This window comes from Mesoplodon bidens (genome assembly GCF_964165515.1).
Source record: "Mesoplodon bidens genome assembly, chromosome: 15".
Lineage (NCBI taxonomy): Eukaryota > Metazoa > Chordata > Mammalia > Artiodactyla > Ziphiidae > Mesoplodon > Mesoplodon bidens.
This window is the reverse complement of record NC_138171.1, coordinates 34,479,743-34,614,060: the sequence shown is the minus strand read 5'-3', so window position 1 is coordinate 34,614,060 and position 134,318 is coordinate 34,479,743. Positions and strand designations below refer to the sequence as shown.

The 134,318-nt window shown below is 44.8% G+C and overlaps 3 protein-coding genes and 1 pseudogene across 12 annotated transcripts; 1 reads left to right on the top strand and 3 right to left on the bottom strand.

The window, feature by feature from the left end:
* The first annotated feature begins 29,699 nt into the window (after nucleotides 1–29,699).
* Nucleotides 29,700–30,731, top strand: LOC308629222 (olfactory receptor 1f45-like; annotated as a pseudogene). Its single transcript has one exon. The product of its transcript is annotated as an olfactory receptor 1f45-like (transcript).
* A 12,118-nt stretch (nucleotides 30,732–42,849) lies between these two features.
* On the bottom strand, nucleotides 42,850–56,453 carry ZSCAN25 (zinc finger and SCAN domain containing 25). 3 transcript variants are annotated; one of them, XR_014017677.1, is made up of 8 exons: nucleotides 56,343–56,453; nucleotides 55,398–55,522; nucleotides 53,677–54,093; nucleotides 52,331–52,514; nucleotides 51,637–51,728; nucleotides 49,934–50,060; nucleotides 43,310–45,514; nucleotides 42,850–43,124 (listed from the first exon to the last, which is right to left on the bottom strand). XR_014017677.1 is itself a non-coding variant. In XM_081257418.1 (7 exons), exons 3-7 carry the CDS (start codon nucleotides 54,061–54,063, stop codon nucleotides 44,682–44,684), a joined length of 1,665 nt encoding a protein of 554 aa, XP_081113544.1. In that variant the 5' UTR covers nucleotides 54,064–54,093; nucleotides 55,398–55,522; nucleotides 56,343–56,453; the 3' UTR covers nucleotides 42,850–44,681. The 3 variants fall into 3 exon arrangements, 2 of the variants coding, with proteins under 2 accessions (XP_081113544.1, XP_081113543.1); XM_081257418.1 differs by having other exon boundaries at nucleotides 42,850–45,514; nucleotides 52,331–52,552; nucleotides 53,673–54,093; XM_081257417.1 differs by having other exon boundaries at nucleotides 42,850–45,514.
* A 6,125-nt stretch (nucleotides 56,454–62,578) lies between these two features.
* On the bottom strand, nucleotides 62,579–92,229 carry TMEM225B (transmembrane protein 225B). Of its 2 annotated transcripts, XM_081257556.1 has the most exons (7): nucleotides 91,941–92,229; nucleotides 75,527–75,698; nucleotides 74,088–74,165; nucleotides 71,620–71,830; nucleotides 70,542–70,688; nucleotides 69,640–69,777; nucleotides 62,579–63,013 (listed from the first exon to the last, which is right to left on the bottom strand). In XM_081257556.1, exons 2-7 carry the CDS (start codon nucleotides 75,638–75,640, stop codon nucleotides 62,841–62,843), a joined length of 861 nt encoding a protein of 286 aa, XP_081113682.1. In that variant the 5' UTR covers nucleotides 75,641–75,698; nucleotides 91,941–92,229; the 3' UTR covers nucleotides 62,579–62,840. The 2 variants fall into 2 exon arrangements, with proteins under 2 accessions (XP_081113682.1, XP_081113681.1); XM_081257555.1 differs by lacking the exons at nucleotides 62,579–63,013; nucleotides 69,640–69,777; nucleotides 70,542–70,688; ... (1 more) ...; nucleotides 74,088–74,165; nucleotides 75,527–75,698 and adding an exon at nucleotides 81,106–83,300.
* Nucleotides 92,230–95,434: 3,205 nt separating this feature from the next.
* On the bottom strand, nucleotides 95,435–108,792 carry ZNF655 (zinc finger protein 655). Of its 6 annotated transcripts, none has more exons than XM_081257545.1 (6): nucleotides 108,707–108,792; nucleotides 107,576–107,738; nucleotides 106,274–106,359; nucleotides 105,752–105,878; nucleotides 99,698–99,802; nucleotides 95,435–99,192 (listed from the first exon to the last, which is right to left on the bottom strand). In XM_081257545.1, exons 2-6 carry the CDS (start codon nucleotides 107,709–107,711, stop codon nucleotides 97,799–97,801), a joined length of 1,848 nt encoding a protein of 615 aa, XP_081113671.1. In that variant the 5' UTR covers nucleotides 107,712–107,738; nucleotides 108,707–108,792; the 3' UTR covers nucleotides 95,435–97,798. The 6 variants fall into 6 exon arrangements, with proteins under 6 accessions (XP_081113671.1, XP_081113672.1, XP_081113673.1 ...); XM_081257546.1 differs by lacking the exon at nucleotides 108,707–108,792 and adding an exon at nucleotides 108,491–108,699; XM_081257549.1 differs by lacking the exons at nucleotides 95,435–99,192; nucleotides 99,698–99,802 and adding an exon at nucleotides 103,948–104,756.
* Between the last annotated feature and the right edge of the window lie 25,526 nt (nucleotides 108,793–134,318).

Genomic DNA, 134,318 nt, shown 5'->3' with positions numbered 1-134,318 from the left:
GTACCAACAAAGGACAGGCCTGGGAAGCTGGAAGATGATCCTGAGGAAAAGTAGCATAGAAAGTCCCACAAATTCTGACACATTTCTGCCCTCTTTCAGTACCTTCTCTGGGCGCTGTTAAGTAGGGTCATGATACAGTCCCCAGTTTATAGATACAGAAACTGAGGCTCAGGGACTGAAGGTGGCTTCTCAACAGCTATTGATCACAACATGTCATATGTAAGCTAACATGAAGATAGATTGGCAAGTCTTCTGCACTGAAATGCCAGTATTCAACGTTTGCTGTTTCACGATGAGGGTAACTATGTGAAATAGTGAGACCCAAGACTACAACAGCAAATTGGTTAAAATTCTGGCTCCTACCTCCATAGATACCCCTGCCCAGGAGCTCCCCCAAGGGTCTCCAGAACCAAGGACTCTATCTCACCTCACCAGGAATAAAGACAGGTGCAGGTCATGAGGACACTAGGGTCTTGTGTGTAGGATCCACCTCTCTATGTTCCCAACTGAGAGGAACACAAAATACATCCCACATGGGATGACTGGGGTGTCATCTGATAACTTCTGACAACTTAGTTCACTCAACTAAACCCACAGCCTTTCTTATTCTTCTTGGAAACAAAACGATTGTGGAAACTGTATGCCTTCATCTTCCTCCAAAACACATACTGGGCTACAATGATTTTTCTCACTAAATCCACAGGACCACCTGCTACCCTTTTCGCCTCAGGGCCTGATCCAGCTGGTTGGAATCTATCCCAGAGGCGATAGGCTAGTCATTGTTTAGGACTGAAATTTTGCAAGTACCCTGTTCTAATCAATGCAAATGGCCTTGCTCTGCAAGGGGAAATAATAGAAGGCATGATCTTTGTGCCCCTTCATTCCACAGCAGGGCACACCTAACTTAAAAGTCTGACAGACTAAGATTGTGAAGGAAGACGTGTGCCTGAAGATCACCCCACACCCCACATCTCTCATCTACTCATTTGTGCACTAATGGGCTCGGCATGTACTTTCAAAGCTCTGTTCTCAGCGCTTAGGGTACAGATACGACTAAGACCCAGACAATAATCAGGTTGAAGATAGAGACAAATAAACAGGTAATTATAGTACAATACAACCAAGTTAAAGTAATTATATAGATATAAGGAACACAGTATCCTCATCAACTGTAAATGGCTTATCTGCTTTTTCAGTCCTGAGTAATCAAAGTTGAGTTAACAATTTTGTATTATAGTCTTGAAGGTTACTAAGAGAGTAGATCTTAAATGTCCTCACCACACACACGAAAACTGTAATTATGTGAGGTGATGAATATTTTAACTAACCTTATTTTGGTAATCATTTTGCAATATATACATGTATCAAATCAGCATGTTGTGCACCTTAAACTTACAAAATATGTGTCCCTTTTTTACAAATAAGCAAACTGGGGCACAGAAAGGTTAAGTGACCAGCCAAGGACGCATAACTAACTACTAGCAGAGCTGGGATTCAAACCTAGATCTTCTAGTTTTATAACCCAAAGTCTTAACTTTACCAGGCCCATCCTTGCCCAAGAATTAGTGGAACGACTGGGTCTAGAGCCCAGGTCCTCTGAGAGGGCAGTGACCCAGTGCTCTGCCCCAACATAGAGACGAGGCAAGGCCCCCTAGCAAGCCTGTCGGTGGGGACTGGGGTAAGGTAGGGCTATGCTCTGTCTGACCCACACATACCTCACCATGCAGAAAGCCCTGCTACACACCTCCTCCCCTGTGCCCAGAAGCAGAAGCACTTTCATAGACTTTACAGCAAAGGGAAGAAGAGGAGGAGGAGGACTTCCTCTGGCTGCTCACTTTCTCCACAATCCCAGAATTTTTATCATTATAAACTAACCACTAACATCTCTACTGCAAAGTACAGTTTATAAAGTTCTTTCATGTCTCTCTTAGTTGATCCTCATGAAATCTCTGTGAGATAAGCAGTGCTGGGATTATTTAATTCCCACTTTACAGATGTGGAAACAGAAGCTCAGGGTGGGGAAGGCATTCTTGCCTAAGCAATTAAATCATGAATCCAGGAAATAGAGCCACACTTTGTGATTCAAAATTGTGCCAGTGGCATATATGGTTGGGCTCCAAAGGGTCTTGTGAAATAACTTGGCAGGTTATAACTTATCACATGGGATAAATATTTCCTTCCACTCCTCCCACCATGCTTCCACTGTTGTGCAAATGCTACAGAGGTGATTTTGGCCACAAAAATGACAGCACACCCTTCTGCCTACTAAATTTTATGTTCACTGAACTCATGGTGTCAGCAGATAGGGGATGCTGCAAACAGTTCTGACATGTAGCAATCAGAATCATTTGGGTTTCCAAGAAGCAGGAAGTAAAAAATGATGAAATGAATGAGTGGAGCTTCCCTGGTGGCGCAGTGGTTAAGAATCCGCCTGCCAGTGCAGGGGATATGGGTTCAAGCCCTGATCTGGGAAGATCCCACATGCCACGGAGCAACTAAGCCCGTGCGCCACAACTAGTGAGCCTGCCCTCTAGAGCCTGCGAGCCACAACTACTGAAGCCCGCACGCCTAGAACCCCTGCTCCACAACAAGGGAAGCCACCACAATGAGAAGCCCGCACACCACAGTGAAGAGGAGCCCCTGCTGGATGCAACTAGACAAAGCCTGTGCGCAGCAATGAAGACCCAACACAGCCAAAAATAAAATAAATAAATTTATAAAGGAAAAAAAAAAGAAATCAATGAGTGAAAGGGGAATCACAGGCCAGGAGGCAAATTTCAGAAGACCACGAGGAAGGTAATTAATGAAACAGCAAGTGTCAGATGAAGGGAAAGATGAACATCGCAGGTTATTTTGCAAAAGAGGGGGTGAAGGGCTGACAGTCTCTCCTAATTTTTGCAGTAACCACCTAATGAGTTTTGCTTGACCCTACGCTGGCCTCGTCCTGAGAACCCCCTACTCTGCCACCAGACAGAACCTGTTAAAACCCATTAAAACATTACACTTATAACATTCTTCTGTTGTTCAAATCTCTCCAACCACTCCCATCATCCACAGGATAAAATCCAAATGCCTTGTGGTGGCAACTCAAGAACCTTGTTGGACACTTAGGTTGCTTCCATAGCTTGGCTACTGTAAATATTGCTGCAGTGTGCAAATTTATGTTTTCATATTCTTGGGATAAATGTCCAGAGTGGAATTACTGGGTCATATGGTAGTGCTACTCTTAGTTTTTTGAGGAACCTCCATCCTAGTTTGCATAGTGGCTGGGCCAACTTATATTCCCACCAACTGTGCAGGAAAGTCCCCTTTCTCCATTTCACTGCCAACACTTGTTGTTTCTTGTCTTTTTTTTTTTTTTTGCGGTACGCGGGCCTCTCACTGTTGTGGCCTGTCCCGTTGCAGAGCACAGGCTTCAGACGCACAGGCTCAGAGGCCATGGCTCCCGGGCCCAGCCGCTCCGCGGCATGTGGGATCTTCCCGGACCAGGGCACAAACCCGTGTCCCCTGCATCGGCAGGCGGACTCAACCACTGCGCCACCAGGGAAGCCCTTTCCTTCTTATTGATCGTGTTTAAATGGCTCCTCTTACCACCCGCTGTGTGTGGAGACACTGAGTCATAAATGTTCAGGACATCATTTCCTGGATTCTAATTGGGGCTGGGGGTGTCTGTCCAGCTGTGTGAGCTCAGGGCCCTGAGCAGGCCCTCCAGCCCCAGGTCTCCCCAACCCTGTAGGATGTCAAAGACCCTGGGTTGAAATCCTTCCCGCTCTCCTCCTCCTACCCTGGGGCAGAAATTATTTCTGAAAATTCCCAAAGTGAGTGCATTGTTGACAAGAAAAAACAAATCCCAAAGGAACCAAAAACAGGAGTAAGGAGAGCTCATTCCCTCCTTACAGACACAGTGTTATTTATAAAATTTAGTCAGGACTTCCAGGCAGGGCAGGGAATAGGGCGAGGAAAGTAAGGCATTCCACTTGAGCAGAAAATTGCCAAAAATCTGTGATCAAGACAAATTATATTCTAACCTACTATTTTAAAAAATCAATATTAATGCAAAAAAATCTAGGAAGAACAAAATATCAAAATTTTAAAGAAAGATAGTATCAGTAGATCAGTTTTATTTAGTCATCATGGCTCATCTAGTTAATGACACTCATGCTGCAGTGTTCAGGGGTAAAGTATTCTCATTCTGCACGTACATTGAATTGAGTCAAAAAGTGAAATGGACTGATGGATGGATAGAGGGATGGGAAGATGGGTGATGAAACAGAGAAAGCAAAATGCTAATTATTCAGTCCAGAAGGTGGTAGATAGGTGTTTACTATAAGATTTTTTCCATCTTTCTGTTCAAATTTTCTGTATTTGAATTTTTTAAATAAAATTTTAGGAAGGAATAACTACCAATATTTTTAAGAGTTTCAATCTCTTTCCAAAATTTCCTCTCTTCTCACTCCCCTCCCCCATGCAGACCCTCACCATTTCTGACCTAGACAATGACCACAGCCTCCTGTCTGATCACCTATCACAGGGCAGCCTTTGCACATCTAATCAGGGCGTCTCCGACTGACCCCTTCCCACAGTCCCGCACGGCCTGTGCCTCATCCAGGTGACAGGTGACACCCCAGCTGTGTCCCAGACCCCCCTCCTCAGACCTTATGCTGCATTCGACTGGAGTCTTTGCAGGTCCCTGCACAGCCCATGCTACCTCACACCTCCCCACCTTTGCTCAGGCTGCTCCACCTGCTTATTCCCTCCTGAATGCTTCTTCATCTTTAAGATTCCTCTCAGAAGCTTAAACATGGTGGGTTTAACACAAGCATTTACTTCTGATGCTGCCTGAAGCCCCCATAAAATGCATTAAAGAGCTTTCTTTTTTTAAAATAATTTTTAAAATATTTATTTATATTTATTGGGTTGCACCAGGTCTTAGTTGCAGCTCACAGGCTCCTTAGTTGTGGTTTGCTGGCTCCTTAGTTGTGGCACGCAAACTCTTAGTTGCAGCATGCATGTGGGATCTAGTTCCCTGACCAGTGATCAAACCCAGGCCCCCTCCATCTGGAGCGTGGAGTCTTAACCACTGGGCCACCAGGGAAGTCACTAAAGAGCTTTCTTAAAAGACATAAATCCATAGGGACAAAGACAACCAGATAGGAGACCACAGCCACCAACTGTTTGAACCTACAAGTAGATGTAGCCAAGAGTCATCAAGAGCTCTTCGTGCAAGACACCTTCCTAAGTTTTCTCCTTAGTCCTCAGAATAACAGTACGTAGAAGGTTCTCTCATTATCACCCCCTTTTTACAGGCACAGGGGAGTTAGGTCAGTTGGACAAGGTCACACAGCCACAGACCCAAGCTTTAAACCCAGGTGGTCTGGCCCCAGAGTCTATGCCCATGACCACTGTGTATCTGCCGTGAAAGCACTCACTTGGCAGAGCAGAGAAAACTGAAGCTGAGCCCACAGCACTCTGGAGACCAGAAGTAAACAGAACCATGCCACTGGAGGCCAGAAAGACTCAGGAACTGCATGCACCAGGCACCTCTGTAACTGGAAGTGTTAAGTGAGGGTGAAAACAGGACTGTTTAAAGTTTATGTAATAAAGTATTAGACTTCCGTCTTGTACTTGGTTGAATAATGTTCCCCCAAAATTCATGTCCACCAGCAATTTCAGAATATGACCTTATCTGGAAATAGGACTTTCAGATGTAATTAGGTAATTAAGATGAGGTTATACTGGAGTAGAGTGGGCCCTAATTCAATGATTGAAGAGACAGACACACACAGAGAGAAGGAAGCAATATGAAGATGGAGGCAGAGACTGAAGTGACGCTGCCACAAGCCAAGGACACCAAGGATTTCCAGCAATCACCAGAAGCTAGGAAGAGGCATGGAGCAGATTCTCCCTCAGAGCCTCCAGGAAGAACCAACCCTGCTGACACCCTGACCCCGAGCTTCTGGCCTCCAGAACTGTGAGACAATAAATTTCTATTGTTTTAAGCCACCCAGGTTGTGTTACTTTATTATGGCCACCTTCCCTAGCCTGTAGAAGACTGGGGGATATTCTCTGCACATGTTGAACTGGACTGGACATACTCTGGACTTGGAGACGCCTGGCAGAGAGGATGTCAGGATGCATTACTGAAAGCAGAAGGAGTCATGAGATTTCCACCACCCTCCGTCTCCTGGGCAGAAGACTAGGGAATTCCTTCTTGGGAAGCTGAACAGCCCAAAGGCTCTACAGATCCTGATATTCAGGGATCCGCCAGCCAGATAGCTCTACACCAAAGCCCACCATTGACAACTCCCACACGTCCTCAAATACAAGCAGACAGGCAAAGACTAGCCAGCATTCAAGGGAAAGATCCAAATAAACAGAAAAAGGAGCTCAAAGGAACAGAAGCAATGTGGGAGGAGGAAGGGAGCTCTGGAAAACAGCCACAGTGGCCTGAGTCCTGTGCTGATGTGAAATCAGAACGGAGAGCAAAAAGGCACTCATAGAAATAAAAATAACACAAGATGTAGCATCCCATTGAAAGGTATGAAAGTGAAGTTAAATGATTCACTCCAAAAGAAAAATAGAGACAAAGACGGAAAATGGGAGAGAAAAAATAAGAAAGAATCGTTTCAGGAGTTTCATCATCTGACCAATAGGGGTTTGAGAACAGATAATTTTTAAAACTTAAAGAAATAATGCAAGAAATCTTCCCAGAACCAAAGGGCAAGAGTCTCCATACTGAATGTCATTGAAGTGCACTATCCAACATGGTAGCCCCTAGTCACATATGGCTAATTAAATTAAAATATAAATTACTTAAAATTAGATAAAACCAGACAAGCAGTTCCTTGGTCACATCAGCCAGATTTCAAGTGCTCAGCAGCCTCAAGCAGCTGGAGGCCACAGTATTGAACAGCACAGGTAGAGAGCATTTTTATCAGCACAGAAAGGTGGATTGGACAGCTCTGGCCTAGAACAATGGATGAAAGCAGATCCAGCAGGACACAGAGTCATGACATTTCAGAAGACCAGGGACAAAAAGAAAATCCCAAAAGCTTCCAAAAGGGAGTGGGGACATGAAAGAGGTCACACACAAAGGAACAGAAATCAGAAGGGCATTAAACTTCTCAACAGCAATACCAGAAGCAAGACTCCGTGTCTTCAAATTCAGACAGAAAATTCTGCCCCACCTAGAATTCTACACCCAAACAAGCATGAATGCAAAACAGAACATTATTCAGACATGCAAGTTCTTTAAAAAAAATTTACTCCTATGCATCATTCCTCAGAAAGTGACAAGATGATGCCCCCTACCAAAACAAGGGACAAAACCAAGAAAGAGACAGATCCAGGCAATTCAGTGCAGCAGAGAGGCAAGGGGAATGCCCAGGATGACGGCCACGTAGAAGCAGGAGCAAGCAGCCTAGGCCTAAGCAAGGAGAGAGCCTGGGGAGGGCTTGAATGTCCTGAGAGGGGAGTTAGTTACACTTCTGGTGGAAAACAGGTGATAGATTGGGACAGAGAAAACTCATCATTACTAGAGTAATTATTGGTTCCAAGGAAAATGAAAAGATGTCAAGAACAGAAGCAGAAGCATAGACGTGTGCATGGCTTCAGTGTGAATAATGAGAATTTAGGTCATAATGAGGCAACCTGTTTTGGGAAGGCGGGAAGTGGTTGTGAGGCAAGAAGGATACCAGAAACCTGAGCTCTCATCGCCCAGAGTAAGCAAGAAACAGTAGGATAAGCATGTCATTTAATGACATGGCAACAAACACCAGAAGAAACTTCTAAGTGGGGTGAAAATGGACACTGGAGGGAAAAACCAGAGTGGGGATCAGGTAGAGCAAGGCAGCTCTAATTTTGTTGTAAACTGGGTAGGACTGTTCCAGTTTTTAAAGCATGTATGTCTATGAATTTGGTTTTTAACAATAAATTTTAAAAGGGCCAGCTCAGCGGTCACTTCCTCCCAAACCCCTTTAGGACGAAGTGCTCCGGTTCTTGCTCCCAAAGCCCCAGTACCAACCTCTCACCATATTGAATCGGTCTGTTCATGGGTCTGACATTTCCCCACCAAACTGGAAGCATTTCATGCCTGACCCAGAGAGGTGCCCAGGAAGTCTCTGTAAATCCAAACAGAAGCCCGGACAAGACCCCCTGCTGACCTCCCAGGCATGTTTGAGGTTCAGATGAAACTCCTGAGAGTGGGTGCTGGGAAAACCCCACATGGCATACGGATGAGTGGCGCCCCTGGGCGTCCACAGGGTGCTTCACAAACAACCAGGAGATGTGTTTGCAGAGGGCCTGCAATGTGCTTAGCAGTGGGCTGGGCCCTAAAAGGACACCCATGGGGCCAACATTAGCCTCAAAGCCCCCCCTGCCCTTTGGGTGGTTCATCCCAGCAGGGGGACTAATGAGGTTGTTTGGAACAAGCACAGCTTAATGATTAAGGTCACAGGTCTGGTTCTATCTGGTCTGAGAGTTACCCTTGCTGACCTGGGCCCTTCTCACTGGCCCGGGTCCCAACCCCCCACTCCACCCGGCCTTGATGACAGTGCACATGCACTGCTGCAGGGCCCCTTCGCCCTCGTGTGACAGCTATGTGCAGGCCCACGGGCTCTCTCCTGAGATCCTGTTATGGGCTGAATTGTGTCCCCTCCAAGTTCAAAGGTTGAGGTCCTAACCCCCAGAACCTCAGAATGTGACCGTGGTTGGAGATGGGGCCTTTAAAAAGGCAATTAAGGCTTAAACAGGTCATATGGGTGAGTACTACCCAATACGACTAGCGTCTCTTTTTTTAAAATTAATTTTTATTGGAGTATAGTTGCTTTTACACTGTTGTGTTAGTTTCCACTGTAAAGTGAATCAGCTATACGTACAGATATATCCCCTCTTTTTTTGACTTCCTTTCCATTTAGGTCACCGCAGAGCACTAATCAGAGTTCACAGTAGGCTCTCATCAGTTATCTATTTTATACATAGTTTCAAGAGTGTATATATGTCAATTCCCATCTCACAACTGACTGGTATCTTTATAAGATGAGGAAATTAGGACAGACAAGCACAGAGGGGAGACCATGTGAAGACACGGGGAGAAGACTGAAGGAACCAACCCTACTGACACCTTGATCTTGGACTTCCAGCCTCCAGAACTATGAAAGAATACATTTCAGTTGTTTAAGCTGCCCAGTCTGTCATACATTGTTCTTTTTGTGTGTGTGTGGTACGTGGGCCTCTCACTGCTGTGGCCTCTCCCATTGCGGAGCACAGGCTCCGGATGCGCAGGCTCAGCGGCCATGGCTCACGGGCCCAGCCGCTCCGCAGCATGTGGGATCTTCCCGGACCGGGGCACGAACCCGTGTCCCCTGCATCGGCAGGCGGACTCTCAACCACTGCGCCACCAGGGAAGCCCTGTCGTACATTGTTATGGCAGCCCTGGGAAACTAATACAGTCCCTTCTCCTTCCCTCATGGAGGACTTCTGGGCCCCTGTCACCACCCTTGGAGCAGAAGGTTCCTGGGGGCCAGCAGGGGAGGGAGACCCATGGGCTTTCTGCAGACTACGCTCTGCGTGCAGGGCCACACTCCAGACGTCTCGGGGCAGCCGGGCTCACCCTGCCCAGCAGCCTCCTCCCCCACCGAGACATCTAAGTGAGGAACCTCATTGTCCCACCTCCCCTTCAGCCTGGACGACCCTCCCTCCAGGCTGGAAGCCGCAGGGCAGAGCTCAAGTGAACGTCACCCCTTACCATGGAGGCCTGCGAGGTCCACTTTCTTATTCTCAAAAGTCCTAACCCCTCCCTACACACCAGGCATCATCTTGGAGGATTTGGAAAACGATGAGTCAATTGCCAAGACTGAACTCAAGGAGCTCAGGTCACCCAACTGAGACTGAGAAGCAACTGACTAAGCACTTTAAGGCATGAAGTGGGCAAACCAGTCTCCCTGTCTGGCCTCTTGTTTCGCTTTTCTGGGCTTTAACCTCTCATAATGGAGCCCCAAAGAGTCAGACCTGAGTCCTCAAAGCACAGCAGGTATGTATGGCATAGGCCAGAAGGGGAGCCACTGGGAGTGACGACAGGCTGCTCAGGCCAGGACCCTGGGTTCCTCTCTCACTCACCCCTACCTCCAGTCCATCCTCAAGGCCTGTCTATTCCTCCCACAATATGCATTTCTGCTGCGTCTGCTCTGAACCACCTCCACTTCCTGAATCTTTCACCTGAATACCTGGGCAGCTCCCAGCCAGCCCCCTACTTCCACTCTGCCCCCTCCTGGACAGTCTCCCCACTGACCCTGCAGGGGAAGCACACTGTGTTGCTCTCCTGCTAAAGACTCACCGGTGGGTTCCAGATGCACTTATTAAAAGTCAGCCTCCTGCCACTGGCCCCTGAGGTCCCTGCCCACCCCTCCAGCCTCATCTCCTTTTACTACCTGCCTCACACGTGGCCCTCCAGACACATGTCTGTTATTGTCAGACAAAGCCAAGACTTTTCCTGCCTCAGGGCCTTTGCACTTGCTGTTTCCACCACCTGGAATGCTCCTCCCCTAATTCTTCATGTCTCAGCTTGAAACACTGCCTCCTCAGAGAGGCCTCCCCGACCCTCTGGACTAATTGGATCCCCCGTTACTTGCCACCTCAGCACCATGTTCAGTTCTGTCTTGGCGCTTAGGTGATATGTAATTGCTGTATTTGTCTCCTCGTTGTCTCTCTCCCCACTGGGATGTGAGTCCCTCGAGGGCAGGGACCCCATCTGTCTAGTTTTCCCTCATATCTTCAACACTGAAAAAGTACCTGGCACACAATAAGAGTTCAACAAAGATTGATTGAAGAAACTAAAACTCTGGAATGCTATTGGAACATATGCAAGATATGTCCATATGGCTCCAGTCTCTTTTGACAGAACTGATTGCTTCTGACAGTGACTGATGCCTGGCATGACCAGTGCCCCTGCGAGGGCATTTCCTCTCTTTACTCTGAATGAGTGAGCTGTCCAGCTGTCCCCAAGGTCTCATGCCTCTGCAGGAAATGGAACTTTTCTGCTGATTCAGCACCCATCATTCCCTTAGGAGGGGAACTTAACAGACTAGTCACTGGCAAAGGGGATGACGGCAACATGTGGCTTTGACCAGTGATGATCCATCCCCTATTGACCTTGCCACTCAAATGAAATTTCTGTTCTTTTAAGCCACCCAGCTTATGGTATTTTGCTAGGGCAGCCCTAAGGCATTAATACAAGCATCATTCAAACCTGCCTCTAATAAGATTGGCTTCCACTGGGCATCTTATGAACTTCCTCCTGGAGTGAAGTCATCAAGAGTCTGAAGGGAGAGACATGCTTGTCATCACAGGAAGTGCCAAATCATTACCAAAGAGCCGCGAATAACGGGAGAAACCACAGGTGAGGTCAGCATTCTGATTAACAAGTCATATTAGCAAAACGGGGGAAGAGGAAGGAAGGCAGGGGAAGAGGAAACCCTGGGAGAGCCTGAGGGTGTGGGACTTTCGGGGAAAGAAGAGTCATTCATTCAACAAGCATTTCTCAGCACATGCTTTGCCTAATAGCCTTCAGAACTTTCAGGTAGAAAAATCATGGGAAAAAGTCTTTCTTTACAAGAACTCAAAATCTAGTTTAAAAAATATGAATACTTTAACTTGATTAATGGTCGTTTAAAGCTAGAAGAGATTAGAAATCAGCCTATGGTGGTCCAGATTCCTTCATTCAGCAAAAAGTGTTTATTATTCATGACTATTCTTTGCCATCCTCTGTTCTTGGCATTTGAGATACAACATGATCAAAAAAATCTCCACCCTCAAAGAATTTATATTCTAGAGGAGAAGGTAGATGATACACAAACAAGAAAACAGATGGCAAAGAGCAATGATGACACAAACCAAGGCAAAATGGTAACAAGTGATGAGGGTTTTTCAGGATGGTCAGATGGCAAAAGCCTCTAAGGAAGTCGTGTTTGTGCTGGGTCTTGAATGACAAGAAAGAGCTATGAAAGTGTGCAGCAAAGGATTAACTCAGCAGACCTGAGTTGTCCAAACCCTGCACATTCCAAAGAAAGGCCTGATCCTGTCCAGCTCCAGGGAGATAACCTTTAAATATGTAAATGAGATTTAGGCCAAGAACACCCAAGGGGTCTGCCCAAGGTCACACGTTGATGCGGAGGAAGAACTGGTCTGCTGACCCTGACGCAGGGGGTTTTCCCTGAAACAGTAGAAATAGTAGAAATGGGACAGGCTTAGGAGTTACACAGACATAGTTTCAAACACTGGTTCTACCCTCATTAGCTATGTGACCCTGGGGAATCTTTTAACCTCTCTGAACCTCAGCATCCTCATCTCTAAAAAGGATTCAACACATATTCCATGGCTTGTGTGAAAAGTATATAAGAAAATGGATGTAAAACCCCAGGTACGGGCTTCCCTGGTGGCGCAGTGATTGAGAGCCCACCTGCCGATGCAGGGGACACGGGTTCGTGCCCTGGTCCGGGAAGATCCCACATGCCGCGGAGCGGCTAGGCCCGTGAGCCATGGCCGCTGAAGCTGCGTGTCCGGAGCCTGTGCTCCACAATGGGAGAGGCTACGGCAGTGAGAGGCCCGGGTACTGCAAAAAAAAAAAAAAAAAAACCCAGGTACATAATAGGGCTCTTAGTTTTAATTTCCCCCAAACAGACCCTGAGATAACTACTTGGATATAAATAGTTAATTTAGAGGGTGATCCCAAGAAGTATTTTGAGAGGATAAAGAAGTGACTCAAGGAAGGTAGGAATGCAAATACAGTGTAGTCATACCTTGGAGACATTGCAGGTTCGGTGCCTGACCACTGCCGTAAAGTGAATATCGCAGTAAAGCAAGTCACACAAATTTTTTATTTTCCCAGTGCCTATAAGTTATGTTTACAATCTGTTGTAGTCTACTAAGTGTGCAATAGCATTATGTCTTAAAAAAAAAAAACAATGTACATACCTTACTTTCAAAATACTTTACTGATGAAAATTGCTAAACACCATCTGAGCCTTCTGCGGGTCATAATCTTTCGCTGGTGGAAGGTTTGAAATATTGTGAGAATTACCAGAACATGACAGAGACACGAAGTTGAGCACATGCTGTAGGAAAACAATGGTGCTCATAGACTTGCTCCACGCAGGGAAGTAAGTTTGCTTTTATTTCTCCGCCATCAAGCACCATGCCTGGCAAGAGAGCTTAGGAAGACGTGCTTATTCAACTGAATGACAGTGGGGGCCTTTTGAGGCCCAGCCTTTCCCTCCTGCCCTGCCAACTGCTGACGCTGGCCTTACCTCCTGTTCCAGAGCCTTCTACAAGCCACTTTCAAGTGCCTACAGCTCTCCCCATGGAGCCCGGCACAGCCCTGGAAGGCAAAGTCTCTGCAGGGAGACAACACACAGAATTGCTGGGTTGGAACAAAGGACATGTCTAAGAGATGAAAGATGGAGAAGAAAGGAACAGGGCAGCAGCTTGAGTGAGCACTGCAAGATCAGCCAAAGAGTCAAGTCTGACCCTCTGGATCAGCTCTGTTCAAGCGAGGACCACCCCTAAAAGTGGGAAACAGATGTCAGAAGATGATGATGCCAAGGGGACAAGGCCCAGGCCTCCCATCAGCTTCACCCAGAACAGCTTTGTAAACTGAGGCTAAGCATTCCTTCTAAGAATGTAGTCAAGGGCCACAGAGAGTCTCTGAGGCACAGAGTGACCTATGGAAGGGAGCACTGGAGAAGGCGGAGAGTGGAAAGCAGGAATCAGCTGGATCTAACCAGACACGAGATTACAGAAGAAATGAAGGCATAACCGGAACAGTGTTGTTGGAAGGAAGTCATCGTGAGAGTCCAGACCCCAAGGTCCCACTCCAATCTGTCGTTCACTCACTTGATGGACAAGACACTTGCACTCTCAGCTCCCTATCTGTCACATATGGAGGTTGTACAACATGTTCTCGGTGCCAGGTACTAGGATTCCATGAGCTAAGTTCAAAACCTCCAAGGTTACAGACCTAGAAGACAGAGATACAAGGCAAGGGTGGTGACTGAGATCATTAACCAGGTGGAATATGTTGCAACACAAATCAAGTCACAGCAGTGACAACAGTTAACTGATGTTTTCCTGCAGCACTACTTTGCTGGCATAATCCTTGTTGAATATTAAACAACGACCTCAGTGCGGCACATGAACTTTATGAAGTTCAGATTATAATCAGACTAGTTCAGAAAAGTTGAGAATACGCATTCAGCTCACCCCAGGAACACACTATTATGGGACAACTCTGGTGCCAGCCACTAAAAGTCAAGATTTCTTTGACAGTTTCAATTCTCTAAGAATATGTACATTGAAAGACAACCTAAAAGTTTGTTACCTGCATGCCCAGAAATTATATTCACCCAAAAAAACGTCTTATGTATATTGCCTGAAATATTATAGGCTCATACCCATTAAATTATTAATTAAATTATTAACTCATTTAATTAATAAGTCAACGCTTATGAAGTTACTTTAGCAGTAACAGAGGCCAGAAATTTTCAAATACCTCTCAAGAAGGAGTCCCTTAGTCTCTGACAGGCTGGTAGAAATGGAGTCACCTTTTTTTTTTTCTACACAGTAACTCAAAACCATACAAAAATATATAGATCTACAGTAAAGGTAAATATATGGACAAATATAAATACCTGTGTTATTGTAACTTTGATTTCTAACTCCACTTTGTATTCTATTATAGGATTTAAAAGACAAATGCATAAAAAATAACTATACCTCTATATATTTTTTTTTAATTTTTTTAATTAGTTTCTGCTTTATAACAAAGTGAGTCAGTCATACATATACATCTGTTCCCACATCCTATACCTCTATATTAATGGGTACATAACATATAAACATATAATTTATGACATCAATAACATAAAGTGGGAAGGTGCAGAGCTGTAAAGAGGTAGAGTTTTATGTAAGTGAATTTGAAAATAGGTTGTTATGGGACTTCCCTGGTGGCACAGTGGTTAAGAATCCACCTGCCATCAATATCAAAAAAACAAACAACCCAATCCAAAAATGGGCAGAAGACCTAAATAGACATTTCTCCAAAGAAGATATACAGATTGCCAACAAACACCTGAAAGGATGTTCAACATCACTAATAATTAGAGAAAGGCAAATCAAAACTACAATGAGGTATCACCTCACACCAGTCAGAATGGCCATCATCAAAAAATCTACAAAAATAAATGCTGGAGAGGGTGTGGAGAAAAGGGAACCCTATTGCACTGTTGGTGTGAATGTAAATTGATACAACCACTATGGAGAACAGTATGGAGTTTCCTTAAAAAACTATAGAACTACCATATGACCCAGTAATCCCACTACTGGGCATATACACTGAGAAAACCATAATTCAAAAAGAATTATGTACCATAATTTCATTGCAGCACTATTTACAATAACCAGGACATGGAATAAACCTAAGTGTCCATCAACAGATGAATGGATAAAAAAGATGTGGCACATATATACAATGGAATATTACTCAGCCATAAAAAGAAATAAAATTGAGTTATTTGTAGTAAGGCGGATAGACCTAGAGTCTGTCATACAGAGTGAAGTAAATCAGAAAGAGAAAAACAAATACCATATGCTAACACATATATATGGAATCTTTAAAAAAAAGGTTCTGAAGAACCTAGGGGCAGGACAGGAATAAAGATGCATATGTAGAGAATGGACTTGAGGACATGGGGAGGGGGAAGGGTAAGCTGGGATGAAGTGAGAGAGTAGCATTGACATATATACACTACCAAATGTAAAATAGATAGCTAGGGGGAAGCAGCCACATAGCACAGGGAGATCAGCTCCATGCTTTGTGACCACCTAGAGGGTTGGGATAGGGAGGGTGGGAGAGAGACACAAGAGGGAGGGGATATGTATACATATAGCTGATTTATTTTGTTATACAGCAGAAACTAACACAACATTGTAGAGCAATTATACTCCAATAAAGATGTTAAAAAAAAAAAAAGAATCCACCTGCAAATGCAGGGGACATGGGTTCAAGCCTTTGTCCAGGAAGATCCCACATGCCATGGAGCAACTAAGCCCATGTGCCACAACTACTGAGCCTGCACTCTACAGTCCATGAGCCACACCACTGAGCCCACATACCGCAACTACGGAAGCCCACGCGCCTAGGGCCTGTGCTCTGCAACAAGAGAAGCCACCACAGTGAGAAGCCCACACACTGTAACAAAGAGTAGCCTCTGCTTGCCACAACTAGAGAAAGCACACGCACAGCAATGAAGACCCAACAAAGCCAAAACTAAAATAAACAAATAAACTTTTTAAAATAGGTTGTTATAATTTTAGGATGTTTTATGTAACCCCGTGGTAACCACAAAGAAAATATATATAGAATACACACAATAGGAATAAGAAGGCAATCAAAACATGTAAAAAAAAATCAACCAAACACAAAGGAAGGCAGTAAGGGAGGAAATGAGGGTCCAAAAAAGCTATAAGACATACAGAAGACAAATATCAGAATGGTAATAGCAAGTCCTTCCCTATTAGTAATTACTTTAAATATAAATATAAATGGATTAAACTACCCAATCAAAAGACAGAGATTGGGCTTCCCTGGTGGCGCAGTGGTTGAGAGTCCGCCTGCTGATGCAGGGGACACGGGTTCATGCCCCAGTCCGGGAAGATCCCACATGCCGTGGAGCAGCTGGGCCCGTGAGCCATGGCCACTGAGCCTGCACGTCTGGAGCCTGTGCTCCGCAATGGGAGAGGCCACAACAGTGAGAGGCCCACGTACCACAGAAAAAAAATAAAAAAAGACAGAGATTGTCAGAATGGGTAAAACAAATAGAATCCAATGATACTGTGTCTATAAGAGATTTGTTTTAGATCTAATGACATACATGGGTTGAAAGTGAAAGGTTAGAAAAAGATATTCAGTGTAAATTATAGCCAAAAGAGAGTAGGGATGGCTATTCTAATATCAGACAAAGTAGACTCTAATTCAAAAACTGCAGGCTCCCACAGATATCTCAGTGGAGGGTCACATAGTGTTCATCAGCATGGATCCCAATGACCTGCTTTGCAGAGGACACAGGTAGCCTTTGTGACTACAGACTGCTTGAAGAGGGAGACACCACTCCACACCCCTCCCAAGAAGGAGTTGCTGTTGCACCACTTCAGGATGAGGGCTGTCAGCCCTCCTTAACCTTGTGAATGTCCCAGGCCCCAGAGCCATGGCTGCTCTGCCTGCACCCACACTTCAGACCCTGACTCCATGACCAGTCTGCATGCACAGAGTAGCTGAATAAATTAAAAAATAAGACCCAATTCTATGCTGCTGATATGAGACTCACTTTAGCTTTAATGACACCCATAGGCTGAAAGTAAAGGAATAGAAAAAATATATTTCATGCAAATGGAAACCAAAAAAGAGCAAAGGAGTTATACTTGCATCAGACAAAATAGACTTTAAGTCAAAAACTGTAATAAGAGACAAAAAAGGTCATTATATAATGATAAAGGGGTCATTTAATCAAGAAGATCTAACAAGTGTAAATATACATGCACCCAACCTTGGATTACCTATATATATTAAACAAATATTAACATCTGAAAGCATATATTGATATACCCCACTTTCAACAATGGGTAGGTCATCCAAACAGAAAATCAATATGGAAGTATTGGACTTGAATTACATTTTAGACCAAATAGACCTAGCAGACATATACAGAACATTCTGTCCAACAGCAGTAGAATAGACATTCTTCTCAAGTGCACACAAAACATCCTCCAGAATAGATCACATGTTAGGCCACAAAAAAAGTATTAACCAACATAAGAAGACTGAAGTTATATCAAGCATCTTTTGTGACCACAATGGCACGTAACTAGAAATCAATAACAGGAGGAAACCTGGAAAATTCACTAATATGTGGAAATTAAATGACACATTCCTGAGAGTAGCACTGACATATATACACCACCGAATGTAAAATAGTTGGCTGGTGGGAATCAGCAGCATAGTACAGGGAGATCAGCTTGGTGCTTTGCAATGACCTAGAGGGGTGGGATAGGGAGGATGGGAGGGAGGCTCCAGAGAGAGGGGATATGGGGACGTGTATGCATATGGTTGATTCGCTTTGTTGTGCAACAGAAACTAACACAGTATTGTGAAGTAATTATACTCCAATAAAGATCTATTTTAAAAAATTGGAAGAAGTCAATGACACATTCCTGAACAATCAATGGGTCAAACAAGAAATCATAGGGAAATCAAAAAATATCTTGAGACCAACGTAAATGGAAACACAACATACCAAAACTTAGGGGATGCAGCAAAAGCAATTCTAAGAGAGAAGTTTATAGCAGTAAATGCCTACATTAAAAAGAAAAAAGAACGATCTCAAATAAACAACCTAAATTTACACCTCAAGGAACTAGAAAAATAACAAGCTAAGCCCAAAGTTAGGAGAAGGAAGTAAAGAACAAAGACCGTAGCAGAAATAAATTAAAAAGGGACTAAGAGGACAATAGAGAAAAATCAATAAAACTGATTTTTTGAAAAAATAAAATTGACAAATCTTTAGCAAGACTAAGAAAATGAAAGAAAAGAAATAACTTAAATAAAATCAGAAATGAAAGAGGAGACATCACAACTGACACTGCAGAAATGCACAGGTTCATAAGAGACTACTAAGAACAGCTGTACATCAAAAACTGGGCTAACCTAGAAGAAATGGATAAACTCCTGGAAACATACAACCTACCAAGACTGAATCATGAAGAAACTGAAAGTCTGAACAGACCTATTACCAGTAAAGAGATTGAACCAGTAATCAAAAATATTTCAAAAAAGAAAACTCCAGGACCAGATGGCTTCACGGTGAACTCCACCAAACATTTTTAAAAATTAATGCCAATCTTTCTCAAGCCCTTCCAAAAAATCAAAGAGGAAGGAAAACTTCCAAACTCACTTTTATGATACCAGCATTACCCTGATACCAAAGCCATGCAAAGACACCACAAGAAAGAAAACTATAGACCAATACACCTAATGACTATTGATGCAAAAATTCTCAACAAAATACTAGCAAACCGAATTCAAAAGAACATTATAAGGCTCATACACCATGACCAAGTAGGATTTATTCCTGGAATGTAAGGATGGTTCAACACACAAAAGTCAATCAGTGTAACAGAACATATTAACAGAATGAAGGGGGAAAAATCACTTAATCATCTCAATTGATACAGAAGAATTATTTTACAAAATTCAACATCCTTTCATGATAAAAACACTTAACAAATTAGAAATAGAAGGAAACTACCTCAACGTAATAAAGGCCATATATGAAAAGTCCACAGCTAACATCATACTTAATGGTCAAGAGTTAAATGCTTTACCTCTAATATCAGAAACAAGACAAGGGCCTTCACCACTTCTGTTCAACATAATACTAGAAATCCAAGCCAGAAAAATTAGTCAAGAAAAAGAAATAAAAGGCATCCAAATTGGAAAGAAAGAAGTAAAATTATCTCTGTTCACAGATGAAAGGATCTTATATGTTGTAAACACTAAAGATTCCACACACACAAAATGTTAAAACTAATAAACAAATTTGGCAAAGTTGCAGGATATAAAATCAACATACAGGGACTCCCCTGGTGGCACAGTGGTTAAGAATCCTCCTGCCAATGCAGGGGACAAAGGTCCGAGCCCTGGTCCGGGAAGATCCCACATGCCGCAGAGCAACTAAGCCCATGTGCCACAACTACTGAGCCTGTGCTCTAGAGCCTGTGAGCCACGACTACTGAGCCCGCATGCCACAACTACTGAAGACCTCACACCTAGAGCCCATGTTCCGCAACAAGAGAAGCCACTGCAATAAGAAGCCCTCACACCACAACAAAGAGTAGCCCCCACTCGCTGCAACTAGAAAAAGCCCACGCGCAGCAACAAAGACCCAACACGGCCAAAAATAAACAAACAAACAAACAAACAAACAAACAAATAAATAAATAAATTTTTTAAAATTACAAAATACAAAAATCAGTTGTGTTTCTATATGTTAACAATGAAGAGTATGAAAAGGAAATCTTAAAAACAATTCCATTTACAATAGCAGCCAAAAGAACAAAATACTTAGAATTAAATTTAACCAAGGAGGCAAAAGACGTGTACCCTGAAAGCTATAAAAATTTGCTGAAAGAAATTAAAGACGCCAATAAATGGAAAGACACCCCATGGTCATGACTGGAAGAATTAATGTTGTTAAGATGTCAATACTACCCAAAGCAATCTACAGGTTTAATTCAATTTCTATCAAATTCCAAACAGCAGGGTTTTTTTCCCTAGAAATAGAAAAACCCATCCTTAAATTCATATGGAATCTCAAGGGACCCTGAGTAGACAAAACAATCTTGAAGAACAAGGTTGAAGGTCTCACACTTCCAGATTTTGAAACTTACTACAAAGCTACAGTAATCAAAACAGTGTGGTACTGGTATAAAGACAGACATATAGACTAATGGAACAGAACAGAGAGCCCAGAGGTAAACCCTCATAAAAATGGCTAGGTGATTTTTGACAAGAGTGCCAAGACCATTCAGTGGGGAAATAACAGTCTTTTCAACAAATGGTGCTGGGAAATGTGAATATCCACATGCAAAAGAATGAAGTGGGACCCTTACATTATACCACATACAAAAATGAACTAAAAATGGATAAAAGCCCTAAATGTAATATCTAAAAGTATAAAACACTTAGAAGAAAACATAGGGGTAAAACTTCATAACATTGGATTTGGGAATAATTTCTTGGATATGGCACCAAAAGCACAGAAAACAAAAGAAAAAATAGATAATCTTGATCATCAAAATTAAAAATGTCTGTGCATCAAAGGACACAATTAACAGAGTGAAAAAGCAACCTATGAAATGGGAGAAAATATTACATATCATATATCTCATAAGGGGTTAATATCCAGAATACATAAAGAACTCCTACTTCTTAACAATAAAAAAAATTGATTTAAAAATTGGAGAAGGATTTGAATAGACATTTCTCCAAATATATACAAATGGCTAAGCCATTTGTTTATTCAAACATGAAAAAAATGTTCAACAGCAGTAATCATTAAGGAAGTACAAATCAAAACCACAATAAGATACCACCTCGCACTCGTTAGGATGGCTACTATTATATATATATCTATTTTATATATATATATGTATACACACACACACAAGCATACCTCAGCGATATTACACTGCATGTTTGGTATCAGAGCACCAAAATAAAGCAAGTCACACAAATTTTTTGGTTTCCCAGTGTACATAAGAGTTATTTTACACTATACTATATTCTATTAAGTATGCAATAGCATTGTTTATTCATATATATATATATATCACTTTGCTGTACACCTGAAACTAACACAACATTGTAAATCAACTATACTTCAATTTTAAAAATCACAATTTTTAAAAAATGACCATCAGGGCTTCCCTGGTGGCGCAGTGGTTGAGAGTCCACCTGCTGATGCAGGGGACACAGGTTCGTGCCCCGGTCTGGGAGGATCCCACATGCCGCGGAGCGGCTGGGTCTGTGAGCCATGGCCGCTGAGCCTGCGCGTCCAGAGCCTGTGCTCCGCAACGGGAGAGGCCACAACAGTGAGAGGCCCGCGTACCACAAAAAAAAAAAATGACCATCAACATGAACATTGGAGTTCTGATCTGACTGAATAAACAAGATGAGTTCCCTGGACTGAAGATTAAAAGAAACTATTAAGATATCCCCTGTAGACAAAAGTTACAAATTAAACCATTAAAGCAATAACTTTCCAGTAGAAAAACCCTAAGGAGATGATGTGGAGCCCAGGAGAATGGGGCCCAGCAAGACCCAAGGTAATCACTGCACATTAATTTTTAACACTGCCCGTTGGGTAATGCTCCCTAGAGGCCACGAGTAGCTCTGCAAATAATCCAAGTGTGAGGCCCACACACCTCTCTGAGGCCCAAGAATCAGAGACTGGAGCCTCCTTGCTCACCCTGTATCCCAGGCACAGATGCACTCTTTGCCCTGCTTTCCATGGGGCCAGAGGTTGTGTCTCTGGCTGTAGGCTGCTTCTGAGCTGTCTGCCCCTCCTTAGGAAGAGCCCTGTAATTGAGGAGGAGGCCGATTCCTTGGGTGGGGTTGGCAGAAATCAGACAACTGGACAGGACAGTGCCAGTGTAGGGACGAGAGGAGACACTCCTCTCTCAGTGCCCCAAAACATATAAGCCCAAAGGCATCTCCTCCACTTCTCAAAGATAGGCAGGACCAGAGACCAGCCCGGGACCTTGAAAACCAGCTAGGACTCCAACCCTATCACTTTATAGAGAAGAAATCAGAGAACAAACTTCCTAAAATCACACAGGATTCAATTCCTGGACAACCTCACTCAGCCCCTGCCCTCATTCCCGACTAAGGAGGCCTATCCAATAATTCCACCCACTTCTAATGCTTACCCCTGGTAGATACAATTGATAATGTTTGCTGACATTAAGACGGGCTCAGAAGCAGAGCAAGTGACTGCCCACCATGGCCTATTTCACATCACGCTGAATGTAAGCAACTTAGCAAGGAAAGAACTAGTGGAAATTAAACCTCAAACTGTTCCCATTACTCTCCGAATTAACACCTTATTTTTGTTGGCAGATGTACATTCTGAAATAGATATTATCTGTATGTACATGCTATCTTATGTTCTGCTTTCAAAGTCTGTATCATAGACAAATAGCCACATATTGACACATTCTTTTGTTTTGCTTTGTTTTGTTTTGTTGCGGTACGCGGGCCTCTCACTGCTGCGGCCTCTCCCATTGCGGAGCACAGGCTCCAGACGCGCAGGCTCAGCGGCCATGGCTCACAGGTCCAGCCGCTCCACGGCACGCGGGATCCTCCCGGACTGGGGCACGAACCCATGTGCCCTGCATCGGCAGGCGGACTCTCAACCACTGCGCCACCAGGGAAGCCCAACATTCTTTTGTTTTTAATATCTGTATAGTATTCCACTGCATTGATACATCATAGCTGCAAAGCTATTCTCTTACTATTTTGAGCATTTGGTTGTTCCAATTTTTTTTTAATTTAGGAAGGAATAATGTTTCAACAAATATCTGAACAAATTACCTTATTTTTCCATAGGATTTGTTTCCTGCTGTACAGTCCCTAATGTAAAATTCCTACATTTATTACATTTACTTAACTTGTAAACCTCTGTAAGTTAGATAATAGTACCTATCTGTTGAGTCTGGGGTAGAATTTAAAAGCTAATATTTAAGTACTTAGTACAGTGCCTCCTGTAGAGTATATATTTATTATTAATTTATTACTACTAATAAAATATCTATATACTTACTTGGAAAGCATGATCACCTAAATATACCTAAACCTTTCAGTTAAAATCTATTTAGGGCTTCCCTGGTGGCGCAGTGGTTGAGAGTCCGCCTGCCGATGCAGGGGACACGGGTTCATGCCCTGGCCCGGGAAGATCTCACATGCCGCGGAGCGGCTGGGCCCGTGAGCCATGGCCGCTGAGCCTGTGTGTCCGGAGCCTGTGCTCCGCAACGGGAGAGGCCACAGCAGTGAGAGGCCCGCGTACCGCAAAAAAAAAAAAAAAAAAATCTATTTATATCATATATATACCTTTATCCATTACAACTTTCTTTGAACAAATATTTCATTTTTAAGTTGAATTAAAATCCAAATAATCTATTTTATCATTAGTGGGAATGAAATCATCTTTTTCAGTGCTTTTTTGTGGTTTTATTATTGATATATCAGTAACCAATTTACTGATTTTTGTGTGATATTATAGCCTACAACTTTACTCAACTAACTTTATTTTTAGCAATGACTTCATTTCTATTAAGACTTTAGTTATAAGAGCTATTGTGTAAAAAAGTTATGTTTTTATCCCTTTCTTTTAAGATAACCATCACCAGCATTTCTAGTGAAATATTATATAAGGAATAATCACAGAGAACATCCATTTCTTGTTCTTTTGAGGGAAAAGGTTTAAGTCTTCAGTAAACAATATGTTGAATCTTGTTTTTAAATACACAGCTTATTAAGAAAAAACTCTCCTAATGTTTTCAGAGTTTTAATCTATAAGGCAATGATACATTTATCTGGATGCTTTATCCAGGTCTAATTACATTATTTTTATATTTTGTTCGTGGTTAACTAGGTTATTGGATTTCCTTGAGTTTAACAGTTAATTCTTTTAATGTGTTATTTTCTTTGCAGATATTTTACTTGGGGCATTTATATCTATATCTATGAACAAAATTGGTCTAAAATATTCCTTTCATTGCCTTTGTTTAGCTTGAGTTTAAAATATTTGCCTCTAGGGCTTCCCTGGTGGTGCAGTGGTTGAGAGTCCGCCTGCCGATGCGGGGTACACGGGTTCGTGTCCCGGTCCGGGAGGATCCCACATGCCGCGGAGCGGCTGGGCCCGTGAGCCATGGCCGCTGGGCCTGCGCGTCCGGAGCCTGTGCTCCGCAACGGGAGAGGCCACAACGGTGAGAGGCCCGCATACCGCAAAAAATATATATAAATAAAAAAAAATAAAATATTTGCCTCTAAAAGTGAATTGAATAATAATAGCAATAGTAATAGCCTGGTTAACTGCTTACTATGTGCAATGCACTGTCCTATGCAAGTTATGGGAATTTTCTCATTTAATCCTCACAACAGCCCCTTTAAGCAAATATTATTACTCTATCCATTTTACAGATTATTAATATGCTATAATTTTCTATATTTAAAAAATTTTTATTACTGAATGAATTATTGGTTCTTAGAAGATTTTGAAGACATTGGAATCAGATGCCCCTTTAGAAACTATTTAATAACTCTATGTTTCATTCTCTATTATCATTATATTCATGTTCTCTAATTCATTTTTGCATCTTTGGGGATATTTCATACATTTGTAAGTAGCCATCTATTTTTCATTTGATAAGATGTAATAGCCCACAATTGAAAAGAATATTCAACTTAAATATAAATCTTTTGTATTAAGTATGTTTTCCAAATCCTGACTTCATTTTAATTTTCATTCTCATTATCAAAATCGATATTGTTTATCAATTGTTTTTCAAATAATCGATTATCAGATTTCTGCTTTAATTATTTTTCTTCTTCTATGTGGTTTGTTTCCATTTTTAGTTTTATTATCTATATTTTGCTAGCACCTTTAATTTGTTGTTTCCCCCTCTAAATTATTTAAATAGAGTTAATTATGGCTCAATGATTGGAGAAAATTAAACATGAGAACCTCGAAGTCAAAGACAAGCATTTTTCTCCACCCCTTGGGCTTTCATAAAATAGGTCCAGTGTTCAGGCTGACACAAACCCCAGAGCTGCAGTGGTCACCAGAGAGAGATGCAGAACTGCCGATGACGCAAGGAAACAAAGTCAACCCATGTGCTGGCTGCCCAAGGATCAGGAACAGAAATGAGACCTGAACAAACAGGTGTCCAAGTCCAGGCATGTATGGCTTAGTGCAGTGCTGCCCACAGTGTGGAGCCCGTACCTACACGGGTCTGAAAGTTGGCATTAGGTGGTTTACAGAGATGGAGACAAATAGCACCAAATAGCCTGGTGCGAAAGTGATTCCCTTTTGAGTTCGTTCTACTTCTCCTCCAACCCTTCTGACTACCTCTCAGAAAAACACTCAGGTTGGTGCTATTTCCCTAACTCCTCTCTACAACTTTACATTCTCCTTTTTTAACCAAGAAAACGTGGGTTTCAGACTCAGAACTCTCTGCAGGTAATGGTACTGTCTAAAATTCAATAAGCAATACTGCTTTCTTATGTTATAATGGTGTACAAACTTTCTTTTCTAATAAATGAATTTCAATTAACAAAATTAGTGAATTAAATAACTATTAAGGAAACAAAAATACAGGTGATAAGTAAATATGATTGACATTTGGAAGACACTAGGTTGATATCAGGTGAAGGAGGACTATCTTTAAGGTCTCACCCAATCTCAAAGGCATGAGGTCACAAAGGGGGACGTTAAGAACAGCTACCCATTCGTTCAACAACATTGATGTCTCCTATAGTCCAGACACGGTTCTAGAAACTGGGAATATGGTAATACATAAAAATAAAGTTCCTGCTCTCATTCTCATGAGCTTATATTCTAGAGGAACACAGTGATGATAGCTAGCTAGCTAGCTAGATAGCTAGATAGCTAGATAATAGATGATTAGATAGATAAAACAGATGATAAGAGAGAGAGATGGTGCTGAGAATAAAAACAAAGCAAAAATAAGAAAGAAGACAGATTCAGGGGTACTACTTCAGATAGGTGGTGGGGGAACCCTGAACAGAGGTGACATTTAAGCAGAAATCACACTGAAGTAAATCATAATGGAACAGAATTCTCGGCAGTGGGATAACAAGTACAAAGACCCTAATGTAGGAACGTGCTTGATGTGTCCAGGTACAGTGAGGAGGCCATCGTGGCTGGCCTGCCAAAAGTGAGGGGCAATAAAGGAGGTGAGATCAGGGAGAGGGCAGAGGCCCAGGTCATGCGTAGCCCTGTGGGATTTGGCGAGAACTCTAGGTTTCGTTCTGTGTGAGATGGGAAGCCACTGGAGGATTCTGAGCAGAGAAGTAACATGATCTGACTTACATTTCTTAACATTCAACCCTGGATGCTGTGTAGAAACAGACTTCTGAGGCTTTAGGGAGCCCGGTTAAGAGACTATTGTACGGCTTCCCTGGTGGCCCAGTGGTTAAGAACCCGCCTGCCAATGCAGGGGACACGGGTTCGAGCCCTGGTCAGGGAGATCCCACGGGATCTCCCGTGCGCCACAACTACTGAGCCTGCGCTCTAGAGCCCGCAAGGCCACAACTACTGAGCCCGCGAGCCACAACTACTGAAGCCGGTGCACCTAGAGCCCACGCTCCACAACAAGAGAAGCCACCGCAATGCGAAGCCTTCGCACCACAACGAAGAGTAGCCCCCGCTCGCCGCAACTAGAGGAAACCCGCACGCGGCAACGAAGACCCAATGCAGCCAAAAATCAAAATAAATACAAATAAATTTTTAAAAAATAAAGAAATAAGTAATGAAATCACTTTACGTATTTAAAAAAAGAAGAAAAAGAAGAAGGGGGAAGTGATCAGCAGCGCTGGCTCCAGCTTGTTGGGTTTCTGTTGGGTTTCGGGAGATGGAGCCTGAGCAGACGAGCAATGGTGGCCTTAAGGAGGAAAGTTCCAGGAATTGGTGGGGAGGCCTGAAAAGGGGGCTACGTGAGAGAACAGGAAGGGGGAACTGGAGAATGAGTACTGACCACAGTTTGAGGACTTTTGCGGAAAAGGGGAGTAGACAAATGAGCTGATGGCCGGAAGGGAATGTGAGGTCAAGGGTGGATTTTTCAAACTGGGGGATGTCTGCATGCTGACAGGAATGGTCCAGAAGCTATGGGGGTGGTGATCCTTTCTGTTTGAAGTTAGACGTTTTGAGCTTTGGTGTTCTTAAAATAGGAGTACTAGGAAAGACTATCTTCCTAACCAGTGGGACATAGTAACAAGGAAATTTTCTTCTCCCACATCTCTGGGGAAGTGGGAGGATGGGAAGGAAAAGGGAGGATGGAGACACCCTGGTTCAAAAGGAACATTAGTCAAGAAAGGGACAGAGCTTTTGTCACTGCACCACGGCTCCCATTCACACGTGTGTCAGTCTCAGCACCTATGCTGCAGCCCCACAAACAAGCCCTCTCTCCCTAGTACAGGAGACCCTCTTCCACCATGTCCCTGCCTTATCCAACCTGCTCCACACTCCCCTCCTCCTGTCCCTGTGCTGGTCACTGCAGGATTCCCTGATCCATTTACACTGATGCCCCAAGTTTAAGTTTACCCAGTAGCACTTCCATGGTCTTTTTGAGAAAATCAAAGTACTGCTTTGAAATCAGACTAACCTGGAATCAAATCCTGATGTCTTTCGGGGAAATTATTCAAACCCTCTAGGTGTCAGTTTACACATCTGTAAAATAAGAATAATAACACCTACATTATATAGGTTGTGAGGATTAAATACATGCACATACATGCACATGCCTAGTCCTGTATATGACACGCAGTAGGTGCTCAATAAATGTCAGCTCCCTAGGCTAAGGACTGTTACCTTTCCATTCGACTAGAAGCTTCTTGGGAACCAGAACAATTTCCTTCATTGTTTTCTCATCTCTCACATCACCCAGTTTTAGAGCTGTTTTAATCAGTACTGATCTAATGAGGATTTAACCCATATTAAATACATGTTTCTCCTCATTCTTACTTTTCACCAAACAGATTTCTCTTAGCCTCCTGCATTTATATCTTATGGTTGTCCTTTACCAAAGATCCTTGCCTTTGGGTCGCCAAATACTCAAATCCTTTTAAAAAAAAAATCACATCAGTAAAACATTCATTCAAAAGGAGCCATTTATTTTCCACACTAAGGCATAGCTCAACAGAGGCCAAGAGCTCAGCCGGGTCCTGCTGCAGAGCTGAAATCTCCATCCCTGTTGTATGCTGCCCAGTTGAGCTGGTAAGCTCCTTTGCTCCAAGCAAAATGGCGGCACAAAGCCTCCCAAGACTGTTTACCCCTTTCACTGCCTGCCCAGTTCCCAGGTGGGCCATACCGATTCCCATAGCTTTTCCAGTCTGATTTCCTCCGTCAGCTGTTCCCCATCCCCAAGCAGCACAGTAACTCCAGTTGCTTCTTTCTCCCCCTCCCTCTTGATGATTTACATTCTATAGGACCCAAATCCCAACTATGTCTTGTGAAGCACTGAAAAATCATTTCTATCTAGTGAAACTTCAGCTGAGCTCGCACTGAACTGTTACGAACTCCAACTTTGAGGGGTCCCTATGCTGCCCTGCTGCCCACTCTGTTACTCTGGGCAACGTTACACCTTTAGTTTCTCTTTGTTATTTGCAGGGGCAACTCTTTCCCTCCAGAGGTGAGGTCCTTCCTGGGTCAGCCCCAACAGAAGGGTTGGCTGAGCTGTCCCAGTCAGCAGGCTCTTCTGTCCAGGTTTGCTCTGGCCAACTCCAGCCCACAGCATCATCACTAGGACCAAGGTGGCCCAGAGTTGGTGACGAGTGGCAGCTGGAGCATCTTGATCCCTGGGCTCCATGTGGGTGGAAGAACAGGGGAGATAAAATACTGGTGGGGAAGGAGGTTTGTGCGGAAGGAGGATGTTTACGAACATTACCCTCAGGTTCCACGTATGTGCCATTGTGGTTCCAGAATTCTGTAGAGCAAGGGCCTTCGGGTGGCAATCCTATTGGGAGTAGGAGGAAATTACATTCCTATAGCTCTTTACTTAATATTGAGACAACATCACAACAAAGCATGAGAGTACGATAGAATTCTGGGGGGCTAAGACACCCTAAGTACCCCCCTTGTTGCCACCACTGAGTACCGGGCCATATGTCACAAGGATTCTCCTTGGAGAGATGACACATGGGGCTTTATGGGGCTCAGGCGCAGTAGTATTTTGGTGGCAAAATCATTAAAATCCTGACTTTGGGATCTGTTGAGGCCACAGGACTCCCTGGTTGATAGGCAGACTTCTTTTGGGTTTCTACCAAATGAACACAGAGATGTGAGCTGAGGGATTATATGAGGGAAGGAGGGAGGCATGGGCGCCTCCATCTTCTCTAAAGTCTGCTCCTGGTCTGGATCTCCTAGCAGGACCAGCCAACCATGGAGAGGGGAAACCACACACAAGCGCCTCTGAGTTCATCCTCCTAGGGCTCTCAAGCCAGCCTGAGAGGCAGGAGCTGATCTTCGGGCTCTTCCTTGTCATGTACCTGCTCGGGGCAGCAGGGAACTTGCTCATCATCCTGGCCATTGGCTCAGACTCCCACCTCCACACGCCCAAGGACTTCTTCCTCAGCAACCTCTCCCTGGTAGATTTCTGCTTCATCTCTGCCACAGTCCCCAAGATGCTGGTGAACATCCAGACACAGACTCAGTCCATTTCCTATGGCTGCTGCCTAGCCCAGATCTACTTCTGCCTTTTGCTTGCCAACATGGACAACTTCCTCCTGACGGCCATGGCTTATGACCTCTACACAGCGATCTGCCAGCCCCTGCACTACTCCACGATGATGAGTCTGCCAGTCTGTGCCCTGATGCTGGGGAGCTCCTGGCACCTCGCCAACTTCCATTCCCTGCTACACACCCTCCTCATGGCCCGGCTGGAGTTCTGTGCCAGCAACATCATCCCTTACTCCTTCTGTGACCTTGCTCCCCTGCTCCAGCTCTCCTGCCCCAACACCCAACTCAACCAACTCATGATTCTGCTGGAAGGGGGACCTGATGGTCCTCATCCCCTTCCTTGGCATTCTCGTCTCCTACATCCACATTGTGTCTGCTGTGCTACAGGTCCCATCTGCCCAGGGCAAACCAAAGGCCTTTTCCACCTGTGGCTCCCACCTTGCTGTGGTCATTCTCTTCTATGGGACCATCACAGGGGTCTACCTGAGTCCCTCATCCTCCCACGCAGCTGACAAGGATTCTCTGGCTTCAGTAATGTAGATGGTGGTCACCCCCATGCTGAATCCCTTTATCTACTGCCTGAGGAACAAGGACATGAAGGGAGCTCTAAGGAAACTGGTCAACCTGAAGGCGTTATCCCATGGGCTGTGACAGCAGAGCTCTCCTTCAGGGCCTCTGTGCTAGGAAGAGGATGAACCCCAGGGAAAGGCTCCACACAGAGAGGGTGGGAGGAGCACAGACCTCATTGTCCTGGGTTGTCACCATGGCCAGGGAAGCCTCTCATTGCTCCATAAGTAATCTGCAAGTCCAAAACTTCTTGACCCCTGCACTGACTGCCCAGACTACCAAAGGGGAATAAACTCTCCCGTAAAGACAGGACCACATAAACAGGTATAAACTAGCTCTATCTGCAGACCTTCTGGAGAGGGTTCATGTGAAGGGTGAGCTCATAAGAATCTGTGACCTATACTGACAGCCTGTGCCAAAGAGATGCCCTCTGAGTACCCCCACGCACCCCACAGAGCCTCAGACCCTTAACCCTCAAGCAACCCAGTTTCCAAACTCCTCCAGTTTCTCCACCACCACCCCACACTCTGGGCTGAACCTAGCTTTGGAGACAGACTTCACGGTCCTCCTCAAAGCTGTCCCACTCTCAGCCTTGGGTCCTGCTGGGTGGAGCTCCACAGCTCTACCTACTTGTATCAGGAATGCCTATAATGACTGTCTCAGCTGAACACCTACGCAGGCCCCATACTGTGCCACTTATGTGCTTTTCTTAGGAAAGAGAGGTCTGCTGACCACACAGTAAAGAGAGAAGAGAGGCTAGACTTAGAGCTGGTTCTCTGGGCATGAAGCACATAAAAGGCATGAGCCACAATAAGCCTTATGAAGGCGCTTCTCTACAGGAAGGACCTGGAGAAGGAGACAAAGGGGAAGGGCCTCATGTAACAAGTTTATGGCTGAAGAAGTTGTATGTGGCCTCCTGAGCAACAGGATAACTTCCTAGGCTGCAAGGGGTATGGCAGAGCTGGGAGAGCATTACCCAGAAAGTCAGCACAACCGGCATCCAGTCCTGGGCCCTCCGATTACCAGCCATTTGACTCCAGTCCCTCTGAAATGAACCATTCTACCAAACACACTGTGCATTTTTGTCCCTCTCATGCTATTCCAGCCATCCCATTTTGCTCATTTCTATCAAAACTCTAGTTGTCCTTCAAGCTCACATAAAATACCATGCCCTTCGTGAAGCCACTTCAAGTCTCCCCCAGTCAAAAGGAAGTATTTTTTTCTCTTCTGGAACTCCATATAATTTGAATTCTATTATAGCCCCTTTCATGCTCTGCTTTGCATTCTTCCACTTTGCAGAGTTCACCTCAACTCTACCCCAAACAGGATTGTTAGAGTCGAGTTTAAAGATTTTTTTAAATTTTAATGTTTTGATTTAAATTGACAGCAGACATGGACAAAGAACACTTATGGCCTTTCTCCCCATGATTTTGCCTTAACCAATACTCTTATATTTCCCCAACACCAGACAAGGAAAAGGAGTTACCAAGCTGGTTGATCAGAGCCCAAGGAGTTCACTGGTCCATATTTTATGAAGGGTAGTGTGCCCTAAAGGGTCATCATCCAGGCATGAAGCTCCCTTCCTTCCAGCCTGGCCCCCGACCGCTCATCTTCTATCTGTATGTCTTCACTTAGATCCAGGCACTTCTCTCGCTCTCTCTCTCCCCACCATGCCTGAGCACACAGGTCCTCAATTCAGATCTGGGGCTGAGAGTGGGAAGCAAGGGAGGCCAAAGCTACTTTTCAGCCCACCTTTTACCAGTGAGCCCGTGATGGAGGTTACTGGGTATAACTCAGATACTAACAGAGTTGTACTTTGGCTCAAAGTTTGCTATTGTTCCTTGAACATACTGTTTCCTTGGGATCCCTCAGGAGCTGGGACTATTGGATTTTAGCTTTCCTGGGTCTCTAATCATAAAACTACAATAATAGCAATAAAATCTCACCTCAAACCCATGAAAATGATGTGAAGAAAAGCTGATGTCAGCATGGAGAAGAGGTCTTCGTATGCATTTACTATAATGGTGAATAATACAATGGTTTGGCCTCAAGGTAAAAAAAAAAAAAAAGAACAAGAAAAAGATTTTTTTAAAAAAGTTGGGGGGGAGGCAGCAATGAATAAATTTGAAAGACCTTCAGCTGACCTTGCTCATCATTGGGTTGTGAGGACACTTCCTGTTCTGATGCCTACTCTTCCAAGGAAGGGCATAGGATAAGATAACCCTTCTCTTACAGCAAACACCTTTTCAGCCTGGTCTAGTCCTGGCCTGGAGGCTGCTTGCTGCAGGGTAAATAAGAAGGAATGACCTGCACACAGGCCAATGATAAAAAGTTCAGAAGCTCAGCCACTCTTATAGACTTGATAGCATAAACCCAATCCTGTGAAGATACCAAAATGTTAATTTCTATTTAAAAATAAAATGTTCAAGAAGAAAGGGTACGAGACTTCCCTAGTGGTCCAGCGGTTAAGACTCCAGCTCCCAGTGCAGGGGGCCCGGGTACGATCCCTGGTAGGGGAACTGAGATCCCACATACCACAACTAAGCCCGCGTGCTGCAATGAAGAGCCCACGCGCCACAAAGAAGACCTGGTGCAGCCAAAATAAATAAATAAATAAAAATTAAAATAAATTTTAAAAAAAAGAAGGGGAAAAAATAGTTCCATTATCTACATTTTTTTTTTTTTTCTTTTTGCGGTATGCGGGCCTCTCACTGTTGTGGCCTCTCCCGTTGCGGAGCACAGGCTCCGGATGCGCAGGCCCAGCGGCCATGGCTCATGGGCCCAGCCGCTCCGCGGCATATGGGATCCTCCCAGACCGGGGCACGAACCCGTATCCCCTGCATCGGCAGGCGGACTCTCAACCACTGCGCCACCAGGGAGGCCCATCTACATTTTTAAAATAGTATTATTAAGGACCACTAGCAGGAAAGTGGAAGTACCTTCGAGAATAATTAAGAGTAATAAATATCTCCTACATTACATTTTCCAAGTCACAGAACACTTCCTCTACTCACGGCGGGTGCCCTCTCCACACCAGGGGCCACAGGTACTGCATCCATTTAACAAATGTAATTTGAGCTCAAGGGACAATTACGTCCCAGGTACCTTATAAGAACTGGGGATATATCAGCAAAAAAAGCAAAGTTTCTACTTTCATGCAGCAGGTGATGTGCCAGAGAATAGGGAAGGAAAACAGAAAAAAAAAAAAAAAAGAACAAATAAACATACAATATGTCAGAGAGTTCTAAGCGCTGTAAAGAAAAATAAATCCAGATCAGGGACCAGAGGCTGATAGGGAGCGTGGTAGGGTTGTGCTTCAGTTATCTATTGCTTCATAACCAGCCACCCAAACTCAGGGACTTAAAATAACAGCAATCATTTATTTGCTGTCTCGTATTTCTGGCGGTAACGGGGCCCTCAGAATAACTTACAGATGTGGTTCTGTGAGAGTTCCTGGTGAATCCTCCGCAGCACTCAACTCTAACCCCATCATACTGGCTTTGTGTGCTCTCCATACCCAACCCAGCACCTGGTCATGGATAAGCACAACCTCCTCTATAACAGAATTCAAGTGTTTACGGTAGAGCTGCACTCCTGGGATGCCCAAAGAAAAGTGCTTCATTTGCCTCCCTCATCATGGGTCGTAAAGTGGGGTGGAGCGATGGCAAACGAGAAAATTAGGGAAGGGGCACCAGGCGGAGAAGGAGATACTAGGTAGCTATTGAAGAAATGGATTCATTGAAGAAATCTTTATTAAGCACTTTTATTAAGCTTGGCATTGTGCTGAGTGCTAAGACATAGCAGTAAATGAACTTCGGATCACCCCCACAAAAAAAAAAGTCTTTTCCTAGTGCGAAATCACGATGTGACTACCCTGTATTGTTAAAGAGATTCCTGCATTATGGCTACCAGCTGAAAGTATTAACAGTACTTTGCCATGAAGATCATGCCTTGCTGTTCATTTGTAGGACCATCTCATATCTGCTTTGGGCTGGTGGGGGGGAAATTTCTGGATTTGTTCAAATGTTTCCATGAGTGCTCTGGTGAAGCCACAGTATTCCACGCGATGATACAGCAGTCTTTCTCAAAATTTACATGCGGGCCTCCCTGGTGGCGCAGTGGTTGAGAGTCCGCCTGCCGATGCAGGGGATACGGGTTCGTGCCCCGGTCTGGGAGGATCCCATATGCCGCGGAGCGGCTGGGCCCGTGAGCCATGGCCGCTGGGCCTGCGCATCCGGAGCCTGTGCTCCGCAACGGGAGAGGCCACAACAGTGAGAGGCCCGCATACCGCAAAAAGAAAAAAAAAAAAAAAAAAATTTACATGCATATTATCACCTGAGAAGTTGGGTAAAATGAAGACTCCTAGGTCCCAACGGAAAACTGCTCCATCCCCAGTTACATTTTAGACAAGTTCCCCAGGTGATTTTGATGTAAGTGGTCTTCAGATGACACTTTGAGAATCTCTGTTGAAAAGCATTGTTAAAAGATAAACTGAGGCATAGTAAAAATTTTAAGAGTTTATCTGAGCAAAAATCATTCCAGCCACAGGAGGTAGGGGCAAGACATTCACAGAGAAGACAAGAAGGCAAAGGGAGGAAATTATTTGAGTGGCTATAGCTTAGGCTGCCTTATACAGGAAAGTCAAATTGGCTGTTTGTGATTGGTTGTCCTTAGGTTTCGATTATTTTTAACCTTGAGGCATTTACAGGCTGAGGTTTTGGTTTGCTTACATAGGCTGCCAAGGCTTTAGAATCACCTCTAATGGTCTCCTTGTTTAATTAATTTAACAGCATGAACCCTAACCCTCCCCTCAATCCGGAATATCCTAAGGATAGTTTTCCTCTTGTGCACTGAGTATGACAGGGACTTGCCAACCCCTCCATTAGCAAAGCTGTAAATAACACATCAGCAAGCTGACAGATCTGATTTTATTGAGTGTTGAGTACCACCCAGAGGCAGCAATATCCCCTGCGGTAGCGTGGAAAGCAAGGGAATGTTCTAAAACAATGGATCTGGTCACCTCTAGATCCCCTACATTGACTTTTTTGAAAGAGATGCCATTATTCCATGAGAAAATGATCTTCTAGAGTCAAACCCCACTAGTTACCTGCCCCACTGCTCCCCAGAGCTTCCTGAAATATAAAGTATTTCCATGTAGAGATGTGATCAGTGCCAGGTGGGACTTACCAGGGAGGTTTGTGGGGCACATTTGGGGCGGGGAAGGGCAGAGAAGCTAGGGAACGGAGTGAACCCCAGAATGTTGCAGGCCTCTAGGTGTGGCAGCTCCTGCTGACCTGACAGCACGAGAGGGTACTGGACGTGGGCTGGGGCTGAGCTCCTCAGAGGTTTCTTAGGGCCTGGTGTTGGGGAAGCTTCCAGATGTACGCTCACAGTCACTGGGTGGTACATAATCTCTGTCACACACTAGAAGTGTGGAGCTAATGCTTTCTGGATGCTGAATTCCCAGCCTAACAGCTGAATTTAAGAAAACAAAAAACTGGACCTTCAATCCTGACCTGCCTTCTGGTCTGGTCCCCAACATCTAACCACCTTTCCGTTATTTCAGACTCAACAATCCTAAAATTAGACTAACTTTTGCCTTTTAACTCATTGCTGCTCAAACCAGTTACCCTTCCAGATTTCATTTATTTGACCATCAGTTTTGCCCTGTTGTAAAGGTCTGTCATGAGCACCAAGTCAGTCATAAATTGTGAAATAATTCCCAAACACTGTGAGACTGAATGTCCACAGGGACATCTGCATATATGCGTTAACCAGAACACACATTAATTACAAAAGATGCTCACTGAAGCAATGGCCTAAAACCAGCAGTTTTTGGAAAGATAGTCTCTAATTTGGGGGCAGGAGGTGTAACATGGGTGAGAGCACCTACAGAGACCATGAAGCCTTAAGCAAGTGATCAGCCTAAGGGCTGGTGAGTTGAGAGTATTTTGTGAGGACACCAACACAAAACCAAGACCAAGGATGGACAGACACTGAAAATGGGACGATCTATGAAGAAAGAAATCTGCCAGCACCAGAGGTCCTCCTGCAGTCACCATGTGAACGAGCCCTGGCCAACCAGGCACACAGTTAAAATCGGATGGGCGTGAATATGCGGCTCTGATGCAAGACCAGGTGTAATTAAATCAGCACATCTCATTAGTTATACTCGGCTCCACCCTCCCGCTCCCACCTGGCGCAAGTATCATCTGACAAGGGCTTGGAACTCTTCCTCCCACAGTAACTGGTAAATCCTGTTCTTTTTTTTTTACATTTAAAATTTTTATATGAAAATAACTTCAAGCTTACAGAAAAGTTGCAATAAGAATAGTGCAAAATATCCACATATCCTTTACCCAGATTCACTTATCATTAACTTTTTTACCCCATTTCCTGTCTTCTCTCTTCCTCTTTCCCCTCTCCCTCCCCATCTCCCTCTCCCCACCCCCACTTGTCTACCTACACACACACACACACACACACACAAAACCCACACAAATGGTCCTTTATCCCTAAATACTTCTGTATTTCCTTATAGGGATATTCGCTTACGTAGCCACAGCACAGTTATTAACGTTAGTGCCCTTACCCTTAATACAATAGTTTAATCTAGATCCATATTTCAATTTTCTCAAATGACTCAATAATGCTCTTTTTTTAAGCTGCCTAATACTCCATCATGTAGATATGCCATAGTTTTTCCAACCACCTGTCTTGCACATTTAGGCAGTTTCTGGTATTTTTGCACTTACAAAGAATGCTGCAATGAATAATCTTGTGCAGATGTATTTTCATATTGTTAGAGGTGTGCCTTCAGGGTAAATTCACACAGAACTTACAGGTGTGTCACAGAGTAAATTCTGTCAGATATTGCTAAATTCCCCTCCACATGAGGTTGTACCATTTTGCATTCCATCAGCACTTAAGAATTCCAGTTTCCCCACAAACTCATCAAGAGCATGTATTGTCAGGCTTCTGAATTTTAACCAATCTGATGGGATAAAAAATAACCTCTCAGGGTAGTTTTAATTGGTGTTTATTTCATTATGAGTGATGGTGAACGACTCTTCATGTTTGAGAGCCATTTTTATCTTTTTTGTAAATTCAAGTTTGTCAATTTTTCCATAGGATTTTAGGTCGTTTTTCCCCCCTTGGTATATGAGGAATATTAGACTTCTGCATTATGTTGCAATTATTTCTCCCAATGTGTCATGTCTTTGCTTTTTGTTTTTGCCATTTAAAAAAATTTTTACATAGGAATTCATCAATCTTTTATTACATCTGAATTTTGAATCATACTTTAAATGCCTTTTCCTGAACCTGTGTTTTAGGGGAATTCATTCACACTGTCTCCTAGTACTTGTATAGTTTCATTTTTTCACATTTAGACTCCTGATTCATTTGAAGTTTATTCTTGAATATGGTGTGAGAAATGGATCTATTTTTATCTTTTTCCAAATGGCTATCTGGATATCACAGTACCATTACTTTAAAAATCAGTCTCTGACCAGTGATTTGAGATACCATCTTTATTACAAGCTAAATTTCCATATAGAGCTGGGTCTATTTCTGAACCCTGTATTCCACTCCATCCTTCCATTTGTGCTACCACCACGCTGTTTAAACTCTTGGTTTTTCCACCTCTTATTTTCCATTCTTTCCATTAGCACCTTAGAATGCTTGGAACTGAAGACTGGGAAAACCTAGTGGGAACACTGGTTCTCAACGATAAACTGCTTATCGTGCACTCTGCTCTTCCAGTTCACAGCGCATGCTGAGCCCTTCCACAGGAGTCAGCGAAATGCCTAGATGATAGAGACCGGATTTTCTCAAATTCTTCACAGACCTGGAGATGGTGTAAGACTCAAACAGCTTCTGCAGGTGGGACTCAAGAAGGCAAATACAGACTTCTACCACCACTTTTTCCCAGTCTCTCTAAAAGTTAATATACCACCTTCTCAATAAAACACATTTTTTAACTAGGAAGGGAAAACATGAAGCAAGCTCTTAAGTCTGCCCTATTTCCTGGCCTCTGGCCACTTAGATGATGGTGCATATGGCAGCGATGGCAGCCCTTTTACTGGAACCTCTCTGCTCTTCCAAACTGCTTCTCTTAAGTCCCTCTGCTTCTCAGGGCCCAACACCTGCATCACCCACCCCTTCCAACCTCACTCTCCGAGCAGTTTAAATTCCCAGCGACAAACATGAGGAAGACAATTGCCTACCCTCCCCACTTTATAACATATGTTTCCTGAAATTTTTTTATTGAAACAGGTCAGTCCTGGGAATGGGCTGGACAAGACCAATCATCTCTAGAAATATGCCCTTCACTCGAGGTAATAAAGAAAAATACGGCAAGATAGGAACATGAAATTGTAAGAAGCCCAAGTGAATTTCTTTGACTTGTAGAATTTCTAAGTGAATTCCACGTAACTGCAATTGGCAGGACAGCAGCTACAGATGACTGCCAGATCAGAGGACACTGGGGGGCAACTTGCTGCAGGGTTCTTCCCTCCTAAGGCACCCTCAAGAGAGCCTTCTAGCTACGAAAAAGGTAGAAATCCAGGTCTTTCATCCAGTCAAGTATTTATGACTACTGTGGGCCTTAGGAGACCTTATCATGGAGGCAAAAAAGTTGGAACTGGCTGCACTGTGCTTATTTAACTGGCTCTCACTGCGCCCATGCGTTCACTGAGGACGGTGAACCTAGCCCCAGGCAAAAGCTCGCAGCTGTGTGGATGAGTGCGGCAGGTGCTTGCCTGAAAGGAACCCAAAGCAACCACCCAGGCTGCCTGCGATAGACCCCAGCACCCCATCCTGAGATTCCACTTCAAAAGCCCTTGGCTCTGCTTGGCAACACTACATTTAACCCATGTGATCTCTAGTAACTCCTTTGTTTTCTAGAAATTAGGCCAGGGCTCTTTAAGGTTAGCAGGAAATAGCTCCAGGCCTTGGAAGGCCAGTCCTTTCAATAGTTAAACCATCTAATTTGTTTCAGCTCTCTTACCCTGAACCCCAAGGGCAGGGGTTCTCAGCCAGGGTCAGTTTTGCCCCCAGGGGACATTTAGCTAGGCCTGGAAACATCTTTAGTTGTCATCAAGTAGATTGAGGCCAAGGATCCTGCTCAACAGCCTACCATGCACAAAAAAGCCAGGGCAGCCTCCAAGACAAAGAATTTCCTGACACAAAGGGAGAATAGTGGGGAGGCTGAGAAACTTGGGCAGAGTTTAAAACAACAAGTAGACTCTAGAGAAATGTGTTCTGCCAGTTCCTTTCCCTGTCTCAGAAGTAGACTTGAAACCAGTGGGTTTTGGTTTTTTTTTTGCGGTACACGGGCCTCTAACTGTTGCGGCCTCTCCCGTTGTGGAGCACAGGCTCCGGACGCGCAGGCTCAGCGGCCATGGGCCCAGCCGCTCCGCGGCATGTGGGATCTTCCCGGACCGGGGCACAAACCCGTGTCCCCCGCATCGGTAGGCGGACTCTCAACCACTGCGCCACTAGGGAAGCCCCAGCTTATTTTTTAAGAAACAAAGGTTCTCATACTTTTCCCTAGGCCGGGATAAAACAGGTACGGAAAGTATTTTTAGCACACTTAATCAGCCTGCAGACAACATTCACCCTGGCATACATTTTGAGAAGCAATTTTTTAATGCGTTAGCTCCCCAGGACACACCTTGGGCAGAAAGTTACCTGGTTCTGTTAACACCCAGGGGATAAAAAGGGGTTTCTCTTACAAAGGTCACACCCCTTGGGAGTGGCACCTTTCCTGTCACAGCAGCATGGCCCACGACGCGCAGCCAAGCCCTGAAGTGCGCGACATTAGCCCTGCGTGAGGGAACCGCAGACACCCAATCATACACAGTGAAGGCTAAATATAAAGTGACCAAATATACCTGTTTGTCCTGGAGTCCCATTTACACCACTGTCCTGACATAACTAATAGCACTTCCTTTCACTCTCAAAAGGGGCAGGAAATGCACAAGATGATCTTGTAAAACCCTGTCACACCAGAGAGCAAAGAAGCTATCAAAGATGATTAGGGTTATGTCGATTTAGGAGCCAATGTGAAGAGGCTCCCACTGGCCAAAAGCAAAATGATTTGAGCATCAATAAGAATAACAACTGTGGTGGACTGGTTTGAATTCATTAATGCATTTTGATTAAAAAATAATAATAATTGATTACTTTTATAAGCAAAGCCACCATATCATTATTATTGTGAAGACAGGTAAATAAAGGGAAGGAAGAATCAAGCATTTCCTTTCCTCTATGAACTGTATCTAATAATAGTGAGGGGAAATTTTTTTTTTTTTTTGAGAGGAAATTTCTTACAGAAGCTTTCCAGCTAATAAACGAAGAATCTTTTATAGAATTAATGAAATAAATGCATTTAGGCTCCCAGCATCATATAATGAGAAACAACCAGACATGCCACCATCTGCAATGTGTTCTTGCCAAATTGTGAAATACAAAACTGGCTCCACCTCTACACCTATAAGTTTTTAGTTAATCAGATGACAGAGAACTATATTAAATTATGCCATGAGTATGCAAACAATAAAATTCAGAGTGTGAGAAACTCCACAGGATAAATAATCCAGTTGTTTCAATAAATGAATTTCAAGGGGAGGGGAATTTCCCTGGCGGTTCAGTGGTTAGGGCTCCGTGCTTCTATTGCAGGGGGTGTGGGTTCGATCCCTGGTCAGGGAACTAAGATCCCACAAGCCATGCAGTGTGGCCAAATAAAAAATTACAATTAAAAAATAAATTTTTTTCAAGGGGAAAAAGGGATAGGGACTATAGATTATTAGACTTAGAAGACAAAGCAACAAATTAAAATTTACAGATCTTATTATTATTATTTTTTTGGCTGCATTGGGTCTTCAATGCTGCGCACGGGTTTTCTCTAGTTGTGGTGAGTGGGAGCTACTCTTTGTTGCAGTGTGCGGGCTTCTCATTGCAGTGGCTTCTCTTGCTGTGCAGCACGGCCTCTAGGTGCGCTGGCTTCAGTAGTTGTGGCACGCGGGCTCAGCAGCTGTGGCTCGCAGGCTCTAGGGCGCAGGCTCAGTAGTTGTAGTGCACAGGCTTAGTTACTCCATGGCATGTGGGATCTTCCCAGACCAGGGCTCGAACCCATGTCCCCTGCATTGGCAGGCGGCTTCTTAAACCGCTGCGCCACCAGGGAAGTCCTCTTACTTTGATCTTAAAGAAGGTTTTTTAAAATGGTGGGGTTTTTTTAAAAAACATTAATTTGGAATTAAGGAACTGCTCAGTTTTTTAGGTATGATAATGGTATTGTGGGTTTTTGGTTTTTTTAAAGAATCCTTACCATTTAGAGGTATACAATGAAATATCTATAAACAACATTTGGGATTTGCTTTAAAATACTTCAACTGGGGAGGAAGATGAGGAGGAGGATGGGGTAGAGATAAAACAAGATTGGTTATGAGTATATATTAAAGTTGAATGATGAATACATGAGGATTCATTTATATATGTTTGAAATTTTCTATTATGAAAAATTCCTAAATAGAAGAATACAGAAAACAATATTTGACATTTGAGTAGATACCAAAAATAAGGCTACTACAACTCCATGGGGAAAGATTTCTTCTGAGACTCTTTTGAGGAACTGTCCATGAGCTTTGGTCTCAAAGCAGACATGGGAGCCCATGTGGGAAAGACAGCAAGGCCTCTTACAGAAGCTCCCTCAAGAGATCTCAACTGACTGGAAACCCAGTGTATGATCAGAGAGTCTACCACTTAATTCAGGTAAACAGAAGCCCATTGATGAGCAACTCAGAGGCCATGCTGGCCCCAAACTCCCCGCCTAGCTTTGGAATACAGACCTTCCAGAAAAGGCCAAACTCAGGTCAGGTCAGCCCCCAAGTCAGACAGACTACAGGCCAGAGGCTTAGGAAAAGCCTCTCATTGGGTTTGGCCTCCAGGTGGCTGTAAGCCTTGCCTGGCTTGTCTGGGGCATGGGGAAGAAAAGAGCTGACTCTGCATCTGGACCTCGACGTTGCTGAGAAGTAGCAGCCCAGCATCTCAGAGAGTGGACATCTCACAGCGCCCTGGTCAGCGCAGCCTCGTGGGGACAACTGAAGGGCCAGGAGGTCATTCGCTAAATGAAAAGTAAACACCACGGTTATCTGCCAAGAAATGAGTGATAAAATAATGTTTTTCAAGGTGGACTGAGTAATGCAACTCTCTGTATTAAAGTCACTACCATTTACCTTATTTACAATGGAAAATGGGGGGGAAAAATCCCAGTGAAAGAATATAATATCAAGAGGCACCATGAGACAGATCACATCTTGCAGTTACAGGACACAGTCCAAAGACAGACTAACTTACAGTCCCGTCAGAACACTAATCACTCAGCAGCCGGCGTCCAAAGGCACAGCATTACGACACTGCAGCACGGTCCAGGCTAGTTAGGCAGTTTCCAGAATGTCCAAGAGAAAGGAAAACCTTTAACGATGGCAAAATAATATAAGAAAGCTTAAACATGTTTACAAACACTGCATCTTCTCATTTTTAAAAAAATGTGTTTTTTTGATGCCTACAAACATCTTTGTTTTTCCTAACTTGGCACTCATGCAAAACAGACTGCTACCATCTCATCATCTCCAGGTGGCCCTGAGGACCCCAAGTACCTCTCAGATGACAAGGACCGAGATGCACTGAGAACGGAGATGACGCAGGAACAAGAGGTAGGTGGTGGCGAATGCATTTCAGGGCCAGCTGACAGGACTGAGGCACAGGCTCAGATGCCAGGTCCAGAGGGTCCCGGAGAGCAGCCACGGGTTCCACTTTGGGTGGTTCTGAAGATCAAATACATTGACCAACACATAAGCTCCACGAGGGCAGGGATTTCCCACCCCACCTCCACACCCCGCCTATTTTATTCACTGATGTACCTCAAGCACCTAGAAGAGTTCCTGGCACACTGTCGGGCCTCAATAAATATTTGTGGAATGAGTCAAGTGAGAAAACAGGGAAGCAGTGCATTATATATATTGTAAAGTGCCATCAGATACAGGCTATTAATACTAGTTCATCTTTTGGCCTCACTTAATTAGAATTTTATACAGACCTGGATGTTTTTTAAAATACTCTCATGTTTATACAGTGATCAACAGCAAAATATTAATTTCCTAACAGATGTGTGGACAGTTGTTATTGTTCAAGGAATAATGGAATGGGGAAACTACCAACGAGAGTAGACTGTCACAGAGACAAAGGGGGCTGCAAATAAAATAAAATAAAGGAGGCTGCCTGAGCGACCCCAGCTGGGAGGAGAAGATCAGGCTCCTGGAGGGGCAGGGCAGAAGGAGCGCAGAGTGAGCCTGAGAGGACTTCCTCTCGCTCAGCCCTCGCTGTGAAGGGAACTGAGGGCGCTCTGCGTTATTAACGAGTCTGCTTCCAGGGCCCAGTCAGAAGCTCCAGGGGAATGAGGTCTCATCTGTCTCGTTCACTGCACTCCCAGCACCAGGCGCACAGTAGGTGTCATTTAACAAATAAGTATCTGTTAAACGGAAAAGAGAATTGGGGGAAGGCAGGGAGACAGAGCTCATGTTCTTGCTGGGACGCAGCCCTCAGAAAAACGAGGCTCAAGCTGCCGACGCGGGACAAGATTTCACCTTGACAACCAGACTTGCTCAGGAGGTGGACGTGAACATCCACTGAAGGAGAAAAACCGGGACCTGAACTGAAAGTCTGGATACTGCTTCCTCAAAAAGGGTAAGAGAAAGTACGAGCACCACTTGGGTAGGAGACGTGAGATGCTGTGCCCTCTGGCCTCTCAAATAAACCAGGCCTCTCCCTTCCCCTATGTGTGAAACGAGTGGAAAGAAAATGGGGGAAAGCGCCTCTCGGCCCCCAACGTCCCTCGACGCCCCCAACCCTTCAGTGAGTAAAGGGGGGCGCATCCTCCAACGAGGTCTCCCTCCGCCTGGTGGTTCCAGAAGGCCCCGCCTTCTCCGGCACCTTCTGTGAGCAAAAGAGGGGCATTTCGGCCGGGCACCCTCACTGCCCTGGGGTCTCCTGGCGATGCTGCGTTTTCTGGTGCCGGTTGAGGATGGACCGCTGGTTAAAGCTCCGGCCACAGGCAGGGCAGCAATAGGGCTTCTCCCCAGTGTGGATCCTCTGGTGCCTGACCAGCCGCTCCCCCTTGCTGAACCGCTTCCCGCACACCTGGCAGCCGTAGGGCTTCTCCCCGGTGTGGGCCCGCCGGTGCACGGCCAGGTTGGCATTCCTGCTGAAGCGCTTGCCGCACTCACAGGTGTAGGGCTTCTCCCCGGTGTGCGTCCGCCGGTGCACCTGCAGGTGCTGCCGGCGGCTGAAGCTCTTCCAGCAGTCCCCGCACTGGAAGGGTTTCTCGCCCGTGTGGCTCCTCTGGTGGACCTCCAGGTGGTGCCGCTGGCTGAAGGTCTTCCAGCACTCGCCGCACGCATACGGCCGCCTGCCCAGGTGGGTCCGCTGGTGCTTCAGGAGGTACTCACGCAGCGCGAAGCCTTTCCCACACTCCCCGCAGCCGTAGGACTTGTCTTCTTCGTGGGTCCGCTGGTGTCTGACCAGATTTGAGCTCCGACTGAAGCCTTTTCCGCACTCAGGGCACTGGAAAGGCTTCCAGAAGGAGCTGTGGGTCTTGAGGTCATCAGGCAGGGGGGCAATGCCGCGCTGGGGAGGAGGCGGCCCAGGCGCGTTTCCCACCGAGCTCCCGGCCTCCTGCTCACAGGTTCTTCCAAGCTCCGGGACCTGGAGAGAGGCTTCCCCAAACCTCTCTGCCAGCCCCCGAGCAAGTGGCCCCTTGGGGTCTGCCAGCTGGGTCTTCGCCTCCTTTTCCTTTCTCCCCAAGCCTACAGGACAAAGGAGATACAGACCGATACTGAAACAGATCTGAAGGTAAACTTACATGTTAGAACCTGGCTTCTAAGGGTGTCCCACTAACAATTCCTTCTTTTTTCCTTTAACCAACAACCTCAGTACATTTGACTTTCTCTGACTCTAAAACCAGACATTCCTTTACTTCTTTCCATCTATTACGGACTGTTTGTGTTCCCTCCCAAATTCACAGGTTGAAGCTCTAAGTCCCCAGGTGCTGCTATTAGGAGGTGAGGCCTTTGGGCACTAATTAGGTGAGAGCATGAGGGTGGCGCGCCCAGGATGGGGTTATGTCCTCTAAGAAGAGAAGCCAGAGCTGGCTCTCTGCACACACAGAGGTCACGTGAGCATGATCCCTCGCGATGGGATTAAGGTCCTTATAAAAAAAGGAACAGCTTCCCCGGTGGCGCAGTGGTTGAGAGTCCACCTGCCGATGCAGGGGACACGGGTTCGTGCCCCGGTCCAGGAAGATCCCACATGCTGCGGGGCAGCTGGGCCCGTGAGCCATGGCCACTGAGCCTGCACGTCCGGAGCCTGTGTTCCGCAACGGGAGAGGACACAACAGTGAGAGGCCCGCGTACTGCAAAAAAAAGAAAAAAAAAAGAAGAGACACAAGACGTCTCTCTCCCTCAGCCACGTGATGACAAGGCAAGAAGGTGGCCACCCATGAACCAGGAAGAGAGGCCCTCACCAGACAACAAATATGCCAGCAACTGGATCCTGGACTTCCCAGCTTCCAGAACTGTGAGATATAAATGTCTGTTGTCTAAGCCACCCATTCTCTGGTATTTTGTTACAGCAGCCCAAGCTCAGACAATCTCCATGCCCTTTTACAGAACAGTCTGCTAAATTTTAATGCCCTCCCTCTTAACTTCCTTCTAAGTCAGACTTTGCTTTCCTTCAAAATCTAACTCAGTGGTTTCCTCTAAGGAACTTGCCCCGATTACTGCCCCATCCTGGGTCTCGTCGACACATATACTCAATTAGCACCATTTATTCCACAACTTACGACTGACCTCGTTGCACGTGCTGTTCTACGGTCATCTGAGATGTTCAGCTTCCCCAGGATCACAGACCTGTTCCAGCAACGGGGAGCTGCTGGCACTGCACGCCCCCCCTCAGCTCACTGTCGCTGCTTGCACTGTGCCCTCCACCTCACGCTGTTTTAGTAAGCTGGGTCTCTGGGAGCCTGGCACAGGGACTGACTCAGGGCAGACGCTTCACGACTGCCGGATGAGTGAATGAATCCAGTCTGCACCAGACTACCTCTACCTCGGCGTATTGATTAGGACTGAAACGCCCTCTACAAGTCCTTCCTCAGATCCCTCTTATACTCTCTCTAAATTAATAGTTGTTTACAGAAGATCAAGAGGAAGTGAAGGAGAAGAGAGAAAAGAGGTACTAGGGAGCAAAGAAGCCAAAAAGAAAAGAAGAGGGAAATGACAGGTGATGCTTAAACGGGAAAGAGTCCTTTCAGGCAAGCCCATTAAAAGATAAAGGGAGGGGCTTCCCTGGTGGCACAGTGGTTAAGAATCCACCTGCCAATGCATGGGACATGGGTTCAACCCCTAGTCCAGGAAGATCCCACATGCCGTGGAGCAACTAAGCCTATGCGCCACAACTGCTGAGCCTGTGCTCTGGAGCCCGTGAGCCACAACTACTGAGCCCATGTGCCACAACTACTGAAGTCCGCACGCCTAGAGCCCGTGCTCCGCAACAAGTGAGGCCACCACAATGACAAGGCCACGCACCACAACAAAGAGTAGCCCCCACTCGCTGCAACTAGAGAAAGCCCACGCTCAGCAACAAAGACCCGACACAGCCAAAAAGAGTAAATGAATTTCTTTAAAAAAAAAAAAAAGAATCCACCTATCAATGCAGGGGACACGGGTTCGAGCCCTGCTCCAGGAAGATCCTACATGCTGCAGAGCAACTAAGCCTGTGCGCCACAACTACTGAGCCTGCGCTCTAGAGCCCGCGAGCCACAACTACTGAAGCCCACACACCTAGAGCCCATACTCCACAACAAGAGAAGCCACCGCAATGAGAAGCCCGCACACTACAACAAAGAGTAGCCCCCGCTCGCCACAACTAGAGAAAGCCCGCGCCCAGCAATGAAGACCCAACGCAGCCAAAAATTAATTAATTAATTGATTTTAAAAAAAGATAAAGGAAAAAAGGACATTTCATGCCTCGTGATGTGATAAAATATGAAGGACACAGCTCTCACTTCTGATGTATTCTTTTATTTTGCACCTTTCACAAAAGTAAGTGTGCAAAACATAAAGAGCTGAAAGAATTTTCATAATGAAGATGACCATTACATAGCAGCCACTTCAAGAAATAACATCACCAGCACCCAGAAGCTCCTCCCGTCCCCTCTGGTGACTGGTGACACCATCCTGCCCACAGGGTAATGTGTTATCCAGGCTTTTATCACCACAAAGTATTTTTGCCTGTTCCCAAACTTTACATATTTGATTCACACATTGTGTCTGCTTCTTCTGCTCAATATTACGCCTGTGTGATTCACCTATATCGTGGTGTAGCTGTAGCTGCAGTACATTCTTTCTCATCAGTGTATGATGTCATACTGTAAGAGTATATTACACTCTCCTTATTAATCTGGCTGATATTCATCTGGGTAGTTTCCAGGTTTGAGGTGTTATGAACAGCAAAATTAAAATTAAATGCAATGCATGAATCTAACTGGACGTGGGGAAATGTGAGTACGAGCTATATATCATGTATCATGAAATTTATGTTTATTTTCTCAGGCCCAATCCTAGACAGTTGTCAATGCAAGAGCTGCAATCACATGGGAAGAACTCTCAGGAAGACTCAAGGTTGAGATGGCTAGAGGATGCTATGCTTGGGAAGCAGACCTCCGGCTCACCCAGTCTCAGCGTAAACGTTAGGGAAGTACGTGGGTTGTTTTGAAACAGCGAGCGGATAAGAGGACAAGCATAAAGCCAGTCTCTAGAACAGTCAGAATGGCCAGGAGGGTGTAAAAACTTGCTGGGAACACAGTGGCGTCCTTGGCAGAGGCCCGTCCCCAGCGCCAGGATGAAGGCGCTAGGATGCTGGCACCTCCACGGGTGCACCATGCACGGATCCTGCGCTCTGCATTTACCTCGGAGGGGTTCCACGTCCTTTGCCATCACAGAAATCGCACATCTCTTCATCATGGGTGACAGCCTTGTACTGGACCCAGGCCTCCCGAGCCAAACCCCCCCCCCCAGTATACTGCCACTGCCACTACTCTGTGATGACCGCTAGTCAAAAATCCACATTTAACTTTACAGTCGGCCCTCCGTATCCAAGCTTCCTCATCCGCAGATTCAACCAAGAGCAGATCACGACGGACTGTAGTACGTATTCATTGAAAAAAATCCACGTGGAAGTGGACCCACACAGATCAAACCTCTGTTGTTAATGGGTCGACTGTTCGATACTTCTGCATGTTTTAAGATGAAACATGTTTTAACATGTTTTAAGATGAAAAAAGACCAGGAGACGTCAGTACAGGTGAGTGGTCAGCACATCACTTACAAAGAAGTGATGAGAGGAGGAAGGAGAGAATCAGAGGGAACAAAGGAGGGGGCCCTTCGCAGCCACGGTTCCCCTCTCCCCACCGCCCACCCCATCCAAGCCGCGGGGCTGTCAGCCCTCGTCCCCAGCGCCCCCCCGAGTGTTCACCGGCTGTCCCCGGGGGGCCCTCGGTGTGCACGTCCCAGGCTCACCCTTCCCTCCTACCTTCTCCTGCTGCTCCTCCCCCACAAGCAGCTTTCCTCCCAGCTCTGACCCCAGGTAAAACCCGGCTGCCACCTGAGACGCCCGGCCGGGCCCTGCTTGCTCTGCAACACCAGCCCACACCAGCCCCTCCCACGGCTGAGATCCCACCACAGCCCCGTGCCCTCCTGCACCCACATACTGTGGGCTCCGAGGTTTCATGAACGTCAGTCCTGTCCCAACACAGAACTGCTAACGTGGGGCCTGCACACAGGGGGCGCTCCGTAAACACAGGCTGGTGAAAGAGATCAGAGGATCCCTCTTTTCTCTTACTCTCAAGCCCTCAGTTCCCTTCAACCACAGACACAGTAGGAGTTCGTTCAGGGCATCCTAACGACCGACCTGTCTCATTTCAGCCAGAATAACTACCTGGTGTTTTCTTGTTCCTTGTCTGCTCCTCTCCTGACCCAGGAAAGCACCTCGCCAGCTCCTTATGTGCCTTGGTCCACGCGCTTTCCACAGACCCGTTTACTCATCTGCCATGATATTCCCTTCCTTTATCAGTAGCATCAGGTTCTGAAATCTGGGGCAAGGACAAGAACCCTGACCTACAGCTTTCAAAACTCCTCAGTTTCTTACCTCCGGGATGGAAACGGTCTTACCTGGAGGTGAGACCCCGCAGTCCTGGGGTTCCACGTACTCCCCAAGGCAGTCTATCTGGGCTGGGGTCACGTGCCTCCACTCCTCCTCGGGGAAAGCCAGGGCCATGTCTTTAAATGGGCCCAACCCCTGAAACAGCACAGGAGACGGCTATGGATAAAGAAGTAATCCCAAGGTAGGAGCACTGGAAAAGCAGAGAGACACAGGGGACAACATTCCAGGGAGAACAGAGCAGGAAGACAGAAGGAATGCGGGTCCCTAGATGGTCCAGAAGTGCCTCCCTCTCGACAGTTTAACGGCAGAGAACGATGGACTTGTCTGAGCCACTGTATTTTTGAGCCTCTGCTGCAGCCACTTGGCTGGTACCCAACGACTGCGGCCTCTAACTTCCACCGTTCAGTCACCTCCACTCGATCCTCATGTTTGATGGAGACTGGGGGCTGCTGTTTAGCCCCTCAACCAGAACTGACTTTCCCTCAGAGATAAGTAAAAACTCGGGCTGGCCCTGCCTTAAGAACAACGTTGTGTTGAAAAACAGCAAACAGCACAGGCATCAACCCTTGCCCAAATACTGCTTTAGTGAGCTCAAACTTGAGTCACTTCTGGGAATTCCCTGAAGTGGGAATTCCCTAACCCTGGTGGTCCAGTGGTTAGGACTCTGTGCTTTCACTGCCGAGGGCCCAGGTTCAATCCCAGAAGCCACGTGGCGCGGCCAAAACAAAAAACAAAAAAACTGGAGTCACTTCTTTTTTCCTGCCAAATGACATCTTTTCTTCTATAAGGAGCTCTTCACTTTAAGACTCAATGTCCCCTTCAGGGAAGTGCCACAGTGGAAATCCCCCACCTCCCGGGGAACACTGGACATCCCATGGGAGAGATTTTCACCATGGCAGGAGTGCCCCACCTGTGCTCCGGTGACCCCCATCTGTGGCAGGCCGAGAAGTGCTAATAAGGCCAAAACTCCTGGAGCGGCCACAGGAGGGGCCAGAGAGACCCGAACTCGGCTCGGGGCTCCTGGGAGCGCCCACTCGAGTCGCCTCCCTCCTGCTGATGTGGGGGGAGGATGGGGTCCAGAGGAAGAGCAGCAGCAGAAGCATCCATAAAGCGTACCCACAAAGGGCTACTGACCTCCTGGCCATCCACCACACCCTAGAACACGCCTCTGGGATTTCCACCACTAATGTCTTCCTCCTCACAATTACAAGAGCAATACTGAGTCGATGGAGGAAAAAAAAAACAAAAAAAAACAAAGAGTAATCCAAATGAGTGAACTGAGCCTCATGCCTAGACCCTAAGGCAGGGGTCCCCAACACCCGGACCGGTACCGGACCGCGGCCTGTTAGGAACCGGGCTGCACAGCAGGAGGTGAGCGGCGAGCGAGTGAAGCTTCCTCTGCCGCTCCCCATCGCTCCCCATCGCTCGAATTACTGCCTGAACCATCCCCCCACAGCCATCCGTGGAAAACTTGTGCTCCACGAAACCAGTCTCTGGTGCCAAAAAGGTTGGGGACCGCTGGCCTAAGGCTCAATTCAAATTAATAACTGAGGATGTAAAGTGGAGAAAACGAAGCTGTCACATCCATCAGAACAAGAAAGGTAGAATAATTCAACTCTGTGGATGGTGCTCCGCTGGGAGGAGAAATCTTGGGGAAGGTGAGCCTCATTCAAAGCGACATTGCAATCCCTGAAGAGCAGTCACAGCTCACCTGGGATCCAGCTGTAAGGAACCCCACTGCCATCTCCTGGTCTCTGGTGCTCACTGCAGGGAGGCCAGGACCAGCCGGAAGAACTGGCAGAGCTGAGCAGGGAAATAAACCAGGAGCAGGATTAGCGCTGTCCTGCAGTAGCTCGTCCACAGGCGTCTAGTGCCTGACACAAAGAACCCCAGGAACCATAAGGAGACTCCAGACAGGTAGGTGTGGGTGTACCCTACCCTGTTCTCCGCTGGGAAGAAGGGCCCAACCCAATATGCGCTGCCCTTCAGGGCTATTCACGCTCCCAAGTCGCACTACGGCAATAACCCCCCTTGAGATTCAGCAACACAATAAGTCACATGTCACTTTTAGGGATTCAGTTTATCTGCCCACTTAAAAAAAATATCCCTACATGTCAGCTACATATTTCCTGGCAGTTTCTAGAAGGGATGTGAGGGAAAGGAGAAGAAATGATAAGAGAGCATGATACCAGATATCCCCCGCAGAAATCAGGAGGTCGAGCTACAGAAAACAATTTCACTTCATCTGTTTCCTACTGAAGTCCAGGAAGTAGCCAAGAAAACTCAGAACTGCACGCTACAGGTAACTTAGTTTATCAACTGCAGGGTTTGTAAAGGAAAGGGGAGGGGGCAGGGCACGAAGCACCCTTCTCTGTGCCCTTTCTTCCCCACTGCTTGCAGCTTACCCTGCTCCTGGAAGGCCTGCGTCCCCTCTCCAGGGTCCTGGTTGAGCTGCTCCTCAGCGCCTTGGTCGAGGCCTTGAATTCCTTCCCCATGGGGCAGCCCCCACTCGGGCTTGACCTCCACGGGCCCCAGGTGGACACTTGGCTCCCAAGGACCTCTGCAAAGTGCTGTCTCCTCCTGCTCTCCCTGCATACGGCACGGAATTGAAGAACAGGCCCCAACACCTATTAGGATGAGGCCTGCATAAGGCTGTTATGAAAGGAGTCGAATTAAAACCTAAAAAAGAGACCCACTGCAGCTGCAGGGGAGACAAAGGACAAGCCGGCTCGGCTCTTCCCCAGGACATGAGTGAGAAGGTGAAAAGGAGGCTAAACTGTCTTTATCAGGCGCTGAGTAACTTCTATGCATCCATGCCATTTTACAAGGGTCCCTTCTGCCCACCTCAATACTGATCAAATTCTACCATGAACTGTATCACAGAGAGATGTTATTATTATTCCAATGAGAACTTTAGCCCAAAACACTCACTATTAGAAAAAAGATTCCCCAGTTACAGATGCTGAAAGTATAAAATACAAAGCCTAGACTGTGCAGTGAATCAGTGAGAAAAAAACTGCTCTAGAAATAGCAAGGAAAACCAGAACTCACAAGAACAGGCCTTTCCTGGTCCACTTTTAAGCTCCTTGGTAGGGAGTAAAAAAACAAAACAACTCTTAGGACTATACAGGAAGTCAGGGGTGACTGCGGTGGGAAAAGGGAGAACACAATGAAGACAGCTTGTTACCTGCAAGCAAAACGGTAACGTTCAGTCCTGCCCTCTCTTTCCCAGACGGCAATTGGGAAACTACCAGAGAGGGACAGACACATGGCCAGAGTCCCAGGGGAGCATCTGAGATGCAAAGTCACTCACTACGTGAGCCGTCTCAGCCAACGTCCCAGACGTGGAAACAGCACTGTTCCAGACAATGCGTCTCAGGAAGAATACTCACCAAGTGGAATTCCAGAATTCCCTGCATCCCCATATGCATCTCTGCCCAAAGAGGAATGAGTCTACCAGGGCCCTTGAAATAGATCAAAACTGCCTCCTTTGGACCCGAGGCTCACAAGGGAAATATGGCCAGGCCTCTGCCTTGATGACCAAAACAGGAGCTGACAGCCCTTCCACCAGCCCTGCGTCTTCCCTGGGAATGGCTTTCCTTGATGAAAACTCCTCTGCCCTCCAAAAAGTACCCCAGATGGTCTGGGACCAGAGGAGGGAGATTCTGCGCCTCATCCACTCCCACTGCTTCCTCAAACCTCTCGCTTCCCGCACCAACAGAACGAGACCCAGATCCCCCTTCTCACCCACCGCCTTGGCCTCCAGGGCTCCCTCCGTGAAGCCCTCCATCACGGCCACAAGGGCCTTGCCGCTCTCTGGGCTGTGCTCCCGAATCCAGGCGTAGAACTCCCGGGGCAGGATGGTCAGGAACTGCTCCAGCACGAGCAGCTCCAGGATCTGCTCCTTGGTGTGCAGCTCGGGCCGCAGCCACTGGCGACAGAGCTCCTGGAGCTCCCTGAGGGCCTCCTGGGGACCAGCCGCCTCCTGGTAGCGGAACTGCCGAAACCTCAGGCGAAAAGTCTCCGGGCTGGGGCCTTCCCTCGCCCTGCCCCACGGCAACTCTTTCTCCAGTTTTACCACAGGGACACCCATTTGCTGCTGATGATCTTCTGCCATCCCTGGACACTCTTTAAGCATCTTCACATCCCCTCCCAGAAGACTGAGGGTCTGTTGGGAAGACCAGACAGACAATGAGAACAGCATAAATAAGACACAGGGAAGGTCAGGTCATCCCAGTTCTGTTCTCTACATCAATGAAATTAGGACTTAGCTTATACCCACAAATAGCTTAAAATCTCAAGAGAGAGACAACACTACAATCATAGAAAAATATAAGACGGGTTATAACTAGGTTAGTCACCAGGGCCCACTCTTCCAACACTTAATATACATTCGACATGTATCTATGTCTGACCCACAGAAACTAGAAATACAACAGAGAACAAGATAGACAAGGTGCTTGCCCTTTGAAACTCACATACTGGTACAGCAGACAGGAAAAAAAAAAAATTAGGGAATTCCCTGGTGGTCCAGTGGTTTCACTGCCGAGGGAACAGGTTCAGTACCTGGTGGGGGAAACTAAGATCCCCGCAAGCCCCATGCGCTCGGCCAAAAAAAATGAAACAAATAAATTTAAATTATAAATGGGGATAAGTTCTAAAAAGGAAGTAAGGAGGGTGTTAATGGGGACAATCAAGTTGGAGACTTGGGGACGTCCCTGGTGGTCCAGTGACCGAGGCTCCTCGCTCCCAGTGCAGAGGGCCTGGTTTCGATCCCTGGTTGGGGAACTAGATCCCACATGCCACAACTAAAGATCCCCCACATGGCAATGAAGATCCCGCGTGCCGCAGCTAAGACCCTGCGCAGCCAAATAAATAAATATATTAAAAAACAAAAAACATTGGGCTTCCCTGGTGGCACAGTGGTTGAAAGTCCGCCTGCCGATGCAGGGGACATGGGTTCATGCCCTGGTCCGGGAAGATCCCACATGCCGCAGAGCGGCTGGGCCCATGAGCCATGGCTGCTGAGCCTGCGCGTCCGGAGACTGTGCTCCACAACGGGAGAGGCCACAGCAGTGAGAGGCCCGCGTACCGCAAAAAAAAAAAAAAAAAAACTTGGAGACTTGGAGAAGGCTTTTCTGAATAAATAGTGCTTAGGCTAAGACCCAACGAATGAATGAGATGAGCCAATCACTGAAAGAGCATTCCAGGCAAAAGCCTTGGGGCTAGAAATTACTCTGCAGTCTGAGAACAAGCCCCAGTGCAGTGTGGCTTCAGCAGGGTGAGGGAGGGAAAGAGCTCAGAGGCAGGCGGAAACCACATTATCGAGGGCCTGGGCACACACTAAGAATTATGGGCTTTACTCTTATTCCTTATTTTAGTGGGGAAATACATGTTCTTCAAAAGTCACTCTGTCTGGGAAGTGTCAATAGAGAATAGATAAGAAGGGTCAAGAAGGGAAACTGCACTTACCGTGGTCCAAGCAGGAGATAAGAGACTTAGATCAATGTGGTGACAAAGAAGCAGACAAAGTCAAGACATCTGGGAGGTAAAACCAATAGACCTGCTGGTGGCTAGGATGTGACGGTGTACTCAGCCTAAAGAAAACAAGAGAACAATATATATATATCATTACTATAATTGATCAAAAGATTTCTAACTTGTGTAGGCTTTACCATTCAGAAAGCATGTGAGCACATACTCCCATTTAATACTTACAACCATCCTATCGGGTGAGTACTACTTCCCCTGCTTTTCAGAAACTGAAGACGTAAGAGGTTAGATTGCAGGCCAACGTCGGCCTCCCAAAACATATGGTATAGATGAGAAACATGGGAGGCCAAAAAGACAGAAAGGTTTATGCAGGTTCAAGTACTCATGAGAAAGAAGAGGCTTGCAGTAGACTTGGGGAGGGGGATGGGCTCACTCTAAACAGAGCAGAGAATAAGCAATTGTCAGTTATGTACGTCCCAAGTGTGTGCTTAATATTCTATTGGAAGTTACTGTATCTACCTATCTACCTAGGTATCTACCTACCTACCTACCTACCTACCTATCTTAAATCTACTGACATTTTCAGTCTATTCATTTTCTCTGGTGCATCAATTGAGATTTCTCTTTCCTGGCTTTCTAGCTATTGCATTTGTTCATGGTTGCATTTACCGCATTATAGTACGAATGTTTACCCCTCTGTCTCTCTCCGTCTGCCAGATTCCCTTTAGTCAGGAAAGGTCCTCACTCATCTTTTACCCCTAGCACTTGACAAACAGGCGACCCATGGTTCCTTTGAATGAGCGTCTGGTTCTAAAACGACCACTCTCACTCTTCACAGTGTTCCGCTTTGGTTCAAGAGATCAGGCTCGTGGACACCCCTCCGTTAAGGCAACCCTGGCCGGGCGGGATCAGCCTCGCTCCTACCTGAGCCCAGCGCGGTGCGGCCCCCCGGGTCCCGCTCGGTGCCGCGGGAGTCAGCTCCGGGGAGACGCGCCGCCCGCAGCGACAGCCTCGCAGCTGCCGAGGCCCGCAGCAGGCCCCGCAGCCCCGCACCTGTGCCGGGCTCGCCCGGGCCCGCGGCGGACCGGAAGTGGGCGACGGACGCTGTCAGACAGGTGCGTCAAGGAAGGGCCCCTTCCGTTTCCCCTCTAGGACTCTCGGAGGCCGGTGCGTCTCGATGGTCGCTCGTCCCCGGGGACCGTTCGGGAGCGCGCGCTGGACCACCAGGGGCTCCTCCCCCGCCTACCTACTTCCCTCGAGGCTCGCGGTCCCCAGGCCCCTTTGCGCCTCCGTGCCTTTGCACCTGCGTTCCTCCGGTGGGAAGGACCCACCGGACGCACCGCCGGGTACGGCGCCTCCCTCAAAGACTTTAGAGACCCGTCGGTCGACAAGTGTTTATTGCAGCCTCCAGCGCTTTTTGCGAGGGTTAGGGGCGGAGGGTGATGGAGGGTAGCACCGAGTATTGTGGGTTCACATAAGGGGCCTCCACCCTGGGTAGTGTGTGGGGGCGTAGGCGTAGGCGCTAGTCAGGGAAGCCTTCCTGGAGGAGCCGGCACCTGAGCTCAGATTTGATGGATGGACCCAAGAGTGAGGTCAGGTGCCCCCATGCGGAGGGAGCACGACGAGCCCAGCAAATGGTGGGGACTGGTGGCTTTCCCGCTCCCTCAGAGCCGCTAGAGCAGGCGGCTGAGCTAGGTGACCTGGAGGCAATGGGAAGCCGCGGAAAGATTTAAAGGCGAGAAGGGACCGATTTTAGAAAGGTGCTACAGAGAAACCTGCAAGAGAGACTGAGCAAGAGGCGAGGGAGGTGGGGAGATGAGAAGACTGACTGTGGGTTAAACGAAGCTAAATAATGCAGTCCCCGAGAGAAAGGATGAGAGACAGGACTGGGGCAGTCGTGAGACTACAGATCGCAAGGAGAGTTTGGATATCAAACATATTGGGAAAGTAAAATTGGCAAAGTTTAGGGATTGATTGGATCTGGAGAATGAGAGAGAAGGTGGAATCATTTAGTAAATGACAAAGGCCACATCTCATATCAATAAGAATGTACTTTTAGAAAGCAGACAACTGGTTGGTCATCTGGAAGTAGGTAACATTGGGTCCATTCCTTATACCACATGCCAGGGCAAAGTCCAGCCCTGCTCACAGGGTCTCCCATCCTTTTATAGTACAAATTTCGTTATCAACCCATCTTGGAAATATTGTTGGCTCGCCTCCTCATTTGCTAATATGCCCTCACATCCAAGAGGGACAGGGCTGAACCATCGAGGACCAAGAGAAACAGCCTGATGGACTTAGTCTGTCTTGGAAAACTGAACTATACCGAGCGATTTCAAAAACCATCGTTCAGCTTGCCATGGAGAAGACACAAGGAAGAAGGCATTCTGGAAGAGGCAAAGAGAGATTGGATCAGATCACAGGTTTCCAGGTCAGCCTTGGAGAAGAGAAAGGGGCTCTTCTGAACGGGGAAGAAAAGAATCAAACATGGGTTATGGTCTAGGTTAGGGCTCAGCAAACTTTTTCTATGAAGGACCAGATGGTAACTATCCTAGACAGAACACATAGTGTGTCGCCTGTTCTTCATTTTTACAATCCTTTAAAACTGTAAAAACCATTCTTAGCTCACAGCCAGGGCTGGGTTTGACACAAGGGCTGTAGTTTGCTTACGCTGAAATAGATTATTTTAAAATTATTCTAGAGAAGTGTTTAAGGAGCTCATTCTTAACCTCTTTTCTCAGTGATGTTGCCTGCTGAGAGTGCAGGGGACAATGATAGGTTGCAGCCTAAATAATGGAGTGAAGATTAGCATATCTGTTGTGAGGAATGATGTAGGAAAAAAATCATAGAATGAATGAAAAGATTGTCAAGCAACACTGAATGACTGATATTGAAAACAAAACAAAATAAGTGACAGAATCAATCCACACAATTGTCTATGCAGTCTGGGGGCTAAGAAAACAGCTGGATTAATCCAATATTAGGATTGGTCATAAGGATGATTATGAAAGAATGCCAAGGGCGTGGGGGGAGTGAGGGCTCTAGTGGGAGAAGGTTGTACTGAGTGACCATGGAGTCCAAGCTGAGTGGGGGAGCGACCGAAACCAACAAGAAAAACACGGAGACCTGAGGAATCAGAGGTTAGGATGAGGCCATGAAGCAGGTTTCAGGAATTTTTTCGGAAATGTAATAGGCAAACTAAGCATAAAACGCATTATCCTGTTTGTTTTCCATAAACAGAATCATACTATATTCTATTCTGCTCTTTGCTTTTATTCAGTAAACAACATATCTTTCCACACCTACACATACTGATCTACCCCACTCTTTACCAGCTCTACAGTATTCCACTGTATGTTCTGTGTTCCCCATGATTTATAAAGCTTATCAGTGGACATTTAGGTGGTTTCCAGCATTCAGATTTACCAGAAACCTGGATGAACATCGTCATACAGAATTCCTTGTGCACTTTTTGGCAAATAAATCTAAAGGATGAGTTCCCATACATGGAATTATGGGATCTAAATCACATTCATTTAAAATTTTGTCAGCTATTGCCAAATTATCCTGCAAAGAGTCTGCACCAATTTCCACTCTCACAAACAGTGGGGGATAGCGTTCATTTCCCCACAGTCTCATGAACGCTGGATGTCATCAAACTTTTTCATCTTTGCCAATCTGATGAGTGAAATCAGTGATGCCCACGTTTTTGTTTGGACTTCTTAATTATAAGTGAAGTCGTTTTTCCTACCTTCATTAGCTACTTGTATTTCCTTTTCTGCAAACTGGCTATTTTTACCCTTTCTTCTGTTTCTGTTGGGTTATCTCTTTCTTACTGAAATATGAGTTTTTTGAAAATTAAGGAAAATAGCCCTTTTTCAAAAGTTTTGCAAATATTTTCCTATTTGCCTTTTGTCTTTCTTAATGAAACTCTGTGCACTGCAAAATATATGTTTTACGTATTCAAATTAATCCTTCCTTTTTCTTTAAATCTTCTCTGTTTTGTGCCTTCCATACTCCAAGATGATTTTGTAAATCCCCTGTACACACTTCTAAGACATTTATTGTTAGGTTAAATGTGAGATCTGTCGGAAATGCATTCTGATCAAAGGAAAAAAAAAAAAGAGAAAATCCAGCCAGTCTTTTTTTTTTCCAAATGGCTAGCAAGTTTTCCTCAACCATTTATTGAAGGATCAATAATCCTTGCTGATTTAAAAGGTTAATTTTATCAAATATTATATTCCTCTATAAAGTAGGCTTTATATTAGTACTCTTACTCTGTTCTGTAATCTCTGTATCCTGTGTCAGGACCTGCCAAACTGTTTTAATTACTGCAGTTTTATGTTGTGCTTTTGCATCTGGAGAGATTTTTTATATCATTGACCCTACTTTCCCATGGTTTAAAGAAGAGATTGTTGGAGAAAAATTAAGAATGGTACCCTGAAAACTGCAGAAGAAACCAGATAAGTTCTGACCTCATGCTCCTGGCCCTGAGAGACCAGACTAGAACTAAGGATTGCTAGGGAAATGGCATTGTCAGAAAGAAGGCAGATTTCAGGAAGATGAGCAATTGAAGGCTTTTTTTTTTTTGGCAAAGAACATGGTACTGAATGAATTGAGAGCATGGGGGCATGGCAAGAAAGAAGAAGGGAAAAAGGGAGGAAGGGAAGGAGAAAGGGACAGATGCAGAGGGAGAGAGGAAGAAAATTATCTGACAAGAGACAGAAGAGATGAGGTTACGAGGTGAAATACAGAAAGCCGGGAGAAGTTGTCATGACCATAAAGAGGAAACAGGTTAAGAGGCAGCAGAGTTTACTTTAAAATTTTAAAAACCTGTACTGAACATCAGAGGGCTTCACCTCTCTGGTTCTTTAATAAGAAAATGGGTAGAATCATAGCTGGCCTGTCTTTAGCAGTACAGAGTGAAATGGCAGATGTGAACGTTGTTTTAGCACTAACTATAGAAATGAAGGTTATAGGAGTTCAGAGTGCTGTTATGGACAGTGTTGGATATTTGACTTATATTACCCAATTTACCCTTTAAGATTTAATATGAATTTTTGAATAGGTAATACATGTACATGATTCAGGAGCCAAACTCATATAAGAAGTTACACACAGAATGATTACTCCTCCCTCTGCCCACTCCACCCACCCCATTTTTTAAAATATAAATTTATTTATTTATTTTTGGCTGCATTGGGTCTTCATTGCTGCACACGGGCTTTTTCTAATTGTGGCAAGCGGGGGCTACTCTTCGTTGCGGTGTGCAGGTTTCTCATTGCAGTGGCTTCTCTTGTTGCAGAGCACGGGCTCTAGGTGCACGGGCTTCAGTAGTTGCAGCACATGAGCTCAGTAGTTGTGGTTCGCGGGCTCTAGAGCGCAGGCTCAGTAGTTGTGGTGCACAGGCTTAGTTGCTCTACGGCATGTGGATCTTCCTGGACCAGGGCTCAAACCCACGTCCCCTGCATTGGCAGGCGGATTCTCAACCATTGTGCCACGAGGGAAGCCTCCACCCCATTTCTTAATCTACCCCCATCTCTAAAGATTCATTCATTTATTATACGGTCTTCAAGTGTTTATTTATTTGCAAATACTAATATTCACATATTTCCCTACCTTCTCCCCTTTTCTTACATGAAAGGAAATATACTAGATACCTTGCTTTTTATCATGTAATATGTCCTAGAAAATATTCCATATCAGTACTTAGAGACCTTTCTCATTCTTTTTTTTTTAAGCTGGTGTGGATGTAACATAATTTATTTAAAGTGTCTCCTGTTGATGAGCATTTGAGTTGCTCCTAATCATTTGTTACTGCAAAAGCTGCAGCATTTAATCACCCTGCACCTATGTCATTCTTAAAGATGTGTGCAGGTATATCTGTTGGATAAATCCTTAAATTGAGAGTTGGGTTGGGTTAAAGCATTACTTCTGCAGTTTTGTAGGTATTGCCAGATTCCCCTCAGGAGGGCTGTATCATTTTGCACTTCCATCTGCCATGTATGATGGTGCCTACTTCCCCACAGGTTAGCCAACACAACATGTTGGCATCAAACTTTTGATTCTTGCAAATCTCACGGGGAGAAATGGCATCTCAGTAGAGTGTCCTCCATTTTTTGAAAATTTTGCACTTCTTTTAATTTCTTTAACACATTAATAATAGCTTAATAATAGTTATTTTAAAGTTTGTGTCTGCTAAATCCAATATTTGGATCATTCTGTCATCTGCTTCTATTGGTTGTTTATTCTCTTGTTGGTCACATTTCTTCATGTCTAGTAACTTTGCATAGTACACCAGTATTTGTGCATAAAGGAAGAGGCTCTAGGCCTTCCACAATGGGGCCATGCTTTGTTCCAGAGTGTCTATTCCAGTAAATAATAATAATAACAATAAAGCATTGCCCCATCATGGAAGAGGTTGGTCATCTCATATCAGTTTTCCTAAGCAGATGTTACTCCTTCCAACAGATTCCTTTTCAATAGAAAGGAACTTTATTTTAGTGAAGTTTTCTTGAATTTTAGTTTTAAATACTTGTTCTGTTCCTTTATTTCCATTTTCTTCCTCAGGGACTCCGATTTTACCTACATTGGACATACATACCTGAAGAACAGGCAATAGGTGTTTTAGTTAGACTGTCTTTAGTTTTTTATTACATTTCTCTCCAAAAGGTATCTTGGGAGTTTCTTTCTTATAGGGAGATGATGACAGCCTAGTTCCAGTCTTTTCACTTTGCCACCTCACAAAACCCTATAGGAACAATATAGAACTAGGCATACAGAAAATCTACAAACTCTAAAATATGTAACAGTGGGCCAGACCACCCTAAATCAGCAGAATGAGTATGGAAAGCCACAACTGGGAGATCAGCATGGCTGGAACAGTGGGGTGGTTATACTCTGTTCAGTTTTTATTTTACAAAACTCACGTCACTTGATCATTTCCTAATATTCCTCCCTCCCTTCCTGCCCTCTAGGCTGGAGGCTGGTGTTTTGTTGTGTTTTGTTTGTTCATTTGTTTATTTTTTGGCCATGCTGTGTGGCATATGGGATCTTAGTTCCCCAACCAGGGATTGAACCTGTGCCCCCTGCACTGGAAGCTCAGAGTCTTAACCACTGGACCACCAGGGAAGACCCCTGTTTGTTTTTTGAGGCATGGATTAACAGACAGTAGTCATTGTTTTATCGAAAACACTTGTCCAAAAAAATCACTCAGAAAGCTCAGAAGAATTCAGAAAACTTTTAACAAATTTCAAACACACGCAAGATAGAATCACTTTGAGTAGGGGAAGTGGAGGGTTGATTTGACACTCAAGAGCCTCATCAAAAGTAGCAGAGACTGGTGGAGGTGGGGGAGCCACACACAGTGACATGTGTGCACTCACACAGCTTGATGAAGGGCAGGGCACAGACTATCTTGGTCTAGATAACTGTTTCTTCCTTCAGCAGCGTCTCCCTCTGTATGGAGCTCAATTCTCCTCCCAAACTCTCCACGTTTTCCAGGTGTGAGATCTCTTGGGTCTCCTCAGTACTCTGGGAAATGGGCAACAAATGACAGCTAAGGCAGGCTGTTTCTTGAACGAGGCAGATGGCACCTGGGTGACAGCAAAAGTTTGGGTCAGGTGAGAGAGAGAGTGTCAAGCTCAGTGCCTGCCCTAGAGGTCGGAAACTCCCTCCTCTGACCTGACTCCCTCTGGTCTGCACCTGCTCTCCTAGTTCTCCCCTCCAATAAAAGGACAAGGCATACAAATAGATGGATAAATTCATGGAACCATGGCCAGTGCTGGAAGGTATCTTAGCAATTGTCTAACCATTAATAGGTAAGAAAACAAGGTTTCAGAGAGGAAGGTCAAACACAAAGCCCAGGCCTCTTCATGGCCAACTCACTCAAGACCCTCAGTAAGTGAAAGAAAGGAAGAAGAGAATCAATGTTGATAAGAACAAACGGAGATATCTTGAGTGGATAATAAATGCTGTATTACGGCTAAGACTAAGATAAAAGACAACTATTTTTAGCTTTATAGCAGACCAGCTACTCTCCCACTAAACAAAACAAAAATTCTAAATATTTCTTCAAAAACCTATTATTTATAAATGCATCATCAAGCTGACATCAGAGTAAGACATTCTTAGACGCCAAAACCATAGTGATAACAGGAATTTGAAGGGTTAAGCAACCACACAATTAGCCTTCACCTTGGAGACATGCACTCAACCCATGTGACCCTGAGTTTCCATTCTGTTGGCCTTTTGGGACACGGAAAAATAAAAGGAAAGCCCAGGTCCTGCTCACAGTGGGGAAATCTAATAAGAGTCGGCCACATGAAACTGGAACTGCAAAGTTACCTGCATTGACTGAGATTTCACAAACACAGGCTAGCTGTTATGTGGGTCTGCAGCTAAACTAACAATACCTAAGTATTTTGGTTGTGATCCTAGGGTAGTTCTGCACCCAAGCACCGGGCAGAAGCAAATGCAAATCCTTTTTTGAGGAAACACTTTAAATATAGGCCTCAAATAATTTCCAACAACGACAACAAAAAAATATTCCAAGGAAAATAAGTTCACAGTCGAAATCCACAGACCATACCAAGAAAGAAGGTACCACAGCAAGAGCCTATAGAAACAGCAGCAAATAATTCAGTTGTTAAACTTATAAGACACAGAATATAAAATAAGTATGTTTAACATGTATAATAAAAATATATTCAGAGAACAGATTTTAAACATGAGGAAAAAAGCATAAAAGTAACAAGATTTACAGGAAAATACAACTTCTAGTTATAAAATAGATTAACTGAAATAAAGATTTAATGGCTAGGTTAAATAGATCAGACACAGCTAAAAAGTGAATGGGTAGGGACTTCCCTGGTGGTCCAGTGGTAAAGAATCCACCTTGCAATGCAGGGGACACGGGTTTGATCCCCGCTCAGGGAACTAAGATCCCACATGCCATGGGACAACCAAGCCCGCGTGCCACAACTACTGAGCTCGCGTGCCTCAACTAGAGCCCGCGTGCCGCAAACCACAGAGCCCACGGCTCTGGAACTGGTGCACTACAACTATAGAGCCCACACGCCCTGGAGCCTGTGCGCCACAACTAGAGAAGGGAAAACCCACATGCCACAACTAGAGAGAAGCCCGCCAACTAAGACCCAATGCAGCCAAAAATACAGTTAAAAAATAATGATAATAATAAATAAATCTTTTTTTAAAAAGCGAATGGGTAAAATTGAAGATACATCTATATAAGTTATTCACAATGCAGCCCAGAAAGACAAAGACAGAAAATATGAAAGAGAAATTAAGACATGCAGGATAGAGTAACAAGGTCTAACAGAAATCTTCCTGGAGTTCCACAGAGGACAAAAAGAAAGGGAAATAAAATGGGGAGGAGATAAAAATGTTTTACAAATGCTGAGAGATATCACTCCTCAGCTTCAGTTCACACATCAGATCATAACACAAACATCCATACCCTGCAAAATACCAAAAAAAGTCTCAGAGAAAAAAAAGTTGCCTCAAAAAGAATGATATTTTTGGGCTTCCCTGGTGGTGCAGTGGTTGAGAGTCCGCCTGCCGATGCAGGGGACACGGGTTCGTGCCCCGGTCCGGGAGGATCCCACGTGCTGCGGAGCGGCTGGGCCCGTGAGCCATGGCTGCTGGGCCTGCGTGTCTGGAGCCTGTGCTCCGTAGCGGGAGAGGCCCCAACAGTGAGAGGCCTGCGTACCGCAAAAAAAAAAAAAAAAAAAAGAATGATATTTTTAAAGAGAGCCAACTTCTCAACAATAAGAACAGAAGTGGGAAAGTAATAGAATAATATCTTGAATGCTGAGAGAATAACTGTTAACTTCAAAATCTATATTCAGCAAAACTAACTTTAATAGACAAAAATGAAAGATAATTTCATACAAACAAAATATGAGATAGTATATCTCTAACTGACCCTCATTAAAAAAGCTAAAAAAGAAAAAAAATGAGGGCTTCCCTGGTGGCGCAGTGGTTGAGAATCTGCCTGCTAATGCAGGGGACACAGGTTCAAGCCCTGGTCTGGGAAGACCCCACATGCCACGGAGCAACTAGGCCCGTGAGCCGCAACTACTGAGCCTGCGCGTCTGGAGCCTGTGCTCCTCAACAAGAGAGGCCGTGATAGTGAGAGGCCCACGCATCCCGATGAAGAGTAGCCCCCGCTTGCTGCAACTAGAGAAAGCCCTCGCACAGAAACGAAGACCCAACACAGCCATAAATAAATAAATAAATAAATAAAATACATTAATTGTCAAAACTAGAGTCATCATCATTATCATTATAAAAAAATGATATAAATGAACTTATTTACAAAACAGAAACAGACTCATAGACTTAGAGAACAAACTTATGGTTACCAGGAGGGAAGGGTTGAGGGAGGGATAGTTAGGGAGTTTAGGATTGACAGGTACACAGTGCTATATCTAAAATGGGTAACCAACAAGGACCTACTGTATAGCACAGGGAACTCTGCTCAATATTATGTAACAACCTAAATAGGAAAAGAATTTGAAAAAGAATAGATACATGTATAAATGAATCACTTTGCTGTACACCTGAAACACAACATTGTTAATCAACCATACTCCAATATAAAATAAAAAGTTAAAAAAAATCATTATAAAGTATGTACTTCAGGATAATGATCTTAGATAGAAGGTCTGAGGTTTGATGAGCAGCTAAATTGGTAAATATGTGGGTAAATTTAAACAAGTATTAAATGCATAAAATAATAATAATAATAATGTATAGAATTTTTTAAAAAACAGAAGAAACCAAAACACTGGACAAAATGCATATAAGTTGGGGGGGAGGGTCCTTGAATTATTTATGAAGAGAATAAATATGCTGATTAACTAAGCATGTTAAAATGTCAAGAGTAACTATGACACAAATGAAAACAGACCGTATAATTTCCAAGCTAATGAGGGAGGAAATGTAATGAGAATTATATACATAACGTTCAATCAACCCAAAGCAAGGCAAGTGAGGTAGAGGGTGGGGAGCAGAAAAAACTGAAAGCACAAACTAAGGTGGTAGAAAAAATACAAATATATCAGTAGTCACAATAAATGTAAATCAACTAAATGCTCCAGATAAAAGACAAAGGTTATAATAAGACTAGATGAAAAAATCCAGTCATAAGCTATCTATAAGAGACATCCATAATGTGAAGACAGAGACAGGTTTAAAGTAAAAGACCTAACAGGCAAATAATAACCTAAAGAATGTAGAGGTAGTTATAGTAATATCAGATAAAACAGACTTTACAACAAAAAACATTATAAGGAATAAAAAGTATCACAGCATGATGACAAAAAGTTCAATCCACTAGTAAAATATAGCAATTCTAAATCAAGGTTTAAACAAGATAATAAAAAAGCTTGATGTAATGTTTATAGATAAAAGGTTGCATTCAACATGAGACATGAAAACGGACCTCAGACTAGGCTATAAAGCAAGTCAATAAATCTGAAAATATTAGGACTATATAAACCATGATCTGTCATCAAATTGAAACTAAGTTAAAATCATTATCACCAAGATACAATAAAAATTCTATGCTTAGAAATTTAAAAGTATATTTTAAAATAATTCATGGATCAAAGAAAAAATCATAAGGGGAACAAGAAAATATCTGAAATCAAACAACAACAAAAGATATTACACATCAAAATGAGAGCTGCAAATAAAGATGCAATTCTTAGAGGGCAACTGAAGCTTTAAATGCCTACTTAGAAAAGAAGAAATAATCAATGAGCTTAGATCCTGATTTAGGAAGCTGAAAAAGGAACAGCAGAATAAACACACAAAAAAGTAGTAGGGAGGGAAGTTCAAAATAAGAAGCAAAAAGTAATTAAATAGAAAACAAACAAGGTTTGTTTTCAAGAAAGCTAAAAATCTGGTTCTTTGAAAACACTAAAAAAAACTGATAAACCTCTGACAAACATAGTAATGAAAAAAGAGAAAATTAGGTGTGAAAAAAATACATAACTACAGCAACTTCCCTGGTGGCGCAGTGGTTAAGAATCCACCTGCCAATGCAGGGGACACGGTTCGATCCCTGGTCCAGGAGGATCCCACATGCCACAGAGCAACTAAGCCCATGTGCCACAACTACTGAGCCTGCGCACTAGAGTCCATGAGCCACAACTACTGAAGCCCGCGTGCTGCAACTACTGAAGCTCGCACACCTAGACCCCATGCTCCACAACAAGAGAAGCCACTGTAATGAGAAGCCCACGCACCACAACGAAGAGTAGCCCCCTCTCACCGCAACTAGAGAAAGCCCGCGCGCAGCAATGAAGACCCAATGCAGCCCCCCAAAAATTCTTTTAAAGTACATAACTACAGATGCAGCACAAATTAAAAGTAAAACATTTTGAGTAATTTTATGTCAATAAAATTTTAAACTTAGATAAAATGTATAAACTTAGAGAAATATATAAATTACCAAAACTGACTTAAGAAGAAATAAAATAACTGAATAGTCCTATAATCATGAAAGAAACTCAGTCATAAACTTAAAATTCTCCCATAGAGAAATGCCATGCTTCTATAGGAAAGCTTAGTTATACAATTAAATACTCAAGGTGGTAAAAATGAATGAAGCTTAGTTCCTCATATTAACATGGAGGAATCTCAAGATTATGCTGATCAAACATAGCAAACTCCAGAAGAAAAAATACAGTTTGATTATATTCATATAAAGTTTTAAAGCATGCAAAACTAAATAATATGTTGTTTAAGGATATATATGTGTAGTAAACATGATTGGCATAAATTTCTGAAGAATTGAATCCAGAGGGGAGAGAAGAGGAAGAGACCAGGAACAGCCACATGGTAGAGGGGGGAAGACTTCAAAGATATTGAATACTTAATGTTCTAACATGTTTTGTTAATTTTGACAAACCCATTTTTTGGTTTTTTTTTTTTTTTTTTTTTTTTTTTTTGCGGTATGCGGGCCTCTCACTGCTGTGGCCTCTCCCGTTGCGGAGCACAGGCTCTGGACGTGCAGGCTCAACGGCCATGGCTCACAGGCCCAGCCGCTCCGCGGCATGTGGGATCTTCCTGGACCGGGGCACGAACCCGCGTCCCCTGCATCGGCAGGCGGACTCTCAACCACCGCGCCACCAGGGAAGCCCAAACCCATTTTTTTTCACATTTTAAAATCTCTGAAATGAGGATGTACCTTACAAGCTCTAGCATCTTAGAATTATATTTGGTATCAATTTTTCTTTCTCAGTGGTACATAAAATAAGGGTGTAACTTATAAACGATGGATTCGACAAAACGTGGCTAGTTCTTAAACTATATGGTGGAAATATGGGTGTACAGTTTATTTATAATTACTTGTATCTTACAGATATATTATAAACATTCTTTGTTATATATTCAATGCATAATAGAATCAAGTTAAAATAGGTTCTGATCATGCGTCAGGTTAAAATAGTGGGAAGAGGATTAGGAGTAGGGACAAAATTAGAAGGGATTAAAAATTTCGATGATGACGATGATGACGGTTGCTAAAGAAAAAGCGACTGAGTGAGGAATAAGATCACAGATTTCAAGATAAAGAGACAGGAGTAGAAAGCCTTAGGAGCCGGGATGGTGGTAAGGGAGAGTATGAAAGTGTGCAAGTTTGGTTCTAAAGTCAAGGAGCATAAGAATGGGGAGGACGAGGGTGGGGGACAGGGCTGAGGCCCTAGAGCAGTGCTGTCCAGCAGAAACTTCTGCATCCACACCGTCCAATGTGGAAGCCACTAGGCACATAATAACGTGGTTTTTTTTTTTTTTTTTTTTTTTTTTTTTTTTTGTGTTATGCGGGCCTCTCACTGCTGCGGCCTCTCCCGTTGCGGAGCACAGGCTCCGGACGCGCAGGCCCAGCGGCCATGGCTCACGGGCCCAGCCGCTCCGCGGCATGTGGGATCCTCCCGGACCGGGGCACGAACCCGTGTCCCCTGCATCGGCAGGCGAACTCCCAACCACTGTGCCACCAGGGAAGCCCAATAACGTGGTTTTTGAACATGTGAAGTGTGGCTGGCGTGACTGAGGAACTCAATTTCTAACTTGATTTCATTTTAATTAAATAGCCACAAGTGACCACGGTTTTGAACAGCACAGCTCTAGAGCGTCCACAGCTCCTGAATCCGGACAGAGGGCAGGGAGAGGGCACCAGCCCTGGGACACTCACCAGCCACTAGGAACAGAAGGATGCTAAAGCCCAGGACGTAGTAAGGCCACTGCACGTAGAACTGCGGGGGGCTGGGCTTCATCCGCAGACTCTGGATCTCCAGGGCATGCAGCAACAAGGCCAGGAAGGCACAGGCCCCTGTGGGTCACAGGGCGGCAGCCTTGCTCTCCTCCCGTGGCTCCTACCTCCACTCCAGCCTTCCTACACCTGTGTGGCTCCTGCCCGCACCCTTGCCCCTTCAGAGCCAATAACCTCCACCCCACATGCCTGTCTCGCCCTCCTTCCCAACTCATCTCAAAGCCTGTGTGCCTCACCTCCCAGGGGCCCCATGATCAGAAATCCCCTTCCCGGGTACCCTCTGTGCCTGTGCTCTTGGCTGACTCCAGATGGGGCCCCCTGGGTGTGACGTTTTGGACGAAACTCAACCTGATATTCCCACTGTGAGCGTTCCACCTCCTCCATCTGATGGGAGCCTCCCAGGGTAGGGCCTTGGTCAGCCTTTTAAAGTCAAAAGGTTCCAGAGGGCAGAGATGATCTCTTCCATTCGTTCATCCAAGAAACATTTGTATTTCATTTATATTCTATATTTCAATTATATTATAACCCTGTACCAGATTCCATGACAGTTGCTGGGATAAAGATTATGGGAAAAAGACCCCCAGACAGATGACACCAAGCCAAGGCTGTGAGGACTGTGTCCGCTGGGAGTGCAGAGTTAGGATGAGCCCCAAAGCGGGGGGATCACAATCCCTGAGGGGGCAGGTTGGGGTGGGCTACTTCATTGAGAGGGCAGTGGAGGAGAGGGGCCCTAAAAATCCCCTCTCCAGAGACCACCCCCCCATCTCCGGCCGTCTCCCCAGATCCCCCACCCACAAGGCTGGGGCCCGCCTGCTGCTCCCCACCTGTGAGGAAGCTGATGAAGGCTGACACAAGATTGTGCTTCCGGGTCCTCGGAAAGAGCCGAGATGCAAAGGACACCATGACGACGGTGGTGAGGAAAGACAAGATGACGGCGGACAGCAGGAAAACACGGCCCACGATGATGTAAACTGCAGGGGAGGGAGGGAGAGCGGGCTGGCGCTGGGCACCCTGGTCCAGAGGGCAGAGCCCTGCAGAGCCTGGGCAGGGGTGGCCCTGGAGCCTGGTCGCCATCAGGTCCCAAAGCGTGGCCTGGGACCAAGGCTCTGACCCGGCTGCTTTGCCCCCAAGCATGCCCTGGGCCCACCATCTTGTTCCCCATGACATGAAAAAAAAGTTAGATGGGCAATTTCAGACACTGAAATTATTAACCAGTTCTTAACAAATACTGTTACGTGAATCTGGTTGTATCAAAGTGTAGGGGAAAATCATGTATTGTTTGGGAAAAAACGGTGGCTTTAATAAACAACATAAAATGAAATTGTCGTGATAAAATTTGTTGCATGTGGAAATGTGAAGAATTGCATCCGCATTGGTCACACTGAAATAAGTCACCGGTGGAAAATCAGAACTCTGTGAGGTCAGGATATTCTGAGCTCAGCAAGGAGTCCCTCACACCCCTATTTAATTATCCACGTTAACAGGAGTAGTGAAACAGACCGAGGATCGAGGGGGATTCATTCTCCTACTGTTGGCATGATTCAGACCTCGTTAAGGTGAGTCTGTATGACCTCCTGAGCGTGCAGAGGTGGGCGGCTGGGGGAGGGACAAAGAGACAAAGGTGTTGAAGACCCAGATATTCTAGAACCTACCCTGGGGTTAAACCAGTGGTTCTCTAGTAAGGGCAGTACTGCCCCCACAGGGGATGTCTGGCGATCCCAGGAGGTAACGGTGGGCATCACAACTAAGGGTGGGGGGGGGGCGCTAATGGACTCTAGTGGGGAGAAGTCAGGGGCGAATTCAGTTCTGTCCTAGCTGCCCCCACCAGTCCTCTGTCACTCCCCAACGCCCGCGCTGGCCCCATCTCCCTCGCCCCCATCCCCACCCCCATCCCCCTCCTACCGGGTAAGGGTCGAGGCTTCCAGCACTTGATATAGAAGCAGTTCTCAAACAGGCCACTGAAAAACACTTCCTGGGACTCCTCGTTCACCAGACGAACCCAGAAGGGGAAGATGGAGACCAGCAGTATAAGCAGGTAGCCCAGGGAGGTCAAGGCAGGGGCTATGGCCCAGGTGAACCCCTTCATGTCTTTGTCCTCTAATGTCAGCATCACCTGTGGAGGGGAACAATGGGGGGGGGTCTCATGCAGCACGGGGTGAAGGAGATGATGCCCGTGGACATGTTAGCACACATGAGGCTGGGGAAATGTTGATTTCTTTGCCTTGATTAAACTTAAGGCCTTACAGACGCCTTCAGTAGGCCTAAACAATGCATAAAACATTTCTGCCTCTAATTCACTGGGCAATCTTGAGTGTGTGGGGTCCCTTCTTTGAGCCTCAATTTCCACCTCTGTAAGATGTCCACCTCTCCCACCTCTCAGTTCTGTTGACACCCACCCACTGGCCACAGAAGAACCTCTCCAGTCAGCTGTCAGCTACTATGTGCCTTTTGAGATTTCAGAATGAGGACCAGGGCAGAGATTAAAACCAGGGCCTGAAGTGCCTTTACTCAGTGACTGGCCTTCTTTTCTCAGGACCTGGGGTGTAGACGGACAGGGGTCCACCTGGCCTGGAGGAACCCTCTGCTGAAAAATGAGCAGAAAATATGCACACAGAAAGTTTTAAAAAGTTTTAGAGTTTCACAGACCCTCCAGAAGCCCTAGGTACCCTCTAGGCCTGGAGGTCAAGACCCTCAGTTAAGGATCCCTCAGAACTTCTCCATCACCACCAGCTGTCATTAAGGATGTCTTCTTGGAAGGAGCACCTGTGATGTGGAAGCTAAGTGCCGACAGATGGATTTGGTTCTGGAAGCCCGTGACTGTGTCCCAGCTTTATCACTTGCTGGCTGGGTAACCTCGGGGAACTGGCTAAAACTCTCAGGATCTTGGGTCCCCATTTGGAAAAAAGAGGAAATAACACCCGCCTAGTAAGGTCCTTGCGAGGGCCAAGTAAAATGCTGCCAACGAAGTGTCAGGCACAGTGCTTCAGGCCCAGGCGTTGGGTTAAAGTTGGAGGGTGAGGGGCCGCCATCTTCTAAAATGCAAACATTCCTGAGGGAAACTCGCATTCACAACCTAAGGGCAAATGTATTCAACTAGTCTGCTTTCCTCTCCAGGCTAGCAGGGGAAGGAGAGGGGCGGTTGGAAGCCTGGGTGTGGCAGGCAGGGCGGGCCCTGTCCGGGTGGCCCCCAATGACCCTGGCCACACGGCGGTGCAGAATGGCGACATCAGGGGGTGAGAGACAGGACATGGAGGTGGAGGACACCCCAAGACAACAGCCTTTCTTTCCAAGTCATGCCCAGAGCCAGGCCTGGAGGCTCCTGCCTAAGCAGACTGCCTGGCAGCACCAAGCTTCGCAGCTGCGCACTGCTGTACGCAAGACAAGGCCCTCAGAGTGAGGGGTTTCCCTCTCCTCTCCGCCCCTGTGTGTGCCCACACACTGGGGCCCCTCCACGCTCCCCATGCGGACGCCCCTCTCACTGCAGCCGGGGGCAAGGAGTGTCTCTGAGGCTTTGAGATCTGCTGATCACCATAGCAGAACAAGCCTGATGGTAGAGGGCAGAGGAAATCTGCTGTCTATAAAAGGGTTAACAACTGTTAACCTTCGACTGCTGTCAGAGTGCCTGGAAACTTTCTAAAGCACTCTCTCCTCTTTCTGTTGTTCATTACTTTCTTTTTTTCAGGTTGTCCCACCTGAAAAATTTATCCTGCCATCTCTGCAAAGCTTCCCTTTTGATCTTCCCTCCACCCTCTGGCCAGTACTGATGAGTCACCTGAACTTCAGGGCCTCGGTGTCCTCTACTCTAAGAGGATGAAGACCAGAGACCTTGAGTCCTGGCTCTAAAGCTCTCCAGGTAGGAGTCATGGCGGCATCTTGACCCCCATCCTCTGGATGGAATGGAGAACCCTGGACATTTTCCGTTGATGGTCTGAGCCCCTTCCTGCCCGCCCTCCGCCCCTCACCATGAACCTCAATGCGTCTAAAGCTGACCTCGGTGTCTTCCCTATTTTAGTCACCCTCTCCATCCCCCATGCTCTAGCCTGGAGCTCCTGCTGGCTTCTCCATTTCTCCCACACTTCCACCTCCTCAGCATTCCTCACCTTCTCAGTTTTTCTTTCATAGAGTTTCCCACGCACCCAGCCTCCTGCCTCCACACCTGCCATGTCTCGCTCCATTCCCAGAACACCAGAGTCACCCCAAGCACCTCCAGCCTTCCCCGGGGTGAGGGGGGTGCGGTGCCCTCACTTCACCTCTAGACCTTTTAAATCCCACATCTTCTGCAAAGCTCAGCTTGGTCCTGTCCACTCCACGGACTCTCCCAGCCACCAGCCATTAACCATTCATTCCACAAAAGTGAACTGTGTACTTACTGGGCGCCCCATGCCCAGCTTAGGCCAATGGGGAGAATCAGGGATGAAAAAAGACAGGAACTCACAGGCTCTTGGTAACTACTGGGGAGAAGAGACACATAAACTTGTCACGTGGGACAGCTCTTTTCCCTCCCCCCCTCCCCCGCCTGGGGTGACTGAGAGGCCAGGCGCCACCTCCTAGCTGTCTGTCCCCTTGCCCACCCCAGGCTGCTCTCCAGTGAGGGGGACCTTGTGGGCCTTTCTCTGGGGGATAGGCCAGCGTCCTGCATGGAGCAGCCCTCAGTGCTGGTTCTGGATGACTGTGCACCAGGGATATACAATTGGGGGACACACTGATATAAGCCAGACTCAAAGGACCATAGACATGTTCATATAAAGGGGGATTTGGAGAACCCTTTGTACTGATGGGGAAACAGCTGGAAAGAAGAATGGACTGGTCCAGGATGCCAGGCTCAGTCAGAGTGGAGGCAGGGACCACAGTCCTGCACGGCTGCCCCTCCCTCCTCACCTCTTCACCAGTCGCCACTGGCCAGCAGTTCAGTTCGGGATTCCCAAAATTGGGGGTCAGGGAGAGAGAATGGGGGGAACAGAAAACTGCCAACTTTTCACTTTGCCAAGGGCATTCAAAACAAAGCAAAACTACTGCCATCTACTGTCACCAATTGTTTTCATTATTATTTTGAAAAGGACCTATGGCACTGTAAAGTAGAAGAGCTGCATGCTCCGTGGGGCCCGGGTTCCCGCGGCAGAGTCTCCCTGAGCCATCGCGCCGCAGCCCGAGGGCAGCCCTGTCATCGGGCCAGGCCCTGCGCATGCCAGGGACAGCTGAGAACTACACAGGGCGAAGAACGAGAGGAGCAACATACAGTGCATCTCAGGCTGGACCGGGAAGAGACCAGGAGGGAACCGTCTGGGCCACGAGGAGCCTCACTCCCCACTTTTCCCGCCAGTTAATTTGAGGCTACTTGGGCTGCAGACTGGCTTAGGTTCCGTCAGAGGTTCCTTCCTGCTGACCACCCTCCACCTTTCCGTGGCCCCAAAGCCCCAGTGACATTTTCCAGACCCAAAGATGGGTGCTGACCTGGCCATCAGCCCCCAGATCCATCCCCGCGGGTCCCAACAGCCGGCCGGTAATGTTTGGGGTTTGGGGGGCCTCTTCCTCGCCCTCCCCCTCCCAACCCATGGCTCCACCTCCGCTCGCCACCGCCCCCCCCCCGACTGTTTCCCGTCCCTCTGCCGAGGCACCGTTGGGGTCTCCCGGTCTCGCGGTCTCCCGGGCGGGGCTTCCCTCCAGGCGGCCCGCGGTCCGGACCTCCCGTTGGCCCCCGAGGCCCGGCGAGGGTCTGCTCCGTCTCCCGGTAGAGCCCACCGAGCCCTTGGGGCCCTGCAGGGGAGGGCGGGGGTTCTCACCTCTCGGCCCGCCGCCGCCCGCTGCTCACCTGGCCCTCGGCTGGGGGAACCTGGCCTCCGGAGTGGTCCGCAGTCGCGGAACAGAGTCGGGGCTGGAGCAGCCTTAAGTCCGCGGATCTGAATTCGGATTCCAGCTCTGCCATCACCAGCAGGATGACCTTGGGTGAGTTACTTCTCCTTCCTGGGTGTCAGTTTTCTCATCTGTGAAACGGGAATGATAATAGTAACTCCCCCCGTGAGATGGCTGGAAGTGCCTGGAAGACACGTCGCTGTGGACTCTGCTGAGAGGCTGCACTACACAAACAGCAGCCTGGAAGAAGCCAGAGTTTCCTGACTACCCAAGGCCCTGCCAGTTCGCTCCCCTTCCCCAAGACCCTCGCTCACCCCCCTCCCCCACTCCCAGGCCCTCCCTCGCCCTTGCCCTGCGCATGCGTTTTGGTCGCCTTCAGGCCCCCCCGCCGCCGCCGCCACTCCGCCCCCGGCCCTCACATTCCTCCGCTCTTCTCTGCCCTCGCGTCTTAAGGCTGACTGCACCTCTCACCACGTGGACTGGTTTTAAACTTTTAAACTTAGGCTCTTCCAACAGAGGCACTCTGGCTCCTGGCCCTGGGGGTGGCACTAGGGGGCCGGTTCGAGTGGCAAGAGCGGCCACACTTGGAGCCGGATAAGTCACCAGCCCCCCTTGCTTTGAGTCTACGCCCACCAAGGAAACGCATTTGTAACTGCTAAATTTTAAAAAGCCAGGACCACGTCTGCCACCTCCTCACACCTCTCCACTAGGGCCAGCACATATTCAAAGACAACAGGAAGGGATGAGAGCTGATGAACCACTAATTTATTGAATCACCTATCATGTGAGAGGCATAGCAAAGACCCTTTTACTAGTCAGGATTCTATCTGTCCTAAGGTTCAGACCCGGATTTGTAAGCGCTCAGGCAAGACAGGGTGTTTATTGGCTTAGCTGGGGCAGGGCAGAGTACAGCTGGGGAGGCCTAGAGCCAGGCCAGGGAGACCCCCTCTGCCCTGATCTCAGAGAGATGGCTTTGATCCCCTCCACCCCATAGGCTATCATCCTCCAGGCGGCAGGGGACACAGTCAACTTCCAGACTCACATCCTCACATTTAGCCACCTGAGGGAAAAAGAATATCTTCTTCACCCTATTCCCACCCCTACTTGGTTGGAAATTTCCCAGGGAAACATTCTGATTGGCTCAGCTCTGGTCAAAAGCTCATTCCACTCTGGCCAAAGAAGATGACTCAGCTGTGCCCCACAGAGGCCGGGCAGGTAGGATCATCTAAGAAGCCAGCGATGTGGACCACTTATCTGGAGCAGCGTACAAACTTTCTAAAAGGAAGTGAACACCTTTCTAAAAGGTGTTCTCAGAAGAAGGGAGAAGTTATGGTGGACCGTGACAGCATCATCATATGCACTCTCTGTCATACGTTTTTACACATCAAATCCAAATCATGGGCATTATTATGCCGAGGCTGCAGATGAAAAAACTGAGTCTCAGGTTAAGAACATGCCCGACGGGCTTCCCTGGTGGCGCAGTGGTTGAGAGTCCGCCTGCCGATGCAGGGGACGTGGGTTCGTGCCCCAGTCCGGGAGGATCCCACATGCCGCGGAGCGGCTGGGCCCGTGAGCCATGGCCGCTGAGCTTGCGCGTCCGGAGCCTGTGCTCCATAACGGGGGAGGCCACGACAGTGAGAGGCCCGTGTACGGCAAAAAAAAAAAAAACATGCCCGAACTATCATGTGGATGGTTGCTAAAGGATCATGGATGATTACTAAAAACATTAGGCTGTAGAGGAACAGATTCTTCACATGGTGCTGGAGTAGATCATCCTCACAAATTACTAGTTGCAAAAGGAAAACGTATCTTTACATAGGAGAAATCTAGCAGTCACTACCTTAAACAAGTGAACAAACAGCACTACTTGAGGTGGAATAATCTGACAATATGTGCCTCTTGAGGTGATAACAGTATGAAGGAGACATCACCTGTGAGGTATTCTTGCCAAAAATGTGTCATCAGGCCTCTAAACCTCTTTTCAGTTAAGAGAAAATACAGGGGGGCGAGAAGGAAGCTAAATACCACCGGAGGAAAACAAGGAAATCAATTTTGTAGAAAATTATAGGGGCTTCCCTGGTGGCGCAATGGTTGAGAGTCCGCCTGCTGATGCAGGAGACACGAGTTCGTGCCCCGGTCCGGGAGGATCCCACATGCCGTGGAGCGGCTGGGCCCGTGAGCCATGGCCACCGAGCCTGCGTGTCCGGAGCCTGTGCTCCGCAACGGGAGAGGCCACAACAGTGAGAGGCTCGCGTACCACACACACACAAAAAAAATTATAAAGGATAACTCTTCTTGACTCCTCCAAAAGTCTCTGTCATTAAAAAAAAAAAAAAGTGGAACTATTATAGATTAAAAGAAACTAAAGAGATATAAAGCCAAATGTAATGTGACCCTTGATTTTTTTTTTTCTGATTTGAAATCGTCTAACTATAAAACACATTCTTGGGGCAACTAGGGAAAATCTAAATACAGACTCCATTTTAGATGGTATTATGGAATTAAATTATTTTTTTAGGTATGTTAATAGTGTTGCGATTATGTAGGAGAATGACCTTACTCTTAGGAGACACATGCCGTAGTATTTAGGGTGAAGGTGATATCTGAGCTTACTTTCAAATGATTCAGAAAAAAAGCATATAGATAGAAAGCAAATATGGAAAAATGTTAATACTGTCCATCTAAGTGGAGGATATACAGGGTGTTCATTATTCTATTCTTTCAAGTTTTCTGTATATAAATCAGACAAAAAAATCAGAAAAAAATAAAAAGAGACCTTGTCTAAGAACACAAACAGCTGGAACCTGAACCCGGGTTTATCACTCAGCCTCTCAACACGAGTGCTTTCTCTAATGACAGAGGCCAGGATAGGTGAACATGGTCCCTGCCCTCATCGAGCCTGCAGGAAGCGCAGAAGACAGGCAACTGAATAAACCATTTTTTTAAAGTGTGCTCGGTGCACAAAAAGTATAGCATGCTACGGCAATTGCAGAGCGCGAACAATTCAGTCCAAAGGAAGACCTGCCAAGAAGGCCCTTCTGGACAGAATCTTACTCCCAAAAAGGGACTGCAATGTGCAAAGACTTTTACCTGCTCTACAGCAAGAAATACTGTACATTATACTTTGCACACATGCTCCCTTGTGCACAAACAGAAGTCTGACTTACCTTTGTGATGGATGAATCTGCCTACTTTTTCCTTTTACCCTTTGCTGCTCTCATTACAATAAGACCCCCTAGTGGCTCTTGACCTACATTTGAAAAATACTGTGTTCAAGGACCCAGTGAACTTCAGAATGACTGGGAGAAGGGGAGGCCACAGAGGGCTGGAGAAGTCAGTGGGCAGAGATGGGATTTGAAAGGTCTTGTTGATTTCATTCTGAGGGCCATGACGGGCCTTTGGTGGGATTAAAGCAGTTCATGTGGGTGCCACTGCCAAAATTCATCTTCCTCCTCCCCCTATCTCCCTGAGAAATGGACTATTTCCTGCCGTATCAATAAATAAAGGATGTCACAGTTGTCAACGATTGTAGCCCTCCAACGTGAGCTGAGGAAACTTAGGGCTGAAAAGAACACCTGCCACCTAGCAGCCATCAGACTGTGGCCACTCCCTGTGGTGAACCCTGAGGAAACTCAGGATGTGTCAGGCTACTGGCCCCAGATAACTGAGGTCCACAGCAAATGAATGATTTCAGTGAGCCAAGACTCTTGCATCCTCCCATACATAGAAAAGTGCTAAATTCCTTGAGATATCTGGTTTTCTTTTACAATAATCTTTTGATGTCCCGACAGCCTGTCCTTTGTTGCCCAACTCCTATATATCCTGGCTCCCCCTCCCCTCCTCGGAGCAGTTTCTCAGAGTTATCTGAAACGCTGTCCCCCCGGGGCTGCAGTCCTTATTTTGCCCCAAATAAAACTTAACTCACAGCTCTCACGTTGTGTTTTTTTTTTTTTTTTAAGTCAAGATCCCCATTGCCCAAAGACTCCTGCCCCTTCAACCAGAACATAGGAAATGCCTCTCACCCAGGGGGCCCAAGGCTGTGTCCAAAGTATGGCTTGGGACTGCCAGACCAGCCCCTCCCAGGACTGAATATTTTAGAAAGTGTGTATAAGTTTAGGTTATAGTCTCCTCTGGAAGCATTTTCATGTTTTCCCGGGTCTAGGGTAGGGGGACAGGCAAGGGAAGAGGGAACTGTCTGCTGGAAAAGTAGGTAGAGAGCCCATGAGCTGGGGCTGGAGTCTTCAGAGTTCTGACTCCCCCAGGCTCTGTGCTTTCCTTGGTCCCGAGCTCCAAAGGGAAAATCCAAAGTTACCCAAACCATAGCTTTACTGCACAGGGCAGAACCAGACCTGGCAATGAGCAGGCCCTGAGGGCGCCCACCCAGTAGCTGGCTCCACCCCCAGCACAAGTCCCTCCCACCGCTCCTTCCACCTGGCCTGGGACACCCTGTCTCCTCTTACACAGGCCCCGGAGTCTCTCCGTACTCCCAGCCTAGCCCTCTTGCCAGCCCTCAGTGCCTAAGCCACCAGATCCTGTGTGGTCTCTTTGTGTCCTCCTAGCACCTGTGAGGCATTGATAACTTCTCCTGTATAGATTCTCAACCTTGGTTGCACATTAGAATTACTTGGGAGCTTACAAAACCCCAAAGTCCAGGCCATACCCCATACCAAATGTACACAACCTCAGAGACTGAGGCTCCAGTGCTTTGAAAGCTCCCCAGGTGACTCCAGTAGGCAACCCAAGCTGAGAATCTCTGCTCTACTGGGTCCTGCTGCAGCTAGGAGCCATGAGAGGTGGGGGAATGAGGTCACGATGGGTTCGGGGGATCCACCCTCCTAGTTTGCGGAGGACTGAGCATTTTACTGGATTTGGGATGTTCGATGTTAAGGCTGGGTAAGTCCTGGCATACTGGGATGAGCTGGTCACCCTCGTGTTCACCTGAGCTCTAACGGCTTGATGAACTACTCTGTCCACTAGTAATATTTGTGCCTAAAGAACCAGAGCCCCACTTGAGTGCTTTTGATACTGCTAGGCAAACTCTTTTCTCTCCTCTCCTGGCCTCCAGGGACACCTCCGCTCTTGAGGCCTGGCACGTGACTCCACACACTTACCTTGTCCTGGGGTGCCCTTCTCGGCCAGTCAGAATCCGACCTGGCCTTCAGACCCCACTCATCAAGCCCTGCCTTATTCCAGAAGCTTCTCAGACCCCACAGAAGGAAAGGGCCCTTTCTGTGGTATGAGGGGGTGGAAGGGACTCGAAGAGGGTCACATGCCAGATGGAGTAAGGGGGCCCACTGGCTGAGGGCTCAGACCTGGCCTCACAGAGTCTACTCAGGGTGTCCAGATGGCAAGGTGACCCTTGTATAGTGTGATAATCACCTACAGGAACAGGGGAGGAAGGTGGGGGAGTGCAGAGAAGTGTGGAGACAAACAGGAAGACTTTGGCTTCCAGTAAACAGATTCACTCCACAGCCACTGAACACCTGTGTGCCTAGCACACATAAAATATTCCTGATAAATTGGTGCTCAAATTTTTGATGTTTTAAAATTTTATCAGTCAGTCATGTGTCACACTATTCAACTACTTTGCAAACTTTTCCCTCGATAATTACACGGCAGTGAGGCTCTGCCTCAGGTTATGATGGAAGTTTTGTTATAAAGGAGTCTGAACAGTAGCTTTCCTGATAGGAAATCTTGAAGCTTATTATTGAGGTTCTTTTTTAAAAACAGCCAGAAGCTAACCATTTCTCTCTACCTAAACTTGAAATAAATGTGTACTTCTCATAGGACAGTAAGCATGTGTATGACTAGGATTCAATCAGAGAAGGAAAACCACGGCCCAATAAAGGCAAAAAAGAATCCTAGGGAAGGTAGACTAGTTTCATGTCCAGCTCCAGTGAAGTGAGTCAGCAGAGCAGTGACATGTGTGAGCTACAAAATTACTGCTGCTTCTGTTCTGCCCTCCAACTCTCCCAAGAATCTCCCTTGTAGACCACACAAACCGAAAAATACAAGAAAGGGAAATCTGACACATGCACTTCAGCCTACCAGAGTTGACAAATAACAAAGCCCATGACATGTTATACTGAGAAATTATTGGGCTTAGAAAATTTTCCCATTTATTAAAAGCATCTATAAAATATAAAACAAAAAGAGATTCAGTAGTCTGCAGGACATTGAGGAGGGAAAATGCTGGTCCAAGAAGACCCAAGAGCCACTTCCATGTATAGTTACAACCAACAGGACAGATGAGATACAAGGAAAGCTATTGGATTCAAAGGTCACACTGCAGCTTTCCTGATCTATGAGTCTGAATCCAGAATGCCCTGATTCTTTCTTCCCTGGAATGGATCTAACCCATTCCATTTTTGGTGGAAGATTATGGAGATGTGAAAAAAAAACCATAGAATCTCCCTCTGATGTAGACCCTCAAAATCAAATAAAAAGTAGTGCTAACTTAAGCTTCCACTTTAGTCATTCCTTCTGTAGTGTCACATGACGCCCCTTTTGTGCCCCTCTCTGACACATAGCAAGGCTCTCCCCATACCCATCATTCCCCCAAAGCAAACTGGCTAATGCTGAGTAAGGCGGGAACTCTGTCTAAAGGTACTTATGCACTGAACACGTCTATGAGATCTGTCCACTACGTGGATTTTCAGGTCTTAGTAAGAGTTGAGCTAGGACTGAAGGCCGTCTGCATTCACTGCAGCCAAAGGTTTTCTCCCCAGCATGAGTTCTCTGATGTTCGCTAAGAGCTGAACTCCAACCAAAGGCTTTACCACCTTCACTTCACAGTTTCTCTCGTGAATGGATTCCCAGGTGATCAATAAGGTATGAATTGTACTTGAAGGTTTTCCCACATTCTTTACATTCAGAAGGTTTTACCCCACTGTGAGTCTTCTGGTGCTGAATAAGGTGGGAGTTCCGACTAAAGGCCTTCCCGCACTCACTACACTCATAGGGTCTTTCTCCAGTGTGAATTCTATGATGTTTGATAAGGAGTGAACTCCTACTGAAAGATTTCCCACACTCATTACAGTCATAAGGAGTCTCCCCTGTATGGACTCTCTGATGTTCGATGAGGTGTGAGTTACGACTGTAAGCTTTCCCACAGTCGCTGCATTTGTATGGTCTCTCTCTGGTGTGAACTCGCCGATGTTCTGTTAGATTTGAGCTCTGGCTGAAGGCCTTCCCACATTCGGTACATTCATAGGGCTTCTCCCTAGTGTGGATTCTCTGATGTCGAAGGAGACTTGAGCTCCGACTGAAAGCTTTTCCGCACTCATGACACATGTAAGGCATCTCCCCCGTGTGGATAATCTGATGCTGGATGAGGTGTGAGCTGCGCCGGAAGGCCTTCCCACACTCACCGCATTCGTAGAGTTTCTCCTCGGTGTGGATTCTTTGATGCTGAATGAGATTTGAACTATGGCCAAAAGCTTTTCCACATTCATGACACTCATAAGGCTTCTCCTGTGTGTGGATTTTTTCATGCTGAATATGGTATGTGTTCCGTCTGAATAGCTTGCCACAAATGGTGCACATTTGAGATTTTTCTTCCATAAGAATGTGCGGCTGTCGGATAAAGTCTGAGATATGACCAAAATTCTGTCCATACCCATAGGGTCCCGCATGTTTGTTTCGTTCAGATTCCTCTCCTTCATGTGGCTGTGTCCCTACTTCAAGAGTTTTCTGCTTTGTAATTAATTGATCCTCAGTCCAGGTCTCACCATCTGACAGAAAATACAAAAAAAGTATATGTAACAATAAAAATTCCCTGTAGGAAACAGGATGATCAAAGTATTCCAGGGTATCTGGTTCAAAAAAGTACGAGAAATGGCCTCACAATAGGAGGAAAAGATGGATACAAGCTGAGCAGATTTGGAGAAAGTGGTGGGGAAACTAAAGTGAGGATTTATATATGAAGTCCCTGACCAGACAGATACACTGGAATTAGCAGAATAGGAAAGCAGAGTTTGAGGGAAGTGGGATTATCTCAGAACACAGGAAGGGTGATGCTGGGGGCTCTGTGTGGGGAGGGGCAGGGACTGAGCAGATAAATAAAAGAACCTCACGCAGAGGTTCTGTCCACATGGTACCCTGGTCACATGCGTTGTCACTGTGGTAACAGGGAAGGCTCCCTTCCTGTAATCGCACACCAGCACCTTCCTCACTCCTGTTGAGAGCCCCTCTCTACACACAGATGCTCACATGCTCATTCATGAACATGACATACTCGGACCTTAGATGCATCTTTTAGAAATGGTACAAACTGGGAGGGTTTGCGAGAGGGAGGGGAGAATAGGGGGGAAAGTTGTTTAAAATATGAAGCACGGGGTAGTGAGAAATACTTCCAAATCTATTTCAACTCTAAGAGAACATACAAAAACCAATTCTGGGGACTTGCCCGACATTCCAGTGGTTAAGACTCTACCTTCCAATGCAGGGGGCGCAGGTTCAATCCATGGTCAGAGAACTAAGACCCAAGATCCCACATGCCACGCAGTGCGGCCAAAAATTTAAAAACAAACAAACAAAAAATTCTGCACCCTAGCTGTATCTAAGGGAGACCTTAGAAAAACATCTCCTGTTTACTATAACACATTTCTCAAGTTTTACTTATTAAATATGGCTTACTGAAGTGCAGTGATATTACAGAAAGAAGGCCCTCTTTTTAGGGGGATCTTTCTGGAAGAAGGGGGTGCTGAGGAATATCCAATGTAGTATCATTTCCATCAGCAGTGAAAGTCTAAAACATATGCAACCCTGATTTTAGTAGGGAATGGTCATTGTCTTTAAGGAATTTAATAAGTATCTGGTCTCACAGAACCATATTTACACTTGTTCTCCACCTCCAGATATGACCTCATCTTCCGTACATTCAATTTGGATACTGGTTTTCTTACAAATATTTTTGTGATGAGAACTTTTAAGATCTACTCTCTAAGCAACTTCCAAATATACTACATGGTGTTATTAACTATAGCTGTACCTTACATCCCTGGGACTTATTCACCTTATAACTGTAAGTTTGTACTTTTGGACCCCCTTCATCCAGTTCTCCCACTCCCCACTCCCCGCCTCCAGCAACCACCAATCTGTTCTCTGTATCTATGAGTTTGGATTTTTCAGATTTCACATACAAGTCAGGTCATACAGTTTGTCCTTCTCTGACTTATTTCACTTAGCATAATGTCCTCAAAGTCCATCCATGCTGTTGCGATGGCAGGAATTCCATGTTTTTTATGGCTGGATAATGTTCCATTGTGTGTACAGATAGCACATTTTCATCCATTCATCCGTCGATGGACACTTTGATTGTTTCCATGTCTTGGCTATTGTAAGTAATGCTGCAATGAACCTGGGGGTGCAGATATCTTTTCGAGAGAATGATTTATTTTCCTTTGAATAAATACCCAGAAGTGCTGGATCACATAGTAGTTCCATTTTTAATTTTTTGAGGAACCTCCATACCATTTTCCATAATGGCTGCACCAATTTACATTCCCACCAACAGTGCATGAGGGTTCCCTTTTCTCCACGTCCTCGTCAACACTTTTTATTTCTTATCTTTTTGATGTTAGTTATACTACCAGGTGTGAATGGATTGCTGGTTTAATATCTTTACGTCCCCTTGCACGTGTGTTTACCTTACTTGTCAGACAGATTGCAAGCTCCTGAGGAGCAGGGACTAGGGTTTCTTCTCTACCTCCCTGACCTGGCCCCCACCTGTCTTTCCAGCCTCATTCTGATCTTCTCCCTACACAAAGCCTCTTTACTATCTGTTGAACCACTCTAGTCATAGTATGTGAAGGCTGAGATGTTGTAGAGAATGTGCCTTTTATTTGGCCCACTGCCCGAGATTTGACAGCCTGCCCAACGTAGTCGAGAATGTCAATCTCACTGCTCTCAGGCCCTGTTCAATATCACCTTCTCTATGAAGCCGAAGGTGATCCTTTTCCTACAGCTCTTGAAATACTCCTCATCTTTAAGTCATGTAACAGTCAGTACGTTTTATTGATCACTAACAACATGCCAGGTATAGTTCCAGACTCTGAGATACATCAGCAAGCAAAACACAAAAATCCTCAAAGACCTTTCATTTTACTAAGGGAGATGGATAGTAAACTATGTCGATTACATACTGTTAAAACGTCATAAAAGTGTTATAGAGGAAAAAAGCAAAGAACAAGGATTAGAGTGCCAGGGGGCAGTGGGCAAAAGGGTTGCAATGTTAAATATCACAGTCAAAGGAGGACTAAGAAAATGACATTTAAGCCAAGACTTGAAGGATAAGGACATGTGGGAAAGAGCATTACACATAGAAGAAATTGCAAGTGCGAGACCCTGGGTGTTCAAAGAGGCAAGTGTGACTGGAGCAGAATGAGCAAGGGGGAGAGGAGTGAGAACTGAGGTCAGAGACATAGAAGGGGGATCAGAGAACACAGGACCCTGTAGGCTACAGGTTTGTAAGAGGTTTATTTCAGAGTGAGATGGGAAGCCACTGGAGGGTTCTGACTAGAGGAAGACAAGAGCTGACACTTTACCAGGATCACACTGGCTGCCATGCTGGGTAGAGGCTGGAGGGAGGCAACTGCAGAAGCAAGACAACCAACCAGGCTGCTGCGATAATCCAGGGGAGAAATGATGGCGACCTGAACCAAGACGGTAGCAGAGGAGGTAGTAAGAAGCACTTGGATTCTGGAAAGAAACGTTGACAGTCGCATGGACAGGATTACTGGCTGACGGATATGGATATGAGAGAAACAAAAGTTTCTCTCTGGGTTGTGTAGCTGGAGGGATGGTGTTCCCATCTACTGGGACGGGGGATATTCGTAGACCAGCTACAGCATCTCCAATGATCGAAAAAGACACTTCCACACGACGGCTCTCATACCAGTTTCTTGAGATCAACCTATCCCAAACCTGCACATACACTTCTGGTGTGTGAGTACTTGGTACGATAGCCTTGCAACTCTCCTGTAGCCTTAACATTTTTCAAAATAAAGGGGGGGGGGCGTAAATAATGACCAGTGACTCTCTTCTCTGTCCCCACATCCACTCAGTAAACAAAAGTACTATTGCTTCTACCTACAACATAGCAATACTTCTTTTTTTCCCCTGCCTTCCTGTTATCACTCCTAATATCCTAAAGTCAGATCCTAATCACCTCTCACACTGAACAAACTAGAATCTCTTCCTTGATTTGCAATGCTCATCTGCTAGCCTCCTGTTAAACAAAGCTCACATACTTCAATTTCTGCCAAGCAAATCTAAATTCTTTGGCGTGGCATTCATTTTCCACACTTGTGCTCCGCTCTGCCTTTAGTCTCATCCTCTATCAATCTACTCTATGCTCCGGTTACTCTGAAATGTTTCCTGAACATTTAGCTCCCCATGCAATTCCTTCTCCGCTCGACCTTCTTCCTCCACCTGGATCAGCCTCCCTTCCAACTTCACCAATCAAAATCCTATCCACCCTGCAAGACCCAGATCAAAGGCAGCCTCCTTCCCCAAACTTAACCCTGCTCCAACCCCCGGCTGGAATTGATCGTTCCTTTGAATCTCTAAAGCATACAGTTCCTGCCCCTCCTCGTGGCATTTAACCACATTGACTTTGGGCCTCTCCTTAGAAATATGTTTAGTTTTTTGTATGTGTGTATTCCCTTCAATTTATTTTGAAAGTACCTCTAGAATAAGAGGTGTCTTCCATTTCTTTTCCTCCAACCCCAGTACTATGTAAAGAACTCTGCACACATTAGGTGCTTTAAAATGCTCCTGATTATTTCCTAGCAATCCATTATAAGGAAGTTCTACTCCATCAAGAGAAGAATCTATAAATCACGGAGGGCCCCGCACTGACCACTTATAAAGTCTTCAGGACTAAAACTCAAATAGAATTCAGAGAGGTATATCTCCTCGTGGGTTTGAGCCACTTATACAAGAAATATCAAAGACTTGGATCCAAACTCTGATGGACGGCAGGACCCTCTGGAATACCTCTGCAGACAGTGGCCAGTCTGAGACAGAGCTAGAGAAGCCCAAGAAGAGAGCAGTTGCCCTCTGGAATAACAGGCTCATCAAATGTGTCCCTGTGGATGAAGGTTTAAAAAAACATTTCTAGACTGATTTGCTTCTAATTTAAAGAGAGGGGGAAATCTACACAGTTCTTCAAGCAGCTTAACTACAAAGCTGTGTGATCCCAAGTACATTTACTTCTAACAGCAGAAGAAATGAGCAACGCTTCCTGTACTGGGTCAAATAGAGCCCTCACCCCCAAATTTATGTATACCTCAGAATGTGACCTTATTTGGAAATAGGGTTCTTGCAGAGGTAATTAGTTAAGATGAGATCATAATGGATTAGGGTGTACCCTAAATCCAATGACTGGAATCTTTATAAGAGAAAGGAGAGGAAGATTCAGACACAGAAACACATGGGAAAGAAGGCCATGTGACAACGGAGGCAAGATTGCAGTGATACAGCTACAAGCCAAGGAATGCCGAGGATGGCTGGAAGCCACCAGAAGCTATGAGCAGTCAAAGAAGGATTCTTCCCTAGAGCCTTCAGAGCAAGCCTGGCCCTCTTGGATTTCTAGCTTCCAGACCTATGAGAAAATACAGTTGTTTTAAGCCATGCAGTTGCCGTAATTTGTCATGGCAGTTGTAGGAAACTAATATACTTCCTGTTTGATTTAATCACTCAACAAACATATGTACCGCTGACTATGTGCAAGATTCTGGTAAAGAGATTATAATGCTGTTTCAAAGCACAATTAGGAATGACAACCCCTCCCTAGGTGAACTGCGGACGACATCCTCAAAGAATGAGCTACATCTTGAACTGTGATCGGCATCAACAAGGTAAAGAGAATTGCAGGCAAAAGCAACAGCATATGTTAAGGCTCAGAAACATAAAAGGGAATACTAAGTTTAAGGAGTAATGATAAGAAATTCAATGAGATGTATGCTCCGTGTGGGCAGGAAGTAGGACATAGAGCAGAAAAAATAGAGTAGAGGCAGATAATGAAAAGACAAAAAAACAATAATAAAGTCACTCTGAACAATTTTTTTTGTTTGTTTTTGCGGTACATGGGCCTCTCACTGCTGTGGCCTCTCCCGTTGCAGAGCACAGCCTCCGGACGCGCAGGCTCAGTGGCCATGGCTCACGGGCCCAGCCGCTCCGCGGCATGTGGGATCTTTCCGGACTGGGGCATGAACCTGTGTCCCCTGCATCGGCAGGCGGACTCTCAACCACTGCGCCACCAGGGAAGCCCCTGAACAATTTTTTTTGAAAAACATAATGAAGAGACATATACGCCACACTCAGGATTTTAGACTTTATTCTATAGGCAGAGAATAATATGGGCAGCCAAGAGTGGGGGAAATTACCAACAGCACAGGGATGTGTCAATACTCCAAGGAATTACAATGGGCCTAAAATGAGGAGGTGGTGGTGACAGGCAACAGAGTCAGGCCTTTCTGAAGAAAAAACTGACAGGATTTGGTGGCCAAATGAATACAGAGGGAAGGAGAATGTAGAGGATGATCCAAGTTTTCTGGCTTGGGAAAAGCACCTACTAAAATTAGTCAAGGGAGTCACTGGAAGGTAGGGAGGTGGGGGATGGCAGAAAAGAATGAGTCCAGAAGTACACTTACAGATGTCTGGTTCAGCACAGAGCGCAACCTGAAGTCTCAGAAGGGGACAGGATCACCCACAAGGGTGAAAGAGGAAGAGGGCTGAGAACTGCTTGGGGAGAATCAATGTTTAAGAAACGGGTGGAGGGAATTCCCTGGCAGTTCAGTGGTTAGGACTCTGCGCTTTCACTGCAGTGGCCCGGGTTCAATCCCTGGTCGGGGAACTGAGATCCCGCAAAGCATGTGGTGCAGCGAAGAAAGAAGGGAGGGAGGGAGGAAGGGAGGGAGGAGTAGAGAAACAGGAATGGGAAAGACCCTGAGAAGGCAAGTGGCAGGACCAGGAGAAAACGGTGCTTCCAAAACCAAAGAACAAGAGTTTCAAGGAACAGTGATCACGTCAACAGAAATACTAAAGGGTCAAAAAAAATTAGGGATGGGACTTCCCTGGTGGCGCAGTGGTTAAGAATCCGCCTGCCAATGCAGGGGACACAGGTTTGAGCCCTGGTCCAGGAAGAGCCCACATCCCACGGAGCAACTAAGCCAGTGTGCCACAACTACTGAGCCTGCGCTCTAGAGCCCTCGAGCCACAACTACTGAGCCAGCGCGCCACTGACTACTGAAGCCCGCACACCCTAGAGCATGCACGCCGCAACTACTGAGCCCATGCATCGCAACTACTGAAGGCCGCGCGCTCTGGGGCCCGTGTGCCGCAACTACTGAGCCCGCGGGCCTTGAGCCCGTGCTCCATAACAAGAGAAGCCACCACAATGAGAAGCCCGCGCGCTGCAGCAAAGAGTAGCCCCCGGTCGCCGCAACTTGAGAGAAAAGCTCACACACAGCAATGAAGACACAACGCAGACCAAAAAATAAAAATAAAAATAAATTTTTTAATTAAAAAAATATGTTCAGTGGATTCATTAGTTAAGCCACTGGCAACCTGGATATAATCAGTTTCGATGGAGCAGAAGCAGTGCCCTGCACCAAGTGAATGGCAGTTACAAAATTAACAGCAACTGGTGAAGATTTTTAAGAGGTATGATAGCAAAGGGAACAAAGGTGATTACACCCAACTTCCCTCTATTACTTAGTCAACCACCAAGTCCGACAGGTTTCCGTATCAACGTCTCTAGCATGTGTTTGTTTCCTTCCTGGCAGCCACCAGTCTGTTTCAGAAACCTGATGGGAGGAGGCTGCCCTGCACTGAGGTTTCAAGCATGGGACACTGGGATGTGTGGGGTTTGGGTAGGCAGAGAATGTAGGGGACAGTGACGCAAAAAAAGGACACAAAGGCACAATGGTAGATAGTGCAAAGTGTTTTCTGCATTACCTTGTGCAGACACACCAGTCTTGAGGGGTCTGTCTGGGGGAACACTGAGATAAATACTTTAAAGTTGGGTTGAGGGCTTCCCTGGTGGCGCAGTGGTTAAGAGTCCGCCTGCCGATGCAGGGGACATGGGTTCGTGCCCTGGTCCGGGAGGATCCCACATGCCGCAGAGCGGCTGGGCCCGTGAGCCATGGCCACTGGGCCTGCGCGTCCGGAGCCTGTGCTCCGCAACAGGAGAGGCCACAACAGTGAGAGGCCCGTGTACCACACACACACACAAAAGTTGGGTTGAGACCCCACTGCAGGGGACCCTGAATGCCAGGTTACAGAGAATGAACTGAATGCAGTGGGCACTGTGAACTAACACAAGTAAATATTTTAGGATGGCAACTAAGGCACTTGGCCTTAGAAAGACTAGCAGCGAGGAGCCTGTAATAAGCGCCTATCCCCTCTTACCTAAACTCTGATTCTTTTCTCACTCTAAATTCTTTCAAGGCCAAATATATGACTTTCTAAGGCCTCCTGGGCCAGTACCCAGTTGATAGGTGAACGTCCACATTGTTTATTGTCCTGTAGTCTCTCACAGATAACTATTCCAACTCAACTCTAAGCTGGTGTGTGGTGGCGGGGGTGATGGGGTTAGGTTTTCTTTCAACTTAGTCTCAGCACCTTATAATAATAACTCAATAGAATATTTGAGTTAAAAATCAGCCTAAAACAGAATTAGAAGGCTAAATATGTGAAAGAAAAATCCTCCAAACATCAGCCATCTCAAAATCCATGATGTGGATTATCTAAGCCTTTGTCCCTCAATTAAATAATCCAAACCCACCTTTTTTTAAAGGCCAAGCATATACCAGATAATGGTGGGATGGTAGATTGAAATTTAAATGTTGATGTTTACAGTTTAACCTCATTTTCCATCAGCAGGTGGCTGGCCTGTCTACTGTACTCCACAGGCAAGGTACCCTCTCGAAGTTTACATCCTGGGTGGAAAATGTATCTTCCCTAATGATGAAAGACAGGTTCGGGGGAGAAGCCCACTCTTTTCCTGGTACTTGGGGTATAGGACACACTTGGCTGGGTTCATTCATTCTTTTATTCACACAACATTTACTGAGCCTCTCAAAGGACAAGCAAGTTAACACGTGCTGGAATGACAGATCCTCAAGACTTAGTGCTATGGACAGTGCTGCTGCAGGTCTGCAGGTCTGTCTGCTCCACACATGAAGAGAGGAAACATTAGTGATAGGCTTTATTTACATGTAATAGAGTTTTAGGTTAAAAAAAAAAATCAGTGTCTTGCACCAGGGTAATTCTAAGCGCACGGTTAGTCGCGTCCATCTGATCTGAGGCCGCGGTGGGAAGGACAAAGTTTAGACAAAGAAAGCAGCTAAGTCAGCTCTCCTCACCCTTGCTCTTTCGAGGCTCCTGCTCGAGGGACGGACACGGGGACTCCGGGGACGTCTGCTCAGGCAGCTTCTCCATGGGCCGGGTCCAGTCCCCGGTGCCGCTCCAAGGCCAGGATCTTCTCTAAAAGGTCTTCAGAACCCGACCCAAGAACGGGCAGTCACTTCAGGACAGAGAGCGAGAAGAGGACAGATGTAGGGAAAGCTGCCCGTGCCGTAGGTGCCGCTTCCTGAGAAGTTTCCGGCCTGGGGGCGGTCGGGGGAGCCTCGTCTTCCCTGCAGGCAGACTGGGCCCCGCCGCGGGGAGCGCCCGGCCGGCCGGCAGCACGCCCCACCCCGACCCCACGGGATCCCCCCTGCCCGACCCTCTCCCGCCGCCCCAGCGCCGAACCGCAGCACTCACTCACTCAGCCAGCCGCGCGTTCCGGCGGCGTCGGCGACCTCGGCCTCCAGGGGGACTAGAAACTCCTGCTCCTCGGCGCGCACTTCCGGGACCCGTCTAGGCAGCTCGGAGGTCTAATCTCGATCGCGGGTTCCCTAGGGGCCGCTGGGGAGCTGGGTCCAGAGCGGAGTCGGGTGGGGGGCCTCCTTGGGCGTTTGTCCTCCTTCCCAAGGAGGGATTGAAGGAGGACAGAAAAGATTTCTCTATTTGCCCTTCATCGCCCGAGTGGACTTAGGATCTAAATTGGTTGTCTCTTTCTCATCCCCAGTGTCCCGTGTGCACCCCATTTGCCTCCTCCGCTCTGCTCCACCCATCTCCACATTCCTTCTTCAAGATCACAGGCCACGCTGACCCTGCTGGGCCAAAACCTGTTATCTACGCCCTCTGTCCAGCCTGCCCTCCTCTCCCTTTGTCGCTTCAACTCAGCCTCCCAGTTATGCCTGGAGCATACAAACAAAGAGGAGGAACGTACTGGTACCGAAGGGCTGAAAGAGGAAGAAAAGCCGTAGAGATAGGATCAAGATCCAAACACCTACTGCACCTGGAGTACAGGTTTGCAGAGGCGTATCTGATATGCTGAAGCAGGAAAAAAGGATAAGGAAACGAGCTGTTCATGATAAAGAGGATTTTCCTGCTAAACTCAAACATAACAGCTACCGGTTATGGGGCACTGAAACTGAACATTATCTCATTAACCCTCACAACAACCCCACAAAATTGATACTTTTTACTATCTTACACGCCAGAAGCTGCACAGCTAGTGAGCAACCTAGAGGCAGGATTTCAATCCTGGCCCGTTCAAACCAGAGCCTGGAGGCTAACCACACTCCGGAGAGACAGTGGAGGAAGACGGGGTAAATGCTGTCTGCGGGACATAAGCAACTGCGGGAAAGACGCTCGTAATTACGTCCAAGTTGTAAATTTATTAACGTGGATGAAATACAAATATAAAAGGGTAACCATTTTCTTAGAGAGAGTGGGATGAGGCAGCAAAATAATTCCAAAATCAATATTTTCTTGTTGATTTGTACAGAGCACCATCTACTTGAAACCATTCTTAAGTCTTGGATTTAACATTGGCTCCTTCATGCACTCATATTTTGAAGGGAGTGTTAAGACTTGATGCTGCGTGATAACGAATGTTAGAGGCATGTCAGTTTGCCGACTCCAGCAGGAAGTGCCCGTCAGGAGGCAGTTCCTACCACACAGACCACAAATGCCTAGTGATTTCTCTAGTCATATTTTAAGTTCTCCAAGCTCAGGGTGTCCCTCCCTGGACAATGCTAGTCCTGCACTGGTAAACGCTTGCTCGTTGATTTCCTCTTTTTTAGATTTTATGCTAAGTATCTCTCCTCTATTGTAGCGTTTTTTGTATTAGTATTTACATTAAAAACTTCTGGGCATTTAGTATATGACCAGTAGCTTTTATATTATCTCATTTAATTTTCATGCTATTAACAACCACACTGTATACACAAGAAAACTAGAAAGGCTAAGTAAAATGTCCAAAGTCATATAGCTAGTAAAGTTCAAACATATGTCTCATTCCAGTCATTGCTTTGACTCATCTGTCTTCTTTACCCAGTGGATTGTTTAATGCATTTGATTAGGTTAACTGTATCCACCAGCTACCACTAAATATCATATTTCCTGCCAACTGTATTACTGAATGAATGAAAGGACGTAAGAGGTTACATATTTGGATGTGAGAAATTCCATCGTTTCTGAGATAACACCCTATGGGCTTCCTTTGAACTTTGTTCTCAAATCCTCAGTTACCCACGTACTATTTCCTAAGGTGAGGCATTCTCCAAAGAGCTCATTTATTACTGCCTTGAAAATGCCATACTCCTTCCTCTGCAGGCCTTCTGACATGCTCTCTTTTGCTCGAAATACTCTCCCTGCTCCACTCTCAGCACTCTCCATCTCTAGTCTACCTATCCACTTTTGCTCAAGCCGAAAACCTAGGAATCAAACTTGCTTTTCCCATTACCCACTTTGCTCCACCACTATAATATAATCAGAGGTGACAGTAAACCTTGGTAAGGATATGCATCTATTATTAGTAAGTCCTAGTTGGCAGAAAAATTAAGAATGCATTTGGGCCATTGAGAAATGGAAATATAAATCTAGTGATGGCAGTGGGGGTGTCTTGGCAGAAGATGGGAATTCAGGACATTTGACCTGTAGCCTGTCGTTGTCAAAATTGTCAAGCCTGTTTCAAAGGGTAGGATGGGGGGTTCTAACTAGCTCCCAAAAGATACTGGGATATTTTCTCCCAGCTTCCCAGAGAGCTCTGGGAGCATTCAGGATCAGCTACAAACTAATGGTGAATCACTGGGTGTGTAACAGGGAACAAAGAACTATCAAAGAAAACGTCTCTAGGTTCTGGGATGTGTCCGATACCAACATCACAATGATGGAAAGCTTTGGAGTCAAAAAGCCCTGACTTTGAGCTTACTGTGTGACCCTACAGGTTTTTCAACCTCTCTACACCTCAGTTCCTCTGTAAAACGGAGCTGGTTCCCTTGCAGAGTTGTTGGGAGGACTGTTTGAATATGTGCATATATACATACATGTGTACGTAGGTAGGTGGACAGATAGATAAAATTAGGTGTCCCAACTATTAGATTTCTTCTCTTCCCTCCCCTGCCTTCAAGGCTAAAAAGACAAAGAACACAAACTATACTGGACCAATTAAATATCAGCAAGCTTAAAGAGACAAGTTACTTGCCCTCAAGGATTATTTTGGTTTCTCATTTTTGAAAATGTTTTATTTAAAAAACACATTCTGCCTAGCTCTACTGAAACCTCAAACTATTTACCCTTACTTTATGTGCCAACAGCATCCCAACCGAATAACCAACCCTTTAAATTGTAAACATTCAGACTTTATTCCAGAGGTCTGTGGAAGAGCAAGCTTTGTACCTGTATGAAGGAGAGTGATTTATTTCTGCTGTGAAGCAGGTTTCTAGAAGGAACTGAGTTGCAGCCAGGAAGGTGATTCTAAGATTCCCAAATGCTTCTGGCTGAGGACTTCAGATTTTGAAACAGATTCTCAGAGTACCAAACACACCTTTATTCAAGTGGAAGTACAAAAGCACATTCCTAAACCAAATGCATACACGTGATTTTTACATTTTCTGCTATTTAGAGATTACTTAATCCTGTTTCATAATCACCGGAGGTGATTACCCGTGGTCTCTATCCGTAGGGTATATATGGTCATAGACAGGAAAATGAAAACATGCATTTTTCATATGCTTTTACATTTAGATCAATTCATTTAGGTCCCTACCGTGCCCTGATGAGATCCTATGCTTGCTGATGGCTAAGAGGTAAAATACTGTGGTAGAACTACCCTAGAGGTTATTAGCCATAAGAGGCTTACAGAGTAAGCAATGAATTTTTATATATTTGTTGAGGATCCCTAGTGAATATTTTAACATATGAATTATGAAAGCCTCAGTCGCTGAAACAACTAGAATTTTAAATAACACTTTTCTTATTCACAAAATATTTTGACGCTTAAGATGGAAAAATACAATAGAATGCTTTGACATCATCTAAAGAATCATGAACTCTTGCTAGGTGTTATGACAGTGACCCTGAACTCTGGAGCCAACATCTGTGCTGTTTCATCAATCAAAAAAAATTATTTTATATGGCCTGTAGACTCTAGTAAAATACAAAAAATATGATGATGTGTAAACAATTCCAAATAGGTAATGAAAAACAGTAATGGTTAAATTTTACAGGCATATCTGCCATTCTTGAAATATTCTCTCTAAAGATATTACACAAGAACAGCAATACCTTTGATGGAAGGCAGCATTCCCTTACGAAGATCTCTGATTTCTCAGTATATGTTCTTTACGTTTTGCCCTATCAAAAGCAGACGTGAGCATTCTGCTGGCCTTCAATGGACATATATAAAATAATTCTGAACTTAGACATGCAGAATAGGCGCTGAATATAGCTAGGCTACCACCAGTCTTGTTGGCTTCCTAAGGTCTTTTTCATCTCTTTTAGAAGGCTGTGAATGCTAACACAGCTAAGAACTTGGGTGTCACTTGAAAATGTTTAGCTGCCTGCCACAAACTCAGGGGAAACAATCCTTCATACTCATGGATGGAGAGGGTGTGTAAATCCATTTCTTTTAAAGGAAGATACTTTGCATTAGGACAGAAGACACCAAAAAAGCAAGTAGGTGTGGCATACCTGCTGGTGTAAAGCTTAAAGCTAGGAAACCATCATTGAAGGTGCTTAAGAGAATGGAGAAATCAATAGGAATCCAAATGTTACGGCTGGAAAGAAATAGGGTCCTCAGAAAACAGCAGGCCTAAGAGTCTGTTTTGGAGAGAACTTTGAAAACAGCAGAAAAAGCTATATGAGAAACATTCCAGAAGTTGACATGTTTTAACATTGGTGTATCAATGTATCTTAGGGAAGCTGTGAACAATAAGAACCAACTTCAGGAAAAATAAAAATGTTTATAAGCCACATTAAAATTAAAATAGCTTAAATGAGTTCCATAAATAAAGCATACATACCTACTTATAACACCTATTAAATAAAAGAATGCCATGAGAAAACAGAACTGCATTCACCAAGTCACTCCTCTGACTAGATTCTTCTGCAGTGAAAGACTGGGACTATATATTAACGATTTCATATGCAAATAATCATTTTCCCTTCAATATTCTGATGTTGAATAAAGCCTGAAATATGGTGCTAAATGTTTCCACTTGCATTATATCAAATTCCGGTCTGGTGTGGATATTCTGATGATGAAAAAAGACTTGAACTCCTAGACTTGTCATTTACTCTATACCCAAATGACTTCTCTTGGGTATGAATTCTTTGCTGAATGAGGGTTGGAAAATGGCTGAATCCTCCCACACATACACATTTATTACATTCATAGGTATTCGGCATGAAATGAATTCGATGCTCACAAAGTAGTTTCTTTGACTGAAGGCTTTTTCACGTTTATAGGGTTTCTCTCTAGTGTATATTCTTTTATGTCAACTAAGACTTGAAGTCTGACTGAAAGATTTTTCACATTCTTTACATATGCAGAGTTTCTCTCTAGTATGAATTCTCTGATGTCTAGAAAGGGCTGAGCTCTGATGGAAGATTTTCTCACATGCATCACATTTATAGAATTTTATTCCAGTATGAATTCTCCAATGGTGACTAAGGTATGAAAATAGCATGAAGCATCTACCACCTTCAATGTATTTGTAGGTTTTCTCATTGGTATGGGTTTGCAGGTGTCAACAGTTTAACACGGACTAATAGCTTTCCAACGTTCGTCACATTCAGGTTTCTCTCCCCAAAGATGAATAAAGGTTGAGGTGGGACCGAATCCTTCACCACATTCAGGACACACATGATTTCTCCCTGGTGTGAACTCTCAGATGCTGAATGAGGCCTGAACTTGACTAAATGTCTCCCCACTTTCATTACATTCGTAAGGTTTCTCTTTGGTATGAATTCCTTGATGGTGGACAAGGTGTGCTCTCTGACTGAGGTTCTTTTCCCATGCATCACAATCAAAGGCTTTTTCTTGGGTGAGGACTTCCTGTTGCAGGACAAGATCTGAGCTATGGTTGAAATTACCCTGATAATCATTACACTCATAGGATTTCTCTTTCCTATGAATTTTGTGATGCTGAATAAGGCATGAGGTTTGACTGAAAGCTTTTCCACATTCATTACATTCATGTGGTTTCTCTCCTGTGTGAATTCTTTGATGCTGAATAAGATGGGAATTCAATCTGAAGTCTTTTCCACATTCATTACATGTATAGGGCTTTTCTCTGAGACGAATTCCTTGATGCTTAATAAAGGTCAACCCACATTCGTTGTATTCATAGGACTTCTCTTCACAATGGACCTTCTGATGTTCAGCTAAGTGTGAGGTATGACAGAAGTCACTGCCACACACAGTACACTTACAAGGCATCTCTCTGTGAACTCTCTGATGTTGAGTGAGGTGTACACTACGACTGAAGACTCTTTCACAATTGCTACATTTATAAGATTTTGCTCTAGTGTGAATCCTCTTATGCTGAATTATGTCTGAGCTCTGACTACAGGATTTGTCAGACGCCTCACAGGATTTATCAGACGCTTCACATTTATAGGGTTTTTCTCTAGTGTGTATTCTTTTATGTCGACTAAGACTTGAACTCTGACTGAAAGATTTTTCACATTCTTTACATTTGTAGGGTTTCTCTCTAGTATGAATTCTCTGATGTCTAGAAAGGGCTGAGCTCTGATGGAAGATTTTCTCACATGCATCACATTTATAGGATTTCTCAGTGGCAGGAATGCTCTCACATTTATTAAGGTGGGAGAGTTCCATTAAACTTTCCTTATATTCATTACTCTGAAAATCCTGTGTTAGATTTATTTGTTCATGTTTATCAGCTGAATTCTGGTTGAGGCTCATATCATACTTATCAATGTCATCAACATTCTGTATTCTAAGAACTCTCTGATCTGCATCAAGAGTTGAGTCCAGACTGAAGCTTTTTTCAGGTTCATTACATTCACTGTTCTTCTCACTGGTGAAGGTTTTCTTACTGATTGTTATTTGCCTAAACTCTCTCTCCAGGAAGAGAAATTTCCTTAAGATTTCCTGAAGCCTTTCTAATCTGTCCTCAGTCTTATACACTTCTCTAGTCTCAGGAACTTGGGCAATATCCTTTTTGAGTCTTCCTACTCTCACTTTGTATGAATGTACTTCTTCTGGAATTTTCTGCTTAGGAATCAACAGCTCGTTTTCTTCTCTGGTCTCTCCATCTGATTCAATATATAAATAGAAAATGCAAATGTAATCTGTACCCTGTGCTTAGAAAAACAAAACTTAGAGAAGAGAAAACTAAATAATCTACAATCTACCAGGGTAAGAGAAGTTTATTTACTCTGAAACACAGGAACAAAATCTCAACAGCAGAGGTAAGGGCATGAATAGGAGCAGTGAGGTAGGATCCAAGTGGTCCAAGGTGTGGTAGAAATAGAGGGCAGGTTCAGCAGAGTAAGAAGATAATCAATTAAGGTGTTTCAATGGAGATAACAGGAAACTAGTTCAACAGAATTATAGATAAGCAAGTTGAATAGGGACCTAGTACAACTTACAGATAAGGGACAAAGTAAGAGTTCATCAAAACTGAACGGAAAAGGAAAGAGCTCTCCGTTCTGGGATACAGACAGAGCTCTTCATTGACTGCCAAAGCAGCTACAGCTTGGCTCAACAACTAGACTTTACTTCCCTACTAATTCATCTGATTGATTCTGCCTTACTCACCTGAGCAGTCATCTCTTAAGACTTCTCTATTCTTAGTTTCCAGATCAAAAACCTGTAGATCTTGTTCCAGCTGGGAGATCCCATCAGGCTTGGAAACTGGAAATCCTGCTCACAGAGAAGGAAATGGGATGTGGCAATTTATCCCCAGATACTACACCAGCCACTTTTTCTCTTACTTAATGGCTAATGGAGAGAGAAAGTAAATTCTTAGAAGACATTAGGAAGGCCTGGAGAATGAGAAGGCCAAAGACCTTCTACAAGGAGTTCATATTTGTGCTCTAGAAAGAGGTGTGCTAAGGGGCAAGTTGATGACTTTGGGGAGCATAAGTATTCATTTCCACATACTCAGGGAATTTGGCATGAGTGTGTACCTGTCTTCACAGAAATTATCATTATACTCCTCATCTGTTGCCTACAGGTTACTCTTTGTATTAAATCTGGCCTACAAGTATTAGACCTGGTCAAAATGGAGGTCATCAAAATATAACTCTGCTGGTCTGGAGAAAGGTGAATTCTCAAGCACCTGTTGTGTGGTGAGCTAAACTGTAGCAACACAATCAGTGAAGGCGGAAAAAATATTCCAAGGACCAATCTCAAGAAACAATTCATTTCAGGGCACATGAGGAAACAAATAATAATATGACACATCCTTACCCCTTAGGAGCTTATACTCTTGTTTATTCAACAAACATTTATGGAGTGCCTCCTATATGCAAAGTATGTAGGAGATAAAGAGCCCAAGCAGATAAGGTCCATCCCCTCAAGGACCTTACACTCTAACTGCAGAGACAGATATAAACAACTTACTGTAATATGATACAGTGAGGAAGATGCAATAAAAGTGCATTTTCACACAAATTGGTCTTTCTCTGGCTTGCATAATGGACTGCTAGGATCTCATCTCTTTTAAAGCAAAAGCAAGAGGCAGTCTGCTTCTGAGGCGGGGCAGAACTAGTACAGTATCAAAGGGGCAGTTTTTACACGTATTCAGCCCATAAAGCTTCTAGTAGCACACATACAAGGTCTAGCTCAAGCCCCTCATCTCCAAAAGCCTTTCTCTCCACTTACTGAATGTCTACAAACTGTATTACGTGTTCCTCTTATCCTGACATGTCTCTATATAATGAAGTTTACAGATTTTTAAAAATTGTTTTCAGGTATTATCATCCCTACCTGATTTATAAACTCTTTGATAGCAGGGACCATGTACCTTGTATCTTGCACTTTTCATTCATTTATTTAAGAGCTACTCATTGAGTGCCAATTTTGTGCCTATGTGTCAACAGATTATCAATGTTTTAAAAAGGGCTCTGGGCCTTTTTAAACCAATAGTTGTCCTATGGGATTCCACATGACAGCTTAAGAGCAGGGAGATCAGAACAGATATAAAAAAGGCATTTACTGTGTTTCTGAATTCCTGTTGTGCATAAATAGAGTCAATTCTCTTTTTGGACACATTGTAGTTAAGGTCCTCCATGTCAAATGAAATAGTTTTGCAAGTTTAAAAAAAGTTAGTATGGCATGACACAGCAACTACTCTGCTCAGAATTCTGATAACATAATGTGCAACTTTTGACAGATATTTATTAAGGTGTTTCTAAGTATTTGAAAATTGAAATTAATTTTGGTTATTTACTCTATAATCTACACTTAAATCACTTACACACAACAAAAAGGATCATCTTCTTGTTGGATTAGGGGTTTGATTTTAGACACATGTTTAAGGTAACGTAGGAAGGTATAGAAAGAATGCCTAGCAGGCAGTTAGAGATACAAGACTGCAGTTTAGAAGAGAGAACGGGATTCAAGATACAGACTTAAAGTCACTTGTATTATCAAAATATTAAGCTAAGATTCACTAAGCATTTGGTAGGTGCAAAGTACCACACCAAGAGCTTTATAAGCTTTCACTCACTTAATACTCACCATACCTTCATGAGATAGGAATTATTACTGTATCAATTTTACAAATGGGAAAACTAAGATTCATAGAGGTTAAGAACGTTGCCCAAGGTCATGATAACTGGTGAAGCTGGGGCTCAAACAGATAGTCTTATTTCAGAAACCGGCTTTTAAATAATCTAGTAGTAAAAAATAATGATTGTGAATGAAATCCATCCCTTCCTCTAAATATGTACAGAAAGAGAACAGAAGACCAACATAGTGACAATGGAACAAAAGGTGAAAATAATAAAAAGAACAGAGAAACAGTAATTAGAACAATACATGGAGAGCCAGGATCCAACAGATTTAGAATCATGACGTTTAATTAAAAGGGACCTGAGAGAACATTTAGTGTCAAAGGAATGAAAATCTCTTCGTAATAGGCACAGCCTGAGCAACATTCAATCTGAGAAAATTCCATTATGAACAAACAATTTGAACACTCTCCTGAAATCTTTGTCTGTATTAAGAAATCTGGTCCATAGCTCCCACCACTTGCTGCCCCTTCAGAAAGAACATGTAAGTAACCAGCACAAGCCAGGTGCTTACGCACATAACCTGATTTAAGCCTTGACACAACCCAGGAAGCAGACATTATTTTTTGTTTTATAGATGAAAACATCATTATAATCGGTTTAAACAATCTGCTCAGTCACAGATGGTAAATGGAACCCACAGTTAACATTCTTTCCAATCTATACTAAGGGTCACAGAAAGCATTAAAGCAGGTTTCCTCACCACTGGCCTGAATGTCTTTTTCGTAGATTTAAGTCAAAAATCTATGCTTTCAAAATATGCATTTTTCCTATCGAAATTTGAAATTTTTCCTATCTAAAATTAATTTTTTATTAAAACATTTTGATTTTTAAAATTGAAACCTTGATAGTTTTCTAACTAGATTTACTTTTAACTTAATCTGATCTTTAAAAATAACATTTAAAATTTACCTCATTGTTTGTTGCCTATACTAGTGCCGTGCCAAGATTTTAGTCATCTGAAAGCGTCATGCTTTTCTTCCTGGTCCTTAATAAACACATAAATAAAATCTCTCCTTAGCAATATTGTTCCTGTGTAGATACCTATTACAATGGAATGTATCCTCTAACCATTTTACTTTTTCTTGACTACATGCCCTTTCTGCTCCCGAACTGTATAACCTCATGCCTGTCTGTCCAATTTATTGGGGCCATTTTAAATTACCATCATAGTACAGAGCCATAAAAATATAAAAAAACACTATATGTGGTTGGACTAACTGTCCTAAGGCTCAAAACAGTGAAAAAGTGTGGGCTTCGGAGTCAGATCTGAGTCCATAGCTTAGCTTTGACCCTGGATGGATCACTTAACTCCTCTTAGCCTCGGGTATAAAACAGAATAATACCTGCTCACAGGGTTATGGTAAGGATTAAATGAGATATATGTTAGGTACTTAGTAACATACTGGTTGCTCAGTAGTGAACAACTGTGGTAGTGAAAGACATTCTATACAATATCATTTTTGCCCCCACGACATCAACTTCAAAAAGCAAGGGGTATGTGCCAAACATTCCTGATTTATCAGCTCACTCACCATCCAGTAGAGTTCTGGGAAGCAGCTTTCTAATGCTGTCACCTAACAGGGCACCTGCCACACTGCCCCATGTGAAGTGTAATCCAAGCTTTTTTCCCAGTCTTATTAATCTCCAGCACTAAGTCACAGATAACTTCCCTTTGGGTATGACCCCCAAGCCAGTAATTCACTCACTGGCAACAGTATACGTTTCTTTTTAGATTTGGTAATGAAAATTTTTACCTACTTTTTTATTCTTTTACTCTGTTCATACTCTGTATATTTATTACTGTGTAGTGGAAGCACTTAACCAAAAGACCAAAGTTCTGATATCTGTGACAAATACAACTCAGAGCTACTATCATGGGAAAAAGGTATGAACTGGAAAACTGGGCTGCTAAATCAGAGACTGAATTATAAAGTCCTTATTTTACAACACCAAACATTAAGCTAAGTTAACTAAGTGTATAAACTTAAATTTCAGGTGGAGTTTGCTGAACCCCCAAATATGAAAATTACTTCCTAAAGATTGTAAAAAATAATTACTAAGGAGAGGCTGCTGACTTGGTCACAAAAACAAGTTGAGTAGGAGGGCTTCTTTTACATAACTGTGCCCAGCATGTGTGAGTGTGCATACGTGTCCTGTGTATGTGCAGAGATAACAGAGGAAATGGGATAAAATTCAGTCTAATAGTATGCTGTGCTGTTAGGCTGATTGAACTACTAAGAAGTTTCTTTACTCCAAAAAGTAGACAGGTTAACTGTTGGAAATTATGTAATTATTAGATATTAACAGTAATTTACAATTACATATCACTTTACAATTTACAAGTTGTTGAATATACATTCAATTTGACACCTGAGGGAAAGACAGCCTTTCTGCTCCATCGAGGAAAAGCTAAGGAACACTTGATCAGAAAAGGTCATATAAACGCATCAATCTGTACAGCTCCACAAAGAATAAACGGGACAAAGGCAGGACCCTGGAGGGAGCCACAGGGATTTAAAAGAAGCAAAAGACTAGAACATTAGAAAGGCCCAGGGGTCTCAGGAGATTTAGGCAACAGAAGGGGCAGGTCATGTTCACTACAGAAAAGGAGGGGCACACAGTGTATGTTCCACAGTCTAAAATAACATGAAAAGATCATAACCGAAGAGCTGGAGTCGAACTTTGTGGTTTCTGAGAACACAAGTCGACGACCACCAACCATGGCTTCTGATTGAACTCAGAATTCAGGGTTCAAAATTCTGGTTGCAACAGAGGGCTTCCTTGGCCCTTTGAAATTTATAAAGGTCATCTGAGGAGCTGCAATTTTACATAGTGGTGGCATCCTGAGAGGCATCTACTCCATCAATCAAGTGTAATATCTCATAATCGTGGAAAAGGAGTTTCCGAGCGGGGACGAGCACTATCGATGGGAAGCCGATACCTGGGCCATCTCTTGGAGATTCCTGCTGAAAGGACTGCAAGTGTTTCTCCAGAGAAAGCACTTGCCTGGGTATGACTCAGGGCCGGGCAGGAATTCACACTATGAATCCGGGTGGTGGGAAGGCGGAGAAGTATGCCTACGAAGATCAAAGAGCCAGGAATGGAAAACACACTAAAAACCTTCCCAGTGGGCAGGCTGCCTCCCCACAGGTAAGAAGACCTCTTTAATCCTGAGTGTAATCAAGGAGACAAAACAACACCCTGGATGCCACCAGCACAGGCAAAGCAAAAAAGAGTTAAAAAAAAAAAAAAAAGAGAGAGAGAGAGAGAGAAAGAGAAAAGAAAAAGTATGATTAAGTACATACATACATAACAAAGAAAAGAGCAGCAGAGACAGGCAAAAAAAGAAAGAGGAGCAATGCTCACACCGAGGGGGGACGCCGACAACTCCCACCAATCCTTCTCTACAGCACCACAGGTCGTCTAATCTCAGCTGCCAACTGCACCATCCAAATGACAAAGGAGAGACTCCATCTAAGTCTGAGACTTCTGTGAGGTTACACAGGATTACCTTCTGGGTGACTCACTGAAATGTACTCGCAGTGAGTCATGCCTTGAAATCAAGTCTCTCAAATTCTGCCTACTTGCAGATGAATTTAGGGATCTTAAGAGGTGAGGGATTATTCAACAAAGACGTTAGCCTATCTTAAAAAAAAAAAAAAAAAAGCATTTCTTCTTCTGAGAAAAATGGGAAACTCTGATACAGGGGCACTGAATTACCAGGAAGGAAAGTGTCTGGTTGTGGGTTGGGAGGCCCTAGAGTCTCTCTCACAAAAAAGGAAAAGATAGGGAAAGTGAGAACTTGCAAAGCACCAGCAAGTTTCCCTTTTTTAACAGGGAACAGATGCCCCACAAAAGCAAGAAACATTAACTGAGGTTAAGGAGTAGAATGTCTCCTCCTGAAACCCCCAAAGGAAACCCACTCCCAGAGGAGACGACCTTAAGGAAGGCGGAATCGGAGGTTCTACGACCGGGGATCTGAGCCACACTCAGAGACCTCACACCTACTCAAAAACAAGGAAGTAAAGAAATCCTAAGCGGTAAACTGAATAATAAGAAAGGCAATCCTTACCCAGTGAGACCAGGTTCCCATAATTCTCTAACATCACTTCTCTGTAGAGAGCCCTCTGAACAGGGTCCAGGCATCCCCATTCCTCTCGAGTAAGGTGCACAGCCACATCCTCGAATGTCACAAACTCCTGAAATAACACAGCCTGGCTGCTCTGGGGAAGGAGGCCACCACAGCATCATGGCCAGAGAATGAAGGAGATGATACAGAGGGTCTGCAGCGTGCATTTATGTTGGAAAGGAGGGAGAACAGAGTAGAATCTAGGGAATAGGTTCCACAACCCTTTAACATCTAATAAGCGCCCATGACAGCACCAAGGATAAAGGAAGTGTTTGCTGGTGATATTGGGGAGATGGAAAGGTGGTTTCTGTGAAGTCCAGGTCTCTGAAGATGATCAGCACCCAACCTGGGGTCTGCTATTAAAAAAAAAAAATTCAGGCAAGGTTTATGGATGGGATGAGGAAAGGACCACACTCAATCAGCAGGAATAGTCCCTGAGGAAAAGCAGAGGGTTCCTCAGCTCACCTGGTACCTGGCTGTCAGGAGCGCAGCTGCCTGGTCTCCTGGGCTTCCCTCGTGGGGAAGAGCAGGCACCTGGGGGACAGGTGGAGCTGAGGGAGGAGAAAGGAGCCAAGAGTGAGAGCAGCCCTTCCCCAGGGCTCCCTTACGAAAGAGAGAGTCAGTGGGACCCTTCCTCACATCAACATTACAGCAAAACCAACGAACGTTTCTCAGGTATTGACCATGTTTTGCACCTTCTCAGCACCTGCATGCCCTCCTTACACATGCTTAGACCCGTGATACAGGATTTTATTATGAAATCTCATATTGTACATTATTCCCATGACATGACCTACCTCTAACAGAAGGGTAAGCACTGTTACCTGTTTTGCAAATGGGCAAAGCAAAGCATAAAGATTTGCAGTGACTCATCCAGAGCCATAGTTATTTAGTAGACTTCTGACCCTCTCCCAGACACTGTTCTGTAAACTTCATTAAGCCTTTCTTTTGAGACTGGGCACTGTCTCTGCAACCAGTGTGTAAGGCCCTCAAGAATAAGGAGTGGTCATCTGTTTCCTCATAATCCTTTCCACACTCTCACAATGCTCCACAGCACGCTATGTGCCATGGCACTCAGCTGGTGTTCCTGACACACAAGTTATTTCAGGCACTGCAGTCGGCCAGAAGTAATCTCATACAAACTTCATACAAGACAAAGGCAGGACAAGACAGATCAACCTCTCTATATGATACATAAAAATGTTATTTTGTGGTCAATATGTGATATGTATACATTGTTATTTTACGGTCAATATGTGATATGTATACATTGGGCTCAACCAAAGAATTAGATGGTTGTTTTCTTGATCAAAATTAGATTAGTCAGGAACACTGCAGTTGCAACAGAATGGCAGCTGGCAAAGCACAAAAGGTCAAGGAGGGAAGAAACTAAGTTAAGGAAACAGGGGGAGGGACAGGCCCTAAATCTAAGAGGAAGTGAAAGCAAGGCAAGGGCAGTGAGGTGTGGCAAAAGCAGCATTTCTTAGAAATTATTCTGAATGTGGTAACTGGGATGAAGTGAAAGTTGCATGAAAGAAAAACAGCCAGAGCAGAGTAAGCGAAGACCACTCGGCCTATTAAAGAAGGACAGGCTGACCTCAACAGAGGGACCCAGATCAGGACTGAACTGAGTCACGTCTGTGCCTCCCTTCAAGACCTCCCTCTAGGGACCAATCTCTCATTGAAATCCCTGGCCTCTCTCATACCAGGGCCAGGAGCCCCTCTGCACTCCCATTCTCCTGGATGGAAGTGCTCTCTCTGCCTTACCCCCAGTGAGTCCCTGTTCCATGTCGGTGTCCTGCACGAACTGAGGCTCTGGGGACAGACCCTCAGAGTGGGTCTCCAAAGGCTGAAACTGGACCCTTGGAGATCCTGCTGCTTCCTGGGCCGATATTTCCTCCATCCCTGTTCTGGAGGACAATGACCATCACTGCGGGGTGAGATTAGGAGAAATTATTGTAACAAGTTAAAACAACCCATCATTTTACATTCTCAGGACTTAGCAAAGTATCTTGCACACTGTAGACACAATGAAAATAGTTAATGATGATTAACCACCTAAAATAAACAGCAGGAAGAAAAATGGACATTATTCACTTTCAGATATTTAAGAACCAAGTCATATGGTCCAAGTATGCAGTTTATTTGAACTCCACTAATCCAGAATTTGTGGAATTTTTTTTAATCAAGGAAACACGATTTAATAGCCTAAAATTTTCTGTGTAAATTGAAAATGCTTGACATTTACAAACGTCTTTCAAGGTTCAGGTATGCGCCCAGAGAAATATACTAGTTCCGATTACTCGTAATTTTTTTAAAGCAGGCCCCTAAGAATTTTTTGGTAAACACTCTGTCAGCCCACTCTGTGTTACTGAATGGCCTTAACCGATAACCAAATTCCACTCTGCGGGGTCAGACCCTTCGATAACTCAGACTAGGTGGGAAGGCCTTTCCCAAAATCCTGACAGTAAGCCAGGGAAGGGCTGCGACTCTAACAGGTCTGACTGGTTGTCCTTCACACCCAAGGACGCGGCAGCGCTCCGTCCCCTTTCCACACCCTCAGAAAGGGCCCTCGCGCCCGGCCCTCAGAAGGCCTCGCCCGGCGCTGCCCTCCTCCCACTTCCCTGCTAGGTCAAGACACGGTCCCAAAAGGGCGAAGAGGGCCCCAGAAACCCAGCTCACAGCAGGGCACGGTCACCGGGTCCTGACGGCGGGGCCCTCTGTCCGCGGGGTGTCGGGGCGAACCCTGACTGAAGAGAAACGGGCCTTTGCACTCCGGCCCCGCGCGCTCCTGGGAACGGGAACCGCAGTCAGCCGGGGACGGGAGACTCCTCCTCCCCGGGAGGCTAAACAAGGGGCCGACCCACTGCGACCCCAGAACGCCTTCCGGGGACTCACCAAGCGGAGGGGCGGGCCAGGCGGCCGTCCGGTCGCGGACACCCTGGCTCACGGTGCCACCACAGCCTTTCGGTGGCCGCTCTAGGCTGCTCGGAGGCCGGCGCTTCTCTGTGGTACTTCCGGAGGCGGAGTCCGATGGCTGGGGGCAGGGCGGGCCCCGGATGAGGGCCCCGGATGAGGGCCCCGGGTGTGAGCGGGTGGCAGTTGCTAAGGCTCGTTTGCGGGGCATATCCATCCACGTCCTTCTGCCGATCTCACCCTCCCTGCTAACCCCCGCTGGCCGCTCTGTAGCCCGTACATCGGTAGTGACCGCGACAGCCCCGGACTTGGGAAGGCGGCCCCGCTCTCCATTCCCTGGCTGCAGCCAACCTTCGAGACTCCCCGCGGGGTGGTGGCTCTTCCGCGGCGGTGCGTGTCGGGGATGAGGAAGAAATGTCCAACCTAGTGGTCCAACCTCCATGAGTCAGCCGTTCGGGAACTAGCACAGGGGTACAAAATACGCTGATTACAGCCAGGGTTGAAGGCGCTTCGGTTATATGAGAACCTCAGAAAATCATAGGATCGAAACAATACGGTTCTTGGGGGAAGGTGGGGGCATTGAGCAAGTTGGAGTGGAAGAGAGACTGGAAAACAGCTGTGTTCCTGGTGGAAAGACGGGACTCTGCAGAAGGAGGGATGGGTAAAGCACGGTGCACGTGGACAGGCAGGCCCAGGGCTAGCACAGAAGCCCCTAGGGCATTAGGACCTCCTGCATCCTTAGAGAATGTGACGTCCTGTGGTGGGACTAGGTCCGACAGGGACTGGCAAGTCGACTAAAGAATCAAAACAGTGATTTGGAAGGGACTTTAGCTACTACTCCTTTGTTTAAGCTCACAAATCAGATATTACCCTTTAATGATATTTGACATTTACAGTTAAATATAAAAAATCAAGTGCAACATTCTCCATGCTTTTTCAAACTACATGAGCCTCTGGGAGATTCTGATATGCCTTCCCTTTCCTTGAGTATCTGAAGGATCTACAGCAACTTCCTACTATGACACAATCTCTCTAGTCTATAGTATCTCTGTCACAATGGAGTCAGCATCACGGATAGGAAATGCACTGCTTAAAAAAAAAAAAATGCACTGCTTGGTCAGTTGCTGTTGGACAGCTCCAGTTAGAAAGTTTTTTGTGTGTTGAACAACTATACCTCCTGGTGATGTCCATTGTTCCTGTTGCAATCCCTGGGACAACAGATGACACATTACTTCCTGCTTGTCATTAACAACTTGTTATGAACCAGGTTCGTTTGCCCAATGGGCAGCAAGCCAAACACTGAGAGACTGAGGTTTGCAGCAGAGAGTTTATTAACACGGAAGCCAAGTGAGGAGATAGGAGAACAAATCTCAGATCCACCTCCCTGAAGGTGAGGGGCTTGAGATTTTTATTGGATAAAGAAGGTTGGCCTTAGGTGTGGGGTAGGGTGATAGGAGGCTAGGGAAAGGTGAGGTAATCAGTGTTCTGCAAAGGCATATCTGAGTTACAGGCTTCTTAATGAGATGCATGTTCAAAAATGCAGGCCCTTAGCATGATCTGAGCTTCGAGTTTTTGGCCCTCTGATGTCAAAATTCATTCGTCAGACACCTGCACAGGCCGAGTTTTAGGATCAGTGGTGCCAACCAGTCTTAGCCAGCTTGAACTGGACAAGAGCTGACTCCAAGTTTCTGAAAAACATCTTTAGTCCCTGTTACTATAGCCACTCATATGTCAGAGGTGTTATCTATAGGGGTAGTTGAGGAATCTCGTGGTATATTATCTAGGCTACAGGAAGCTTGGAGGGTATGTAACTTGAAAAAAATAATTTAAGCGAGCTTGTTTAGTGAAGGCAGAGGGTTTTTTAAACAAGTTGTTCCTTTAGCTGCTGTTCTGTAAAACAAGCTCAAGAATTGGGCACCATTTCAAGCTCTTCTAATGTTCTAGGATAGCTATAAGTTTGAGGTTCTTTCCTGAGTTGCCATTTCCCCAAAGGTTGTACCTCTCAGCAGAGTGTTGCATTTCTACAGCAGAGGTGAACAAACTATGACAGTGGTGCATTTGTGTCTAAGTTTTGCCTGACTCGGGCAGTTTTCTCCAGCAAGAGGTCCTCAGGAGGCACCCATTTAAGAGTCCATGTCCCACCAATAGGCAACAATCCCTAACAAAGGATAGTAAGAAACAGTAGCTACTGTTTTGCTCTTGAGCACAATTTTCTTTCAACTGTTATTCAGATGATGCAGGTGGAAACAACGAACTCACAAAACTTATGATTTTTAACTTAAACTATATTGCTTTAAAGAAAATGTAGGAGCCACTATTCCCAAGGGATTGAACACGTCACTACTCTTTCCCACATGCCCACCATTGCACTAGGCACGGATAGATACAAAAAAAGGGAACTATCACACCAGAATCGATACATGCTCTGAATATGGGTTTGTTTTCCCTGACTGCTTTGCCTCCATCTGCACCATCATCTGAGGGCTTATAGGATGCCTTATCCACTGTATATACCTTAAGTCAAGGAACCCATTTTATAGTCAAGGAGGTGTGACAATGAGCTTGTAACCACAGAATTCACAGTGTTTACTCATCAGCCAGAAACAACTAGCATGATGGAACTGTGGAATGGCACGTTGAAGACTCAGCTAAATTGCTGATACAAGATACAGCACCTTGTGAAGCTGGGGAGCTGTCCTCCAAGATACAGTATATGCATTGAACCAATAACATATATATGGTATTGTGTCTCCAATAGAAAGACTACATGGATACAGGAACCAAGGGGTCAAAACAGGAGTGGCCCCTATTTCCATCATAACCAGCAACCTATGTGTGGCATTTGTGCTTCCTGTCTACCCAGTCTAGAGTCTGTTGGGTATGATCCTGATTCTCAAGAAGAGCATTTCTTATAGGAGATACCTTGAGTGTTCCACTGAACTGGAAACTGAAAATGCCACCAGGTCACTTCAGTTCCTTGTGCCATTATATCAGCAGGCAAAGAATGGAGTTATTACAAAGGCTTCCTACAGTCCCTTCGACACACAATACATAAATACAAAAACATACCCAGCTGGCTGCACTCAACAACCTACCTTCCTGGATCCTTTAGGCGCTTTAAAGTATGAACAGGGTTGGGAGGATAGGGGAGAAGGCAGATTTAGACAAAGAAGAAAAACACAATGTACAACAATGTAATGGCTCTTAGAGATGACTTGCAACACTGGAAGGAAATAGGAGGAAGAATCTGGAGGCAGAAGCTCTGGGAATATGTCTTCAAGGAGGACCATAGGTCAGGGAGCCAGCCAGTGATAGAGGAGCAAAAACCTACTCAAGTGGATTACTGAAGAGTCACAGGGAAGTAGAAGGAGAAAACAATGGCAACCACAGCAAGGTCAAACCTCACTGGGAATGGAACATTACTCAGGGCTTGGAAGATTATTCAGAATATCACCTAGTCATTGCTAGCCTCTGTAGTAGGTGGCTGTTCCTTTTGGGCTTTCCATTGTTGCCCTCAAATTTGTCTTGGAACTTAGGAGCCATGTCACAATCATTCAAGGTCTCTGTTACTGTTTTATAAAAAGTGAAGTAATAGCAAATGCTGTAATTACTGTGATAACATTTTGATAGCAAAAATGCCTCAAATTCGAATTACTATAGTAATTCCATTACTATCACACTCAAAACTCCCTGGAAACATTAGCCAAACTCAGAATCTTGTAACTATCTAGTATTGGAAAGAATATCTGTTGCCTATTGGACAAATATTTGAAAATACTGTCGACTGAAAAAAAGAAAAAAAGCACCACCTAAAAGTTGAGAATTATGTTTTATTTGGCAGACAAAATTGAGGACTTAAGCTGGGAAGACAGCCTCTCAGCTCTAAGGGGCTGCTTGGAAGAGATAAGGGAGAAGCCAGGATATGTAGGAGTTTTACAGCAAAAACCTTGTAGCCAGAACATCAAAAGATTACTCTTAATTAAAGAAAACCAGACATTTCAAGTTAATGATTTTAGAGCTTTTCTATATATGGGAAGATGCAAGAGTCTGGGCTCACTGAAATCATTCCTTTGACATGCACCTCAGCTGTCTGGGGCCAGTACCCTGCTCTTCTCCATACTGAATCCCCTCAGGGTACACAGTTGGGGGCGACTGCAGTGACTGCTGGCTTGAAGGCCGCAGTTTACTGGTATGGCAGGCAACATTTTTCCTCCCCAGGTCCGTTCAAGTGGTAATACGCAATCAGGGTCCCCGGAGAAGCAACCACTTTGGTTTCGTGAAACCATCCATCCTTGACTTCACTTTGCTCTACTGTCTACATTTTTGTTTCAGTTCCTCTGCCACATACACACAATCACCTTATTGTTTGATAATAACTAGAATTATTACGATTACTGCCATCAATAAGAAAAAGTAGGAGAATTGTATAAGTATCTGAGCAGGAGGGTACTGAGGGAAACTTAACCCCCGTTTTCCCGGACGGGAAAAGGGGAGCTAAGACATCCCCAAAGCCCGACCCACGAATTGGGGAACAAGAACCAAAGACCTCCCGCTTTCCTAGAGAGGACCAACCCCCCCACCACCCAACACACACACCAAAAGCGCAGCGCAGGCCCGGAAAGCGGATGTTGACGCACTTCCCGCTTTTGTGACACTCTGGGCTCTGGCGAGCGGAGGGCCTGGGTCCAAGTCCACTGCCCTTTGGTCCCCAGAGTCACCTCCCTTTTCTATCCCAGCACCCCAGGCTTCTCCGGGGTTCACGGTGAGACGGGGGTCCAGCTGGGGAGGACGGGCGGGGACGCAGGTGGATGTGTACAGCCGTGTTCCGCGATCCCCTTCACCACGACCGTCCCCAGACGGGGTGGAGGGTCCCTGTCCCTGTCCTTCGTCCCAGCCTTGGCCGTAGGAAGCGCCGTCTCCCTGCTGATACAGCCTTGGATCCCTGGTTTCTGGACTGGGATGAGATACCTCTGGGACCGGGAGGAGGCATCCTGCGTGCCCCACCTACAACGCCTCGTCCTCGGTTTTCACCCCAAATGACCCTAGTCTCATTTCTGTGCTCCCCGATCGTCCCCCTTTGCTTTCCTTCTGGTGAAAGATTGTCTCCTGGGTTCCTAGGGACCTCAAGGTGTAAAATGAGAAAGACCCTAGAGGCTACCAAGCTCCACGGTTTTGTTTTTGCTTTTTTTAGTGAAGAAGTTTAAGACTCAAAAGTGTTTGCAGATCATCTGCTCACCCCCAAATTTACCACCATTAATGGCAGTGATTAAAGAATGTTTGAAGCTTAGTGAATAAAGTGAGTTGAATGCAGGAGGAAAACGTTACATGCACTTCACCCTCTTCCTTTCAGTTTCCGAGCTTCCTGAAAGCTTTTTTACAGGAGTAATTTGAGACACCAGGTGAATTTTTCAGTTGTGGGAGCCAACTGTGCTTGACTCAGAGGGCTGAGTAGTGAGGGGCATCTGCCGTGGTGCGGCGGCAAGAGCAAATCGCTGGGCCACTTGCCCACTGGTCACTGGCACCCTCTCTGCCACTGATTAGCAGGATGCTCTTAGACAAAACACTAAGTCTCAAATCCATCCTAAGTAAAGTAAACTAGACTGCATATCTTAGAGGGCCCTTCCAACTTGGACATTCATTGATAGAGGGAAATTAACTGAAAAATGCAGCTAAGCCAAATTTAATGCCCCATCTCCATTTCCTGAAGTGCCACCAGTATACACAAAGACGCTGTCATTATTGAGAGAGGCTGTTAAGTGGCAGAGGACCAAAGAAAACACTTATACAGGACTGTGCTACACAGATCATTTGCAATCAATAAATAAGTTGTGGAGAATACCTTGTAAGCAGATCAATGAAACCTTACTATTTGCTGGAGAAATAGTTGGTTACATAGTGTAATGGGAGACGTAAGTAACTTACCCATGGACACATTATTTACTTATGTATTTTAAACCTGTGCTGCTATAGTATTCCTCCCATTCTTACTCAGATGTTTCATAAGTAACCTGACAGTTGCAATAGAGTAGCATCTCTTAATTTCTAAATGACATGCCCTTCCAAGTATTGAAATACCAGGCCTATAATGAATTTGTTGAACTTTCTCCAAATGGGCAAAAAATGTTGACATTGCATTCATTCAAACAAATGTTTTTTAAAATATCTCCTGGTTGCAAGGAACTATGTCATGTGACTTAAGGGCCACAGAGTAGAAGACAGTCTTTATTCTTGAGGAGTAGTCTAGTTGAAATAAGGCATGAAAGCATTAAAAATTAAATTTCAGGGTAAAAACTATCAAAATATTGCCTACCAAACTGGAGACAGCTAGTGAGCTGAGTCAAGTGATGATTGAGTGCTGGAATCATTCCAGAAATGCAAAATAAAACCCAGTCTTTCTACTGCTACTTGCCTAGAACATGAGCAGGAAAACACTCCAGAAGGGCCTGTCCATGTCCTGACCTCAGCCCTGTATCTTTGAGTTTCACTCCCTTGGAGTCACTTCATTTTGAGTCATACTGCCAGTGGTAGGGAAGGCCTCTAGGAATGTGTTATTCCCCATACCCCACCTTTAAATCTTTGATGAGATGTCAAAAACCAAGATTCCTTTTCCTTGATCTTAAAATACCTGAGAAAGATTGAGATTTTCAGACAATATATCACTAAAAATGAAGGGAAATGAGCAAAGAAAATAGTTGGAAGATGAAAATAAGAACGGCAACACAAATGATGACAGAATATAAATGCTATAAGATGGCTATCAGGAAAGCTTAAATGGGTTTCAGTGTTTTTAAAAAATAAATACAAGTTTTAATTGTTTTCCCCTGTGCCCCAATGGATGGTCTTGTACACTGTACTTTGGTGATCTCTTTTTAAGAGTATCTAGATGGCAGTGTAGCAGCATAGTTAGGACCCTGGACTTCAGACTTGGGCTTGAGTACTGGATCCACTACACTATGTTGTTAGACACATTATTTAATCTTTCTCAGCTTTTAAAATAGGAATAATAATTGTGTACTTCATTAGGTTTCCATGAGACTTAAATGAGCTGTGTATGTAATGTACCGAATCTGCCTGGTACACAGCTAACATGAATGGCAGTTACTCAGCATTTACTATGTCACATCATTGGATTTAGTGACTTGTCTTCATGGATGAGGTGTAAGCAGCATAGCAACACTGTGTTAACCTTTTAATACTGCTATTAAATTTTTCTACTCTGCAGGACAGCAAAAACTGATCTCATAAAACATCTAGGACAAAAAGGAAAGTCCTGCAGACAGACCCTGTTTGGATCAAGTGAGCCAGTTCTTTGAACCTGAACAATGACTGCTGAATCAAGAAATGCTACAGATTTGTCTCCCCGGGTTACCCAGGAGATGGAAGGCACAGTGACAGTGAAAGCGGAGGAGGAAGAGGAAGAAGATGAGGAAGACCATTTTCAAACAGAAAGAAATAGCCTAGAGTTATCACCCCAATTTCTTAGTCGTTCCACAACTATGAATGAGAGAGCCTTATTATCATCATATTTAGTGGCGTATCGAGTGGCAAAAGAGAAAATGGCTCACACAGCTGCTGAAAAAATTATTCTCCCAGCATGTATGGATATGGTACGTACCATCTTTGATGATAAATCAGCTGATAAATTAAGAACTATACCTCTTAGTGATAATACAATATCTCGTCGAATCTGCACTATTGCAAAACATTTAGAAGCAATGCTTATGACACGGCTACAGTCTGGTATAGATTTTGCAATCCAACTTGATGAGAGCACTGATATTGCAAGTTGTCCCACACTCTTGGTATATGTCAGGTATGTGTGGCAAGATGATTTTATAGAAGATCTGTTGTGTTGTTTAAATTTAAATTCACATGTAACTGGATTAGGTTTATTCACTGAATTAGAAAAGTGCATTGTTGGTCAATATAAATTAAGCTGGAAAAATTGTAAAGGAATTTCAAGTGATGGAGCAGCAAATATGACTGGGAAACATAGCACAGTTATTGAAAAATTGTTAGAAGCCACCCATAACAACTCTCTTTGGAATCATTGTTTTATTCACCAAGAAGCTTTGGTATCCAAAGAAATTCCACCGAGCCTAATGGATGTATTGAAACATGCAGTGAAAATTGTTAATTTTATTAAAGGAAGCTCATCGAATAGCCGACTTCTTGAAATATTGTGTTCAGAGATTGGAGTGAACCATACCCACTTATTGTTTCATACAGAAGTTCGTTGGTTGTCTCAAGGAAAAGTATTGAGCAGAGTATACGAACTCAGGAATGAGATTTACATTTTTCTCATTGAAAAGCAATCGCATTTGGCAAATATTTTTGAAGATGACATTTGGGTAACAAAATTGGCGTATTTAAGTGACATTTTTGGCATTTTAAATGAATTAAATTCGAAGCTACAAGGGAAAAACAATGATATATTTCAATATCTTGAACAGGTTCAAGGATTCCAAAAGGCATTATTGTTGTGGCAGGTAAGACTTAAAAGTAATCGCCCCAGCTACTACATGTTCCCAACGCTGTTGCAACACATTGAAGAGAACGTTATTCATGAAGACTGCTTAAGAGAAATAAAATTAGAGATATTAGTACATCTCACTTCTTTGTCTCAAACCTTCAATCGTTACTTTCCAGAAGAAAAATTTGCATTGTTAAAGGAAGCTGTTTGGATGAAAGATCCATTTGCTTATCAAACCCCAGAATCAATAATTGAGTTACACTTGGTGCCTGAAGAAGAGAATGAATTACTGCAGCTCAGTTCGTCATTCACACTGAGGAATTATTACAGGACATTAAGTTTATCAGCATTTTGGATTAAGATTAAAGATGAATTTCCACTGCTAAGTAGAAAGAGTATATTGCTATTATTACCATTCACATCTACCTATTTGTGTGAACTAGGATTTTCGATCTTGACACGATTAAAAACAAAGAAAAGAAATCGGCTCAACAGTGCACCTGACATGCGTGTTGCCTTATCTTCATGTGTGCCTGACTGGAACGAACTCATGAACAGGCAAGCACACCCATCACATTAAGTACAATCGTTACGAAATTTTGTTTTTGTACGTTCTTAGGCACTTTTTGTATATTGTATTTAAATATTAATAAAATTATGGCTGGGATTTACTAGGTTTCATTTTCTTATATAGTAAGTATTATCTCGTGAAACTTGTTTGTTACATGAATATGTGTGTATGTATATGCAAAGTAATGATGTAAAATATATTTCTATGAATTGCTGTCAATTTGGAAAAATAGTGCTCTTAACGCTCCTAGTTTTATACTCAAATCTGTCGCCTTGTCCACTGCTGCTGCCTTGCTTCTTTCAGGCAGAGCCCCATTCGGGTTCAGTTTCTCACCATTTATGTGCCTATGTGCTCTTCCTTGTCTGTTTTGTTTTGTTTTGTTTGTTTTTTGCCACACCATGTGGCTTGGGGGATCTTAGTTCCCCAACCAGGGATCGAACCCAGGCCCCCTGCAGTGGAAGCATGGAGTCCTAACCATGGGACCACCAGGGAATTTCTGTCTGTTCTAATTCCAGGAAGTGAATCTTGATGCTGATCATGGTCTAACACTGTCCTCGTCACTGGGTTTATTTATGCATGGGCACGTGTTGTAATTCTAGCGAAGGATATATGTAGGGCAGTCTATCAGGATATCTTTGTGAAGGTTTCCCTTGCTCTCAAGAAAGGACACAAGAGAATATAGTGACGATAGTGCTGTAGTTTTTGTATCTCCCCAAATCCCTCCTAAAAAACACACAGAGCATCATATGATCCTGCAATCCCACTCCTGGGCATGTATTTGGAGAAAACTCTAATTCAAAAGTATACGTGTACCCCAATGTTCATTGCAGCACTATTTACAATAGCCAAGACATGGAAGCAACCCAAGTGTCCATCAACAGATGAATGGATAAAGAAGGTGTGGTAGTTACATTCAATGGAATGATTACCCATAAAAAAGAATGAAATTATGCCATTTGCAGCAACATGGATGGACCTAGAGATTATCGTATTAAGTGGAGTAAACCAAAGACAAGTATCCTATGATATCACCTATATGTAGAATCTTAAAAAATCATATAAATGAACTTATTTACAAAACAGAAATAGACTCACAGACACACAAAAAAAACCTTACCAAAGGGGATGGTGGTGGGGGCAGGGGAAAGATAAATCAAAAGTTTCAGATTAAGAGATACACACTACTATGTATAAAATAGGTAAACAACAAGGACCTACTGTATCGCACAGGCAACTATACTCAATATCTTGTAATATCCTACAATAATGGAAAAGAATCTGAAAAAGAATATGTGTAGATAGATAGATGTATGTATAACTGAAAAAAAAAACCAAAAACACAGAGCAACTAGGATTGCAAAGCTGAAACCCATGGACATCTACAACAAAACCAGGTGGTGGAACGACCAACAGTTACAAAACTAGCACGGTCTCAAGCCATTCTGCAAAAGGAAGCAGAAGCAACAAGCATCCGGGGGATTAAAGAACTGCAAATAGCCAACAGGTATTCCTGCAATATTTCAGTGAGCTATATTGAGAACAGCAGCTGAAACCAGGAGGAGTTTGCCCATTTCAATAGAGAGGAAGTGTTGGGAATTGGTAAAGTCTGGGAGCAGTGTTGACTCTGTGAAATCGAATCCAAATTGACCAAGATGGGGACAAGAGAGACCAAGACTTATCTCTGTGTCCTTGAGGCTGACTTTGCCCAGAATCAAGATCTGTTTGGCTCCTGTCAGTGAAAATTGGCCTTTGGCCAAGTACCAGGTTTGTACAAGCACGATCCTGTGGACCATGGCAGTTTTTGTGGGGTCTTTTCTATCTAAAATCTTGCTTCTTAGTCAAATACCTGCTTTCTTCATGTTTTCTCACTGTAAATTAAGAAGTATGTATAGCTCACCAGCACAGTTTTTCACCAGGGACAATTTGAAATCACAATGGCCACTTTCAGGGAACTTGACGTAAACAAGGTTGTTCATTTGAGAAGCGCCTCAAACAAAAAGGGAAGAAACTCTCAGGAGAGTTTTTGTCTGTCTGAAAGAGACCATTTTGCTTAATGCGGGACACATACCATCCTTTGTCATTTCTGTATTTTAGGGTTTACTAGGTGCTGGCATCTTAATTGTATGGCTGTTTATCTAAAGCTAGTTCTGCGGGGGTTTTTTCCCTTTTTCAGCTCATTTTCCCTTCAGGGAAAATTTTAAAGATTAATTGACAAGGGAAAACCAGATTGTCACTTTGTACACTCTAAAAATACTATTCTAGATAGTCAAAAATAACTAAAAGAAAGGAAAGGTATTAATATATTTCTTTTGCTTTAAGAAAATTTATATTTTTCTGATTACTAGTGAGAGTGAAATTTTTTAAAAATAAATTTATTTATGGCTGCACTGGGTCTTCGTTGCTGGGAGCGGGCTTTTCTCTAGTTGCAGCGAAGGGGGCTACTCTTTGTTGCAGTGTGCGGGCTCCCCATTGCAGGGGCTTCTCCTGCTGTGGAGCACGGGCTCTAGGCGTGTGGGCTTCAGTAGATGTGGCACGCAGGCTCAGTAGTTGTGGCTCGCGGGCTCTAGAGTGCAGGCTCAGTAGTTGTGGTGCATGGGCTTAGTTGCTCTGCGGCATGTGTGATCTTCCCGGACCAGGGCTCGAACCCATGTCCCCTGCATTGGCAGGAGGATTCTTAATCACTGCGCCACCAGGGAAGTCCCGAGAGTGAACAATTTTATATGTATATGACCCATTTGCATTTTGTATGAATTATTAGTTCATATCCTTTTTCCATTTTTATTCTTTTTCTTATTAATGTGTATGAGCTCCCTCTTTAGAATAGATATTAATCTCTTGCCTACTAAATATTGTGCAAACATTTTCTTTATTTTAACTGAAGTATAGTTGATTTACAATGTTGTGTTAGTTTCAGGTGTACAGCAAAGTGATTCAGTTTATATGTGTGTGTGTGTGTGTGTGTGTGTGTGTATACACATTCGTTTTCAGATTCTTTTCCCTTATAGGTTATTACAAAATACTGAGTATAGTTCCCTGTGCTATACAGTAGGTTCTTGTTGTTTACCAGTTTTATATATAGTAGTGTGTATATGTTAATCCGAAACTCCTAATTTATTCCTCCCTCCCTTTCCCCTTTGGTAACCATAAGTGTGTTTTCTATGTCTATGGGTTTATTTCTGTTTTGTATATAAATTCATTTGTATCATTTTTTAGATTCTACATATAAGCAATATCATATGATACTTACCTTTCTCTGGCTTACTTCACTTAGTATGATAATCTCTAGATCCATCCTTGTTGCTGCAAATGGCATTATTTCATTCTTTTTTATGGCTGAGTAGTAATCCATTGTCTATATGTACCACATCTTCTTTTTTTTTTTTTTCACATCTTCTTTATCTATTCATCTGTCTATGGATATTTAGGTTGGCTGTCTTGGCTGTTGTAAATAGTGCTTGTGCAAACATTTTCTTCATGTCTATTTTAACTTTTTATCTTACTTTTCCCATAGAGAAGTCTTACATTTTTATATAGTGAACTATGTCAATCTTTTCCTTTATGACTTTGGGGTTTTGTGTCATAATAGGAAGGACCAAATGTACTAGTCAGAGGAGGCTAAAGTGCTAATATAGATAGGCCCAACATGTAATGGCCCAAACAAAATAGAAGTTTTCTGCATTCAAATGCAGTCATTCACGGACCCAGACTGACACTAGCTCTGTCATCTTCAACATATGGTTTTCAAAGTCACTCTGGCCATGGAAAAATGTTCGTGGAAGGTTTTATGGGCTAGAACTGTGAGATGCATACAAACTTCTGCTTACCTTCCTTTGGAGAGAACCTAATCATAGGACCACATTTAACTGCAAGGGAGGCTGAGAAATGTAATAAAGCTGGATACATGAAAGAAGGGAGAATGCGTTAGAGAAATCTAGCATTCTCTGCCACAGTTCTTCCCATCTGTCCCATGCATGAAATAGGTTTACTTCTTCCCCAAGAGAGAACCCAGAGTCCAATCCAATTACTACATTCAGCACAAAGTTCAGGATCTCTGGATGATGGACAGTCGTCTCCGGCAGGTCTGGATGGGATTCCTTTGGGTCCAACAAACTATGAACTAAAAAACAGGTTATCTGCTCCCCTTTCCTTACCCCTAGCATATACTCAATTTACAACAGTGGAACAGGGACAGAATAACTGCAATTAAAAACTCCCATTCTCGGGCCTCCCTGGTGGCGCAGTGGTTGAGAGTCCGCCTGCCGATGCAGGGGATACGGGTTCGTGCCCCGGTCTGGGAGGATCCCATATGCCGCGGAGCGGCTGGGCCCGTGAGCCATGGCCGCTGGGCCTGCGCGTCCGGAGCCTGTGCTCCGCAACGGGAGAGGCCACAACAGTGAGAGGCCCGCATACCGCAAAAAGAAAAAAAATAAAAATTAAAAAATAAATAAATAAATAAATAAATAAAAACTCCCATTCTTAAAGGATGAGAGGGCTTCCCTGGTGGTGCAAGTTTAGGAGTCCGCCTGCCAGTGCAGGGGACGTGGGTTCGTACCCTAGCCCGGCAAGATCCCACATGCCATGGAGCAGCCAAGCCCATGCGCCACAACTACTGAGCTTGCGCTGTAGAGCCCGTGATCCACAACTACTGAAGCCCACGTGCCTAGAGCCTGTGCTCTGCAACAAGAGAAGCCACGACAATGAGAAGTCCGCGCACTGCAACCAAGACCAACACAGCCAAAAATAATAAATAAATAAATAAAATAAAAGGATGAGAATGAGAAACACAGCTATCATTGGTCCACAGAACAATCATGGAATCGTGCTAGGCACAAAAGGCATTCCTTGATTACACCATCGTTCTACTCGCTTGAGTGTAATTTCCCTTTCCTTGAATTCTATGGCCCCTGGGTTTGCCTTCTGGAGATTCTAATACCTGTCCATCTTCCATGGCCACATCTGAAAACGATATTGGAGAGTAATGCTTTCCTAAGGGAGAGTAATGCTTTCCTAAGGGATGGAAACTTTTCCAGCTGCCTCCTGCTGTGGTGGGTTTAAAGACTCAATGATTGTTTCACACAGCTGGGCTTTTTCAGGCTTAAAGACTATTGGTTTCTTTGTATAATTTGCTCCCAGATTTAGTAAGCTTATCATCTGTTTGCTTCCAGTTGTTTCCCATATTAGACCCCAAATTCTTTTATAGGTAATAGCTTTTAAGCCTGCTTATTTCTTTTCCTTTTTTCCCCATGGCTTTCTCTCAACTTAATCATGGCTACCTTAAGACCAACTAAAACCACATACAGTTTGAGGTATAGACCTAATTTTATTTTATTCTTCTCCAAACTCATACCAAAGTCCGGCCAAAACCTGATTTGAAGTCCCACTTTTGTTATAAAGTAGGTCCCCATATGTACATGGGAAGTCTATTTCTTTTTTTTAAATTTTTATTGGAGTATATATGATTTACAATGTTGTGTTAGTTTCAGGTATACAGCAAAGTGAATCAGTTATATATATACATATATCCTCTCTTTTTTTTTTTTTTTTTCAGTACACGGGCCTCTCACTGCTGTGGCCCCTCCCGTTGCGGAGCACAGGCTCCGGAGGCGCAGGCTCAGCAGCCATGGCTCACGGGCCCAGCCAGCTCCCCGGCATGTGGGATCTTCCCGGACTGGGGCATGAACCAGTGTCCCCTGCATCGGCAGGCGGACTCTCAACCACTGCGCCACCAGGGAAGCGCCTATCCTCTCTTTTTTAGATTCTTTTCTCATATAGGCCATTACAGAGTATTGAGTAGAGTTCTCTGTGCTATACAGTAGGTCCTTATTAGTTATATATTTTATATATAGTATATGTACACGTCAATTCCAATCTTCCAATTTATCCCTCACCTCCTTACTCCCTGCTAACCATAAGTTTGTTTGGGAAGTCTATTTCTTGATGCTATTCTGTTCCATTGTTCTGTACCTGATTCAATAACAAATCAATAATGTTTTAACTATTGTGTCTTTATAGTTCATTTAATATCTAGTGGCGTGAGAACCTCACTACTAGACTTTCTAAACTTTCATGCCAATTCTTACATATTAGCTCTCTAGGTGGAATTTTAGAAATAGATTGTGAAGTTCCATCCAAAAAAAATCACATAAGGCTTCCCTGGTGGCGCAGTGGTTGGGAGTCCACCTGCCGATGCAGGGGACACAGGTTCGTGCCCCGGTCCGGGAAGATCCCACATGCCGTGGAGCAGCTGGGCCCGTGAGCCATAGCCGCTGAGCCTGTGCGTCCAGAGCCTGTGCTCCGCAATGGGAGAGGCCACAACAGTGAGAGGCCCGCGTACCACAAAAAAAAAAAAAAAAAAAAAAAAACACACACACACACATAGAATTTCTAATGAGATTATATTGAATTTATAGATTAATTAAGGAGGGAATTGACATCTTCATGTTATTGAGCACTTTCTAGGAATATGGTATAGCTGTCTTTTATGTCGTTCAGTGGAGTTTTTGCTATTATTTTCCTTTTTTAAATTCAAGTTTATTAAGGTATGATTTACTTGCAGTAAAATTCACCCTTTTTTGGTGTACAGTTTGTTGAGTTTTGACAGATTTATACAATTATGGAACCACCACTACAATCAAGATGTAAAACAGGGACTTCCCTGGCGGTCCAGTGGTTAGGATTCCACACTTCCACTGCAGGGGGCATGGGTTCGATCCCTGGTCAGGGAACCAGGATCCCATGTGACGCGTGGTGTGGCCAAAAAAACAAGATGTAAAACATTTCCTTCATTCCAAAAGATCCTTCATGGCTCTTTGTAGTCAGTGCCTCTCTCATACCACTGATGGTTTTGTCTTTTCCAGAATGTCATGTATTTGGCTTCTTTTGCTTAGCATAATGCTTTTGGGATATGTCCATATTGTAGTATATATCAACAGTTTATTAGTGAGTAGTATTCCATTGTATGGATGAATATCAATTAGCTTATCTATTCACCAGTTGATGGACACGTATAGTTTTTTCTAGTATTCTGTGTTTTTTCTTTTTACTATTATGAACAAAGCTGCTATAAATATTTGTGTACAGAAATTTGTGTGGACATATATTTCATTTATCTTGGTAACAGCTAGCAGTGGGATTACTGGATCATATGTTAAACATATGTTTAATTTATGCATTCCCACTTGTGATATGTGAAAGTTATAGTTCTTCCATATCTGAGTCAGCATTTTGTATTGTCAGGTTTTTATTTTAGCCATTGTATTAAGTATAATAGTATCTCATTATGGCATTAATTTCCATTTCCCTAATGGCTAATTGTGGGAGCATATTTTCATGTGTTTATTTGCTGTCCATATCTTCCTTTGGTGAAGTTCAAATCTGCTGCACATTTTAAAAATTCAAGTGTCTTATTGATGAATAAGAGTTATTTTTATATATTCTGGATACAAATTCTTTAGCTTGACTGTAGCTTGTCTTTTCATTTCCTTGGCAGTGTTTGAAGAGCAAAATTTTAAAATTTTGATGAAGTTCAGTTATCAATTTTTTTTTCCTTATATGGTTCATTCTTTTTGTGTTCTGCCTAAGAAATCCTTGCCTAACTCATGGTCACAGACTCCTATTTTCTTCCGGATTTTTTAAAAAAATTAATTAATTTATTTATTTTTGGCTGCATTGGGTCTTTGCTGCTGCACGCAGGCTTTCTCTAGTTGCAGCGAGCAGGGGCTACTCTTCATTGCGTTGAGTGGGCTGCTCATTGCGCTGGCTTCTCTTGTTGCAGAGCACGGGCTCTAGGTTCGCGGGCTTCAGTAGTTGTGATGTGCAGGCTCAGTAGTTGTGGCTCATGGGCTCTAGAGCACAGGCTCTGTAGTTGTGGCGCACGGCTTAGTTGCTCTGCTGCATGTGGGATCTTCCCTGCCCAGGGCTCGAACCCATGTCCCCTGCATTGACAGGCAGATTCTTAACCACTGAGCCACCAGGGAAGTCCCTCTTCCAGATGTTTTATAGAAGTTTTAGGATTTACATTTAGGTCTATGATGCATTTTGAGATAATTATTGTAAATGGCTAAAGGAGACTAAAGAGACATGACAATTAAATGCAATGCATTACCTTGGATTGAATCCTTCACTAGAGAAAAAAAGCTATAAAGGGTGTAATTAAGCCCATTGTCAAAATTGGAATATGGGAATAGATTATTTTTTCACTGTTAAACTTCCTGAATTTATGATTTGCCACGGACCAGCCAGAGAAAGAGGATTTCACCGCCCAGGGTCAGAAGGGAAGGGGTAAGGAACTCAAATAGCACCGACGAATGGGGTCAGAAGGACCAAGACAACTGATGGTTGCAAGGCAAATTTTATTATGCTACAGTTGCAGATTATATAGACTAGAAAAAGGGAGGTTGGTTGCCAGATGGTGGGTTACATCATCTACAGACTGTCTCGGCTTCAAGGTTAACTTCCCTGGGAGGAAACCCATAAGCCCAGAATCATCAAAAATAACCTGCATGTGCAGGGGGAAGACAGCTTTGCTTATCTCATTTTACATTCTTTCTGATTTCTGGGCCCTGGTGATTTATCTCCCGTGGAATGAAACAAGGAGGGGAACAAGTAGGCACAGTCCCTTCTAGCAGCGGCAGCATGCCTGGCATGTCCGCAGCTTGCTCTCAAGGCCGACCGTTTCCCACAATGATTATATTGTGGTTACCTTAAAAAATATTCTTGTTCATAGGAAATATACTTGAGTATTAACAGGTAAGGGGACATAATGTGTGTAACCTACTCTCAAATGTTCTGGAAAAAATATATAGAGTATATATAGTATGCATATATTTACACACACATATATAATATCATAAATATGTATATGTATATGATTCACAGAATGATAAAAACAAATGTGGCAGAATGTTAATAAATTGATTAAACTTTTTGAAGGTTATGTGAAACTTCTCTGTATTTTGCAAAATTTTTGTAAGCTTAAAAAATTTTTAATTAATAATAAATTTAAATGGAAGTAAGATGGGAGAGAGAGACTGCTCTCTCTTTATATAATTTTTAATCCTGGCACTTTTTTTTTTTTTCCTGCGGTACACGGGCCTCTCACTGTTGTGGCCTCTCCCGTTGCGGAGCACAGGCTCCGGACGCGCAGGCTCAGTGGCCATGGCTCACGGGCCCAGCCACTCCGCGGCATGTGGGATCTTGCCGGACCGGGGTACAAACCCATGTCCCCTGCATCGGCAGGCAGACTCTCAACCACTGCGCCACCAGGGAAGCCCAATCCTGGCACTTTTTAAGATGAGTTTGCATTACTTTAAAAATTCAACAAATAGGGCTTCCGTGGTGGCGCAGTGGTTACGAATCCGCCTGCCAATGCAGGGGACACGGGTTCGAGCCTTGGTCCGGGAAGATTCCACATGCCGCGGAGCAACTAAGCCTGTGCACCACAACTACTGAGCCTGTGCTCTAGAGCCCGCGTGCCACAACTATTGAAGCCCGCGTGCCTAGAGCCCATGCTCCGCAACAAGAGAAGCCACTGCAATGAGAAGCCCGCACACCGCAAGGAAGAGTAGCCCCCGCTCGCCGCAACTAGAGAGAGCCTGTGCACAACAACGAAGACCCAACGCAGCCAAAAATAAATAAATTTATTTTAATTTCAACAAATAAACAAAAAGATTGAGTTTAAAATGAAACCAAACAAAAACAAGCCTCAGTGGTCACCCTTGGATATTGTTAGGGTACCAACTCAAGAATCTGAAAATTAATAAATGAAAGAAAAGCACTGAGCACTCCTGTACAACCTGTATTTAAAGATAACCATCTGGTTGATGAAGGAATGTTCTATGTTATAGAATTCCAGGTAAAATCAGAAGGAACGATAAAATTAGACACTCACCATTTTGCAACTTTTAATGAAATAATGGATCTAGGCAATTATCATCAGTGGCTACTAAAACTGTAAAAAATTTAGTTGAGAACGTTATAGTGGATGTATCCAGCTGACAACACCTGGACCCACTAAAAAAAAAAATCTTAATACCACAAAAAGAGATATAACTGGATATTATATGCCTCCTGATATGCTTCAGTGGGAAGTGTTCTTGCCAAAAGAATTAAATTGAATTAAGATTTTAGTTCTAACTACACATATTCAGAAAACACCAGGGATAGAAAAACATATTAAATAATACCATGATGATGCAAATCAGTGAACTACAGGCCTCCTTTCTGAGGTAGACCAGAAAGACCTGGAGCAGCACGCCTGGGGTATGAGTAGGCACTTCTTCTCCTGGTCCCCAGCCACTGCCAGTCCAGCCCTGTGAGTGACCAGCGAGGTCCAGCCTTCATTTCCCTAACTGCCCAGAATTGAAACCTGGGTCAATCGCGGACAAACCAGAGCCCCGAAGGTGAGTAGTTCCAGGGCAAGGGAGATGGTCCCCCAAGCCCACCCCGGGGACCTCGCGGAGGTCTGCCAGCTTTACATCATGATCCCCAGTTCCCAGTGAAGTCTGAACAAAGCAAGTGTGGGCGGTGCGTCCACACGTGCCCGGTCCCCCTCCCCCTCCCACTGCCCACCACACCCCCTCCTCCGGGGCCTTGAGTCAGGGAGCTGACAACGGCTGCGCCCAAAGCGCAGCCAAACCTGCCTCACCTGCACCTGGACTCGCGTAAAAGTGGTGGTGAAGGGCCTCCCTGGTGGCGCAGTGGTTGAGAGTCCGCCTGCCGATGCAGGGGATACGGGTTCGTGCCCCGGTCTGGGAGGATCCCATATGCCGCGGAGCGGCTGGGCCCGTGAGCCATGGCCGCTGGGCCTGCGCGTCCGGAGCCTGTGCTCCGCAACGGGAGAGGCCACAACAGTGAGAGGCCCGCATACCACAAAAAGAAAAAAAAAAAAAAAAAAGTGGTGGTGAAGCATCTGGCCCTAGCCTCGCGGTGCTGAAATTGAGGATTTTTAACACGAGAGATGGAATTGGAGTTAGAAGGTGAGTGATGGCAGAAGGTCCCACAGATGAGAGTCAGGAGACCGAGTCCAGTCGTGGGCCTGTCACTCCCTAACGGAACTTACCCAGGTTTGCTGTGAGGCTATCCTTTTTATCTAAGGATGCTTTGCAAATGGTCTCTATACATTATATGGTGTAATGATTATTGTTATCATCACCAGACACTGACACTGTGTCTTGGGTGGGGGTGGGGGATGAGTCTACCACGTGTGCAAACCCTTCTTACATTCTTACCGTTTCAGGTAATGACCAGGTCTGGAGTGTGACTATGGGAGCATGTATTGTAGGATGGAGGACAAGATTCTGCAGGAGAAAATTCAGAGGACTGACAGACCAGGATGCTAGAGAACCATTCATGTCTGTATAGAAATTACCAAGAATGCAGACAGAACTAGTTTTAAAGAGTGATGGGGATCCAGGAGCTAAAATCAAGGAGAAATAAAAGAAAATGATACACGGGCCAGTAGACCATAACAATGGGGGAGAGGAAGTAAGAATGTTAAAATCTGATGACAATGCAGACATCCTTCCCCCTGTACCACACTGGCTCCCAGTTCCTGTTAGGTTTCTTGTTACTTTTTGGGAAAATAGATTCTTGTAATTCCAAAGGCCATTTGCCATGTAATCTGTCTCCAGTTTTTCTAGGTTTTGAAGTCAGGAGCTTCAGTTTTCTCCCTCACAAGGACTTTATCAGGGTCACCATGCAGGATGAGCACCCCAAAAATTGTTCTCACTAGGTAAGGTTTTTGGCTTGTCTAGACCATAGCCTGGGGGTTTCTGTCCTCCCTGGTTTGTCATGACCCTCTGGGTTTGAGAAGGTAAACAGGGTTACCATTGTGGATTGAGGAAAGAATCAACTATAGGATATTTCTCTAACATATTTCCCTCTGGGACACATGAGATCTCCTCCCAAACTAACAATCTCAGTACTGATGCCCCACTGCCCAAGATTCACTCCCTAATCAACTGAGGGTGATGGCAGATACAAGGCAGCAACAAGTGCCCCTCTGTTTCGATATGGAAACAAAACCAGAAGCTGAAGGGGGACAACCATGGGAGAGAGGTAGGAGGGAAGGAAGAAAACTCACATTTTTCAAGTGCCTACTATGTGTCTCACACTACGTTAGGTGCTTTCATTTTTTTATTTTCACAGCAACACAGTAGGAAGCTACGATTTTTGTATTTTTACAGGTGAGGAAAATGCTCAGAAACTAAGTAACTGGTCCACTGTCACATTTACCAAATGGCAGAGATAGGATTCAGACCAAGGTCTAACTGATGCAAAAGCCTACGCTGTATGGCAAGAAAGCACCTGGAAATTATGGTATAACAAGGACCAGGAAATACATAGTGATACAAGTCAAAAATCACATTACAACAATCTTCCAGACCATCGATTATCTCCATTTTTCTCTTATACCATAGTTTAATTGATTAGCATATAACTTGTATGGCTTAGTGTATAACTGAAAAATCAATTGGGCTTATTACTGCTTTTAGTTTTATCATTAAAATAAAAAGAAATAGCTGAAGATCTGACATATGCAACTATATTTATTCATAAGCCCAGTCACTTCCTAGCCACTCATCTCTGCATGGAAGAAAAATAATGCCTCTTGATAAATAAATAAATACAGTTACAGTCACATTTTATGTCTTTGCCCCACCCCCGCCCCAAGGTATGTATCTCCCAGAGATGTACATTATGAGAATGTACAGAGAAATTGGCATAAATAAGTAAACACACACAAAAATTAGTAGGAAGATAAGAGGAAAGATATGGGTCTTTGAGGAACAGGTAAAAAGGGTAGAAAAGTAGGTGGAGAGCAGTTAGAAAAGTCAGACTTTGGAGACCTCAGGTTGGTAGCAGAACAAAGAACACTGTGACCAGTTCACAATGCCAGATCTTCAAATAGATCTTTAACTTTATGATGATTCTCAATAGATTTAAGAGAGGGCCCATGAGTCTCTCTCTCCTGAGGGAAAAAAGGTAATCAGGAGTCCCAGGCTGGGTTGCCAGAGCCTGATTTGTTCCATTGCTTCTAAGTATTCAATTTCAGCCAACAGAAGAACATCTCATCTTCAACCAATTTGAAGGATTCTGCACCCTTCCTGTTAAGCACATAATATACCTTTTTCCCTAGGGTTTCTGCAGATATATATTTAGACTCTATAAAGCACTCAAAAATATCAGAGGCATGATACTTGGTGTTCAAAACTTGCTTTCTAAGCTTGAGAGATCAAAACCACCCAAACAGGAAGTTTGAAGAGTATAGATTCTGAAGCCATTCTGCTTGGGATATAATCTTGGCTCTAACACATATTAGCCTGTACTTGAGCAAGATACTCAACCATGTGTGTGCCTCAGTTTTCTCCTCCATAAAATGGGAACAATAGTAGGCCCTACCTAATAAGGTTGCCATAAGAATGAACTGAATTTATACATATATATATATATATGTATATATATGTATGGCACCTAGGAGAGTGCCTGACATATAGTAAGTGCTACACACATGTCTGAGAGAGAGGAAAGAAAGAAAAAGAAAGAAAGAAAGAAAGAATGAGTGAATGAATGAAAGAAAGAAAGGAAAGAAAAGAAAGAGGGGAGGGAGGGAAGAGGGAGGGGAGGAGGGAGGAAAGAAAAAGAAAGAGAAGAAGAAAGGATTACAAATGAGTAATTTCAATTAAATGAGACACTGTAGAGCAAAGTGAGGTGGAACTAACCAAATAAGGCTTCATAGAAGAGGTGAACACAAAACAGACTATAAAATGAACATTCAGAACCGTCCATATGAACACAGCCTATGAAAAACCTTACTCAGGGGTTGTTTGGACAGAGTCACCCAAGCATCCCTTCTGCTATCTTTGCCTTTGACCTCTGTAAATTCCTGTATTCAGAGGAACTTGTACTTTAACTTAGTCTAATGTAATTGCTCCAACCATCCTTTCCCTCCAGTTCCACATCCTATTTCAAGACTAACACCTTTACTTCTTACATTTTCCTTTAGATTCTAAAATGACAAAGAAAGAAAGAAAGAAAGAAAGGAATGAAAAGCCTTCAAGGCAGAAAATTGTGGGAAAAAAGTGAAACTTCCAGGACATGATTAGGAGAAATCAAACAATATGCCAATGATGATGGGCAAGACTGTGAAAGTTTCGGCAATGTGCAGATGCTTACAGAGACACCTGGGAAAATAACCCAGAAACAAGATGTTTGTTGTTTTCATAAACCACACAGGGGAGAGTGGGAAGAGCTTTGGCAGAGTTCTGGTGCCATCAGAAGACACATGCCGGAGAGAAGTCCTACCAGTGTAAGGAATGTGGGGAAAGCTCCAGCCAGAGCAGAGCTGGGAGTCCAGGCCCAGGAAAGTCTCTGAGTGTGTGGTGAGCGCAGGAATAGTTTTAGTTCTGGCTCATGCCTCACCATACCCCACACGAGGGAGTGGCCACATCATTGCCTTGACTGTGAGAAAACCTTACATGCACCACCCAGAAGGTGCATCAGAGAATCCACACTAAACCACAAAAGGTAGTGAGAGTGGCAAAAGCTTCATGCAGAGCTCAGCACCCTCATCACCACCAGGTGGCCACACTGAGGCAAAATCCCGTCCTTGTGGGAATTGTGGGAAAAGCTTCAGGTAAAGCTCATGCCTCACCATGCACCAGGGAAACCAACTGTAGGAGAGACCCTACAGTGCAGTGGGTGTGTGAAGGCTTCCAACCTCAGCATAACCTTTTGATGCACAGGAGAGAAACACTGCAAATCATGGATGTATGGCACCAGCTTGATTTTACATTACAGAATCTACCTGGGAGAGAAAACTTACCAGTGTCGTGCACAGGAGAAGAGGTTTGATGGAAGCTCTTATCGTTTACGTGAGATACCAGAAAACTCACAGCTCAGGAATGGTTTGACAAGGAAAAGTTCTATAAGATTAGATTCCCTTGGTCATAAGCAACTACACTGGGCAAAGGAAAGAATCCACGACCCAAAGGTGACTTGTGAATAAAATACCACAGGAGCAAAGCTGTCTATTGTTTTCCTTTACCCCAGAATAAAGGGCATGGTGTTGGATAGATAGCCCAGGAACCCTCACATACAAGTGTGTCTTCTCACTTCCCATTCCCTACCTTTACTTTTCAGCCAGTGGGTTGGGGAGGGGGGCAAAATACTGAGCAAACATAAGAGGTGTTGAGACCAAAATCCATAACCTGATACCCCAAGAGAAAAACATCCAAATACAATTTTAGAGAGTTCACTAAAAAATGCAAATGGAATTTAATCATATAAAAACTTCGAGTGCACTCATATTAAAAGAAACACAATTAAAACTATACTGAGTTTCCTCTTCTGGCCATGATGCAGTTTCTAGGACTGGACTGACTTATGGGACTCACTGTAAAAACTCTCAAACTAGACAGAATATATGAAAAAATGTTCTCAGACCTTGGACAACAGGCAGTGCAGACCTGTGATCCCTGGGAAGAAGGAAACACATCAGGTGAGGCCTATATGGCCCTGACTTTCTAACTGGAGGCACTTTCCAGGCCCCAGTGCAGGGGAGGAGGAACCCAAACAGACCACAGCAGGCTCTCAGATGAGGAGACAGAGATTTGAGTTCAAGGAAGCAGAGGGAGCTGGGATTTGGGTAGCAGAAGCCTAGAAAGCCAGAAGCTGCACAGAGAAAAAGCTCTAGAAATCTCCATAACGGGTCCTCCTGAGTTTGTTCCTGGCAGAATCAAGCCAGGCAAAGAACAAGCAGGAAGCTGTAAGCTGAGTAATTCCCAGAACTCACACAGAGCTGGGAGATGTTCATGTCCTGGCCAGCTATAATGGAGTCCTCACTGAATACCTGAGACAGCCAGTAGAGATCCTACAAGGATAATGCCTTAATAAAAGGACTGAACCAGGCCTGGGGTACTTCAAGATTAGCTCAAGCTTTCAAGCCAAGATCACACTCTTCCAGGCGGTGATACACCCATACAAAACTTCAAAATAAGCCTTGAAAGAATCCAGGTGATATAAAAGTACTTTGAACTATTGGCCAGGGGGAAATTTTTTATTATGGTAAAATACATGTAAAATGAAATTTACCTTTTTAATAATTTTTAAGTGTACAGTTCAGTGGCATTAAGAGCATTCACGGGCTTCCCTGGTGGTGCAGTGGTTGAGAGTCCGCCTGCCGATGCAGGGGACACGGGTTCGTGCCCCGGTCCAGGAAGATCCCACATGCCGCGGAGCGGCTGGGCCCGTGAGCCATGGCCGCTGAGCCTGCGCGTCCGGAACCTGTGCTCCACAACGGGAGAGGCCACAGCAGTGAGAGGCCCACGTACCGCAAAAAAAAAAAAAAAAAAAAAAGAGCATTCACATTGTTGTGCAACCACCAACACAGTCCATCTCCAGAACTTTCTTCATCTTCACAAACTGAATCTCTGCACCCATTAAACACCAACTCTCCATTTCCCCCTCCAATCAGTACCTGGTAACTACCTTTCCACTTTCTGTCTCTATGAATTTGACTATTCTAGGTACCTCATATAAGTGGAATCATA

Coding starts and splice junctions, on each gene's coding strand:
- ZSCAN25 (XM_081257418.1), bottom strand. CDS start 54,063: ATGCTTAAAGAGTGTCCAGGGATGGCAGAAGATCATCAGCAGCAAATG. Junction 52,553..53,672: donor CCTGGAGGCCAAGGCGGTGG/GTGAGAAGGGGG, acceptor TCATCCTAATAG/GTGTTGGGGCCTGTTCTTCA. Junction 51,729..52,330: donor GCAGGCCTTCCAGGAGCAGG/GTAAGCTGCAAG, acceptor TTCCCTGCTCAG/CTCTGCCAGTTCTTCCGGCT.
- TMEM225B (XM_081257555.1), bottom strand. CDS start 92,016: ATGGAGAAGCTGCCTGAGCAGACGTCCCCGGAGTCCCCGTGTCCGTCC. Junction 83,301..91,940: donor GGAGCCTCGAAAGAGCAAGG/GTGAGGAGAGCT, acceptor ATTTTCTGTCAG/ATGGTGAGACCTGGACTGAG.
- ZNF655 (XM_081257545.1), bottom strand. CDS start 107,711: ATGGAGGAAATATCGGCCCAGGAAGCAGCAGGATCTCCAAGGGTCCAG. Junction 106,360..107,575: donor GGAACAGGGACTCACTGGGG/GTAAGGCAGAGA, acceptor CTCCTCCCTCAG/CTCCACCTGTCCCCCAGGTG. Junction 99,193..99,697: donor CTTAAGAGATGACTGCTCAG/GTGAGTAAGGCA, acceptor ATATTGAATCAG/ATGGAGAGACCAGAGAAGAA.